The 144,179-nt window shown below is 33.2% G+C and overlaps 1 protein-coding gene across 1 annotated transcript; it reads right to left on the reverse strand.

Annotated features, from left to right (window-relative positions):
* Nucleotides 1–2,478: 2,478 nt before the first annotated feature.
* On the reverse strand, nt 2,479–87,438 carry LOC118194900 (uncharacterized). Its single transcript, XM_035366111.2, has 2 exons — nt 86,100–87,438; nt 2,479–4,721 (listed from the first exon to the last, which is right to left on the reverse strand). The coding sequence occupies exon 2, from the start codon at nt 4,408–4,410 to the stop codon at nt 2,920–2,922; it is 1,491 nt and encodes a 496-aa protein (XP_035222002.1). The 5' UTR covers nt 4,411–4,721; nt 86,100–87,438; the 3' UTR covers nt 2,479–2,919.
* Nucleotides 87,439–144,179: the final 56,741 nt, after the last annotated feature.

Here is a 144,179-nt window from a genome sequence, read left to right on the forward strand (position 1 = left end):
GAGGGCTTTTTAAGGGAACTGGCTCGTACACTTAAGGAAAACCAACCATGCGGCCCTCCCGTTCGCTGGTATTCGATCCGAGATCGAACTACCAGTGTTTAGCGACTTTACCGCTCGGCCTTTGGCAAGCCGCTTGTAATATGAAAGCCATCAATAAGTATATCATTGCGTTGAATGTCCACGGACTATATTATGCTTTCTTTTTAAAACGCCTTTATGAATGAATAGTTTGTTTCCAACAGGAACCTTGATTTTTCACTTTTGCTTTCAACCTTGACTGCACAGTTTTGCGTGTTACCGACAATAATTTCGACTGCCGTTGGTTAAAACCGCAGAGCAGTGTTAGTTATTCTTAGCAAGCGGTGTTATCCATATGCAACGTTAATACAATCCAGTATGTCTTAGAAAATCCTTCACGATGACGTCCCTTGTCTTTGGCAGAAGAGCCTTCGTGTATTCCAAATAATTTAATCTAATTCACGAGTAAACGGGCTGACTATGGACTTTTCATGGTTTATCCTATGTGTAACGTAATTTGCGACTGATGTTCTTGAAAAATGCCTCTTGAAGGTATTGTTCCTTCTGTAAACAGCTTTCGGATGCTTTAGTTTAATTAAATACCTGAAAATTTTAAAATCCCGTAAAACTGGTCACCTATCTAGTCTAGTTTTACTAGATTTCCTTTGGAAACTGAAGGATATGCCAGATTTCCAAATTATTCTTCTGATTATTTCAGATTTAAATTCTTTCTCACAATGGTAAATTAAGTTCTTCATTTCTGAGAGATAGTTTATTTTTGTAGATATTTTGTATTTATTTACAGCAGTGATTCCCCAAATATGCGGGAGTAAGTCAATTTTTCGTAGGTTGCAAAAAGTTTCTGAATTTATTATAAGTGTAACTACTTAGCAATAATTAATTTATAAATATTAATTAATTCTTAATATTTATGTCTATTTTATTGTTGTAGTTATTATTTCATTAATACATCATTGTCTTCCCTTCCCATAAAAATTATTATGCCAGATGTGTCGCAATAATTCGCAGCTATATGTACGTAAATTGCAAGGAAAAAATTTTACGAATTACTGATCTGTAGCATGGGAGTTTAACCGTAGTTATCTCATAATCAATTCTGACTCATGTAAGAGAACATCCTGATGATAAGACTACCTAACATTGCCTTTTATTTCTGCTTTTTACAAATTCATGGTGTTAGTTTTTATTATTTAACAATAAGTCACCTCAGTTAAGTGACATGGTACTTTGGAAAATATATTTAATATAATATTACTGAACTAATAGAAGACCCTCCCCCATCGAACTTTCTCATGTAATGACTTGCTACTGTAGGAATTCAGAATATTAATTTGACATCTTCATTTACGAAGAATATAGTTTTCCGTACTCAAATTTGAAACTGTTAGGAAAACTAGACTGGATTTGTTTTTGTAAGAAATAACGTTTAGTGAGGAGGAGGGAGAGTTTAAAAATTTCTATATTATCCATGTATGTGTTAGAATTTGAAAGAGTAATTATTAATATAAATTGCGTTGGTAATTGTTATTCGCTTTAAAAAAATATGCAGAAAAAAAGTGTTCTTATATGCATCAACCAAAAACCTGAATATACTGCTTCGAATTAAATCAATTTAAATGCGCTAGAACTTGAAATCTCGTATGAAACTGGAACTGAATATCCGATCTACAGAATCTTATTCTAAATGAAGAACAAATTTTAAAACTGTTATGAGATGTTTTCATTAAAGCAGAAAATTTTAATGCTTTATTAATATGTCATAATAATTGACATCAGAAGTAAAAGGTTACATCTACGAGAACAAGTTTATAACTCTTACTATAGTAACTGCTACCAAATATTTCCTTTAAAATTCTTGTTTGAATTAGAATTGTTTAGAGTCATCATAACATATTGTTTCTGAAAGGAATTTTAATTCAAAAACTTGAAGAGAATGCACAATGGTTCAAAAATTGGAAGAGAGTGAACATTAAGTTCAGGTCCGTACCAAGTTACATCACACGTATACCTTTCTGAAAATAGTACTCAAATGTTTATTAACTACGTTGTTTAAAACAGAATTAAATAAATATAAATTTCTATAATCTACCATGTAACATTACAGTGATAAAACAAAATGTATTTGAAATTTGATGCAGTTTTCCTATGAGCAAATTTAATTTTTGAATTTATGAAGTCAAACCTTCATTAGTTCAAATACTAAAGTTTCTAAATATTGCACAGAAACGTGCATCCTATAGTGTCTTTTATCTGCTTTATACAGGGTTCCGCAGAAGTAGCATCTTTTTTCATGAGCAGATAATCTACATTAAATATTGTTTCTACACCATTGCTATTCTAGTTCCTTACAAAAAAGCCATAAGCACATAATAATGAAGCATGTCATACGGCAGTTTTGGTAAAGTATGCTGCTCATCTTGCGCAACTGCTTTCTTAAAAAAAAAAAAAAAAAAAAAAAAAAAAAAAAAAAAGGCGTTACTTCTGTCAGATCCTGCATTTTACCCGCTTACATTCGCGTTTATTTTTACAATGAATTATGAACTTTTACATGATAAAATGTCATAGAAACTGGGCTGAATACTTGACCATTTAAATTGCACCTATTTGCATATGTACATGTTTTAGTTTATAAAAAATAAATATTTACAGAGTATTCTTTCAAGAAATTTTGATCATTACCATAAAATGGTTATTATTAAGTATTTCTTTAAGGCATAATTATTTAACTTTGAGCTTACAGATCTAAATTTGGATTTCAGCATGTAAAGCGAAATTTATTTTCCATCAAATTTTCTTAACTCTTTACTGTTACGTTACATGGTATCAAATGAGCAGTCAATGAAGAAGCAAATTTAAATAAAAATGTATATGAATGTTCTATTACAATTTACGATCATTTTTTCTTCTTCGTCTTTCAATAATCATTTGCCTTAGAAGCCTTAGCGTGCTCAAGCTAGCTCCAGTGCCTGATTTTACGTGTCTACCACTGAGTACTCTTGTTATTCTTCTCCGTTCATCGGGAATGGTATCACTGAAAACTCCGGAGTCTGTACTTCCACTTGATGTAGATTCACTTCCAGGAGATCCAGAGCTTGGTGGTCCTGATGTGGGTAAGACTGGAGCCCCTACTTTGGGGTTAGTGATTAATAATCCTTTTAGAACAACGTCATCTGGATGAGGACGAAGTGCTTGTGAATAGAATACATGAATAGGTTTATTACCTGACTCATGTTGATGTCCCATTTGTGATGACTTTTCAGCAGCATTGCCGATTCTGCTTCCTAAATGAGTTTCACATCTTAACCCATCTTTGCAAGCCTTTTCTATCTGGCACCGAAGCCCTGGCGTGAGATCTGTATGTTTTAACGACAGCCATTTCCCTTCGTTCGAAGCAGCTAGTAAATGTTTTATGGTTTCATCTTTCCTGTTTGCTTCACTAAGAGAGGTATTAATAGGCGCGGAAAGTTTTCTTTTTAGACACTGCATGTTGTCCACTTGTTTCGCATCATGACTATTTAAATTATTCCTGAAATACACTGACGATGAATTAACGGGAGTGAGTAAAGCTGCTCGCAGGTAACTGTTCGACTCATTTAACGGACAGCATGCTCTAGTATTTACAGCACGATGATTAAAGTCTGTAACAGTTGAATTTTGTGCTGGTGTGATTCCTTCCACCGATGCTTTTGAAGCAAGAGATTGATCATTACATCGGGAATAAAATTTTCGATAGTTTGGAACAAATTCTTTAACTTCTTTATCAGCTGACACTTTTGATTCGATTCGCAAGTGGCAATCCTTTGAAATTCGCCTGAAAGCGCTAGGTAACTCTCGATTGCTGTCAAACACAACGCATATATCTTCTGTATTCGTTGGAGGAAAGGTGTTACGCTTCTGTTCAAGTGCACGTCTCAGTATCGTATTTTCTTGATATGCCAGTTGACTTTTTAATGCACTTCTAGACTCTAAATCATTGACTGAAATTTGTCCGGCGTTTAGCTGAGATGATTCCTTGCTAGAGCTGAAATATTCTGGAATATCACGAATGAATGTATTTGTTAAAGTAATCTGATGCTCATAATTTTTGGATGGACAATTTGCTCGGGAGTAAGAATAATGACCAGGAGTATGCGTTGCCCAGCCTTTCTGTGCAGGAGATATCGACCGAGATTTCTGCAGAAGCGAAGCAAGTATTTTTGTCTCATGTTTCTTTTCTGATTTCGAACTATCACCTTTTAATGGATTTCCTCTTTGAATGGCACTGTTAACTCGAAGATCCATAGGATGGTCGGTCACAGATTTATCAGTTAATTTACTATCTTCATAGTGGTCTTCGCTTTCCACTGCGGGTACTTGAAATTCCTGCCTCATTTTACCTAATGCAAATGCCAGAACGGTACAAGTTTTACGGATTCACTGGAAATCCTTGAACTTGATAAGTCATATTTTGCGTATATACGAAAGGTATTTCTATCAATGCCTCTATCTTTAACCGAATGATTATTCTTTTTAACTTTTGAAATTTGTACTGCGAATAAAATGCTACTTGATACACGACGGACTTCATAGGTGAAGCAAATTCAACGTTTTCAAAATTTCAGCAACAACTTGTGGAAGAGGTCATCACTCGGATCTTTGTACCCACAGGTTTTGTTCCTAATGTCATCCAGGAGGACGAAATTCTGAAAGAAAAATTACGCCCAAATTACTCTTTGGTAAAAAAAATTGCATAACATCAAAATAAAAGATAGAATTTATTCAAACAGTTGTAAATAACAGTATTTTTAAATTGGGTTTCAAAGAATGATTTCCTGCTATATTTACCTTTAGAAACAATCAGAATTTCTTAATACTTCTAGCTACGTATGCCACAGACTAATTTATTTGGAAATTAAGTATTATTTTTGCATCTTCCACTTCATTTACACGTAGAAAAAATTTATAATTTCTCTTTCATTTACTTACCTCAAGCTGCATAATTACTGATATATGAAACATACATATGATTACTAGAATGAACTTTTCTACATCACCGCAATTAGTTTCCTCTATTTTAAGCATTTAAATTTATAATTAGTCAAATAAAAAGAAGATTTTTATAAAATAAACTTTCATTTAAAATTCATGAAATAATTAATGCAAAAATGAAATAAAATGAAAAAAGTAATTTATCATATAGTTTAATGAGGCAAGAGATTAAATCATATTCTTTACCATGAATAAAAAAAGCATTGGGCGCCCTTGATAAATTTATAAAGATAATGTCTTATACTTTCGAAAACGCAATTTCGAGTTGTTAGATTTCGTTATTTGGGCGCCCATAATTTTATTATTCATGATATAAAACTGTAGATAACTTTGAAAAGAATTTGTATTGCTTTTGGTTTGATTTAATCTATTGTTTCCATTTAACTAGATGATAAATTATTTTCCTCCTTTGAGTTCGTTAATTATATCACGAGCTTTCAATAAAATATTATTTTAGGAAAACATTTTTCTAGTTTCTTTCCTTTTAGTCTGAATTACACGTGAACAATAAAATTATTCAAATGAAAATTCGTTTTTCAATAGTGAATAGTCACTCTCTTACTTTCAACAATTCTCTTACTTTTTACAACCTTAGGATAAAATATATTATTTCTAACTTTACGTTAAAATTTACATACATTATATGTGATTAAAAAAAAATCATGTACTAGCTCTTAGAATATTTTGGACTGTGCTGTGCTTAATGTGCACTTCATTCTGCTAAGAGCAACCTATGCTTGGCCTTCTGCAAATATTGTTTTCTTAGGTGAATTACCACATCTGACATACGTTCGGTCTAGCGGTTAGTTTAAAAAAGAATGTATATAAAGTTGCTTAGTTAAATTTTTTTATCATTCTTCTTTAGAAAGAGGGTGAACAATTAGTTTTATAACACGTAAAAAGTTCAAATATTAATAAAAAAAGACATTTTTAGATGCTGCACTTGTTCCGATTTGAATAGACACTTTTCTCTGCCTCCGAATGGCAACACTGAAGTCAGTAGATGCGGACTGATTTAGAGGACGCTAAGTGGTAAATTCAGTCATTAATGGGCTTAAGTAGTTTCTTATACTTTTTCATTCGCGACCCCTTTTTATCACTGAGATTCTTTCTCGATCACAGGACCCCATAAGCATTGCGCAAATCCGACACACGTGTGTGTGAAACTGTCAATTTTTTCCCTTGTACTGTAATATGCTATTGCAGTTTTAGGTCATTAACTTTAACACGTGCAAAGCAAGTAAAATGAACGTTTCTCTTGTAAAAAGAATGAGTCGAAACGTTTTCCTTTTTTCTTTGTCTGCATAGTCTTATCTATATATCTATTTTCAGATACATCGTGTAAAAATATTTGATAATTGTAAAAGTATTATAATAAGGTGAAGAAATATTGAAACTGCTAAATTTTTGGCCCAAGGCGTTTGACTTCCAGAGTACCTTTGCAAATTAATGCAATTACCTCCACAACTTCGATAAGAAAACTGAAGTAATTAAGAAAAAGCAATGGCTAAAGGGAAAGGAACGAATACCCTCTGCTTCAGGTCCTGCGACCCACAGTTTAAGAAATGCTGGGCTAAAGCAAAGAAACTCGAGAGCTATCTACCTGTGCAAAGGGATGCCGTCGTGGAGGAATTTTTAAGGGTAACTGGCTCATATTTACTTTACAATGGGGAAAACTAACCATGCAGCCAGTCCATTCATCGGGATTCGTCCCGATCAGGTCAAACTACTAGTATTCAACAGCGTTACCCCTTGGCCGCGGGTGGACTGCTAAGTGGTAACAGTGTAAACCTTTGAACTTGCTTCGCAGCTTGAATACTGCGGATGAGATGTTAAATGGATTCTATATTAGGTTAATTTTTTGGTATTTTAATAAATTTCATTTTAAACTAGATTGAATGTTGACTCAGATAGAAATACCGCTGAACAGCACATGTAGAAATTTAGATGCGGCATTTAGATTCATTATAGAACTTTGTTAGATATGCAGCGCCATTATTGTCTGTTGTATATTTTGGTGCATTCTATGCACCGGGAAGGAGGTTTAAGAAGAAAATTTAATGATTATTTGAGGAATATTTCGAAGGAATCGTAAGTGTCAAGATTTGAATTCCATTAAATAATTGGATGTACATCTGAAAAGGTAAGAACATTTATTTTCTTTATTTAGCATAGGAATAGGAAAGCTGAAAAAAAGTGAGAGTTAGTCAAAGGCTCAGTTACAAAGCATATCAGTAAAATAGATAAGAGTATTGAAGAAAATAAGCTATTATTAAATCAGTTGAAAACTAAAGAATATCAAATTAACTGATAACTCGATACTGACATATTTAAAGAATTTTGATGCGGAAATTTATTTCGTAGAAGAGTATCACGATAATCTATTGAAATACAAGAGTAATCTAACTGTTAAATAGACGAATTATCAGGAAGTACTAGAGATAATAATTCTAATGAAGAAATAAATGTGTCCAATTCTAATTTTCTTCCGAATCGAAGCACATAAACTTCATGTATAAAATTACCTAAATTAACTGTAAATAAGTCAGTAAGGTGATTCAAGCAGCTGGTAGGAATTTTGGAGTCACTGGTGAAGCAGCTATTCATAACAATGAGTCATTATCGAAAGTAAATAAATTTAATACTTAAAAGTCGCTATTAGGTGGGATAGCCTATACATCCCGATTCCGGACTTTTATTCCGGAATTACTATTCAGCTATAACATTGTTAACTTACAGGTTTGAGAGAAAAGATTTGGTCATATATGGTCATATATGCTCACATGAATAAGCTGTTAAATATTTTCCCTGTTAGAAATATAAGGTACAGTCGCTCAAACAATTGAGAATACACCTTACTTTCACTTGATAAATCCAACTTTCAATGGAAATAATACATTAACTAGACGAGAAAGCGTGTTTTTATTTTCACACGTAAAACAAAAGGGTTAATTTACAGTAAAAATAACGAAAATAAACAAAAAATATCTAAAATTAAAAATTTCACTAGTATTTGAAATAAACATAGGCAGATCTTTAACTCAAAAAATTAAGGATACACCAATGGAATTTTTGTGATATATCACATACAAAGACAGTGTCAATATTTGGTTGCATGTCCTTTGGCTTTTATAATGTCCTCCAAACATCTTGGTACCGATTCGACCAATTTTTTGGTGGTATCTGGAGATATTTTATCTCATTCTTCTTGTAACACTTGCTTTAAATGGGCTTTGTTCCTAATTTGGTGTTTTTGGACCGCTGTTTCGAGTGTGGCCCACAAATTTTCTATGACATTGATGTCAGCGGACTGTGGTGGTGTTTTCAATTGCTGTTTACAATGAAAAAGACACCACATTTTGACATTATGTGCCGTGTGTTTGGGGTCGTTGTCGTGCTGGAATATAAAATTTTCATCTAAACCCAATTTTTTTGCACTTTCTTTAAGATTGTTGTGGAGTATATCTATATAAAGCTTATGATGCATTATGCCATCTATAAAAACTAAATTTCCTACCCCATTTGAAGCCATACAACCCCAAACCATGACGGAGCCACCACCATGTTTAACTGTAGGACGTAAATTTTTTGGATCCAAAGCGGTGTTCGGCTTTCTCCAAACGGTGCGACGACCATCACTTCCAAAAATGTTGAATTTTCTTCACTAAATATAACTTTCTTCCAAAATTTATCTGCCTTCAATTGATGAGTTTTTGCAAACTCCAAACGCTTTTTCTGATTTTGTAAGCTTATAAATGGTTTCTTTCTAGCTACTCGACTGCTATATCCAGCATGTCTAATCACATTTCTCACAGTTTCAGCACTTACACTTCTGCATATTATTCGAGAAGTTTCTGCAGCTAGTTTGACTGTACTTAGTTTAGGATCAATCTTGATATCTTTCAAAATTTTCCTTTTGGCTACATCACTCAGAAAACTTTTCCTTCTTCTTCCACTTTTATTTTCAATTAATCCATCGCTTTTAAATCTTCCAATGATTTTCTGTACACACGAGTGGCTTCTACCGACAATTTCAGCTATTTCACGATAAGATTTCCCTTTCTTAAATAACCTTAATATAAATTTTCTTACATCAATACTGGTCTCTCTCCGAGGAGCCATTTTCCATTTAAAATTGCGACTTACATTCAAGTCCCCGCAAAACTTTTTTTTTTTTTCATAATTTACATTCCAGTTACTTTAAAACACAATTTTCGGAATTAAACATTCTACATATGGGTTTCCTCTTTTTTGATACTTCTGCTAAATTTATATTAGGAGATAATATAATCAGTATTTCATTAGATATATATATATATATATATATATATATATATATATATATAATTGAAATAGAAATTAGTAATGAGACGTAAGACCTATTTGGTCTCAAAAAATTTTTTGCGCATAATGCTGCAAAAAGATATGAAATAATAGTAGGTAGAAACATTGCAGCGATCTTGCTAAAAAGTTACCAGGAGCTGTAGCTCTACGAAATAGTTCAACGCTGTATTACTAAAGTATGAACTAAGAAGAATTTTTTTAAAAAACTTATCTGGAAAACTGGAAAAAAACTGTAAACACGCGAAAAAAACCGTTAAAATTAAAATTAATGTTGGAAGACATGCGAATGCACGAAAAAATATCTGAGCGTTGTGATATGTGAAAAGTTAATACACATAAAAGAATAGATTGACGGAAAAAATATATATGAAAAGTTAATACACATAAAAAATAGATTGACAGAAAAAAATATACCAAAACATAAAATGCAAAAATTATAATGAAAACGTAAATTGCTAAAATACGAAAATACAATAATTACAAAGCGGAAAATGGTAAATTAACCCACTCGTACCCTCTGCCAGGCTTTTCAAGGGAAAAATGACTGAATGTACGAACTAGGCTAAATACCATTACGCGTTTCGCCGAAACAGACCATTGAAGCTCTTGTTTGATGGGCAAAAATTTTTTTTATAAAACATGAATAGTCCCGAATAAATCTTTTTTGGAGCTTCACTGCTCTGTTCCTTTTTCCCGACGCGTCCGCTGAAAAACACATTAGGGTGTTAAGAATGTAATTGCAACTCCGAGCAATGTAAAATTAAAATCAAAATAAAATAAATAGCGGTCTGCTATTAGTCAAAAAATTACAACAACGTACGGGCTGGTCCTGCACAGCTTAAAGAAGATAGAACTTTTATAAAGAGAATGGTGCTGTAGTCAGATTAATATGAAATTAAATTTGCAAGAAAACAAACGTCGTTGGGTCTTATTAGGACCAAAAAAAACACAGACAAAAGAAACGAAAAAAGTGACCTGTAAGGTGCCGTCCTTAGCATCGCGAAAAAAATTTTGAAAAGGGTGCAAATCCCCTCCGTGTCCTACCAACCTTCCTTCTCGTCGTGTGACGTAGGTGGGAGAAACAATTAAAACTGCATAGGCCAATGGGCTGAGATTGTAGTTTTGGCGGGAACTCCTGTTCCCCCCTTTTTTATAGAGGGTGTGACAGACGTGAAAAGACACGGAAAGAACTCAAAATGGCGTCAGTCAAGTTGTTAGAAGAACAAAACTGCTACAAATAAGTGAAAATGGCTAATTCAGCTAAAATTACTTATTTTTGGCCACAAAAGAAAGAGTAAATTGGAAGAAAGTCATTTGTTAATAAAAGTCGTCATTCTTCAAGCTAGAGGGCGGTCAAGCTACTATGAAAAATGAAAAGGCCCGATTTGTTAATAATAGTAGAATTTGGCCATCTAAGTAATTTAAAACTATTAAAACAATAGTATGAAAGTATAGTGCCAAAAACTTTGGAGGAAAGAAAATGTATTTACGAGAATAATCTGTACATTTATACAATTTTTACATTAGATTATCTGAATCAGCCATCCACTTTATACTGTCCCACTGGGCTTTGAGCATAAAATTTCATTATTAGGCCAGTCTAATTCTAATGGTGAATTATTAAATATGGATATCACTATTGACGATAAATTGATCTTAACTTAGATAAAAAGTTTGGCTAATTAGAAGCACTGAGAACTAAACAAGGAAAGAAAAGTAGTAAAATAGAATAAAAAGCGATATGAGGTGAACTTCGAAAGGGGATTGTAGTAAACTCAAGAATCACAGATGAAAGTTTCGTTGAGAACGTATTCATCAAAAAGTATTCGTCATTCAGTAAATTGGTTCGAATTATTCCGTGGTGTTTAAGATTTGTGACCAACACTAGAATCAATCTATCATTAAGAAACGAAAGTTAAATATCAACTTCTTTTACCAAAAGACGTCATTTAACTGAATTACTCATGGATTATTATCACAAAAAATCTCTTCATTCGGGCGTTCAAACAATACTTTCTCTTATGAGACAATTATACTGAATACCCTCTGAAAAAGAAGGAGTTATACGTGTTATAAATAAATGCATGACTTGTTTTCGGACGAGAGATCAAACTATAAACCGAATGATAAGGAGATTAGCTAGAGCCAGAGTGGTAACAACTAGACCATTCGAAAAAATAGGACTAAACTATGCAGGACCTGTTGGTACCAAACCTAATTTGAAAATATCTAGAGTTACTTTAATATAATATATCGCAATACTTAATTACTTTCGTACAAAGGCATTTAGAAATAGTATCAGTATTTAAAGCTTAATATATTAATTACACAAATAAGATCTTGCTTGAATTCTCGAACTCTATCACCTATCTCTGTTGATCCAATGGATCTTCAGCCTTTGATTCCAATCATTTCCTACTAGAAGCTCCATTTTTGCCGATATAAGAACCAAATGACACTGTAGATCCTTTGTCTTTATCGCCTAGGTGGACCTTAATTCAGAAACTTAGAGCTATTTTTTGGAACCGTTGGAGCGTGGAATGTCTGAACCATTTGCAAGCCCGTTTAAAATGAAATCAACGAAAATCCAACCTCAGAGTAAAACAACTAGTTTTGTTGAAGAATATACACAAGATTCATTTGAAGTGTACACTAGCTCGCATTGAGGACTTCTTTCATGATTCGGATGGACTAATACGAATCGTGGACGTTAGAGCATCAGATAGAATCTTTTGTTGAGAAGTTTCCAATATCAGTCCGCTTCCATTTCCAAATGAGGTTGGACAACCATCAACGGGGCCGGGATGTTCTGGTTTGAATAGACACTTTTCTCTACCTCTGAATGGCAACACGAAAATCAACAGACGCATACTGATTTAGAAAATGCTAAGTGGCAACAGTGTGAATCTTTGAACTTGTTTTGGATTTGTTTGACGCAGCTTGAATGCTGTGACTGAGATGTTAAATAGATTTTAGATTAGACTAATTTGTTTTGTATTCTAATAAATTCCCTTTTAAACTAGAATGAATCTTGATTGAGTTAGAAATACTACTGAATCACGCATTTAGAAATTTAGACGCGGCATTTAGATTCATTGTAGAACATTGTGAGATATGCCGTGCCATTATTGTTTACTGTACAATACTTTTAAAGCCTCATTAAAGAATACGTTTCACAATAAAAATAAGGAAATCAGCTTTTGTTAGACAAAGCTGAGAAAAATGTGATATAAATTTATAAAATGGGAAAAATTAAAAATGACACGTTTGATTTCATTGCAGATAATTTTAAACGCTAATCAGTTGCTAAACTCTCTTGTTTCTAAGATTAATAAATGGAAATAAAGAGTAAATGCAAAATCCATCTACGAAGAAAGGATGGAAAGAAATAGCCTTTGTAAAATGGCTAAAGACTTCTATAGCAAGCTTAATTTCCTTGCAAGTAATTCTTAAGAAAAACAGTGTGACATAAAATGATTTCGAAACTCCAAGAGAATAAAGTGACACCAAAGGAAGAGGCACAACTTCCCCTTCTGCTTAAAGTCTGCGGTATATTTTTTAAAAAAAGTAGAAAATCCCCTAATTAATATCTTTTCATCATTAATATTTTAAAAGATGGCGAGGAGTTTGTTTTATAACTCTGAAAATTTCAAAACTTTATAGCCATGCATTTTTTAATGTGTAAATTAAAAAATAATTGACGTTAAATAATTTTCACAAAATTACTGTGAAAATTTGCAAATATAACGCTGATTTTTGTTGTTTGACTACTAAATTAATACTTGTTCGGCGTGATATTTTAATTAGACGAGCGATTGTCGAAAATTCTCCAAAAAATCAAGTTAAATTAAATTTAAAAAAATTCCACATAAATTTCATTTAAAAGTGCTTTTTTTCTGCTGCAAACAGTAAAATTTTGAGATTTTGAATTTTTTCGTTAAACAAAGATAATTGTGAAAAATTGTTCAACACTAAATTATAAAAAATTTAAATTGTATTTTGAAAAAATAACTAACCATCGTTATCGGCAATATTGAGGAGTTAAAACATACCACTGGGTTTCGCAAGAGGGATAGGCAATAAGAATCCCTCTCCAGACGAAAACACGGCTTGTTGGTAAACTCATTATTGTGGGGTCAAATTCACATATTCGTAGCGGCAAATTATGAGAAACTGCATGAATTCTCGTCTTAAAGGGATGAATATAGCTCAGTTTCTCAAAGCTGATCAAAAACCGTTTATATAGATAGGACATCTCATAGCTGATTAGAAATTGTTTGTATGGATAAGGCATTGCAGAGCCGATCAAAAACTGTTCATATTGATAGGGCTTAGCACTTACTGCTTAGCATTGTCTAGTCAAGGCATACTCTGTGTTGACCGAATGGCATTGGACGTTATATAGTTACACGATAGTCTTGCCAAACAGCAATGTAGAACTGCCTTCAGCTTATTCTTATTTTTGAAAGTGATTAAGACTTGTTCCCAGCATTCATGTGTCTTCGTATTTGCATTTACCCATCACACTAAGCAGTATTTAAGGATGGTAGCATTTACAAAATGTAGTATATATGCATAGGCACAACATAAAGCTCTACTTCCTTCGATATTACATAGGTAAATATTTATATAAGCAAATATATAGGCAAAAATTTATGTAAGCAAATGTTATACTGTCAATTTTGTGCCTTTTGGAATTTTTTGTTAGTATTAAGTGTCGCCATAATGTATTACCGTATTCTGGTTTTCTAAGTTTTAACAAAATTTATTATATTACTATTTTTATTCATTTATTTATTTCCGGTTTTAAATGCTGAGAAATATATTTCCTTGATATTGATACGAAGGGTTATGTATTTTATGATATTATTTTACTAAGCCACCTGTCACAATGTGTTAAATGTTTGCAAACTGATTGCACTTAATTTCATAAAACATAATATTATCTATTATTACGTATCAAATACATAATAGCTGCGCAACATCACTTCCACCTATAGTGTTACATGGCACACGTGTCAAGAATACAGACCACATCAGAGTAGCGTGTTAATCATTATTACCATTTTAAATTCTCGCATTATCAATTTTGCACTTCACAGTTCTTTTCCACAGTTTACCACACCTGACTATTCGTGCGACAAGCAACGAGTTTTAAATATTATCCACCGAGAAGTTCTACCACAATTCTACATATCTCGGTCTCTGGACAGAAACCATCTTAGTAGAACAAAATTTTGCAGTGAATAGTATTTTTAGATATAAGTTGCTATTATCAGGAAAAAATTGAAAATAAGTAAGTGTCTAATAACCAATAATTTAATGAGGCAAATGATACTGTATCAGATCATCATTATTTTTTCAATCTCAGCTGTTAGTTTTAAATGTTTCGGCTGTTAACTTTAAATGTTTGTAAATGTTCATTGGTGATGCGTGATTGTAAACGATTTTATTTCGATTTACGAGAAAAAAATGTTTGTTCACCACAAGTGGTGAATTTGGCCGGACTGTGCCCAGTGAGTTAATGAAATCATATAATAGTTGAGAAGTAATTAGCTCTGTAATTCCGTAAATACACTTAGTAGAATGTCGATGCAGCTGAAAGAAATACTAACTATTTATTTCCAATACAACATGAAAAGAACTTCGGATGAAGGACTGAATACACTGCATACGTGCTTCTTATGAGCATTTGAAAGTAACGAAAGGAAGAAACCAAGATTTCAAATAGCTAAAAAATAGCTAATGATTTACTAACGAGTGTTGGAAGTTTTCCGTATGAGGTATAATTTTGGTTTCCGGTTCCACATTTGACAGTTTCCTCTTAAACTAGGTTTGTTTACGTTTAAGTTTTACACTTAATCATAGAACAGTGATAATTTTACGCTAAAAGACATAAAATTTTCGATTGAAGGCACGAAGCGTTTTCCGCTGAAAACAAGTTTTGCTAATACACGTTCTTTGCAGGGAAAGCGAAATATTACTATTTCAGTGATAAATTTTTTTATAACATGGTTTGCAGATGATATTAAGTTATAATACATATGAAACAGTTTTTAACGCTTGCTGTAAGTTATCATCTCTGACCTTCAAATGTCATTATTTAAAAGCACACTGGAAAAAAAAAAAAAAACTAATTTTACAGGAAAACAAATAAGTCATTGAAATATGTAAATATAACTGTTTGGAACAAAGAAATGAGTGAAATAACGAATTTCATAATAATTCATTTCGTTATGATTTGAGAATCTGTTTCATGAGATGTTTCATTTATCAATTTTGCCTTTTCTACTCTGCAATTACGAACATTGTTGTTAAGCAAAAAGCACTTAGAATTTATAGTTTTATAATTTATAGTTTTACAATTTATAATTTATATATATTTATATATAAAACTTTAAAACAGTAGATTAGATTACTCGATTGAAGGAATTTAATATTTATTATACGTTCATTCTTGATGCTTTCTATATTAATATTCGAAATTGGCTATATTTCGATATATTCCCTATATTCGATGTACAAGTGACATGCACTTTACTTATTCTCACTGCAAAATTCATTATAAACTTGTTAATAAATTAAAAATAAGAATTCTTCAGGTAATATGAAAAGCCTGAATACAAACTGAGTTTCAGGATAAAATATCGGAAAATTAAAGCCCGAGATATTTAGTTTAAAATCAGAGACCGATATAAGAACTGCAAGTGAAACGTAACAATTAGTAAAATTTTGAACAAATTCCTCACAAGGACAAGCCACAAGACTGCCTGCATGGACTGCAGTAAAATTTCAGAAAAATGTTAAAAGTACAAGACCATAAAAATTACATGTACCTGACAAAACTTTGTCAAAAAAAAAAAAAAAAAAAAAAAAAAAAGGGGGGGGACGCTAAATTATAGTTCAATTACAATAAAAATAATAAAAATTCTGTCGAAAGCACAGAGCAAAACGCTTCGTTATGAAAGAAATATTTTAATTTAAAGAAATATTGAATCCATTATAAATGATTTACATTTTCATACAATTTTTAATCCATACAAAAAATATTGGAATATTTTATTTTGATAGCTCTTTCTTTTTTGGAAATAAATTAACTTTTTATATTGGACATTGCTACAGCCGAACGGGTAAGATCGTGGAACACTGGTAGGACGGCTCGAGTTCTTAGCGAAGGGCTGACTACATGAGTGTTTTCGCGGCTTACTTCATGCATAACGTGAATACGAGCCATTTTGCATTAAATTTGCTGTTCTGAACTCCTTTCTTATAATTTGTGGTTTAGAATTACCCACAGGAATATAATTTTTGCTTTAAAAATTGAATTCTAATTTAATGTGTAATGACATATTGTCATTTTATTTTCAGCTATATTTATTGGCATTCTGAATATAAAACGGGAATCAAGCTGTAAAGAACTGTACATTTGAACTTCAGAAATTAAGGATTTCCGTTTCGCTTGGTTCCACACTGCTAATGCATCTCGATGAAGCATTTCACAGAGGGCACTTCCTTGCTTTTGTTATCGTATTCCTTATCGAATCGACATAGATAGCAAATTGTGTGTTTTTAAGTATATTTCATACCAAAAAATAAATAAATAAATAAAATTTCTCTCACATCCACATCATTCACATCAGGAAGTGAAACTGAGCTTGTTAATATCGGAGCTGTATCCTAAAACATAATATCATTCTTATTTATTTACTTATTTATTTCATTTCAGTATTTTTTTAAACTTTTTTTCCAAAGAATGTATAAACTCCACGTTCCGCCAATTACATCAATCTATGCAATCTGTAACACTGCGTGTTAACGCAAGGCACTTTTTATGGCAATCACAGATGGTTATATAAGATTAGTCATCTGTACATATACTTTTATGTAATTCTTATAATGAGACAATTAACAACAATAATTAAAAATCAGAATTTTCGAAATGTTCTTGCTTATAATTTTTCAGAATTATATTTGTTTTCAGATTTCAAGGTTGTTATTTAATGTTTTCGGCCGCAGCGACAGTAATTTCTAGATATTTTGAGACAATTACACCTTTGCACTATTAAATCATATATATATTCATCCTTCTAAAAGCTTTCGAAAAGTTTAGTAGTAATACGTAAATAACAATATATCATACAAAAAATGCCTTCAAATCTTAAGAAACGTAAGAAAATTAACGAATTATGACATTAAAGATTTAATAACAATGGAATATTGAAGGATTAAAGAAAGAAAATTTTACTAATGCGAAATTAAAAAAAATTACTACGTTAAATAATAAACTAATGCGACAACGAGTTCTGTCGTGTAAAACTAATTTGTTTTCGATTTTTTAGAAAACAGGATTAAAACTAAGGTCCATAAAATACCCTACGTCTCTGCCCCCCAAAAAACACGAGAACTTAGAAATATTATTCCATTTGGATGAATGAAACTTGACGTCGGCAATAAATATGCAGTGATGAAGTACTTAAAACTGGATAGCAATCAATATCTTTATTCAACAAAGGTAAGTCTAAACCGTTTCTTATTAATATGATGTAATAGCCCTGTCTAGCATCAATGCAGGAGGATATTCGGTTTCGTATGAACATTAAATACTGTACTACGGAATTTTATGCCAGTTCTGTAATTACTCAACAATTTCAGACACGTTGTCAGATGGCTCTAACCAGCGTCCTAATGTGCCTCATACATATTAGATTAGAAATAAGTTCTGGAGATCTGACAAATCGAAGGCGGATAGAAATTAACTTGATGAAAGATTGCGTTTGACAGACGCAACAATATTCCTAATATAATAGGATCTAGGATGCGATCGAGTGGTAAAGTCGCTGAACACTGGTAGTTTGATCAAAGGTTCGAATCCTGCGAACGGGCTGGCTGCATGGGCGTTTTCGTGTTTTCCCCCATGTGTAACGTGCATATGAGCCAGTTTCCCTTAAAATGTCCTCCACGAAAGCATTCCTTCCTTTAGGCAGACAGCCCTCGAGGTTTTGCCGTAATCACATAAAACAAACTAGGCGCCAGGATGTCCTTGACATATAATATTACCTTCAAAAATCGGGAAATGATCATTAAGAGTGACCGTATTGTAGAAGATGGCTTACCAAATGATAACTCAGATGGGTATGGATATATGCTACTAAACACTGACGTCGGCTGAGCAATGTTAGTCAAGCTTTCGACATGCGAATTTTGGGATTAGCCGAAGCAAAAAACCGCGATTCATCACTGAACGTGGTACAACTCCAGTTTGCTACTTTCCAACCTTCGCGACCGCGACATTTGAGTAAGTTTTGTTATCGAAGCCCATACTTAATAGTGGCCTTCTCAACTGATGCGTATTGTGGAGTTCAGCCTTTGCGAACATCTTTGCAGCAGTAGGCCAAATGGTTAATGGTGAAACTGCCGATGTGCTTATGACCAGCTGTACCAGTAGACGATCTTTTGAAAAGCTATCTTCCCAGACTCATTCCTGTCCTCATGATGATTATGGACATAATGATGGTGCAGTCAAATACCGAAAATTCGCTTACCTGAAGTTATACAGCCTCTCAGAATGTAAACATTCAGTTTATAGGTTCAGGAAGCCGCAAGATGGAGAATGAAATACCGAAGAAAGGATGAAGATGTTTACCAGATAATGACGTCACAACGGAAATATTTATCAATCATTGACAGCATGGTAAAAGTATTTTTCCTCCCTCAGTCTACATCCAGGTAAAGAAGTAAACAACTTCACTCAACTTCAAGTTCACGATTCACATGGATGTATTTTCTGAGCTTTGTTATTTCACGAGGTTGTTTAGTGCTGCCGTCTTGTTGCTTTATTCCAATTTTTGTAGACAAAATTTAAAATATTTATAATTTCAGCGCTTGCTATTACAATGATAGGTAAGACACGTGTTCATGATTTTGCTACTTACAACACGTTAACGCGTTGCATTGATGGTCATGCAAAAAGTGGAAATTTTTCAAAAGCTAAAAAGATGTGCCACTCCTCTTCTAGCAGAATCGCACGGAGTTGCGACACAGGCCATATATAATGTACGGAAAAATAAAGAAATACTGTTGGAATTCTACAGGAACAGTGATTCTAACACCGGAATCCAAAACCGGAAATCTTTGTGCGAGGCGAAATCGACAGATCTTGATGCTGTCTTCTGTGAGTGGTTCCGGAAGCAGCGGAGTGATGGGGTACCAATTTCAGAACCGCTCTTGAGAGAAAAGGGAAAACAGATTCAGGCTGATTTAAAAATAAAGGAAACTTTCAGCCGATAAGGATGCTGCAGAGGAATTTATTGATGAATTTTCTGTACTGGTGTTAGAAGAAGAAAATATTAGCCCAGAACAGATTCTTAATACGGACGAGTCTGGAATTTTTTGGCGATGTTTGCCAAGAAAGAAACTTGTGACAAGCGAAGAAAATGCACCATTAAGCGTGAAAAAGCTAAAGAAAGAGTCATTATCTTAGTGTGCAGTAGTACAGCTGGAACTTACAAATGTAAACCAGTGGCAGTGGGTAAGAGCACCAATCCCAGAGTAAAATTCTTACCTGAAATTTACAGAAATAATAAAAAATTTCTGGTTCACTAAACACCGTATGACCGAATGGTTCATAGAACATTTCGTTAAACAAGCTAGAAAGCATTGTAACAGTTTGGAGGTACCATCAAATTGCAAGATTTTGTTATTGCTAGACAACTGCTCAGCACCATTTTAACGTATGATAATGTCGTGGAACGTTTTTGCTCCTAAATACTACACCACTGATCCAACCAATGGATCAGGGCCTAATATACAGTATGTATATATACATAATATACAGTATGCCCTTATATTGCATATATACCTGGGCATATATACAATATAAGGGCATAATACACAGTATTAAATGCCACTACAAATCTGAGTTTCTGAAAAAAAAAATTACTTCAAGAGACTATTCTGTTTCACTTTGTGACTTTATAGTCACAAAGTGAAATAATATTTCAACATCAAACGCTGCATCTATTTGTTAGCAGAACCATGGATTTCTATTTCTCAAACAACATGGTCGTGTTCTCTGTTTATTGAAACTGGGAGCCATGGCAGTGAATTTTCTGGTTTCAGGGTCAGTGCAGCAAAGACTAAAGCAAGAGAATTGCTCCTGTATTCGAAAGAAAGAACAAATGAGGAGGCTTTGGAAGAAGACATCGTTGAATGGAAGACGTATCCATATGAGCCAACACCAGCAGATCGGATGACCGATGATGCAATTATTGGCTCTGTTTAACTCGACTCAGCAACAAAACGATTCCTACACCGACGCAGATATTGAATTTAATAGGAGTGAGAAAATAGCTTTTAATAAAAGTTTAGAACATGGCGAAAAATCAGAAAAATTTTAGAACAATAGAGTTGCGTCACAGAGTAAGAGTCACTATATTTATTTACAAAAAAGGTTTACTTTGGAGTACCCTTATGTTTCGAAACAAACCAAACCTCTATCAGAAAAATGTTTGAAACGAGGGAAAAAAAATATTCTTTGTTAATGTCCCTTATTTTCATATCTCTTTATTGTACATGTCTGTAATGTTTGTACACATCCTTTATTATATGTATCCTTAATGTCCTTCTTTATTTTGCACGTTTAGTCTAAATATTATGGTTTATCTTCTCTGTCCTGAAATTCTCAAGATCCTAAGATCCGCACAACCTCTGGTCTCAAGCATTGCGGGTTTCCTTCCTCCCCCCCAGTCTTCTACTATAGTAACACTACCAAAGACATCTTTTAGCTGTATCATCGCTCCTTGCCAGGCTATTCTGCAGTAAGACCATCCCACTTTCCTGCAGGCTGTATTCAACCTTTGATGCACTCATTTAGTACACAGCACCGCCTTCGGCTACGTCTTTGGAGCATTCTCATTTGTTGATGCAAACAACTCTGTTACATAAGGATGCGTTTACAGTACGGTTTCAGCATAATAATTGCCACAATCACGAGGCGTTAAAATTTGTTAGCTTCCTTTATATCTGTCGAACAGGTTTTAAGTCGTAGCCAGTCGGTGAACGTAAATTTGGAGTGCATTTATGAGATATGCATTTAGCTTGCTTGCTTTACTGTGACTTATTGGTTCTTATACCATTTTGGCCTAAAATTGAAAGTTTAGAACATTTAGACAAAATTCTTATATCAGTTTCCAGTCAGTTCTTATATCGTAGCAAAATTTCGTTTCCTGATAGAAAATTTCAATTAAAGACACTTAAGATGTAATGTAACTCCTTAAAAGACAGAACTGCCATGGCACAGCGGGTGAGCAGTGTGCTTTATATGTATTTGTGAGTCCGCGTTTCTCCCATATTTTTAACCTTCTGTGTAAGATCATTAGCATAAGTGGCTAAGGGTTATTTTATAGTAAGTTTCAAAATTATGAGATGATATTTCTTGCGACGCAGAATATTTTTTGAGAGGGTAGGCACGAATTGTATATTGTTGGGAAAGCAATAAGGTTTTAAATTGTTCCATGTCAGACATTCTTATATGTGATTTTTAAATCAAATATTCCGCGCTGTTTTGTGTAAATTTTTGCTTTAATGATTTTTTTCTATTTTGCATAAAAGAAATTAATACTTTTGAGCAGCTGTTTCTTATATTATCACCAACACTCACCAATCTATGAAACAGAGTTTTTGTCTCTGAATGCATTGTATGGTGCGGACAGTTACAAAATTCAGTACACACAAGTCTTCCTCAGTTGTGCGTGTGTATGTGTTTGGGGAGAGCGTGCTCTTTAAAATTATTTTTTTATTTCAGAGATATATAAAATTATTTTTCCCCTTAACTCACTCTTCACGTGATGTTTCATGAATTTTTTTGCGCCCATCCTGGCTTAGCAATCAAACAAATAGTCAGAGAATTCCATTCTTTCATCATCGGATTGACAAAAAAATATTTTTCTATATTAAATTAATTCAAAATCTCTGCTATGATTTACTAATTCTTTGGTGATCTTTCTCAAAATTGATCGACTTTTTTCCAATCATTGTATTTTGTAAATTCCAATATCCAATGTGTATGACTCATAATGTCTTGAAATTTTCACTGCTACCTTTCGTTCTCCTTTAAAAAAATAACCATAAAAACTTATCAAATGAGCAATATGCTAAGGTAGGATCACACAATATTAAGACATATTTTTGGATATATACATATCAGTGAAATTAAACTAAACTAACTTTTTTCGCAGTCTCCAATTCTATTCTTTTTAAACTTGTAAGGATTATGTTAATTTTATGAACAGTTAAGTTTTAAGTTAAACTTCCTTTCCTATCGCTTCTTAATTTCAACTTACCACTTCCGGGCAGAACTTAGTTTTAAAATCACGTTTAAATGCAAACTGAGGAAGAGTTGTATTTAACCGCGAAGCTCTACTGTCTTAGTGAGAGAGAACTAGAGATTCTGGCTAGCACACGTCCACCTTTTCAAGCTACTCTTTCTTAAGCTATTATTACGCTCGATCGTACTTTAGGCCCTTGATAGCTTCGCAGTCAATTAGCGTTAAGGGGCCAACTCCGTTAGAATTTTGATAGCTTCGGCTATATCTCTTTAGTTAAGATTAGTTTAGTTTAGTTCTTAGTCTCTTAAGTTCAAGCCCGAGTGTCGGCTTTATTGTACAGCTCCAAGACGAAGTTCTGTTACACCTGATTAGAATAATAATTGGTTATTTCACCCTTCTATCTTGTTGTTTTCTGTCCGTCGCATGTCGCATGTCACACGAACTCAAGCGATTATTCGCTTATCAGTTCTTAAGATTCTTTACATTCAACTGTAACTTAAAGTACTTAGTACAGAATCTTTACAAACTGGATATCGCGAGAACTTGAACATGCTTTACTCATGAGATGATATAAAAAATAATAATTTTCTCTTCTTGCAATTTTTCTTGAGAAATAGCAACATTGTAAAATAATGTCATGGCTTTTTAGGACTTTATTTTTATGCTTTTATCTACGTTTTTCTTTTAGGCCAAAAGTTCTCGCAGAAGGGGTTTGCTGATAGGAGGAACTCCACAAGCAGTTTTCTAGAACTTTTAAAAATTCATCATTTACCCAAGTTTTGCAGAGGAACATTTCGTTTCTCTGCAGATCACACAACTTCACTTAAAAATATCACGACGTCATCTAATTCATTGCTGTGTTACATCAAGGGTTTCTCCTTCCGTTCGTTTCCCTATCTTTTCATAATTAATTTCCCCCTGTTTCTATAGACTTTTCCAACATTTAATAATGTCTTCTAGAAACAATTTTCATTTCCTTTCAGCGTTGTATGGTATAATAATAATGGACCTTTCAAATAAGAAAAGAGTAAAGTTGTGAATGCATTAGGGATTTTTTGAAGCAGGAGACATGAAAAATGTGCAATGCCCTCGCCGGGACTCGAACCTGGATCTCTCGCGCCGAGTGTGCAACCGTTACATCACGAAGGCACACGAAAGAGAAGGGAGAAAATAACTCTGAGAATCATTAATGTACAAAAAATGGATTTCAAAGATGACCTTGTAAAGCATAACATTTCATTTTAAAAGCTTGCTAGTTCATTGTATTCCAGCAGAATCAGCGGACAATTATAAGATTCGTATAAAACACAATAAAATGCAAGTTAAGTAAAAGTTTATCCCGTTTCCCATCAGCACACACCATTTTATAAAGAAGTCTTCTGTTATCAGAAATTTCTTCTACCATTAACGATAAGTATGAAGAACAGCACATACTTCATTGATCTTTTCTGTTGATTAAATACTTTAATTTTGTTTATGTCATTATATTTTGACCTTTTGATTTTGTTTTCTCTTTTATAACCATCTTAAAATTAAAAACGAATTTGTCACTTGTCATTCAGCGTTAGGAAATAAAGTTATCCTTTGTTTTTGGTAATAAATCAACTGTCATAGAGCCTAGACCACTGAAAAGCGTTTTGTTCAACTGCAAAGATTGATGTTTGAAAGATATGAACCGTATAAATTTTAGTTGTTTATTTTTACTTTCCTCAGCATATGTAGCTTTGTTTTTTTGTCTCCATCTTCAAACTGGGTTTGGTTAATGTTATACGAATATTAGTTTTCATACGAAGGTAGATATTAAGAAAACATACCAAAATGTTACTAAAAACCCTTAAAAATGAACTTAAATTTAATAAGTTCAGATTTTATTTTATTTATCTCAAACATATATGGTAAGAAACTACTGTACATTATTTGCGTGAAACTTATTTTGTAATGCGTTATTTTAGACCAAATGGCATATTTTTATAACCTAAAACATTTCAAAAATTAAATTTTAAGCATTTAATGTTTTAGTATTTGTTTTGAATATTTGCATATTTATTTTATATGATCAAAATATCGTAAAGCAAATTTAGCTATGGGTCAAGTATTCAATCTAAGAATGCAGTTTTAAGATATAATTAGTAATAAACACTCTTGAAATTTCAAGACAGAAATAGATCCAGCGTTTGAAAATAAGTTATTTGAAAATAGTTTCGAATATATATAAAGATAAAACTAAGAAAAAAGAATCTAACAGACAAAAGTTCCAATTTCTGTTACTAATCAAATGAATGCTCACATTAAGATCCCACAAAATGGAACGCTTTTGACATTAAAGTGTTGAATATTGTATTAAAAGTAAAAAGAGGGATTTAACCATGTTCATACATAGAAGTTAGGCTAGGTTAATCGATTACTTGGAAACCATCTGCCTAATGGAAGGAATGCCTTCATGCAAGGCTTTCTAAGGGAAATTTGCTGTTACTCATCTTACACATGGAGAAATAAACAGCAAAAACTTCCTTGCGGCTAACCTGTTCTCTGGGATCTGAAACAAAGAGGAACTGTGAGCGTTCAGGTTATGCTACCCATTTAGCCACTGGAGGTCTTCAAAAAGTAGGAAGAATATGCTGAGCGTATCGAGTTGATAGAAAACAAACAGTGCAAAACAAAAGCATGTGGCAAAATTTTCTTTGGGAATGGGGGGAAAATATAATGGCAATAATGGCATTTATCCCGCTATATAGCACAAATCCTTCGTTTGTTTGGTTCTGTGATTCGTTGAAGTGATAATTTAAAGCAATCCACACCTTCACGAGATTGTAGCAAACACAGATTTATGCTCGCAAATTGCATCAGCACTGAGTGAAATTAAGACATTTTACAGAGGAAACACAGTCCCCAGGAAAAGGTGTAGTGACTTTACGGGCTTGTCGCTGTAGTCTAGTGGACTAAGTTAGTCTGCTAACATTTTAGACATTAACATTTTCCAGTAAATGTTTACCTAATATTTAAATGCAGTAAATCAAATATTTGCCCTGTTTGTGAACCCCTGCTCTTTCGAGTATAATCGCATTTTCGTGCTAATGGGATGAACTCGGAGAACATTAGCTTTACGCGAGAAATAACTAGCTAGTTTTCACTTGTTCCCATAGCTGTCATAAATATCTTATTAACTAATAGCAGTCGGTCCCTAGAAATTTTAGTTTTCTCATGATTTTACAAGTGAAGCTGCTTTAACTTTTTGTATCTTATTTTAATTTTGTGTTTATGGAAATGTCTTCTTGTGATACGAGAACGCATTCGAAATAAAATATATTGGCTCAGTAATTCCGAGTTTAAACTATGGAGAAAGATTCCGTAAGAAAAACGAGTCCCCGTTCAAGCGGCTATTGTGGAGCATGAGCAAGCAAGCTATCAAGCCGTTTTATGTCAGTGAATTGATATATTGTTGTGTTGTTGGTATTGTGACTTATCTCAGTTCCCTAGTAGTAGTAACATCAGAACAAGTTCACGGTATACATCGTGGCAAGAAGGGCAAAATTGCACCTGTAGTTGTCAAGGGCCTTGGGCACCATACAGGTGACAGCACGACTTTGCTCAGTTCCTCCCCCTAATTTTGATGGAGGGCGCCCGGGGGTGAACAGGTCAGAGGGCTTCCCCCCTCTTCCCCTATCATCAACCTCTCTCGAGAGGACTTTCGGCTAGCCGCATATTTAGAGTGCTCCCATTCCGCACAGATACTGCACATTTACAAAGATCCATGCCTTCTCCTGGATTCGGACCCGAGCCTTTCGGTACAGTAGTCAGCGTCGCTAACCACTATCCCGGATGGAAAGATGGTAAGTTGTCAATATCATAATGTCTGGACGGCCACTTCTCGTTAAATTCCAGGTGTTCTCCTAAACTTGTATTGTCTTACTTCTACCTAAACCTGAACCTGTCAGTATTCTTTGAGACATTATAATTTCATAAGATGAAATAATCACAGAAATTAAATCTACCTCATATATTTCCATTTGCACAAAAATGAAATATTTCATTCGTCATATCAAAGTGGAAGGCTATACTATATCAAAGCGATTAACAAGGTACAAACTGAGAATTAGTTTTTTTTTTTTTTTTTCATTGTTTTTTTTTCTGTCAGATATTTATTTATTTACATATTATGACACCCATCTAATTAAAAGAATTATACATATTATTTCTAATGTAACTTCTCCAGTTTTCTCACTATAAGTGGTACCATTCAAAAGAAAGTTTTACCGGATAATGACAAATATTAATATTACATAAAATCGTCTTATTGATTAATAATTAAGGAAAGAAATTAAATACAGGAATGGACAATGTTACGATTTAGTATTTAAAAAGATTTATTTTTTAGAAATGCACGTGTTATTTCTACACGCACAATGCTGTAATGATGCATTGCCCCGTCTTTCTGACCTCAAGTGCGGATAAAAATTCTTTTCTTAAATTTGTGTAGAATACATGCCTGAAGTACAACACAGATTTGGTTTTAGAAAAATTTGACATAATTTTACTGGCAAGTGAAAAAAAAAAAGTTAAATGCATATCTGCTATAGTAAAAATATTTGACACTATTGCAAAGAGCAAAGAATAAAGTAAAAGGAGTGAGATCAATCTTTGGACCAGTTTATTTTTGTTTCTCTGCAATAATTTATGCATATTTTTTTAGGTATGTTATTACTCCCCAGTATATAAAAGTATTTTACTGTTTAACAATTAAGTAGAAAAAGTTAAATGTGAACGAACATAATTTTTTTCACTCTGCGATCATTTTATTTGTGTACTCGTATTTTAAGTATGTTATTTTAATTTTCAATACATATTGGCAATAGTGATTTTGGTTCAAATTTCAGTAGTCTAATTTTTGTAATTGAAGTGCTTGATTATATGGGACACAATGAGCATTTTTTAACAATCGTATGTATTATTTCGTCAGTTAAATAATAATAATAAGTAAATAAAAATAAAACGTTCTTTTTTTTTTCTATCTGCACCACGAAAAATGGCGACTGCTTCTCTAAGTACATTAAAAAAAGGCAGATAATGAAATTAGAATATCGTAATAATAAATAAGATACATTTAGACGTACCTTCATTGTAGTTTAGACTGAACAATTTTCGTGCAAATTATTAGCCTCAAATTTACCTTTTATTTATTTTTAACTTACTATGGAATTATCACTCTGGCCTCCTTATCCTTTCCGATTTCCACAACTTTACCGGATCATTTTACGCATTTCTATACTTATCAATATACCAAATAAAAAATATTTATTCTTCACACCTAGTCTCTTTTGGTGAAACTATGATACGCCAGGGGTTCCTTAATAAATCTGTTAATGAATTCTAGTTAACACGTTAAGTGCCAAGCCTGTCTGGTCTTCCTTACCATTTAGCCCGCAGTTGCTGGCGGCCGGAGATCTGCGCAGAATCTAATAGAATATGGATTTGATGCATTAGAGGGTTATCTGCCTAGGGGAAGGGATACCTTCGTGGAGGACTTTCCAAGGGGAACTGGCTCGTATACATGTTACGCATGAAGAAAAACACGATAACGTCCATGCAGCCAGCCCGTTCTCCGGGATTCCGCCCCCGGACCGAATTACCAGTGTTCAGCGACTTTGCCGCCCGGCTGCTGGTGGACCTTATACCGTCAGTCAACAGGGACACAAATTGCCCGAACGAAAAGTATACTGTCAGTCACCGATGACTGACGCGGTCCGAACGGAAAGTATAATTTCAGTCACCGATGACTGACATGGCGCTTAACGTGTTAATATTCTGGAGTAGATTTTGGACTGTCCTTCTGCTGCTAACATTATCTGCGCCGTGTAGTAGAAAGTTAGATCTCGCTAATGAAAATACTTCAGCGACTATTCCAGGCTCAAGGCACAGACTATTCGTCAGTTTCATGTATTTTAGTGGGTAAGATCTGTTTTCTAATAGCTTTCACATATTTACCGTTATGTGATCTGTAATGGTTTCAATAAATGCTAAGCAACCAAAAAGACATGAAATTCCAAACATTTGATTTTCTTAGCTGTTAAAATGTCTGCGTTTTGTCCGAAGATTGGAAATAATTACGTGATACACCCATCACACTGCATTTTCTAATCTGATGCCATAATAACTTTTGTTATGTCTATCAGTATCAGAGTTATCGGAGGAAAATGTACAAAAACAATAATATACATCATGTATCAAGGGTAAGACGAACTGTAACTATTAAGATATTACTTCGTAAAAATAACTGCAGAAGGAATCAGGCGAATATACTATGTGTCGTCAAAGACATAAGAAATGAGTTAAAAAATAATGAAAATAATTTGCAAAGGGATCCTAAAACCACATGAAAATAGAAATTGATCTATTATTTATCATTATTACTATTATGATTTTCCTTCAGCAGTTAGCGCTTCCTTAATGATAAAGAGTGTCGCTTTATTGGTAACTCGTCCCTGATTCAATCGCCGATGATACAACCAGGGGCGCGAGTTACCAGTGGAGGTGATATTTTATGTTTTATGGAATCACTTTGTCATTAACTGCGTGACACTTGTTAATCGCAATGCCAAAGTTTAAAAACTGAAACCTAGATTTCTCGTTGTCTTGTCCCTTCGCCCTTTATTGATGGATTTCTTCTTAATGATGTAGCTTGCAACAATAATTGTCTAATTACGAAAATTATCCTACATGAAATATTGTGGCACAAATTTGTCCTGAAACTGCATAAAAAATCACAATGTATATATAAATATATTTTAATTTGCGTCAGCATTTTGTTAATAACGCGGCATGTAACAATGGCAAATTAGTTAATTTCAATAGGTTTTAATAGCTTAGTTTTGTGCTTTCATAATGGATAAAGAAGATTTCAGTTAGGAAATATTTTATGAAGTTTAGTTAGTGTATTCACTGGTAACGAAAGCAAACATGAAAAGTGAACTTGAAAGTAATTAGAATATTAGAAAGCTGACAGAATGGATGATTTCCGTTAATGGGAATTGATCTTGTTACACATACCAAACATAATGACTATACTAAAGTAGAACAGTAATGAACCTTTATTTACCAACAAAGTATGTGTTATATAGAGGAATTTTAGCAAAACTTTAATGGTCGTTAGTATGCTAACATTTATTCAGTTAAAATTTTACTTCACAAAAAACATAGAGAGCTCGGATATAGTTTTATTTTCTTTAAAAAAAAACACTTAAACTTACCGAGAACCAACCAAAACATTTAAAACACCCCTTACATAAATTAGATTTGTTTCGGAAGAAGACAAAGCAATGTAACATATCTCCTAATCACCGATGGAATAAGACTTTTATTTCAGAAACTATTTAAGAAGAGTAATTTACATCATACATTACAACAAACACGAAACAAAAACAATCAGCCGGATAATTTAATGACTGTGTTTCCGAATATTTCTTTCATCACACTTAACATTCTAATTGAAGTGTCTGATTGAAAAAAAAAAGAGTTGTTTTATATATTTTGAGCTATCAGTTTCGATTGAAAAACTACTTACTTTCGACATTATTACAATAACTACACATATCAATTTACATTAATTTCAAAATTCAACCGCGATATGATTCTACGACATTCCATGCAAAACTAAGTTTTACAAAATTGATATATTTGAGCGGTTTCGTATTATAAAAGTCTGGCTGGTATTTATTTCAATGTAAGTGTGAATTTAAAGTAAGTATTTTTAATTTTAAGCGTGTGATTCTAAATACCTGAATTACGCTTTCGGACTGCGGCGATCCGCCCCCGTATGAATGAGTACATGACTCTCAAATAAATCTTCGTATTATACTGCAGTACCGAAGGGCCCGGGTTCGAATCCCGGAAAAACATTGATGTTTGTAAATATATAGTGTTTTTGAGGCATGGGGCACTCTAAATGTATGGCGAGTTTCATTCTGTGTGGTTTGGTGATAGGAGAGAGGGGTGGGAGACTCTAGGACCACCTCCCAAGGTGCTCTCCTTCAAACATGTGGTGGAAATAAATGTCCAATCTCCTTGATGTTTTGGCAACCCATTCTTCCATGAAATTCATGGACAAGACAACGACAACAACCAGCAAACAGGTTGGCTGCATGGCTGCTTTTGTGGCTTTCTCAATGTATAGCATGAGTGCGAACCAGTTTTCATTAGCCCTAGGGAGTCATTCCGCTCCTTAGACAGATAACCCTCATGTGCTTTGCATATTCAAGTAAATAAACGAACATCCACTTTTCTTCTCTTTCGGAAACGATTAATTCTCTGGCTTCTGCCTGTTCATCATAATTTTTTTTTTCAGTTTCAAACTCATAAATTTCATTGCGAGTATACATAATCTGTAAATTTCAAGTTTTTTGCAGAAACACCCCGCTATACCGTTAACGCGGTAACTTCTAAATCATCATCTATTCTTTGCTTGGGAGAGTCATCTTGTTCCTGCTTTTGTGAAGATGATTAACTGATCGCCGATCTGTTAACAACATTGTAGCTTCTGCAAACAAAACTGGTGCTTCCAGAATGTTACGTTTTAACGTCATTTCCAGATAACAATTTCACACTAAAAGTTTGCAATACTGAGCTTCGAAAGGTTTTTTTTTTTTTTTTTTTTTTTTTTTTTTTTTTATAATGAAGTTTAAAGGATCTATCTTTCGAATTATGATGTAGATTTTCAACTACAAAATTCGAGTTGCATCTTATGGCCGTGTTTGTATTACATTTAAAAGAATTTGTTATAAATAAAATTCCCGCAAAATTTTCTGTCGTAATTGTGAAGTGACTCATAAGTTGCTGCGGCTTAACGGTCGGAAATACGGAAATTTTACCCACAAGTTTTCCACGTTTGTCTCGTTCACTTTTCGAAAAGAAAGAGAGAAAAGGGTTTTATCAAGAAAGTTAAAAAAATGCGAATATTGAGAAAAATATCACGTGTTTTAGCATAATGTGTTATTGTTAAAGCTAGGAATTCATCGCTAAATCAGGGATGATCTGACTTGGATTTTATGCATTTCAAGCCGGACTAGTAGAAAGCGTTAGTTGACGAATATTGTTAAATCGGGATTAGACTATATAGTACCCATTTGATCTGCAATCCATTGGAACCTAAACCGTTCAGCTGTGTCCTCGGAAGTTGCATTGTTTAGAGACGTTACAAAAATATATAAACATTTTTATAACTTAGTACTGCAAGTTCTTAATAGCCTAAAATTGAGAACATGTGGAAGATTAGTAAGAAAGTATATCTATAACCAAATTTCTTCGTTAAGAAAGGCAAACAAAATCATTTGATTGGTTTCAAAAGGATTGATCCAGAATTTTTAAATATGAAGGCGAAAGCTTTGCCTCTGAGCTTTCGAAATGATGAATGCTTATGCTGAGTGCTGTTATAAGTAGAATAGGTTTGTCTCAATTAAGCCAAAACCAAAAATATTAATAACATACGTTCTGTATCATATCTGTGAACTTCCAAAGAGAGGGTAATTGTCTGCTATTTATTATTCCTGCACAGTGCAATAGCAGCCTGATCTTTTTGGATGGTCTCCCCCCAATTTTTTTTTTTTTTTTTTTTTTTTTTTTTTTTTGTATTTTTGTATTTTTTTTCCTCACACGATATATGTACACAAGCGTTTAATATATAAAATACAACTGCATATACCTCTTTTTTCGTAGTAAACACTGAATAGTTAATATATAGACTACTATTATTATTTTGAAAATTCATATGCACCAAAAGAAAATGAATTGGATCAATGTCCATGTACATATTTTGCATTTGCAAATTCAGTTAATTATTTATTTATTATTTTTTTATTTTGGCTAATACATTTGATTTGTATAACAAAATAAGATTGAAATGCCTTATAACAGCTTAGTGAAGTATTGTCACGTTTTGTCACTTTATAAGGCATTTTCTCCCTTCTTTCTGCATGTCTTCGCGGTGTAACAGTAGCACATTCGGAGTGTATTCAATAGGTCCAGGTTCGAGTCCAGTCGACGGCATTGCTCATTTTTCAAGTCTCCATCATCAAAATAACCTAATTACTCTACAACTTTACTACAACAGACCACTAGAGGGATATCAGTTTGAAACTGAAATTTGATTATTGAAATCAAATTTTATTCTTATGTATGGATTTTGCATGCGTCCTTATTATTTATGGCTTAAATAAAGTTATCGTTATAACAAACACATTTACGAAGCAATTTCCAAATTATTTTTAGAAATCAACATAACACATAACTGCTCTATCACTGTTTTAACTCCATAGACCCAAATGCAGCAATTTATTCAGGGTATAAGTTATTTCTCCCGCCTTTCTAGCATGTCTTCGTGGTGTAGTGCTTCTGCACGCTGGGCCGGTATTCCAGAGGTCCGTGGTTCGATTCCCGGCGAAGGCGGTTGCTATTTTTCATCTTTCCTGCTTCCAAAAATATACCTAATGACTCTACAAGGGCATTTCAAAAAGTCAATTCTTTTAGATAGTTAATTATAGTTTCAGGACTACAATTTAGGAAATCATCAGCAGTACCTGTATATGATCTCCAGTGTCTGTAATTAAAAACGTCTCCAGTAATTTTGCTCATATGAAGCTGGCCTTTTTTTTTTCGCTTGAATACTTCGGCAGTGAGAAACAATTTCTCTAGTTAATTTTTTTCTCCTTAAGCGCTCGTATAAAAGCTTGCGTGTTATACCTTTTTAGTAAAAATTACCAGGAGACTAAAATTATCATACCCAGTAAACCTACTTTGTTTTATTAATTTCTTAAACTGAAATCAACGGATTTCAAGATATATTTAGTTAATCATACATTTCGAAACAACCTATGTAATAAGTTACACACAATGCTAAAATAAGGGTAATTGTTATATTGCATAACTTTTTACCAACGCTTTCAGATTCTATGAAAATTATATTTATAGAACTGCTTGTAACTGAGTGATCATATTTACTCGGTGAATTAATTTTGGATCATTTCTATGCCTTTGCCAGAGAAAGGAAATTAAGGTCAAACAATTTGTTCAGCTATATTAATTTAGAGGAAATTCATTTGAAAGAAATTAAAATTATTCAAAAGCAACGACAATTCGTAACCAGCGAAATGCTGCACTTTTCAGCTAGGAACCTGTAATAGCTAAATGGATGAAATCATGGAAGGATTGGCTTCCAGATTTGATTCTCGGTGGGATATTCTGGCGGTAAAATTATTTTTATGATGTGTTATTAAATGCAAGCGTTTTTATGAAGGTGACTCGAAGCTAAATGACCTTAATGGGTTTGACAATTTTTAACTTTCCTATGAATAAACAAAAAACCAATTCTCAATAATTCGCATCTGTGTAAGGATGTTCAATTTTCTTTATTCGATTTGTAAAATTTTTTAACAGTGACAGCATACAGTGGCTTATATTTGTTTTCGGACACTTGTACTTTTGAAATTTATCTGCATAGATCTTGTACTAAATATTATAACATAGACTTAGAATATTTTTCTAATATATTATTTTTTCTCTATTTTAAGCAATGCTTGGCTTGTTACAGAATAAATATCATCAAAATACTGCTTGTAATAAAATAATTTATTCAAAAGACATTAGTCGATAATTCACATAATAATTCGGACACCCAAAATTTTTGCTGAGATATTTTAACAGATGAAGCTTTTTATCATAATTAACTTTTGCTGAGATATTTTAACAGATGAAACTTTCATAACAGATTAAACAAAATCATAATTCTTTGTTTTAAATGAAAATGCATAACCAGAATTATCGCCTGAATTTGGAAGTTCCACATTTGAAGTGAACATGGCAGGATGCTACGTACTAGCGCAAAGCTCTGTTAGAAATTTTAACTATTAATCATTTTTAATACGGTAAAAGTATCGGAAACATATAATTAACCCTTGATGTAAGCCGTCCAATTATCTTTGATATCATAAAACTATAAAAATTGCGTGGAACTGTTGAAAATACACTGAAGTCTGAACCATATTGCAAGCGAATACGAATGAGTCGGATATTTATCCTATGAAAAATCACGTCAGACCCAAATATTGATGCTGTGAAGCTTACAACGATTTGGAAGAACATTTTTCAATAAAAGTTACCCCTGAATCTGTTAGAAGAATCATTAGAGCACGTGGTTATAACAGACGATCGACAAGAAAAAAAATCTTTCATCAGCAAGAAGAAAATAAGAAGGAAAAAGCCCTGGCATTCGCAAAATATATGGTAAGTAAAGATGTATCATAATTAAAGTAATGTTATATTTGCAAACGAATCACAGGTTTGGTGCCCATAAGTCCGATGGATGAACTACTGTGTGGTGAAAGCCGAATAAAAATTTGAATCCAAAAATCTAATTGTCTATTGTTAAGCATGAGTTAGACGCATAATGGTTTGGAGATGCTTCGCTGCCTCTGGGTTGAGAAATATAGCTTGTATAGAAATTAACATGGATGAGTATAAATATTTAAATATTCTTAATGGAAATCTGAAAACATTTGCAAGAACATGAAATGCAAAATATATTTAAGTTCTATCAAGATAACGATACTAAACATGAAGCCATAAATGTTCGCTTGTGGATTTTGTACAACTGTCCTAAAAGTTTCAAAATTACTACATATTCTCAGTATTTAAATCCCATCGAACATGTAGAGAGTGAGTTGGAGAAAGAACAGGGAAACATAGCATTTCTTCGAAAACTTTACTAAAAGAAATTCTTACAAAGGATTAGTACAAAACGGAACATTCTTAAGTGGCACAAATTTGTTGAATCCATGCCAAAATGCATGAAAAGTGTAATTTTAGCAAAAGGATATCCAAAAAACTTTGACTGTCCCATTATTTTCGTGTTTTTGGGTTAAATATTCTTTTTTTTTTTTTTTTTTTTTTTTGTTTAAAGTGCCCGAATACTTGTGTTGAATTCATTTTTAGAACTTTTTGAGTAAATTACTTTTTTTACCAAAAAACACTGAATATTTTTTCCAAAATAGGCAGGTTTTAAAAAAGATGATCAATAGTATGTGTGAAAGAAAATAAAGTAATTTCTCTTGTATTTAGTAACTGATATTTGAAAATACAACTAAAAAATATAAGTGTTTGAAAACAAACGAAAGCCACTGTAGCTTATGCTTGAAAGAAAAATAAAACATTAACGTTACTTAATGCTAATTTGTTGTTTAGAAATTGTTTTACGTATTACACTGGATTATTAGTTTGAAATGCTGCTCTCCCTTAGTGCCCATTCGTATTATTTGCATAATCTTTTACTGTGCTGAAGTAATTTTAGTTTATGCCTTTTCCTCTAAATTACCAGTCATTGCTTTATATCAACTTTAGAAATGTGAATAAAAAATAAAATCTGCACGGATAGATGTTTCCTTACGTTAAAGTTGCTTCGACATCACACTTTAATAATTTTTGCTATTTACAGCAAGAAAAATAAAAATTATGTTGACTAGGAAGCCAGTCTCGTAAAACTTCTGAAATTGATAGCCCTGAAGCAAAAGAGAAAATATAATCGTTTGTTGTGAGATCAACTGAAAGTGAACATAACAGTCGCGCGAGCCGAAAGTTGACTTGCTCCATTTTAAAGAATCCAGTTCTTATTTAGGACAAAACATGAAAACAAGGGAGAAGAAAAAAAAAAGAAAAAAAGAAAAAAAAAAAAAAAAAGAAATTGTTAGTGTCATTAGGCATTTATTGTAGACTGCAGCATCATGAGAAAATAAACTGAGGGGAAAAAATTAAACGAGAGCAAAACGTTAGAAATTGCATTTGTTCCTTAAATGAAGGAAGAAGACTGTTATGCAACACAAGAGAATATAAATTTTAAAAATATAAAGCATTAACAAAACCAAGCTTTAGAAATTAGATTTGCTTCTTAAATCGAGAAGAAGACTGTCATACACTAGAAGAAACTATAAATTTAAAAACATAAAAAATTAAAAACTCAAGCGTTCATACTATTTAATTAACCGACATGTCTTGCTGTACTTCAGAATGAAAGAGTAGTTTATACTGGTCAATAAGCAAAACAAGTAAATAAAACACGAAAAATATCTGGGAAAAAATGGTATTTCGGATACATACATACTATAAATTTGAAGTTTGCTGTCAAAATATCCCCCCCCCCACACACACACACCGCAACATAAAACGGAAGATATTGGAGAAACAGGGGAAATAAAGAAGGCTGGGGAATTCTCTCACCGTAATCACTGAATAAAAGGATTAACCGGAGAAAAAAATAAAAGCTTAAATAGTGAGTTGAAAAAAAAAAAAAAACCCGTTCCTGGCATTGATAGAAAGTGGGTTAGAAGAATAATATAAAAGAAAAGAAAAGATGACTAGAAATGGGAGTACTCATAACATGCAGGAAACAAAATGAAAAATGCTTTTCCTTCTTTTGTAAAAGAAAAACTACCTATCATACATCCAAACAGTAAAAATAATTAAAAAAACAGGGGGAAGAGAAAAAGTAAGAGGAAGAAATAAAGCAGGAAAGAAGAGTAAAGAAAGAAAAACGAGAGGGGGGGAAGAACTCTGTCTTTGATCTCTATAGAGAGTGGGAGGAGAAGAATATGCGTTATGTATGTTCCCACGAGTTTCCATTTTAAAAAACTGAATTATCATCAGCACCTGTATTTTGTAATTAAAAAACATACAGAAACAGAAACTCACGGTAAATATAAATGGAGTTTTCTGTTTTAAGAACCTTCCTTTCCACATTTCAAACATTACCCTTAGGGTGCTTTTCACATTTTTCATTTTTAGGTTCCCTCTTTCTTGGAGAAAGGCATATGTATGTACGACACCTTCCTGAAGATTTCTCTATGGCCTTGATGAAGGATGATATTTCATATCTGAAAAATTCTATTACTAAATATATGTCCTGCATATAATTAGTAAATAATTATATGCTTAATTCTATGCCCTGCATATAATTAGTAGCAGGATTTAGCTTATTCGTACTAAAATACCCTCAAATATTGTTAGTTTGGCGAACCGGTTGTTTTTAATCTCTTTTTTTTTTTTTTTTTTTTTTTTTTCTTTCTTTTCCTGGTACATAGAATAATTTTATTTCCTTCAAATAAATCAAAACTTTAGGAATTTTTAAGATACTTGTTTCATCTCAATTAATTCTTAATATCACAATTATAATCACTGCTATTTAATGATCTCTAAATTCTAGTATTTATGTAAATATGATTCTGGTGATTAGAAGGAACTGATTTTAATTATTTTACATCTTCAACTTCGGAAAATGCGAGTGGGAGAAATTAACTTTTGTCTTCAGTAGGCAATAAATTATAGCGTAGAAATTTGTCAATTTAACTTAAGATGGCAGAATTTTTCAGAATTTATTTGATAAAGCCAATTTAGTACCTTAATTTCTAAATGAGTGCTATCTCTTAAAAACTGGTAAACGTTTCCTTAATATAATAACGTTGCGAGCAAGATATTCTTTTTTACCTTATGCAATATTTTTCTTTAAATGGAATTTCAATTAATGTATTTATTTTATAAAAATTATACTAAACAGACATTTTTCTTGCAAACAATAAAAGAAAATTCTTATGAATCATATAAACAATAGTAAAAGAGCAATATCTCATAATTGTTCTCAACTTCACTCTTATGCTGACCTTTCAGAACGCGTCTAAAACCATTCCAGGTCTGAAGAGAACATAAGTTAAAATGATTTTAACGGATTACTTTACTGCGTATTACTTGAATTCCTATGACATTAAACATCTACTAAATTCGCACCTTATTGCTTTAACGTATGACCAAAAAAAATTGTATTTAAAAAACTTCTTTACTGCATATAGTACATAAAATACCCTAACAGGAAACTTTGCATAAATAAAGGACGAAATTCAGAAGCTCCTCCTAATCAAATTATGAAAAGAGTCAACAAAGATTGTTCATAAACTAACTTGCATTTTTCTGCATTTTGTTTTTTATTCCAAAACCATCTTGCATCTTACATTTTTAAGCAACGTATTAAAAAATAAAATATAAATATTAAATTAAAAATAATTTAATTAAAATTAAAAAATAAAATTTAATTAAAATTAAATGAATATAATTTAAATTAAATTAATATTAATTTAAATAAATAAAATATATTGTTTTATCGTTCAATTAAAAAAAACATATAATTCCTATTCATCTAAATAAAGTGTTTCATTTTTCAAATTTAGACCATCTGAGATACAGATGATGATGTCACTGCATCTCCACTACAAAGTTTTAAAATTATTTTATGATGGCATACTTCCCAGGCAAAATATTTTCCCCAGTTTGTAGAAACGTAAGTTTTTATTCTAGCTTAACGGTTAAAAAAACAAGCATTTTTACATAAAACAATAAAAAGAGAACAAACAATAGGAGATTTAAAAATAAAAACATACATTTTCAGAACTAATTTGCATATCACCATAATGTGACTTACCCTCAAAATATCTTCAGAATGTCTTTTACTGGTGCTGTCTTTAACGCATGTATGGAAGATTCTTACAATTTAATAGTAAACCCGCAACATGAAAGAAGAGACTAGTACTGAAATTTCGGATGTGAATCTCATTTAATGGGAAGTTTGTTGTTACGGATGAGCAGTTGCTTGACTGCTTGCAGAAGAATTCCCAAAAGATGACAGTTAACTCACACAATGCTTAATGAAATGTTAAGAGATTTATCAAACGAATTACTCAGAAAGCTCTGGTCTAACAATGAAGGTTTTTTACAACTTTGAATTCTCACTTTTTTTGGAAAAAGTGAAGATCAGTCATCTTAACTAAAAGTAAACAACGCTAAAAATTAGCTTAAAAAATACTGTAAATAGGCAGCAAAAAATGTACCTAGAAAACATACATAGTAAATTTCAAGAATTTCAAAATGCTCTTTCCCGAGCCTTCAGATGATCTATTTTCAAAATGAAAACATAAAATATCAAATCACTGCACCAGCGAAACTTAATTTAATTGTACCTGCTGTTTATAAATTGCATTTATTTAGATTATATTTATTACTTATTGTAACCAACATGTTTATTTTCACTCAGTGGTTGCTCGCACTTTTGTAACACTTCATGCAAGAAGATATGCATTCTTTCTGCCAGTACATATGAACTAATTTAATGAAACTAGAGTGTAGAAAAAATCACTGTTAAAATGTAGCCAGTATGACGGGAACTTCGAAAACACCTTATTGCAAAAGATGCCTCATACTGTAATCATGTTCTGAATAAATAATATGCGTTTAGTATGCCAACTGATACTCTTATTAAATGTACAGAGTAGATAGCCGCAAATGAAAAAAAAAAAAAAAAAAAAAAAGGATCAGAGCAAAAACATATTTTAAGAGAGCTATATTTACAAAACTGAATAAAGTATCAGTTTGAAAAATGTAAATAACTGCATTATGCTTAATAAAAAAAAAAAAAATCAACTGCGACAACAGTTCGGTTTTATGTAAACAAAAATTAAACAAGTAACAAAAATTTCTAACCAAATTAAAGCATAAATAAATAATTTATTTCAAAATGATGGGCTAAAAATCAGACGTAAACGTTAAGAGTCGAGTAACTTAGATAACATTAAAGCACCCGAGGGCTATCTCACGAAAGAAAGGGAAGAATGTTTCTGTGAAGGATTGGATTGGATTATTCAGTTATGGCAAAGCACACGAGGGCTATCTGCCTAAAGAGAGGGATGCCTTCGTAGAGGACTTTCTAAGGGAAACTGGCTCGTATACAAGTTACACATAGGGAAAACCACGAAAACGCCCACGCAGCCAGCCCGTTCGCGGGATTCGAACCTCGGACCGAACTACCAGTGTTCAGGGTCTTTACCGCTCGGCCGCTGGTGGGCTGTTTCTGTGAAGGACTTTCTTAGGGAGACTGGTTCGTATTCACATTACATACAAGAAAAACTAAGAAAGTTCTGATGCAGCCAGCCCGTTCGGTGGGATTCCAGGGCGGGTCTAACTATGAGTGTTCAGCGATTTTACCGGTCAGCAGCTGGTGGTTACCGTAAAACTTGCAAAGTATTATTGAATAAAAGCATTGGAAATAAAACAATACAAACACATAGACACATGAATAAAAAGCAAACGATTCCGCTGATTTGAAAATGGATCACATAAAAAAATTAGTTGCTAAAGTGATGTGACTAGGCAGTTCAGTATTTCTAAATACTATGAGTAATTTGATGACGCAGTGCTGTTCGACCATTCTTCAAACTTTAAAACATGCTCTTAGATTTTATCAAAAGGTTTGCATTTGGAGCTCAAAAGTTTATAATATTTTCTATTTTACCTTTAGAGAATTAGCAGGCTAATTTTAACTTACATTTTTGTTTCTAATGTGTAGAATAAGCTAGATTTTTTCACAATAATCTGCGGAAACGAATTCGATTATTTGCTTAGGGAATAGGACATTAGGCTATCTGTCTAAAAGGCAGAGATGCCTTCCCGGGGGATATTTTAAGGCAAACTGGTTTTCTCTATGTGTATCGTGGATATGAGCCAGTTTCCCTCAAAAGTCCTCGCCGGAGCATTCCTTATTTTGGCGGATACAATTGTATGCGTGCTGTAATATATATATATATAAACGAGGAGGTGACGTCAAAATTTCCAACTTTAACCTCTCCACAGCGATGGTATATTTCGAAAAACTGTAAGCAGTATTTACCCATGATGAAAACACTCGTGCAATCAACCCATTCACAGGGATCTGAACCCAGAAAAAAAAGTTTTAAAGCCTTTTTTTTTTTTTTTTTTTTTTTTTTTTTTTTTTTTTGAATGAGTTTGAAAATCATCTTTATTAGAAGTATATGACACTGAAGAAGTTAAGACTGCTGAACTTGGAAAGTGCACATCAAAAGCCGTCGAAGAGCTTTTACACATAAAATGGAAAGGAATTTCTAGCATGAACACAAATAGCATGTAACACTAAGGATTTTTGAAGCCATAACGAACTGGTGGCCCAGCAGAGGCCGAGCGGTAAAAGCCGCTGAACACAGGTAGTTCGGTCCAGGGTTCGAGTCCCGGCGAACGGGCTGGTTGCATGGGCGTTTTCTTGTTTTTCCCCATGTGTAACGTGGATACGGGCCAGTTTTTCCTAAAAAGACCTCCACGGGGCATCCTTCCCTTTCCGTGTAGTACCTAAGGACGGAGCACGTGATAAGTAAAAAAAGAAAATAATAATAACGATCTGGTGCCTGCACTATACTTGAGTGGAGCTTGAGCACGATGCTTGAACATTTCGAAAAGTTAAAATTAAACTATTGCTCATCGTTATTCAATGATAACAAAACAGTTCCAATGCAAACAATAAAACACTTGCTTTATACAGCTTTCATGTGTTAGTTTTTAAGCATTTGCTTAGCTTTCATGCAGTTAATTTTTATTTATCACTAAATCATTTTCCAAATTAACGCTTTCTCTGCCAATCATGCATTGGCGAGTGATGGAGTGATATCATGTAACAGCTAATCACATGCCAACTCGTGATTAGCTTCATGTTAACACATTGTTTTCACGTTAGTCGGTGTTATATCTGAGATATGCGTATTTATATAGATGTAGTAGTAAATACTCCATTTGTATTTTGGTTTTAACGTGTATTTTTTCTTTTTAAAATTTTCCCCATAATATGAGAGAGATGACAATTATCAAAGCAAAGAAGCAAGATATGTGTGCCAAAGACAGTTAACTGGTAAAGAACATGCAAAATACATGCCTGCTCAAAAAAATAAGCCACAAAGGCGAAACACGGAATAAAACAAAAACCATTTAATTGATATGCGGGAAACTGATCCAAGAGGTTGGTATGGCATTACTAGCCACACAGCAAATAATAAAGGGAAGACATAAAAAAACAAAATGTATTACGACCATCACATTGCGAAAGATCAAATGGGCTAAAAGAATGTGCAATGGAAACATCACGCTAACATCGTAAGCGAATGCCTTCAATCGGAGGATATCACTCGTATGGACTGGCCGGCATTCTCACCGGACTTGAATCCAGTAGAGCACGTGTGGGACATGCTTGGGCGACGAGTTGCAGCCCGTCAACCTCCTCCTACATGTCTACCGGAACTTCGGAGAGCATTACTTTTTGAATGGTGTAATATCTACCAAGATCAGATCGATAATTTGATACTCAGCATGCCTAGGTGTTGTACGGACTGTATTGCATCGTCTGGGAGACATACAATGTATTAACAATCATACCAACCATGTAATATTGATTTTTTGTAAATAGGTGTTTTTTGTAATTTGCTCCAGGGAGAAAAAATAGCTAATTTTTTTAATAATATCAAACATATAGCATCTTTTTTTGCTCTTTACCTTTTGTTTAATAAAGAAACTTTACAAAAAAGTCAAATTTGTTTTGCTTCTAACTTTTCCTTTGCCTGATTTTGCATTATCCTTAATTTATGGACATGAGTGTAGTTATTGTTGTGCGGGTTTTGTGTTATTTTCTTCATGGATGTAGTAATGCAGTGTATAATTTACTATGATTTACTATATTAGAAATTTTACTATGTTTTACTGTTTAGAAATTAGTACTAAATAATAAAATACCAGCACTGACTGTCAATATGAAAGCAATTACCGCTACAGCTATGCACGTGTCTAATGTTTCAGCGAACTTTGCTGATAGCTGACTAGTTCTGAAATGGAATGTTTTGAAATTTCTGCTGTGCGTGAAACTGATTTTTTAACTTTACTTTTATCCTAAAAAGCAATTTGCTTAAAGACTGAAAAGTGATAATTTCAGACTTGATAATTTGGTTCAGTGTGTTTAGATCAGATGCACAAATATAGTTTTTGCACTCTACTGAAACTGTATTTTTGAAAATTTGTTTTTTTGATTACAGTTTAGAAATACTTTTTAAAGCTTGTTGATGCAGATGCTTTATCATTTGAATATTATGAATAAATTTGAGCACACTTTACTTAAAAATGATCTTGGATGATTCAATTTTCAATTTTTTGACTAATGTGATGTGGCCGAGCAAAAGGATTGTTTTTTTATGTCTTAAAAATATACTGAATATATTTCGCGAGCAAAAAAGGTAAGTTTTATTAATGAAGTAAACATTAAAATATTTAATGTGTTTATTACTTATTGAATGAGGTAGACAAGACATACAAGCTTAAGAAATCTTTTTCCATTACTAAAATTACGTGAAAATTTAGATGATCATAGTAGCTTACATTGATTTGTCATGAACATAATTAAATAACAGTACTTAAAATCACTCATAGTTTTGTCAGGCTACAGGAAACTCGCATTATCTGGAATTGTGGAGTTGATTGTTTGATGAAAGTTCCACTGTATAAGCAATTGATTTAGGTGTAATAAGTAATTATATATATTGCATAATTTATATAAGTAATTGTATAAGTGTAATTGCATAATTTATATAAGTAACTGTATAAGCAATTGATTTAGGTGTAGTAGTAATTTTTACGTGGGTATGAATTTTGCAGAAGTAACTGAAAGTTTTTACGAGACAATTAAAACCAAAGCTTTTCGAAAAACTTTTGTAAAGAGAATTTATACAAACATTTTGTAATATGTTTATACTAAATACTGACATGCATTTAAAGGATAGGAGCTTGTAGGCTTTTAGATATTTTTAAAATTTTTGAAGTTTATTCGCATTGAATTTTATTTGAAATTACTCTACATGCTTTCTTCGCCATTTAGTTCTGTATATTTCATCAGTGCTAATTATGTATTCTGCTGGTTTATGTTTTTAATTGCTAGTTTTTATGGAAATTTGATCTACAGTTCTATTTTTGTGTATTGTTTTTTATAGGGATTCTGTATTTGGATACCCGCTGTATGTACGATTCTGTGTATGGATACTCCGCTACGGTATAATTCTGCTGGTTTTGTTTATCGGTTTTTGTCTACAGTTTTGTGCAGCGATTTTGACAAGAGGTACCTTTATGGGTCTGTAGATTTTTATGTACTGGTTTTTACAGGGCTTTGGCCTATGGGTACCTATATAGGTTGTACGGGTTTTTGTCTACTGGTTTTTATCAAGAATAGACCTACGGAATATCCATTTTTTAATGGAGATTTGGCCTATTGATACGCATAAAGTTCTGATTTCTGGCTATGGGTTTTTACTGGGATTTCGTTTATGGTGCCTACAGTTCTACAGGTTTCTATGGAGATTTGGCCTACTCGTATCTCTACAGTTGCACGGGTTTCTGTCTATAGGTTTTTACGGGGATTTGGCGCATGGAAACCCGTACGGGATTTGGCCTACGGGCACCCGAACAGTTGTACGGGTTTCCGTCTGTGGGTTTTTACGAGGAATTGGCCTACGGGTACCCGCAGAGCTGTACGGGTATCCGTAGGCCAATTCCCCGTAATAAAATTTATGAGTTTCTACGGAGCATTTTTAGCAGAGGGAAGCCCTAATTTGAATTTGAAATTTGTTTTATTATCGATTTTAGATTTTGTAACACTTCAACGAATTTTTGATTAGAAAACTGAACGATTTCAAAGCGAGCAGTGGCAACACTGTACGAAAAAAACATTTTAATCTCCAGCGCGCGAGACTTTGTATCGGAAATTCTAAAGATATGCTCATTTTAAAATTAATTTGCGATATTACTGTTGAACTGAATTTTAAATTTTGAGTACGTAGAACGTGATATTTAATAAATAAAGGTAACACACAAAACGTTAAAAAAGCCCTATTGGACATAATTTAAAATCTGAAACCTATTTTTTGTATTTTTTTTTCAACAATTGAAATAGAAAAACGAACGGACTGGTTGATGGGCGTTTTCGTGGTCTTCCCCATTCTTAAAGTGGACACGATCCCGTTTCCCTTAAAAGTCCTCCACGAGGCACTTCTTATTTTGGCGGATACCGCTGTGTGCATCGCCGTAATCAGTAATTAACATATACATGTATGTATGTATGTATGTATGTGTGTAAACTAGGAGGTGACGTCGAAGTTTTCAAATTTAACCTCTCCACAACGATGTTTCATTTCGAAAAACTGTAAGCAATATGTTATAAGCCAATGATGTCACTATTTCTTCTCACATGGTTATGGTTCTTATATGCCATTGTAACACTGGCCATGAGATATTCTGTGTAAAGCAATCTAACAGCTCATGGAATGGCCAAAAAGTGAAAATTAAGAGCTATGTTATTTTCACCTATTAGTAATTTTACTATTAATAATATATTAATAATTTTAAATATGCTGTTTTTATATATTTTTAATTTTACCAATAACAACATGCTTATACTTTTGTTCTTTATTGTCAGAAATACATTTTTTTACACTTCGAAGGAAGTGTATTATTTTCAGTTAACTTATAAGACCATGTCTGACAAAATACACTCTGTCGACACAGTCTTTCTTTGAAGATCCACAGGGTCCACTATCATTTCTTGGAAACTATTGGATGAAGAATGAAAAAATGTCTGGAAGCAGCCTTTATCATCCACGAGCCCCGGTAAGGGTTGCCATTGCGCAAAACATGAAGAAGAACTGCACATACGCGAAAAGTAAAACTTTTATTTATCTTTCATGTGTCTTCGAGAATAACAGATTCTCAGAGACCTGCCATATTTCAAAGCATCATATCTCTAATATACCTATCAAATTTGATTACTCTGTTACCGAAACTACCAGATTTAAAAGCCCACTTTTTATAGTTTAAAACTTTATTTACTTTTTAGTAATTAAATTAATTGATATAAAGTACAATGGAATTTTATTTATAATACATCCAACTGATAATTTTTATGAATATTTGCAGCTTTTTTGCAATTAATAAAAAATGTATGAAACATTATTATTCCAAAGAAGTCAGAGGAAAAAAATAATTTTAAGCGCTTTGCGAATACATTCTTCAAAGAAATAGGCATGCTTCTTATATATATATGTAATGATTTTAAAATGCGTAGATGAAGACATTGGAACTTTTACTGCGTAGATGTTAACGTAGATGGCTGAGAAGATCGTAGTGGCTCGAAGGTGGCAGAGTGGAAAGCATGATTGCGCAATTTAGCACAACGTATCTTGAAAAATCACAATCTTTATTTTTTCTACGCATATCACATCATCCTTTTTCAGACAAGATGTTTCCTAATTATATTTGAATGCATAAATTGCATTTTGAATTAGAACGTCATCTTAAGTAAGTAAACAGCAGCAGCATGGTTTAAAAGTGTCTTGCTAGCAGGAGAGCTATGCGGAAAAGGGAAGAGCATCATAGAACTTCAGAGGAAGAAGAGTGGGAGTCGGAAAAGTTTCTGTTCAGAGTTTTGGTTTACAATTAATTTGATTGGACAAGCGGCATTTGCATTAAAATGTTACGTAAGATAGAAAAATATGGAACCTGTGGGAAGAGATGAATTTAGAGGTAGAGCACCAAATTTAGAATGTTAATTTTGAGGTCGCCAATTATTTTTTTAAAACAGATATCATATTTTGTTATATCTTACATATTTGCAGACCTCCTGTAATATTGTTAATTAGTACTTGGCTAATAAATAATTAAGAGAAACAAATATTAAAAGAAATTAGACAAATGCCTATCGTGTTTAAAAAAACAAGTTTATAAAGAATAAGATAACTGTAACGAAATAATTTTTGAATAATAATAATTTTTAAATAATAATTAAGAAATAATAATTTTTGAATAATAACAAAACACTTTCCTCAGAATACTGCATTGATTTATTTTAATTATGGCAAAGCACAAGAAGGCTAAGAGGAGGGATGCCTTCGTGGAAGACTTTCAAAGTAAACTGTCTCGTATCCAAGTTACACATGGGGAAAAACCAAGAAAGAGCTCATGCAGACAACCCGTTTCGTTGAGACGGCTTTCGTTTATTTGATTAATGGTAAAGAATTCGAGAGCTAGCTGCCTAAAGAGAAAGATGTCTTCTTGGAGGACATTTTAAGGGAAACTTGCTCGTATACACGTTACACATGGGGAAAATCAGGAGAATACCCATACAGCTAGCCCGTTCGCGGGATCGGAACTCGGACCGAAATACCAATGTTAAACGACTTTACCGCTCGTCCAGTGTTAGTTTGGGATATCATTTATAACAGTGGTTGTCAGCTTTAGGTACGCGTACCAGTACCGGTACTTGAATGATTTTATAATTTAAAACAAAAGTCTATAAAAAATCTGTATTATAAAAAAAGAAAAGTAGGGACTATAATAACTAATAATACATACGATTTAATATTTTAGTTTATTTTTTAATATTTTTTTTTTTTTACTTTTACGTTTTTTAACATATCACTTATTATTTTTACAGCACCCCAATATAATGAAGATATATTTAGAGCAATATGGAAGTTATAATTTCAACCTGGAGAAAGATCCTTCACGAGAACTGAGCAAAGACGAAGAACCAGAATTAAAGAAGCAGAAGAGAACTTGGATCAGGAACTATGATCTTGATTATATGAAGTAAGGGTTCACCATGAAATCTGGAATAGAAGTTGAACCTATTCCTCAGTACGCGATTTGTTTTGAATGCTTATCAAACGGGACACTTTTGAAAAGGTATTTATTTATATAGCAAATACAGTCGAATCCGGTTAATTGGACCACCGGATAATCAGACCAGCCGCTTTTTAGGACCGAATTATTAAAGAACCGAAACAAATGCTATGCCCATAAGCTAAATATTATTCACTTATTTGGACCAAAATTCCGTTTAATCGGACCAAAAAACGTGACAGCGAATAAAAAACAGAAGCCACAAGTCAGCCGCGTACAGCGGATGTACAGGTGGTCCGCGACATATGGGAGGATCTGTAGCTCCGCTCTCTCCTTTAAAGAATTCAAAGGTCAGGAATTCCTTAAAGTGCATGACAAGAGCAAAACCAGTGGGAGGTGAACACGCGCACCATTTTCTTTGACCTTCCTTAAACCAGAGCTGCCTGCCAGTAGCGGCCAGCGAGGTTATTGGTCCCACTCAGGGTTTCACTGCGTCTCAGGGCACACCAGCGGCCGAGTGGTAAAGACGCTGAACACTGGTAGTTCGGTCCGAGGTTTGAATCCCGCAAACGGGTTGGCTGCATGGGCGTTTTCGTGGTTTTCCCTATGTGTAACTTGTATACGAGCCAGTTTACCTTAGAAAGTCCTCCACGAAGGCATCCCTCCTTTTAGGCAGATTGCCCTCGAGTGCTTTGCCATAACTGAATCCCTAATCCCTAATCCCACTGCGTCTCCGATTTTCGAGAAAATGAACAATAGATTGTCCGGATCCACGTGAAAAGAATTCCCTTCTGTCAATCACGATTACACGAGAAAGCTATTATTTCATCATCCTTTTGAGATGGTTTTAGTACCAAAGCTTTGAATGGCGAGCATTTTATCTCCCTCTTAACCTCAACATCTTGATCCCGAAACACCAAGGTTTCTTCAGACCACTTTAGTCAGTGAACTGTGTGCATGTCTTGTCTCCCCTGAAAAAATGCCACGATGGGACTTGACATTAGCTGAAAAAAATTGGTTTCCTGGATAAGATCAAGCAACAACCACAAAACATTAGTCAGCGTCGGTTGGTAGAAATTACCGGATTGGCAAAAACTACAATTTCGCGCTTGATAAAACAAGAGAAGGAGCTGCGAGAAGAATGGGCACAATTTGAAGGACGAGGAGGAATTTCCAAAAAACGGAAGCGTGGAAAACAAGGATCCAGACGTCGATGAGGCCCTTAATGAATAGTTTACCATTGTTACTGGACGAGCTGTACGAGTAAGCGTCCTAACGTTAAAATGCAAAGCAGAAAACGTCGCTAAAAAGCTGGGCCACGATTACCTTAAAGCTGCGGACGGTTGGTTGTCTCGATGGAAACCTAGACATGACATAAAATTCAAGAAAGCACATGGTGAAAAGGAAAGTGCTGATAGTGAAGGTGCTGAAGAATGGAAATCAACAAAACTGCCCGATTTTCTTGAAGATTTTTCAGCAGATGACATCTACAATGCTGATGAAACTGGGCTATATTATCGTGTTACACCGGACGGCTCGTTAAGTCACAAACATGTTGGACACAAAAAAAGCGATGGATATTGTGCTGTTCAAACATGTCAGGAACGGACAAGAGGAAGCTGTTGGTTATAAGAAAAAGCACTAAGCCTCGCTGCTTTAAAGGACTTAGGGTGGACAGTTTATCAGTTGTGTATCGTGCGAATAGAAATGCGCGGATGACCTCTGAACTATTTAAAGAATGGCTGAAGGATTGGGATAGAGAGCTACAACGTCAGTCGAGAAAAGTGCTGCTTCTTCTTGACAACTGTGCAGCACATCCTCATTTAGATTGTTTGATGTACGTCCAACTGGAATTTCTACCTCCCAGGACCATAGCTTTGGTCCAGCCAATGGACATGGACATCATAAAAAATTTGAAGACAAGGTTGCAAGGTTGGCTAATTAAATCCTTGAAGCAATTGAAGACAGTATGCTGATCTCATCGTCAAAAGCCAGCGAAGTCAGTGCAAAAGTCAACATCTTACAAGCATTTGTGGCCCACAGCTGGCGAAAAGTGAGCAGTGAGACAATTCAGAACTATTTTTCTCACTGTGGCTTTAAGCACTTGGTTTTGGAGATGAACGAGGACATGCTCATTGAAACTGAAAATGATGACGGACATGTTGAACTTCAACAGGTGCAAAATTGCAAAAAATTTTTATCCATCGAAAACGAGCTTCAATGCTACGATGAAAATTAAGATTACGACTCTGCGATCGTTGCTCGAGTTGCAGAAAAACACCCGACAGCATCGGAAGACCAAGAAAGTCATGATGATAATGCCGCTAATAAGTTGGTGCAAGTGACAAGACAGGATGCGAGGAAATGCACTGAAACTTTGCGTCGATATTTCATGCAGAATGAAGAAATGTTTTTAAATGAAGGCAGTCCCATTGCTGCATAGATGTTTGTGACGATTTCATTCACGTGCAATCCGTCAAGAGAACGCGACAGATCACATTCGATAAGTTCAAAGATCAATTGATCTTTGAATGTTCAAAGTTCACATTCAAAGATCAATTGCAAAATTTTTAGTATTATAAACACTAATTATGTGACAGCATCATATTTAGCTAGTGTGCATATAGCTAAGTGCGGGAAACCACATGCAATTGGTCAAGCGTTCTTGATGCCTACAACAAAGGATATATTTGAATCTGTCCTTGGAGAGAAAGCGGCTAAAAATTGACAAGGTGTAATTATCTAATAATACTATCAATAGCGACGAATGGATGAGATGGCATCACGGCTTGAAGATATTTTAATCCAAAGATTAAAAGCAAGCCAATTTTTTCCCTCCAACTGAGTTGAAAGAACTGATATTTTCAGTTTCGCACACCTACTTGTACATATTCGGTTTGATTTCAACAATGGAATACAAGAACTATAATTTTGCAAACCATTACCTGCAAGAACAACCTCGCAAGAAATATTTAAAATAATTAATGATTATTTCATTAAAATTCACATAAGTTGGCTCAAAAGAGTTGAAGTTTGTACCGATGTTGCTCGTTCGATGATTGAAAAATTATCAGGCGTGGTAACCAAAATTAAAGAAGTGGCACCAAAATGCAAGTCTACGCACTGCATCATTCACCGTATGAAGACTTGGCCACAAAAAATATGCCAGTGAATTTAAAAGAGGCTTTAGATGAGTCGGTAAAGATGGTTAATTTTGTCAAATCTCAAACACTCAGTTCGTGTTTATTTTCGATTTTATGTGGTGAAATGGGAAATGCCCATGCGACACTTTTACTTCACCCCAAAGAACGGTGGTCGTCACATGGTAAAGTCCTCAGTCGGTTGTTTGAGTTACGGGATGAAATTCATATGGTTTTGACCAATTCAAAATATTTGAATGGAGATAATTTGATTGATAAGCAGTTGATGGCAATTAGACTAGCATACCTTTCAGACTTTTTTTAAAGATTAAATGAACTAAATTTGTGTTTGCAAGGCGTTAAAAATTCTATGTTCGACTAGTATGACAAAATAAGGGCGTTCAAGAGAAAATTGCATTTCATGTAACAGCAAATTGAAAAACAAAATGTTAACATGTTTCGTTCCCTTTATAACTTTATCAAAGAAAATAATTTGTTAGTAAAAGACGATGTGATGAGCGACTTTATAAATCATCTAATATCAACTTTTGAATATGTTTCCAAAATTATTTTTGTGAAATCTCGTAGCTCAAAACTGGATTCGAAATCCTTTCGCGTTCACAACGAGGGTTCCAGACGATGTGATTGCAAAAGAGTCTTTTATAGACCTTAGAAGTGACAGTGGATTGAAAGTAAACTTTCAGAGCTTCAACCTATTCACTTTTTGGCAATCTATTCGTAAAGAATATCCAGAAGTTTCTTGCACAGTAGTAAAATTTGTAATGCCATTTGCGACCACATATCTATGTGAAAAACAATTTTCTGCAACGACTGCGATGAAAACCAAATATAGAGCTTTGCTGGACATTGAATCGGATCTTTCCCTTAAACTAACAAACATTGAGCCCGATATTACTTCTTTAATTAATAATAAACAGGCCCAACTTTCTCACTAGTTGTATATTTTTTTAAGTGATTATTACATTTTATGCATATGTTTAGTTATAAAAATGTATCCCTAATTAATTGTCTTTATTACAAAAGTTCTCTATTGCATTTTATTCCCCATTTCAAAATTTTTGGTCTATCAGTACGTCATCAAATTATTTACAACGTACAGGTACGGGGCTATAAAATGGTTGGGACCCCTGATTTATATGAAAATTACTTGGCTAATGTAAACAAACGATTCATATTCGCTTGAATTTAAAAAAACAAAAAATGTTTTCACGCAACTTCACCTTCATAAAGTTGCTTTTGGCACTATTATAGCTCTGCTACTAATAGAAAATAATGTTAAGGTATTATTTACAAGTAGCGTTTTTTGTGCTCGTTTCATCTTTAACCACGAGGCATCATTTTCATGAACAATGTGGTTTCATTCTTGCAAAATTTGGACCGATGCCATCCTTTAAGGATTTTGTTTTATGTTATGTTTGATGCAAATTGTCCTTTAAATGTATGCAATGTGCTGTGTTCAGAAATTTTAAAGCAATTGCATTCGAAAACCACGTACGACCCACAGTGAAAATAGCTTTTAGTGTTCTTGGCCAGAGTTTGCTAACCTTCATAGCTTCACGACCATGCATATAGTTGTGATTTATCACAACTTATATGTCTACAAATTCGCTAAAAATGAATAAGAAAAGAAGAATCATAGAAGAAAATAAAAAGGTCATAAATTAATGCAATTTATGAGTAATTAATTAGGAATTATAAATTACTACTGACTTGAATTACCCACTAGAATTAACCACGAGACCTACTAGAATTAACCTCACGATCTCCTCTTGGATTATATATTAAGGGTATCGCTTTAAGCACTTAATTACTATCAGATCAAGCTAATTACTATCAGAAAGAAACATACCAAGAAATCACTTTTATACCATTTTGTTCATTTACTGCTGAAAGCGATCTGAGTTGCATCTCTACAAATTGATATACCATCAGATGATATACATCTATACCATCTATAATATTTTCCAAGAAATCTATACCATCTTTCAATGATCTTATTTTATATTATTAATTTAATTATTAAGACCGAAGTTTAAATATTGTTTACTCATGAGTTATAAGTTGATCAAAATTCATGTTTTTTTAAACCTGCATTCATTTTATGGCATTTCATTTATATTTGCTCACAGATTTACGCTTGATTTTTCTGCAGAATAGATCTTTACGCCCATGATATCCTTAAATAAAAATGAATGAGCTGAAAAGAAGACCGGAGTTCAGGTTCCTTGAACTTAATAAGATGTTCTGCAGTTCAAAAAGATCACGAGTTCCATTTGTTTCTTCTTCTGCGGGCGGATCATTGTTTCCAAAAGCAAAATAAGCATTAAATCCTTCTAGCGCTCAAGCATGGCCGTTTGTGCCCTTATCGCTCGTTCACGGGTTATCTAAACTTCCCGGAATGAAAGTATGTTACAACGTTATTGGATACTGAGCGTTTGAGTTATTACATTGAGATTGAAAGTAAAAGAAGAGGAGGGGGGAGGAAACGGCTGACATGCTGATCTAGATCTTCAAATCTTTTTAATTAGTTGTTTACGTTTCCGTGTCAAAAGGTACGTGCCATGAAACGTGCAAGAAAGCTTCCGGTAATATTTTCCGCTTCGGGTAGCAGTCGAAAGCGGAAACCGAAGGGATTTTTCGGACGATTTATGTAAATGATGATGACTATGAAATCGGTTAATAGTAGTATTGGGAATGTCGGAGTTTTGATTCTGATTTTTTCTCCTCATCACACATGTCTATCACATCTATCCATTATGTCTTTTATATGACTATAATTCCGTTAAATCGGAATTCTTACAATCTCATTATTATCTGTCGCCTTTTATAGCGTACCATGGGCAACGTTGTGCGTAATAAGACGGTTGAGCGGATTCGGCCATAAAATTCTCTCCGGATGCCTTATAGGAAAGTACTCCAGCTATTGCATTAAAATAAAAAATTTAAAAAAAAAGTATTGCCATTCACTTGCATCGGAACCCTAGAGATTACCCGTTGCTTTCTTATTTCAGCTCATACCTTCTAAACTCAATACCGGTTTTGCTTTCTCAGTTTCAAACGCGAAATCAAAGAAAGTAGGATAAACGAAGCATAGAAAAATACATGTTATATTTATTAATAAACCTTTTGCACACTTTAATTTCCCTTTCATTGACACAATTTAAAATTTTGCCTGCTATACAGATGATTTGCATATACTCATTCAACAATAACGATGGCTACATAGAATACTATACTGCGTCATGAATGAGCCAATGCATAACGGATTCCGTAAATTATGAAAAAAAAAGTAAGTGGAATATTCAATACTTACTATAGTTTTTCGAGTTCTCCGCTTTCTAAAATGTGACGTACATTATATTAAAAAAGAGGGGAGGGATATTTTCCCAACCAACCAGCTGGTTTCGAAAGTCAATAGTCAATTATATAATACTCATTGGTAGTTCTGTCACGGTATCTGCACGGAAGGGAAGAGGTAATAGTTCAAAGTAGACGTGTTTTCGTTGTATTCTTTGCATGTAAAAGAAAATATCAGCTAATTTCTATTAGATAATCCATCTTCAAAGCATCTCGTTACAGATAGATTTGCCGTTGTAAATTACTTACATATGCTGATTAACTAACTCTAATAACTTTTTTTTTAAAATGCTTTCATTACATGCATTCTTATTTGCAGATGTGGGTAGGTAGATATGTTTTTTGACAATGTCTTTTTGGAGGAATATTCCGGCATATTTACAAGAGAGTGGAAATAATACTTCCTTGGTAGCTGATTACGCATAAAAAACATGCATTAAAGCAACCATACCATTTCATCAATTGCAGACTCTATGAATGCTCAGTATGAATGTATTGCCCTTGAATAAAAGGCTGAAATTAAATTCAGAGATTTAATTTGTATTACTACCTTTTTCTTTCGCGTTTCAAATTTTGTTTTTTCTTTTTAGATTTATAAGATCTACTTGGAAATTCTGCCCATTTGTGAGGTGAAAGATAATAATGCATTTTTCATACCTTTAATACTATTTATTATAAAATATAATTTCTGTCGTTACTTATGATCGCGATGTTAATTTGTAAATGCCATTTTTTAAAAATGCCTTGTTCTTAGGGGCGAAGAAATCAAGAAGTGGTTGGCTGACTTCTGCTTCAGTGTTGAATTTTCTCCCTTCAAAAAATTTTGTAAGGAGAGAAACAAGTGATAATCGGAGGGTGCTAAGTCTGGGAAGCATGATGAATGCGGCATAAATTCCCAGCTTAACTCTGCGACGAGTCGCTAAAAAAGCATGTGGTCTGGTATTATCATGTCTGGTTATGATCAGGTATCAGGTCTGGTGTCATGATGTACATCGCTGGCTCTTCTCTTTGACTACTTTGTTTAAATCCTCCATTTGCTGACAATATCTCACCGAACTGAGCTTTTCATTAGATTCAAAAGGTCGTAATATATTGGTTCTTGGATACCCCCCCCACCATATACATGTAAGCAATATCTTATGTAAGCAATTTCATGCCCCTCCCCCCGCGAAGACCTTCTTTATTTGTTGCAAATACTGCGCTCCAGAGATTTTAAGATTTTAGTTATTTGATGTTCGAGTTTATATAATTTTCATTTCCATTAAAAATGAACATGAATAACGCACCGGAAAATTTTTAATTGGAATAATTAATTCACAATATGTTATAAATCTCATTCAAAGATTTGAATATACAGAGTTTATTAACTCTTATGAACTTTATTATTTAAAAAAAGATACATAAGCTCAGTTACGAATTTTTGCACTAACAACAATCGCTTTGTTTGGGAATACTTTTATGTGTGAACACATTTTTTTCACGATTGAAAATTAATAAGAAAAAAAATCCCATTGACCTATGAGCATCTACCATCCATGATGAAGATAATTTCTCTTCAAGGCTACAAACTGTTCAGAACCGAAATACAGTCAATTATCAAGCTAGAGTAAGAAATAAAGAATTTTATAATTATTTACGTACAAACATATGTGTATTTTTATATGTGCGCTGAATAAAAATTTAATAAATAAGAGAAAGTGACTAAGTAGTTATTATTTATTTATATTTTATATTAATTATTTGAAAGAAATGTCACTCTAAGAACTAAGCATTTAGCTGTTAATACATTTAAGTTACAAAGTGTAACCAAGAAAAATGTCTTACAGTTACCAACCTTCAAATTTCAGAAAGAAAATAAATATCATTTTAATTTTTTTTTCAATTTCTGATTTTACTATAATTGTTTATGCCGACTGCTTATTTTGAAAATGGTGTAAGTCCATTTAAAAACAAATTGAGAAATCGCGTAATTTACTTATAATTTAATTATTTATATAATTATTAATTTATAACACATTTCATTTATACACATTTCACAGTAAGTATTTTAAAATATCCATATGTTTTGATCTATTTTAAAATTCGTCAATAAATGAAATAGCGTAATAATTGATTATGAAAGTGGTGTAAGTCAAATTTTCTTAGAATTATTAATTAAGCACTTATATGAGAGGAGTAAAACTTGAGGAAAAGATTTTATATAACATTAAAGTTAAATCATGGCGTCATACGTACTATATGTAGTAACCTGAAATGTCAAAAGTTTTAGTTTCTGGGTTTTTTTTCCCCTGGTTTCAAAAAACTTCCATATAATGAGCCTAAATGAAAATCAGTATCTAAGGTTAATAATGATAAACTTTAGGTTAAGGCTCGCAATAATGATAAACTTATCATTAAACAGTTTAACAAGTAAATCTTTTTAACGTTGAGAATAAAAACAATATTTTAATTTTGTTATTATTTTTATGAACAAAATCAGACTAAAACACATTGTATTTCAAGTAAACTTAAATTTTTGATTATTGAAATGAAATTATTTTTACAATTCAGTAATTATGAAAGTGGTTCAGTTACGACCTAGAAAAATATAAGTCCATTTACGACACAGAAAGAATGTATTATTTTAGTTAAATTCAAATAAAAGTCCTGTATGTAACCAAATTACATATTTCTAAATTCGTTGAAACATTGCCAGATGTAGTACAATTTATTTGTATTTTTTTAATTTACCTTTAAATATCTCGACAGAAGAAAAAACGGACTTCTAGCACTTTCAAAATAAACGGCTCATGCATGTTTTGAGAAATATTTAGTAAGCCAAATTAAAAATTTATTTTATATTTTTTTATTTTGTTGATAAAATTTTTCATTTTATTAAAAAAGTTGTTGCCGGTTAGTTGCTTTCATATCACGCATTCGCCCACATGCAATCCGAGTTTTTTTAATTAAAAACACAAACAGTTCCCCATGTATCACAAATTATCACATGGGTCTTACGGAAGTATGTATAACTATATATAACGTTTGCATAACCATCTATACTATGTATTATAATATTTACACAATATACAAAAATAAACAGCAAAGGATTTTTTTTTAAATTTATGAAGACTTATTGTAATTTACAGTGAATTAATAATATTAACTGGCATTAATAGTATTAACTAACAGTTAATATTTTTAAGTGCCAGTTTTAAAATCTTTCTTTCATTGGCAAATCTGGAACACAGAACAAGCACATGTTCAACATGTTCACAAAAGGTCTCTGATGCCAACTTAAATCTGCTCAGATAACTTTTAAACTTTCCATCGCCAGTAAGTATCTTGGTTATTTTGCAAACAAATGATGGCATGGCAATCTCATTTTGATGGAAGAAAACAAAATCTCTTAGTTATGCTCCCCCCCCCCTTTTTTTTTTTTTTTTTTTTTGAACTGACGTTATTCTTGATTTCCCGAAAGGATTTAAGGATATTGACAAAAATGCCAAAATCGCCCTTGGTGGCAATTTTTGCAAGAAAGCCGGCCCCTTTATTCCCAACAACACCCTTATACCCTTATGTCCACGAACAAATGAAAAAGCAACCAAAATATTTTTATCCCTTGGGTTTTTTTAAGTTGTCTTTGAATCTCGACGATTATGTCATTAGAAGAAGACATACATTTTAGGATCTCCAAAGATGAAAGGGAATCGGTACAAATGCGATAGTCTGAAATCCATTTGATGACGAAGTTTAAATGCAAAAATTTAGCTGTAAAAACCATGCATTTATCTAGAATTCTAAACTGAAAGTGCTCGAATTCAGACCATTTTTTGAAGACAACAAATGCGAAATCAACTATGCCATCAGTTTTACTCTCTTCAGCATAGCAAGTTACAGGAACATCATCTGTGATTTTACTGCTAAACGTACTAACAATCGCAGTAACATTACTAGTAGCAAATGCGAAATCAACTCTGCCATCAATTTTACCCTCATCAGTATAGAAAATTACAGGGACATCATCTGCGATTTTATTGCTAAACTGACTAAGATTAGCAGTATTTCTTTCTGAGGGATGAGGAAGAACAGATGGATACAAAACACAATCATAACCAGAAATAGAAGAAGCAGAAAGATTTTCTGTAAAGGCAATATTATGAAGACTGGCAATGTCGATTGTAAGGAAAACCAGAAATTGTGTAAACAAACTCATAACTTCTGGCATGATATTCATAAATGACCTTCAGAAGTTTCCGCCTTCGAATGCGTCGCAGATATTCATAATTTATCTCCCTCTTTAGCGCCATGCATCTAACTCTAGAGCGGTACATTATGAAGGGTTCAATTCCTTGCTTATAGATGAGTGAATGCACGTTGAAATTAATACCGTATGTGTTGCGTGCAATTCGACTTACTTCTCGTTATAATTTTTTACATTTCTATAATTAGTTAAATGTCGCTTCCAAGAAAATTTACAGTCAAGGAAAACCCAAAAATATTTCATTTGCTTTACCAAAGCCGATGGAATTTGAGTTTAAGAAAGACCACTATGTTCTACTGTGTATGAATATAAAATTTCTTTCGTCAGCAGCAAACATGCAATCCCAAATTGCACCGCACCAAGTTTTATTGGGATTTTAACAGCTGTTTCTTGGGTTCTGTTGAAATAAATTCTTCCCATTGCAGTGAATTAGATGGAATTCATTTCCACCCAAAAAATAACACTTTAGACAAAAAAAAGTTGCCTTTGTAAATGATCTATTGTAAATATAAGCACCCTTTTATTCAAATACGGCTTTTTTCTAGTTAGTTTTGCTTTGTAGCTAATATGATGAAAGAATCTGCAGACAATTGCTGGATGAAACACCATATTTGCATCATTTTGGTGCTTTGTTGTAACTTCAATTAATAAAAAAAAGAAAAAAAAAAAAAAAAAAATTACGGATTTTTCGTGGCTGAACGAACTACTGCGCTATTCCTTAAGAGTCGACTTCCGTGTATGGCCACATCTTGGTCTATTTTCCAAGCTGCCAGTCAGTTTTAAGCCGTAATTACATTTCATTTGATGAATCTTTTTTTTAATTATTTTACCATTTTCTGAATTAGATTACCCAAACAAATTACAATTTTCTGTTTCATCCCTTAATTATTTTGCTAACAACAACAAAAGGAATCGAAATAACAATTTTCACGCTTGATTAGAGCAAAGGAATAATCAAGTTTCTCAAACCTACAATAATGAACCAGAAAATGATGCAAATGAATTATTCACATAGATGCGGTCATTCCCATAGATACCGTCATCTTGTGCGATCAAATCATGTATATGTATGAAAATATTTTCCAGAAAGCTAAAAATATATGGACAGGGTTTTATTTTGCATTTTTATGTCAGAAGCGACATCTAATCATTATGCGATTCAGCCTTATGCATTAATTTTTTTTTTCCAGTGGGTTCCAATTTTCTTTTACCTGACACTAATTTCCAACTTGCACAACACATTTAAGAATCGGGTGCACGCCTTTATTTTGTGCTACTACTCCACGTGTTGCATTTAAAAGACTCTTCCCCCTTTCATTATACATAGCTTCGTGTAACAATTACAAAAATGAGTCAACATTTAACAATAGCTTTTATATCAAGACACGAAGACACGACCTTAATTTATATGCCGTTAAATTTTTCTAACAAATATTTATTACAGCACTGAATATTAATAATGCTTAACTGCGACATTTCCTGAAGTATGCCATAAATAACAGATTTAATAAGTAACATCATAAATCAAAAGTAATGGATTCATATAAAATCTCGATACTTTGATCCTTACGTGAATACGGAAAGATGACTAAGGAGGACAAAATATCATCGTACGTATGGATCAGCGTTTCGTAAACTGTGGCTCGCGGGACCTGCAGCAAAGGGTCGCCAAATATTTAGTAGCTTTGATATTTCTTTAACTTATTATAATAATTTTACAATTACCAAATATGTTTACACAATGTATCTGAAAATAGATTGTACAGACATTAGGATATTTTTGGAAGCCAGACAGATGAAAAATTAGCAACCGCCTTCGCCGGGAATCGAACCACGGATCTCTGGAATATCGGCTCAGCAGGCGGAACCACTACATCACGAAGGTGGGAGAAATACCTTATAAGATAAAGATAAGACAATACAGACAAAAAAAAAGTGTGTGTGTGTGTGTGTGATTATGGTAAAGCTTCGAGGGCTATCTGCCTAAGAGGAGGGATGCCTTCGTGGAGGACGTTCTGTGGGAAAATGGCTAGTATACACGTTACACATGGGAAAACAACGAAAACGCCGAAGACAAAGAAAAAAGGAAAACGTATCGACGTATTCTTTTTATAACAGAAACGTTCATTTTAATTGCTTTGCAGGTGACGCTGTCATTTCGCCTGTTACTTATTTAAAATTTTCACAATGTTCTGTGTCTTAAAATTAGAAATGAAGTTAATGACATAAAACTGCAATAGTATATTACAGTACAAGCGAAAAAATGGACAATTTCACACACGCGTGTGTCAGATTTGCGCAATGCTTATGGAGTCCCACAAAATTTTCGTAAATATTATAGGGTCCTGGGGGTCGCGAAAAAACCTCATTGTTAAGAAAGGGTCGCTACTGAAAAAATTTTAAGAAATCCTAGATTAGATGAAATAAAGCTATAACTATAAATATTGGATACTGAAAACTATAATGTTATGATTACAACAGCTGTAAGATGTTATTTTAATTAACGGTTACCTTATCATTTTAGCTTTTCTATACCATTCTTCAACTTTTTCAGATTGAAAATAAGTTTAAGTTATAAATAAGCATCTCGTTTTAAAGTTTTGCAACTTAAGTTGGACTTTACTACTGAACTTTAGATTTTCTGTTACTTGCCGCAAAAGTTTTCATTTCTCGCGATTTCTTCTAACGCTTGGACAGGGATAACCAAGGTTTAAACAAGGCTTTGCTAATATTTGTATTCTGCTTATGATTCAACTTGACCTGTCTACTCGCAAGCTAGCGGAGTTATTTTTCTATTACATTTTCGGTTTACATAACCCATCAGTTCAACTGTTTTAATAAAATGTTTTATTTTGGTTTTGAACTTGTTTATGATCATTCCAGCTAAGAGGTCAGACGGAACGGAAACTCTTCCGGCAGTCTCTTACTGTTGCTTTAGTTATTTATTAGTTTAAAGTTTATAGTAGAATCATATATTGTGAATACTTTTAATTTCCATAATATTTCTACATTTATTATTATAGTTCATTTCAAGTAATTTTTACCACCCGCTTTATTACTAGTCTTTACTTTCATGATATTTATGTTTTGCTCTAAATAATACATGATTCGTATATTTTGTCTCAGATAAAACTTTCTCCCTCTTGCCATTCTTTTATTGCATTTAAATATGATTTTTAAGTTTTATCATGAAACGTTGACTAGAAAGAATTAAAGGTTTTTACTGGTTTTGATCGATTTTTGGTTTAGCACTTCGGGTTAAAGCGCATAAACGGGAAAACGATAATATTTATGTACACTTACTTGAAAAGATAAAAGAAATCACATTACGTGGAAAGCGGATAGCATAGTCAGGTGACTGATAGTACTGAAAGACCAAAAAAAAAAAAAAAAAAAAAATCATGTTTTTATTTTAAGAGCTTATTCTGGCACCTGATTTTAATAACGAATATTAAACAGCTTTTTCTTTTTTGTTTCAATTTTTAACAAGCATCAAATATATTTTATTACAATTACAATCTCATATCTCTTCCCATAACTTCAGTATGATAGTAAATGACTATTGAAGCATGAATAGCATGTATTGATCAAGTTGTAAACAAATTGAACTAGAATTTTTACTTATCTTATAGAAGCGTTGAATTAAATTCCATAAAATAACAGCTGTTAAATAATGAGATAAATGATTAGGAACATTCTCATATATTTACATACGTAGTACATAAACTCTGATATGTGTCCATCCCACGTATTAGTCAGTTTCATGTCACAGACCCGGCTGATTAAAAAACCATGACAGAGTCGCTATCTATATAAGAAAAAATGTATTCGGGAAGGGTTTCCAAGGAATTTCTTCATAAATAGTTTATACGTGCAGAAAAACTATAGAAATTTCATGCATACAGCCCATACAGGTACAGGCCGGCACCATTAGGTTTCGCAACCATTAGGCTTGGCAACTGCTAAGCTTCCGCTTCATGCAGAATCAGATAGAGGACACCCCGGGGACGGTCCGAGGGCCTTTCACCCTTCTTTCCCTACATCAGCCTGTCAAAAGGATTTCAGCTCCATATGCATTATAAGTGTCTCTTTACCGCGCAGATATTATACGCTTACAGACATCCAAGTTTTCTTTCGGATTGGAACCCAAGCTGTTCGGTACGGCAGCCAGCGCATATCACTATATACTGACTGGGCGGCAGACAGTCCATAAAGTCGCCGGTAGTTGTGCCCAGAACTACTAGCCAGTGCTTTATGGCATCAACCACTCAGCCACTATTCTTAGATAATATATTTAACATATGAAAGGTCGAATACCAGATTATTGTTACTGTACGAAAGTCAATTTCATTAACAGAGAAATGAAGTACAATTATTCTACATTTATGTAATATTTGCAACTAATGGTAAATCGTTCCATTCCGAGACGTTAAATTTTCATTTACTGCAAATTATTTAATTAGAAAACATATAAAGTATGTAGAAATAATATGAACTATAATATTTTATACATTTTTAACAATCGTTGCACAATTTATTGGGATAGCCGTTGTTTTCAAATATGATGCAATTCTTTTTTCCAATAAACGAAGTCAGAAAAAATATCTCATTTATCAAGAGTGATTAATTATTTTATATTATCCGTTTTCACTGGAAAACAATAACGTGTTATTTGATTAGAAACCATTCGTGTTTTCTGTACTTTATGTTTGATTTATTCTTCTTGAATACAGTGGCATATAAATGGGAAAATATAAAACGTTGTTGCTTTATTTTGGAGCATTCTGCATAATTTTCGGCAGAGTTAATCTACTTTTTTTAAAACTACTTCTGCTCATCAAATTTGTGACGGAAGTACAAGTTTTTAATAACTTCATTTCTGCGAAGTGGCGTCCATAGAAAGACTTTCTTCGGTAATTAACAACCTGCTTGCTTAATGTCTGTAGTAACGCTTACTGACCTGGATAACAATGCTGAAATTAATAGTTTTTATTGATTAAAATCACATGCAAAGCAAATAATGCAATGTTATATTTAAGGAAAAAGTTATTAACGATTTAAATATATCAATAAAGGATATTAACGAGTACAAAACAATGAAAATATTAATTTTTGTATTACTAGTTCTCATATTCGAGAAAGAAAAGCCATTTTGTTTTGTACAAACTGTATAAAACGAGAAGAATTAACTTTGTCTTATCCAGGATTCTAGCGAAAGGTCTTCCAACTGCTAACTTGATATGCTAACTGCTAACCACGAGAGCATTCCCAGTGGAATGAGATATTTCCTTATAGTTTCACAAAATTAATATTTTAGCGACCTAATAACCGGATCATTAATGTAATTTATTCTAGAAGACCACCAGCGGCCGAGCGGTAAAGTTGCTAGACCCTCGTAGTTCGGTCCGACGTTCAAGTCCCGCGAACGGGCTAGCTATATGAGCGTTTTCATGTTTTATCCCATGTATATGAGCCAGTTTCCCTTTGAAAGTCCTCCACCAAGGCATCCTTCCCCTTAGGTAGATAGCTGTCGACGCTTTGCCATAATCAGATAAACCAAACCAAACATCTGTTCTTTTCCAATAGAAACTTTTGATGAGAATACTGATACATTTTTTTAAAATTCGAATGGCTTTCCTCATATGGTTGTAGAGACATTAAGATTTTCCGGCAAGATGAAAAATGAGTAATCGCCTTTGCCGAGAATCGAACCACGGACCTCTGGAATACCGGCCTAGTGCGCAGAACCATTACACCTCGAAGACAGTTGAAGATAGGCATTAATCACAAAATCAGTTGAAGATAAGCATTATTTTCATCCATCATTCCATCTTTTCATTCATTCTTTCAGCCATCATATAAATATATCAAAAAACTTCTCTTTCAGTTATTACAATACCATTTATCTTTTGCTCATGAGAAGGTTTTTGAACTATCTATACTGATCATTTTGACAATTTAGTTCCCTGTATACGTACGCACGCAAATGTGTTGGAGGATAAATTTCCATAGACAATGTCTTAAGTATCAATATGAATTTCTGTTTTAAGAAACTTAAATCCTAAAACGATAAACTGAAGTTTATTTCATTGCAACAATTTGCTTACTAATTTTTACGCTTCTATATATCTCAAAAATGAAGTTTCCTTCGGTCTTTAAAGGCTCAAACTGTATTCTTATCTTAACACCAGAAAAGATTTCTTAAGCTGCAACATAACACGCTATTGGGGTTTGTGGCTTCTGAAAATTTCAGTTTTTGCCACTTAGTAAAGTAATTATATGTATGACACGGTATTTCTCAGTACACAAAGAAATACTGTGTTCAGAGCCATGAAAGTTTAGGTATTCAGACTTATAGTCCTGCACGAAGCCGCCCAACCGGTATAGTGGTTAGCGTCACTGACTGCCATGCCGAAAGTCCCGGAGAAGGTATGGATGTCGAATCCCGGAGAAGGTATGGATGTTTGTAAATGTATGGTGTCGGTGCGGCATGGCGGCACTCTAAATATGCGGCAAGCCGAAAGTCTTCTCGTGTGGTTTGGTGGAAGGGGACAGGGATGGGAGACCTTTGGACCCGTCCCCCGGGGCGTTCTATATCAAAATTGGGGGTGGAACTGAGCTAAATTGCACTGTCACCTGAATGATGCTCAAGGCTTTTGCCTACGGCAGGCTTAATCTAGCGCTCCGCTAGTTTAATCCGCTAGCTTAAAGGCTTAATCTAGCTGAGAAATTTCCACGAGGAATTTCGTGGGCTTCTTGGCTGACTACGTTAGACAAGTGAGCATAAGCAACAACACCAATCCTGCATGAGGAGCAATTAAAAATTTCATAGAGGGAGCAGTAAAAATTGAGCAGATTTATGTGGCAGCTATTATGCAAAGTTATCTAACTTGCTCTCTATATAATGCTTAATGAAATCTTTTTTATAATATATTATATTTTTCTTAACTTTTCTAACTTTTCAGAATAACCAGATTCTGAATCATGTCAACTCAAATTATAGAGATGAATTTTTAGCTGTGATAAAACATTTATGTTTAATGTAAAATCGATGCAGTTCATTTATAGGCATTTTTGTGAGATGTAAGGAGTTAATGTCCCAGCTTATTCTTCAGTTGCCAAATGGGTAGCAAAATTTTTCGCTGGAACATTTCCTCTGAAGTTGATCCACGCTCCATCCACACCAATTACATCTACCCAGAGCTTAGGTTATTTGAACATGAAAAAGCACACGAAGGTTATCTGCTTAAGAAAATAGATGTCTTCATAGAGGTCTTCCTAAGGAACATTGGCCGGTATTCAAATCACACATAAATGAAAATCCCGAAAACCAAACATGCACTTAGCCCGTTCTCCTGGGACCGAAACCGAGTCGAACTTTCAGTATTCAGTCGATATGGCTACTGGTGTAACCATCTACCACAAAGAAAATTACAAAATCTTCCATATCAATCATATAGGAAATTACTGGGAAAATGGGAAAAATGCTATTCAGATAAGAGAATGCCTAGTGGGAATGTAGTACAGATTATAGGTATTCAATATGGTATGGTAGCGTAAAATCTAAAATCAGTTTAAAAAATCTAATGATGAGAAACATCTGAGCCTGATGGTTAGGTAGAATGTTAACGGAGATAAAGAAAATGGATCATGTGAGGATTTTAGAGTTGTTTTTGCAATATTTCTGGAGAATCCAAAATTTTTATACAAGTATGATGGAAATGGTTGAAGCATGAGTACACCACTTCGATCCTGAGAGTAAGCAACAAAGCGTGACCTAGAAACATACCTTTTTTTTTCTGTGAGCGACAAATTTCGTGTGAGAGCATCATTAATCAAAGTTATGGCCAGTGCTTTCTGTGGAATCTGAAAAAGCTGTTGATTTTCAGATCTTGATGTTGATTGATTATTTTCTGAAAATTTTGATTATTTTTTGAAAGAAAAAACAATCACAGGTAAGCAGTGAGGTATCACATCTAAGAATAATCAAGAACAAAACTGCGAGACGAAATTAAAAGTAAAAGAAGAAGAAAATTGACGAAGGTATTTTTTATGACTATTAATCAATGCGAGTCGCATACCTTTGTAAAAGCAAAGCTAGTTGAAACCCTTGTTGGATTACAGTCTCACTAGTGGTCGACAGGTAAGCCCACTGAATACTGGTGTAAAAACCATAAAATCGCACTCCCAAACAGCTATTTTAAAGATTAAGAATCCTTTACCTTCCTCTCCATTGTTTTCCGACATAAATTTTCTTCTTGCTTTAATTCCTGACTATAAAATTCAAATTTCATGGATCAAAGGATATATAGGCAATTTTAGTAATAATCAGGCAGATGAATTAGCCAAAGAAGCAACTTTTAATCAATATGGTATTGAAATCACCTTTCTATGGCCTCACTCAAATTTCAAGTTCCAACTAAAACAACTTGTTTCAAAGTATTATTGGTAAGCTTTGTGAAATAATGCTTCACAGTGAACTTGACCCCCAATGTAAGCTGTAAGCTTCACATCTCTGCACTCGAATCCTTCATTAAATTACTATGTAACAGGACTCGGACCCTTCCCCACATATTTCTATACAAGAATGGCGAATTCCGACATCTGCATATGTGGGAACAGAGATCTCCTGATCATTACACTTTCTCATGCCCTTTAACAGACGATATTCACATAAAATTCCCACAAACTGATATCCTGGCATTCCAAAGGTTTCTAATTATCCGAAATTTCAAAGAATTATGCAACGACTCTCTTCTTACGGCCTAGATCTTTGTCAAATATAAGTTCTCATACTGCATAAATTTAATGAACTTTTACATCCTGTAAATATGCACAAAATGACTCCACTTGTGTACTTTATAAACTGTAATAACTCCACTTGTGTACTTTATAAACTGTAATAACTCCATGGACATCTCTTTAGTATTCTTATTACAGTTCATTATAACATTGTGTTCCCACTACTTATATATTTATCTCATTTTGTTTATCTGTGTACTAATTATGCTTATCTGTTATTTTTGTTATACCAAAACAGACGTTCCATTTAATTTGTAAATTTAAAATTGTATTGAAATTATATTGTAATCTCTTTATATCTTAAATCATTGTTTTTAATAAATACTGGATTTGAAGGCGTGTGGTGGGATTGCACGATATATCATAACAGGTAAACACTAGATTCACTAGTAAATACTAACACTTCGGAAAGCTTCGGTTACTCACTTCCAAAACCTTTCTTTGTAAATTTTTATAAACCTTGCAATTTGTTTTTCCTTTTTTTAATAGTTAGTATGGGAAGGCATTATCAGTTTACACATGGTACATCGCTGGTGTTCCCCATGCTTTTACCTGTATCTGTACCTCAAGAATGGTAGTTCGACCTAGCTTGTGTTTGAACCCAGGCGAACGAGCCTCCAGCATACTTAATTTTCGTGGTTTTCTCCATGTGTAATGAGATTACGAGCTAGTGTCTCAGATAATGTCTCCATGAAGGCATCCGTTCTATTAGACAGATAGCCTCGTGGCTTTGCCATATTAGCTTCTCCTTTCATGCTTGCTTCAAGTGACTTTACCCTGTTTGAGAAACCTTAGTAAGATTTTTAAAGCATGAGAAAGAATTTTTATTCCGGGGATTAAAGGCATCGCAAGAATACTAATATTGTTTCTTATACCCTTAACAGGAACATTTTAAATTTCATCTTACATCCTTCTACATATTCTCCATTACGGAGTACTTAGATATTTGAATAGTGAATACTTTTGTATAAGCGTTGCTTACAAGACAAGAAGTTGCATACCTTAAGTTATTGTATAACGTGTCTAGGTGTCTTACAACCTCTTAAACAACATTTCTATTTCAGTTATTTTAAATGAACTAAGTTTCTGTTATAAATGATACAATTTTACACTAGATTTCTGAATTTCTTTTGCTTTTCAAATTTTTCTTATCTTAACCTTTATGTTTCATCTTCCAATTATTTTTTGATTTACTGAACACGTTCGAGTAGACAATTTTACATTGTGCGTAAAATCGGCTAAATCTCATTAACTAATCATTAAAAAATAATAACATTGTCGTTAAAAGATATAATGCTTTCAAACCATTTGATCCCAATATATTGCCAGATAGGTTTTCAGGACACTGAAGTTATCAAATGATTGTAAGAATAAACTTCCTTGTTATCTTCCAGCTTAAGTTTAGATAATATTTTATCTGAACATTAAGAGAAGAAAAACATTTCTCTTTTGCTCATTGGACTAGTATTTTTAAGCTCTATTTTTCTCTTAAAATGACTACTTAGATTCCAGGTATCTTGATGTAATTTCTTTCCTTTGTTACTACAAGAATTGATAATTGATTTGCCCCTCAAATTAAAAGTCTGTGTTATATGATAATTCCATTTACAGTTTTCTGCAAATGTATAACCGATTATTTAACAGAATAAAATTTAAAATATTAGAAGCTGAAGTAGTTCGTTTTAAATCTTCCATTTAAATTGAAAAAGTTATAAGGTATTTTCTCTCTCCTTTCTGCATACCTTCGTGCTGTAACCGTAACATACTCAGCTTGAATTCGACAGGTCCAAGTTCGAGTCCCGCGGAGGGCATTGCTCATTTTTCATGCCTGCTGCTTCAAAATAACCTAATGACTCTACAGTGGTACCCGAACTTAAAAAAAAAGATGGTGGATGATGATTCTTCATTACCAATTTCAGACACAACAGCGATAATTCGCTCCACATCTCTTAAGAGTTTGGATTTACTTTAGCTTCCCAAAGAAAGTCAAACTCTGTAAGTCTTTTATTTCTACTCCTCACGCTTTTTCGTCCTTCTCTCTCTCTTTTTCCCCTATTGCGCTTCTTTATCAGTTTCATCTAGCACATATATTAGAAAATCCATAACTGCAACAAAAACGAACCAGTAAATTTCCCTTAACTTTTTATATAAAATCATGTTATGACTTAGGTGATTTAATTTAAACTAAGCACACGAGGGATGCCACTCTAAGCTCCATTCCCCTTTCGACTTAAAGCATAACAGAATATAGAATCCGAGGATCTCGTATTCCTGTTGCCTTACCACTAATCTATGGAGAACGCCTTTGTAACGACAGATTGTAAATCCTCATTCCACGAAGACACTATGTAGTAACAAATGCCCCCCCGCCTTGCTGGGAATTCGAACCTGATGTCAATGGCTTATGCATTAAACCTTCTCTAACACCATACCGTTGGCGGCATGTTGAAATGATATTACGACTGATGGCGAAAGGGGGATAGATTATTCTACGGCTGCTTAGCATTCTTTACCAATTTATTACTATAGCTTTGCTAATAAATTATGCTTACAGTTCCAGTTAGTTTTTACAGTTAGTTTAAGATAAATATTGTTTACAAACTCCCGATATTTAAAACTGAATTTCTTGTTAATCGCGTGTTTAAACAGTTTAATAAAAAAATTTCATTTACAAGACCCTTATAGAATGTTGTTATTGTGGAAACTTTTATACTTTCTAGCAAAAGATCTGAGAGGTGATATTTCTAAAATCTGGCGTAAATCGTGGGTCTCAAACGCAAAAATAGGGGAAGTTTTCATGTAAGTCTATCCAGAAAACAAGGATATTTATATATACATATAATCTTCGAAATATTTATATATATATATGCATCTTCCTTTCTGTAAAAATGAAAAGGAAAGATAGAGCTATTTCCTACAGTACTTCTATCTCCTAAGCTTAAAAGAAGTTAATCTTCAAATGTATCAAAATACAAACATTATAGAAATTCATAAATAGTTCTGAAAATTTTTTCTCTACTTCGTAGAAAAAAGAATTCATTTTGTGCAAGATTTCTGCAACTGAGTTTATTTCTTGGTTACAATTGCAACCTAAGGTAATAATATTAAAATAAAATAAATTATTAGAGAATTCAGTTAGGCATTTTAAAGCCTTTTTTTAAAAGAGGTTAGTTGTCATCTGCAAACGATGGCGAGATTAACTTTCTTTTTCATTTACGGTTACCCTAATTTTGAAAATAGGATTAAATTTTGTTGTTTTGGGTTTTAGAAAAGAATAATATTCAACAAATTAGGTTAGCAAAACGCTTCCGCTTTCTATTTTTTTTATTACCTAAAAGTAAATCTTTAAAACCATACTTATTGATTCGTACTTTAAAAGGTTCTTCTTATTCTTATCCTAGTAACTATGTTTTTGCTTTCAAAGCAGGCAACTTGTTATCGTTAAAACTGTACTTTATACATGAACTGAAGTGCAGTAGGTTTTTGTCATCTTGCACCAACTAGGAAATTCATGCATTCGCAAACACTTAAGAGTAAAGGATGACGACTGAGCTTAAAACTCTGGACAATTTACGCTTTATCTCTGACAATTATGCAATTAATCTCTGACATCATGCTTTTACTCTGGACAATGTATGCTTTAAAGGTTATCGGGAAAGCCTTTTCTTATAAAATGAAAGTCTTCTTTCTTTTGCGCTATTTATAAGCTTTCGCGACACTTAAATAATAAATAGCTGTTAGATTAACTGAAATTACTGAAAATAACTAAACTCTTGTAAATTTCATCTTTATTTTTCCTCTTTCGAAATTTGTTATATAATTTTCAGTTAACGACTTTATGCTATTTTAAGCGTCTTTTACAAGGATAAAAAACAGAAACTTAATGCTGAGCCTTTTTTTAACCTTCCATGTGCATAATAATATTTTTTTTACTCCTCCTCATTTTACTTGCTTAAATCATAAGATTAAACTACTTTGTAAAGAACAAAGAAAAAAAATGATAAAATGAGAAGAAGGTAAGGGAAAGAAGATTGTTGAGGTAAGACAATTGCATCTAGGGCAGTGGTGCGCAAACTAGGGGTCGCCAGAAGTTTTTTTGGGGTCGCCAAATTTTTATGAAATGCATTTTGCCTGCATGCTGCATACCATACAGTGTACATATAAAGAGTGAAGCGCCGTCACTCACTGTTTAATTGCAATTTCATGCTGTCCGCTCTTTCTTTGACCGTAATGCGTAATGTATGTAAAGTGTGAAGACGCAAGTTTTTCACTCCGGTAGATAGCGCATTGTTCGCGGTAATTCGCCAGTTTTACTGTAAAGTGTTTCCTGAAATGTCACGAAATATCGAGTCAGAAGTCATAAAACGCATACAAAATTCATCTGTATTTGCTTTACAACTGGACGAGACTACCGATATTACTAAAATGTCACAACTAATTATTTACGTTAGGTTTATTTTTAATGAAGATATAACAGAAACGTTTTTATGTTGCAAAAGTTTGGAAGGAAAAACAACTGGAGAAAAAATATTCGAAGTAATAAATGAATATTTTGAAACAAAGTCCCTTACCTGGGCAAACTGTGTTTCGGTTTGTACTGATGGTGCTGCAGCATTAACAGGTTCGAATAAAGGGCTCAGAGGCTTAACTCAGAAGGTGGCGCCTCATATTGTATTTAATCACTGTATGATTCATCGGCAAGCTCTTGTTGCAAAAGAAATGGATGAAGAGTTGCACAACATATTACAAGACGCTGTTAGTTCAATTAACTACATTAAATGCAATAACCACAACAGCCCTCTCTTTTCAATACTTTGCAATGAGGATGGGTTCAACGTATGAGAGATTACTGTTACACACCGAAGTCAGATGGCTTTCACGTGGGAAAATACTGCGACGGATATTTGATTTGAGAAATGAAGTGTACATGTTTTTAATCGAAAAGAAACATAGATTGGCAAGTTATTATATCAATGAAGTTTGGCTAGGGAAGCTGAGCTATTTAGTTGGTATTTTCGAAAAACTTAACGACTTAAATCTGAGCTTGCAGGGTGAGAATTCAACTATCATAACTTCAGCTAGTAAAATTCAAGCTTTTAAGAATAAGCTTAGTCTCTGCAAACTTAATAAAAACAACACCGACATGTTCCCTTGCTTTAACGATTTTATCTAGGAAAATAATACAGATATATTTACATTTAAAAACATCATTTCCAATTACATTGAAAAGTTAAAGGAAAAATTTTCGAGAAGATTCGAGGATTTTCCTGAAAGCGATCTTGGTTGGATTCGTGATCCATTTTCCTTTGACATATGCAGTTCAACTCTTCAAATTAGTTATAAAGAGCAATTGATAAATCTAATTAGTGATTATACTCTTCGAAATCAATTTAAGACTCAGCCTTGTCAAAAATTTTGGCTATCCGTGGTAAAACAATATCCCGTTTTATGCAAGAATGCCATCAGTGTGTTAATACAATTTGCATCAACGTATTTATGTGAAACTGGATTTAGCAAACAGGTTTCAATAAAAACTAAATACCGCTCGCGTTTAAACCCTGAAGATGATATGCGAATTGCAATTAGCAACATACATCCAAACATCGATGAGATAATTAGAAACTTGCAGCCACATACGTCTCATTAAAGGACAATTTACTGATTTTTGTGTTATACAAAAAGTATTTTCTTAAAATTATAAATAAAATTAATATGCGTCAGATATGATGATGTTTTTATTCGATGAAACGAAAGAAATGCGCGAAATATACATCGTATTTGTGAACATTTATCTCTAGGGGTCACCAAAAATTTTCTCTCTACAAAAGGGGTCGCAGTCGGTTGCGCACCACTGATCTAGGGATATCGTACTTATAAGTGTCAGTGGAAAATCTATGAAAAAATATATATATTTTATATACGATTCATAAACTGAAATTTAAATTGATACTTGATGTAACAGAAACTTTAGAAATAGTAAAATAAATCCTCGTCATTTTAATTCTTAATTACAAAAGGTGGAGTGTAAAAATGCCCAGCACCGTAAAATTAACAGGTAATAAAAACTTAATTTTGCCATCTGAACTGAGTGTGCATTTGCACAGGAAATGTGAGTTTAAGCTCTTGAATTCCTTCGCAATATAGGCCTAAGAAATATATTGGCTGAAGTAATAAAGAGACTGCTATTTAAAACAAAATCTTTCGAAGCACTTAACAGTACTGAAATGCCATCTCCAACAAATAGGAAAAACTGTTAATTTGAGTTACCTAAATGAAGCTGAAACTAAGAAATGAACAATTCTTTCAAATACTCATTGACAGCAATGTCAGCAAGCATACGTTTTAGCCTTAGAATTTTTTAATTTATGTTAAGTACGTTCACGTTAAATAAAACTTTATAATTTGGTCTATGAACTAAAATAAACCCCTTATCAGAGCATCCACAAACTGAAACAATAGTTTCATAACCATCATTGACAAAATTGTTGGAACCACACAGCATTTGACATTTGCTCGTGTTCTACTCTCGGAAGCTGAGAAGAATGCCCTACGGAATTTTTTCTGGTTTTCCCAATATGTAAGCTAAACCTACAACACTTCGTTCTTAAAACATCCTCCATGAAAACATTTCTTTTCTTGGGTAGAAAAACCCTTAGTTGCTTTGTCGTAGTCAATTAACGAGCCGTAACTCAAGGACTAATTTCTCATTTTCTTCTTTTGGGAACTTACTAATTTTATAATTTATTTATTAATAAAGCTTATCATAATGAGCTGAGAAAATAAATAAATTTATCTCTTGTCTTTGCTCCTCGCAATCCAACTGTAGAGACATTCGGTTACTTTGAAGCAGGAGTCATGAAAAATGAGCGATGCCCTCGCTGGGACTCGAACCTGGACCTCTCGAATACGCGATAAGTGTGCTAACCGTTACACCACGAAGGCATACAGAAAGGACGGAGAAAATACCCCCTAGGGCGACTGAGGTTTAGGGGATCCAGTCACCAAATCCTGGTTGTGAAGAATAATCATTCATCACATTTTTTTGTTCGGACGCCACTGTAGAGACATTAGGTTGTTTTCAAGCAGGAATCATGAAAAAAGAGCGATGCTCTCTCCGAGACTCGAACTTAGACCTCTCGAATACGTGCCGAGTGTGCTAACCGTCACACCACGAAGGCATGCAGAAAGAAGGGAGAAAATACATGAGAAATTTTATAGTTTTTAATTGCTGATTTTAACGTTATGGAAATGGATGCTCCGTGTCCTGATAGATATATGTGTTTAATTTGAATGAACTCCAGAATTAGAATAATTACCTGCAAATTCAAGTACAAGCCAAGCTTCATATAACAATATTATTGAAGTATCAATAGAAGAGTATTATCATCTTTCTCGTAGATGTTAGCTTTCCATTTAATTCTTTCTGTCGTACGCACTGTTTAAACATCGTTTTTCCAATTTAACTCAGAATTCTAAGCAGATTCCTATCAGTTTACACTTTTAGTCTGGAAGTATTTTATTTTTTTAATCTGAATGATGTAAAACGTCATAACTAGTAAAAATAACTCATATGGGGGTTTCAGCTGAGGCAGAAAAACCATTAAAGATATTTTGAACATTAAATTTATATTATAATAATAAACGAACTAAATTAATTTAAGTATGCTTTTGTTTACCTAAATTAAGTTTACTTTCATCGTGTAACACATTGAAAGGAAATTATTATCAATTACACCTGTACACAAACTAAAAGTATTAATCAAGTATTCTGCCCAAGCATTTTGGAACGTTTAAGTAACTTGTGCTTAGCGTTTTTATGATTTAGCACTCAAATGAGGGATTATTGAATAGGGAAGAGGAAATAATCATTCTCCTTGTTTTTTGATACAGTTATTTTGGGGGGATTTGGGGGCTTAATATTTCATGAAAAACGATAGAAAATATTTAGGTTTCCTCTAGAATAACATTACCTTTAAAATTCATATTTAAAGAACATACATAGAAACGATAAAAGTAAATTAAATAAATAAAGCTTTTCTAAAAAAATTAAAAATAGCTTTCATTTCTGATTTTAAAATAATATTACAAGTTTGCAGAGACATTAGGTATTTTTTGAAAGCAGGGGGAATGAAAAAAAGCAAAACCCTCTGCGGGACTCGAACCACGGATTTCTCGAATACGCACCGAGTGTGCTGACCACTAAACGACGAAGGCATGCTAAAAAGGCTGGAGAAATACCTTATAAGGTATATTCGCATAACTGATAGCCTGTTATTTAACAAAACAGATTTAACATAAATACGAAGTATTTATTTTTTAGTATGAAGTGAGATACAAAAATGTTTCTTCTCCAGTACAAGTACGTAAAACTAAGCAATTAAGTGTTTACTTAAGAATGCAGATCTACTTTATCGTTTGTACAGCTGAAGACTATGGGACAGAAAGAAGGGATTTAGAAATTCACAGTTAATACAGAAAGTAAAATATTTACTGCTTAGTCCAGGAATTATACATATAAGTATAGGCACTTTTTTTTTCTTTTGCATAAAGGAAATTTAATGCGTTTAAAATTTAAGCTACCAGGGATGTGTATCATTGAAAGATTCCACAAATATTTCACATTTAAGAAAACTTTTGTGGTGTAAACAGCGGTAAGTAACTAAAATGTTTCATGAATGAAGCATTTTCTCCATTTAGCGAGCGGTAAAGTTGCTGAAAACTGGTAATTCGACCTCGATTGGATTCTAGACGAATGGGCTGACTGCATGAGCGGTTTCATGGTTTTCTCCGTGTGTAACGTAGAAATGAGCTAGTTCCCCTTAAAACGTCCTTCATTAAGGTCCTTCATCTTAGGCATATAATATAGGCTGTTGTTATCGAAATATATTGCAATTTATTGACTGTCCCTCAAAGTCAACATGGTCCTAAGTGTTAACTAATCACTGCCATAAATTTTTCCGCGAAGTTACATGGTATTTTCCCCCTTTCCTCGAGAGTTCTGGGTTCGAATCCCGCCGAGAACGTTACACATTTTTCATGTTTCCTGCATCGATATAACCTAATGACTCTACAGAGTGGTTTATTTTATATAATACTGAATTCTAGTAATATGAATTTATATATTCTCTAGTAATACAGTTTATATAACGCTGAAATCTTATAATATGAATATGATAATCAAATAGTTTAAAAATATTCTCCAATGTTCCGACTAAAGCCAATGAAAAATTGTTTTCTTAAATGCAAAATAATAGTAAAAAATAGTATCTCTATATAATTTATCTTAATATCATCGTGATTTGCATGACTGTTAATTTTTACATAGTGGAATTGAGAATAAGCAGGTAAAATGAGCGGGGTTTTGTGACCTTGGGAAATTTTTTAAGAGAAAGAACACTTGATTATCCCTTCTGATAAAATGTTTACCGTCTTGATTGTTATGATATTGATATTCAGAGCTGAAAGTATTGAGAGAGACATTTGTCAGAGTTGACGTCTTTAAAACTTTTATTAGCCTGCGTGAAAATCCGATGCGTAGTAAGCGAATTTTCAACTCTTCACGAATATTAAAGATGAATGCAGAAAACATAGAATAAATATAAGAGATATCTGTTCCAAATTCGTACTCTGGATGATAACTTTAAGGTTTATAATAATTTCATAAAGCTTTATTTGTATTTAATATAAAGGCATAAATACCTTAAAAATTTTCATCTCTTCCTTTTTTACAGTATTTTAAAGAGCAAATGGGGACTGAATAATAAATCTAAATTACTCTTATTTGAAACATATAATTCGCACTGTCTTACTTAATTGTTTGATCGAAGGGAAAGAAGAAAACTATATTATTTTCCCCAAGAGTCGGGGCATTTCATTGATCTAACAAAGTTCTCAAAATGTAAAATGCAAATTAAGTTGCACCAAAAGCATTTTACCTATGCTTCTCATAACAAATAAATTCTATCTGTTAAGTAAATTATATAACTCTTATTCGTAGCTGTAGCCGTATTGGTAGCTTGAACTTTTTTGTGAACAGTAAGAGTTAAGAGACAGATTGAAAGCAGACCGTTTAGCACCGTGCAGGGCCGTTTAGCACAGAGACATCATTTTTGTTTATGTGATGTGATAATGTATAGTAAAAATACTGAAACGCAACAATTTCGATTCCCACATCCGGTTATTTCCAGTTTCCGTTTAAGTCAAAACTTCTTTTGAGTTCCAAACCTTCCCAGTAATAAATAATAGGGAAAACATTCGCTGTTTCGAATTATGCTGCAGTTGTCTGGGAATCCCAGGAGTGTTCTAGCAGATTTTTAATCTGAATAAAGAGAGAATACTTTAATTAATGTGAACTTCACGGTCTTTATTCTCAATAGAACGAAAGTTATCGCACCTTTTACGCCAGATGTTCTTCTTAATTACTGGAATCAAATTTTTGTTTTAATATTTAACTTACATTATTGATTTAACCTTCGAAAAGGAAACAGTTATAGGTCACTGAAAAATTAAACAGAACTTCATATGCGATTAGGTCTGCGCGAAAGTTTTGTTAGTTATGCATCTTTTCTATTGACTGAAATTCTTAAAACACCAGGCGTGGTCTATGTTTCATTTAATTTCGAAAAACTTTCTAAGAGAAAATCTGAATTACCTTATTTAACGATTGAAGAAAAAGCTGTTTTAGTTAATTTAGGAATTTTGGAAACAGTTGCAGAGACATTAGGAATTTTTTGAAGTGGGAGAGATGAAAAATGAGCAACGCCCTGGCCGGGACTCGAACCACGGATCTCTAGAATACGCGCTGAGTGCACTGGCTATTACACCATGAAAGAATGCTAAGAAGGCGGGGAAAATACCTTATATAACCCCCTCTTAAAGGGCGACTGGGCAGTAGGGGACCCAGTGGCCAAATCCTAGTGGTGAAGAATCATCCTCCACCACCTTTTTTAGTTCGGACGCCACTGTAGAGACATTAGGAATTTTTTTTTTTTTTTTTTTTTTTTTTTAAGCAGAAGAGATGAAAAAATGAGCAATGCCCTTGTCGGGACTCGAACCACGGACATCTAGAATACGTGCCGAGTGTGCTGGCTATTATATCACGAAGGCATGCTAGGAAAGCGGGAGAAATACCTAATACACTTTCAACAAAAATAAAGAAAGCATTTGGGTTCAAGTACGGATTTACCATTTTCTTTCTAGACACGCATTTTTTACACATTTACTTTGATAATGCCTCTTTCGAGAGGTTGCTGATAAGAGGGAAAAAAAAGGGTAGGAGACCTTCGGATACGGGGTGTTCTACATAAAAACTAGGATGGAGCTGAGCAGGCTTATATTGTCTATCACATACATGGTGCCCATGGCCTTGGCTAACTGCAGGCACAACGTATCTCTCTTAGTCACGATCGGTGACTTTATCTACATTATATACTAATGAAGAGTGAGAAGAGGAAAGATCGCTTTCAAGCTTCAGCGGTGAACTGATAGCGCAGTTTAACAGATAACGAAGTCCTAAGTTTGAGCCTCATTTGAAAGCTACGATTTTAATCCACTGTAGAATTCTCATGTCCGTTTCAAGATTCGATGAAAATCTGTGACTAGCAATTATTGACTGAACAACTATATTATTGACTGATCAGCAAAAGAAAAAATATAGGACCTGTAGAGTCATCTGATTCTGAATGCCAAAACCTTTCAGTCAGCTACATTCTCTTCAAAATTTATCCAAGAGATGACAGTAAATTGTTTTAAAAAAACACACACACAAAAGTAACGATTGCTCTAATTTTGTACCAAAAATAATAAAAATGAACTTCAAACTTCAGATTATTGGTTTATTTAGATACGACTAAACGCTTGGAAATGTTTAGTGAGAATTACTTGAATGGTTTTAAGTAATATATTAGCATGGATGTAAGGGTGAAAAAAGAAAATACAGAGAATCTAGCTTTGACACAATTACTACAGAAATGAAACGATTTGAAAATGCAACAAACCTCTATTGTTTAAACTCTGTTGTTTAACCAATGATGTTTAAAACCGATAAAAATAATTGTTTACAAAAGCAAGCTTCAGTGTTTTATTTTCTGTTCTGAAAGTCACGAAAAGGTTTGGTTTGGTTTATTGAGATTATGGCAAAGCACACTAGGGCTATCTGCCTAAGGGGAGGGATGCCTTCGTGGAGGACTTTCTAAGGGAAACTGGCTCGTATACACGTTACACATGGGGAAAACCACGAAAACACCCATGCAGCCAGCCCGTTCGCGGGACTCGAACCTCGGACCGAACTACCAGTGTTCAGCGACTTTACCGCTCGGCCGCTGGTGGGCCTGAAAGTCACGAAAACATCTTGCATTTTCTGCACTGATGTCACGAAAAAGCTACATCGTAAAATGTTTCTTCTATCAAATAATTATTATATGAGCGAAAGAAGTTTTAAAGTGTAGCAGACAGGTTAAATTTGGGAACTGCTTTTTAGTAATCAAATACAAATGTACAATTAAATCCCTGCGTCGTATTTAAGACTTTCGAGTACACAGAATTGTACTTTTTTATACTTAAAAAAGAACCTTTTTCCGATAATTTACATCATATATGTAACGAATTACAGGATTCCAGGTATCAAGATATGAAGAATTTTCTTTATGATTCAAAAACGTTTGTATTAAATAATACGTTATTAATTGCTTATTAGTGATAATACGATCTTCCGCTTTGCTAGCTGGATGTGCTATCATTTATAGCACGATAGGAGAGATGTAAAAATTCCTTACGTTGTCTCTTACATAAAGGGAGGATAGAAAGAAGAACGAGACACAGTTGTGTAAAACCTAGGCCATGATAATTAACAATGATAATTTAATCTACGGATAAAGAGGCACATTTTTTAGTTACAATTTTAGATGATATAGTATGTGACTACACTGTTGAAATTTCGTCGATGGCATAGTTTTCTGATATTGGCTGTGTTAGGAAATGCTAACTAATTAAAATTATTTAATGAAGAAATTTGAAATAATTAGCACTCATAGTAGGAATATATTTTTGTGTGTATTTTTAAATCATTAATAAGCAGTTATATTCATATAAGCAATAAATAGTTTTACTTTTATACTGAATAAAATTGATTTGAGTATTAAATTTTGATTAATGTAACTAAACTATTTCTTGCAGAATATTAGAATTTTCGAAGCCCGAAAACATGATAAATTAAAAATAAATCAAATGCGTCCTCGATGGGATTCGAACCACAGATCTCGCAGTTTGCCAGCTGGATGTTAACCATTAATACCCCAACAGCATGCGACGAGAAAAAGTGATAATTAATTGTACTCTTCTCCACTTAAAGGGAACTAGGAAGAAGCACGAGAAACATTTGACCAATTCTAAGTAGAGACGAGTTATGGACCGTCATATTTTTAGTTCGGGTACCATAATAAAGACTACTAGATACTTCGCACCAGGAATATAAAAAATTAGCTGTAACTTTGTCGGAATTTGAACGTGGATTTTCCAGTTTGCCATCTGGACGTGCTAACCACTTACAAGCGGAGAGGGAGGCGATAATTCCTTACAATTTGAATTCGGTCTTCGTGAGAACCAGCTGTTTAAGAAGCATTTCTGTGATTAATGTAGTTGATACAAGATGTTCTTATTGCCATATCTGTACATTTTTGGATGTATAATTATCCTGATATAGCTACCGTTTGCACGTTGTCGAGCAACTAATTTATCTTTTGAACTGGCCTCACTACTAAACTACAATGAAATAATTTGAGGAAAGAAAAGTAAGTGAAAATATATGCAATAGTCACGGGCAAAATCTTAATAAACGGCAATATTCTATATAAGTCTTCAAAGCAAGATACGTGGACCATTCAAAATAAATAAGTAAATTTTTAACTCGTAGAAGTAAAATATGCAGTATGCGGTTATAACAAACTGAGTCGGAATAAATACCTCGAATATCGATCACTCAATAAATGATGAAAGTATACTAGAACAATGCAATTTTTTTAAAGCCAAGATGTGAAATAAACTAAATTCTGAGCTAAATTTGTGTTTTGGCTCTATCAGAAAATGCTAACCAAACTAATTCAAAATAGTTAGTAAAAGAAATTAGTAAAAAATATTTATCCCTAATACTAAAAAAATGTGTTTGTTTATGAGCATTTAATATTTTAAGAGTTAAAATTATTTATGTATTAAATTTTTATTAATTTTTGATTTTATATTAGTATGTATAGAAAAGTAAGCCAAATGAATCATTAAAAGTGAGTTTATCAAAAAGGGAGTTTTATTAACTTTTATCAAATAAGGGTAGCAAGCAAAAAAAAAAAAAAAAAATCGAAGGAACAGCATCAGAAGTATTCCGTTATTTGCAAGGAGTGCAATCTCAACTTAGAACGATGCACCGATGAAATACACATCAGAACTTCGTTTCATGATCTCAGAATTAATATATCTCCAGAAAAATGCAATCAGTCGCAAATCATCCTAAAGTCATTCAACATCAAAAACTCAAATTATTGAAATCAAAACAATAAAACCGTAGTATTATTTAATAGAATTTAATTAATTTTGAAAAAATGGCTGCAAAGAAACCCGCAATATGAATTCAGTGTGTTTAACATGCGTTCTTCATACAGCACCGTAAAGTTCGTTTTCTTTCTTATGATACGTTACGGAGTTACTGCAGTTCACCTTATGTATAGACTTCTAGAGCAGGCGGTTCTCAACCTTTTGACTAACGCGTACCATCTAAACAAAAATTGAAAACCTTTAGTACCGCCTCTACAAAGTACTACTACCACCACGCCTCTTGATTGCATAAATTTACGAGTGATAGAGGAAAAACTCAATCAGGATGTTCGAGTTTTAATTTTTGAATTTAATAGTTAAAAATTAAGAAAGAAAAAAAAATCTGAAATGTTTCGGATTTTAAATTACGTCCAAAGAGGCGTTTTTTTAACGTTTTGTGTGTTACCTTTATTTATTAAATATCACGTTCTTTGCACTTAAACCATCAAATTTAGTTCAATAGTAATGTCGCAAAATAATTTTAAAATGAGCATATCTTTAGAATTTCCGATACACAGTTCGACGCGCTGGAGATAAAAAGGGTTTTTTCCCCCGTAGAGTGTTGCCATTGCTCGCTTTTAAATCGTTGAGTTTGTTACTCAAAAATTCGTTAAAGTTTTACAAAATATGAAATCGATAATAAAATAAATTACAAATTTCAAATTTGGGATTTCAGATGCCCATATTCGCAGTAGGATTACGTCATTCAAAATGATATGGTTCTAGATACCGTTGTTTTATCACAATGCGAGAAATATACATACATTTATGCAGATTTTTCGTTATTTAATTTCTTCAAATATAATGCAGGAGTCTAACATTTTGTGGCAACAGTTTGAAAAGTGAATTGACATTTATAGGAGTCCGACGCAAAATGCCAAAACGAAAGTAATAGTCCTTCGGGACTCAAATCCCTTCGGACTAAAAATACTTTGCTTCTTTGCGTACCACCTATTTTTCTCTTGCGTACCACCGCTTGAGATCCCCTGTTCTAGAGGAAACGTCAGATAACTCTCAGCTTTTGCTTCATATTTTTTGAAGTAATGATTTTCACAATTTCTCCAGAAACACTTACCAAACACAGCTAAAAATGTTTCGCTTTGTGTGCGTGAAGGAATTATGTAATACTAATGACTACAAATTCAGACTACTGGATTTAAAGCTATTCACAGGGCAATTCATTTTCTATTTCATTGATAAACAGCTTTCAAGCTATTGAGCTTTAGAAAGAAAGTTGGCTGATAAATTGATTATGGGGAAAGTCCATGAGCAACATCTGCCTTAACATGCCCTTAAAGAGGACTTACAGGGAAATGTGGCTTTTATTCATATTATACACCCTGAAAAAAAAAAAAAAAACTCACGAAAATCCCATTCGGCTAGCTCTTCTCTGGGAGCTAAACCAGGAAGCACATCGTGTGCAACAGCTAATCCTTTCGTTAGCTGACAAAGAGAAAATCAAAAGAAATTACGAAATAATTAAGAAAATATTATTGCGAGTGCATCAGAATTTAAGTGAGGATATGAACATAGAAAAAACATTCGACTTCTAGATGTAATAAAGACGTTCGATTTAAATACGAAAGACTGACGATGTTCCATTTAAGGTAGTTTCAATACCAAATGTTACTTTCAATACCTGTCGAATAATTTGTTAATTGTCGTTAAAAGACGAGAAAGGAGACAACTGGAAGGACTTAAATCAGAAAGCTTCACAACAGAGGTAATACAGAGTTTACTTGCCATACAACAATGAAGTAAATTTTTTTCAGAGAATTATAATGCAACTCTAAAATTCTAATAAAACTCATTTAATCCTTTGTAAAACAACGCTTATTTATATCCATTTGTCCATTATTTATATCCATTTCTTTCTTTACATAAGTTTTTTTTTAACTTGATTCTTATAACGGTATTCTTTATGGTTTGTTTTCATAACCTACAAATCATAAGAATGTTTTGTGGGTCATTAAAGAATACAAGACAGCAAAAATATTTTAAATTCTGAAATGTACATTAATTAGAAACAAGTATCATGCGTAAATAAAAGTGGCCATGGAACTCAGAAAATTTTACGCTTCAGTAAAATTTGATTTTGTCTATTTTCAGTATCCTTTTAGATCTAAACAATTAAGATTAGGAATACCAAGAAGCTGTTATATAAAGTAAGAATTTTTTGTATCTTTTCTTTTACGGTTTGAGAGAAATTAATGAAATGTGTACAAGCTCTTAAATATGTAATCTCAAGCGCACTTTTACAGTAGCACGTAAAAGTTTGGAGTAGCACAACCTTAAAATTATCTTGCTCGCAATAAGGAATAATTTCTCGTCAGTAACCATCCGAGGCAACACGTGAAGACGAATTTGATTGCGGTATTGGCTTTATAATCTCACTGAGCTCTGCGAGATTCATGTATTAAACAGAATTATTTTGCTATGGTACACCGTAACTGATCTTTCACTCATTTATTCCAAGTCCGTTAATTCAAGTGGATAGAATTCAATAGAAGTTGGTAATGGGGTCACATCTAACAGAAGCTCAGCAAATAGATCGGGTGAATTTTAGATTCCAAAAGCAAATTGAACATTTATTTACCCGCCGAAAATTTTCACATCTCAAATCACCTGTGAGGAAACTACAAGAAAGCACTTGAATCTGCCGCAGTAACGTATTTTAACTTAACAGATTATTAATTACTGCTTAACTCTTCATGAGCTTAGATTCACCGTTTTACATATTTTAGTTTTCCTAATCAGGATTTATGGAATATTATTGCTCTTCAAACTGAAGTATAAAGATTTAACTCGTGTTTTTAATATGTCGATATAATGATTTATCGATGTGTTATGTAACAGTGAGCATCTTCCGATTACATTTGAGTAAAAGACATTAATTATTAAAGGGGCTAAAACACATAGAACAAAAATCGCAGTTTTATCGTCCTGTTCGGAATTTAGACCTATAATAAGAGGAAATTATAAATACCCATAAACTTATCATATATGGCTCAGAATGATTTTCATCTTCACCTGGTACATTTAACATACGCAAATTCAACATACGTAAATTTAACATACGCAATACGTAGTCTGTAAGCCATCAGACTACATTTAACGCACGAAAGTGAATAGATGCAACATAAATGCTGACAACTCCAGAGATACATTGCATGAATATTATCCTTTAATATGCATCATCAGTTGTTTCGATTTTGATTTAGCTTTCAATTCAGACTTAATTTCCACAGCTTAAGTAACGGAATATTTCAAATAAGCAACTGCTCTTTTATATATTTAAACTATTCTCTATTTAAAAGAGTTTGATAAAATGCAATTTCCCCTTTTTCCAGAGTCATCATTCTTTCTTATATTTTCTCATTAAAAATTTCAGAGTCGAATATTTTAAATAGCAAACATTTTTACAACATCAGGTGCAAGAACATCAAAATGACAGAATTTCATTAAACGAGTGTCATATGCCGCCTTTTCCCAGAAAGGTTATTTTAAAAATAAAAAATTATTAACTTCGGTACAACTATAAAATTCGGTGACTTGATAATTTTAGACAATTTTGCTAGAACATTTGAATACTTCTAGCATAATACAAATAACATTTCTAAGGCTTATTAAAATAGTAAAGAAAAACTGAGTACTTACCTAAAATTAGAATCAATCCACATAAATTTGCATCTAAATTCGTTAAATAAGTTTGATGATAAAGAAACGCATTCAGCATTTCCTTCAGTGAAACAAATAACTTAGGAGAGAAAGCATTCTTGATTTCATAACAGTTGTCATTCGTGCAATTTAAAATTTGAGAGCTTCAGTTGCAGTTTTTTATTTTTTATTTAAACTAAAGAAAAGCTGGGAACATTCAGCTTTTAGCTTCCAGAAATTAATTCTGAAAAATGTGGTAGTTCAATAAACTTCCGTATATAAACCAGAATTTAAAAGCAATTTTTTCACTATGCATTATTTAGAACGTAAAATAATGAATTCTTGTCTCAAATAAACTCTGAATAAAAGATGTTCCTTTGCACATGAATTTTTCAGGGACTTAGATTGGTATTTCACAGATTAAGTATTAGAAAATAGAGCGGTATCCAAACAACTGTTCTCTGTTATACTGAGTTCTTTGGCACCAAGTCGATAATACAGGATTATTGCATTATAGTAAGACACATCGTTTTGCATTCGATATTAATTTCAGTAAAATTTCAGTCAGTGTAGCAAACTTTGCACTGAATTGTAACCCTGACGCACATAAACAAAACGTAGGAAAATAAATAATCCGTATTATGCAGTATTATGCAGCCGCAAGTGGTTCCAGCTTACGAATTGAAAACAAAACAACTGTTCCTGACGTTTCCTCAAGTGCAACCTCAAACGACGAAACTGAAATAACAAGATTCGAAACCACTTTCCTCTGCCGTCGAAGGTTGAGTGAAAGTGAAAATCTTTCCACTTAGCCCACAGGACACGCACCAGAGAGTTTTCGACAACAAGGAATACTATTTCCCTCTCGTGTTAACCCCACAGTCCACGGGATCGCCCAATAGTGGGCCATCGTAATCACAACGTCACGCCAAATTTTGTAGGTCACTAGAGAAGAAAAAGAAAACCTAGCGAGAATCGGCTGAGTATCAATTTTATGACTATGGATCGGATAAGCCTAGAAATATTTTAAAATAGTTTCCAGTCCTGCTTTGGTAGATGGAAAAAAATGCGTTCCGGGAAGAGAAAATTAAAAAATATTGATTATGGATAGTGTTTATTGTTTGTTTTCTTTTTAGGTCAGCCGTACTATCAGTTGCGCCTCTGAAGAAACGGAATAAACACGAAGAAAGTTCTATAAAATGTAACTAGTGTTCAGATAGGATGAGATGTAGCTGAAACAGAGGCTATGGTCACGTAATTGAAATTGCGGAAATGCATGATTACCTGCTCATGCATGATAAGAAGGCTACCTGGAAGCCACATAGACTTCCTCGTCTTACTTTGATGTCCTTGATTCTACTTAAATCGCTTTCTGTGTAATTTGGGCTCAGCTGTTCTCAGCTCGGAATCAGAACAGTTCCTTTAGAAAAAGAAATTACTATGAGGAACTAGTTGCATCGTAACGTTACGTTTTGTGTGTTTGGATTATTTGATGTCTCGTGCTTCCTCACGTGCCTTTCTAGGTCAGAACTTGCGGAAAACAAAATGTATGTCATATCGTCTATTTTATGGAGACATTACATTCAAAAGTCTATCTAATGGCCATTTCACCTTTAAATATACGCATGATGCTCCTGTTTTAGTACTCTAACAAGTTATGGAAATGATTTCATAAATATTAATCTTAAATGAGAAAAATCTTCAGTTTTGTACGTGCTGTATGTTAAATTATTTCATTCAGTTTAATTTTAGAGGAACAAATTTACATACATTTCGATTACCTTAGAGTTTGCTGGAAACTTTCTAACAATTCTTAAATTTAGAAATTTGGCATGGCCATTGATAATTATGCCCAAAAAATCAGTTATTTAATTATATATCCTCGGTGCAGAATAGGGACTAAACGACTGCATATTTTAACTTCTCCCTGAGTTCCTTATGATTCGGTAATTAGAAGTCTCATATCGCCACTGGTGGTGATGTCGAAGCATAAAATTCATTTTATTCTGATGTCGAAACCAGAATTTTCAAGAGGAAGTTATAAAATCTAGCAAGCCCTTTTAATAATTTCTGAATTCCTTCCGTATTTTTTGTGGAATAACAAATCTATTACAGTTCGTTTAGGAAAATAATGGGCTATTACACATCTGTCTGAAATATGGATTTAAACTTGAGTCATCATGCTTTCTGTAAAACTGTTACAAAATTTAAAACTAGATCTTTGCGGTATAATAAGTTAATTTTCAGTTAGTTGCATATTAATCTATAAAACTTTTAAGTAATTTAAAATTACCATGTACTCCCCATTGAAAATTTAAAAAATGAGCTGCCCTTTCAAAAACGAAACAAGCAACTCAAGTGTCTTCAGATGGGTAGTCTACGGCAAGTGCTCATGACTTTTGCACAGAAATGTAAATTTGAGGAAATTTTAAAATGAAGCTCACAAAATTAAGGAATCAGTATTAAGAATACTACAAGTCACTTCTTTTCTCTCACCATCTCTTCGAAAGCAAAATTCAAAGCAAAAGACGGAACAGAGTTCGCTCATTAAATTTACCCAAAAAAATGATCCAATGGTTGAAATTTGTTTAAATTTGTTAAAATGCTGAAATATTTTATTCTCGTCAAAGAAGAATACTTGCAGGATTTTGAGATGCAAGGGAAGTTAAGAAAAATGGAAAATAGTTTTCATGGCTCAGCAATCAGATCACGCTTTATAAACACTTCGTTTAGAAAATCTAGGCATTCATCCCAGAGCTTGGAACTCTGACTACTCTTCTCTGATTACAGAATTATCAGAAGAAAGATATCAGAAGCTTATTATCAAAATATCAGTTCTAATCAAATTAATTAAGTTTATTCTTCCTGGAAAAAATACTTTGTTAACTTATATACAGGTTTTGAGAAATGTTGAGATGGATGCAAGCATAGCATGACAGATTCTTTTTTATAACTGAAATCCATGAGTGCAAGGAACATTTTTCATTTTATGTCATATAAAGATCAAGTATATTAGGGCTAACTAGCTAACTAAGAAACATTAAGACCCATCCCACTAAAATCTAGCATGAAAGTGAAACAAAAAGCCATCTGGCCAAAAATTTTCTAGTGAGAGCAAAGAATGCATTGCTATAATCAGAATGGTAAATTAAACATTTGTAAAATAGTAAATAATAATATTTACTATAATTCTTACCACTATAAAATTCTAAAGATAACAATAATCGATAGCATCACACACACAAATAAATAAAAAATTGCATAATGTAACTAAGCAAAACTTTGCAAAACACATTCTGTAAAAAATTGTTTTTTGTAAAATAGTAAAACATTTGTAAAATAGTAAATAATAATATTTACTATAATTCTTACCACTATAAAATTCTAATGGTAAAAATAATCGATAGCATCCCACATACACAAATAAATAAAAAATAAAATTTTAAATTAAGAAAATTGCATAATATAAATAAGCAAAACTTTGTAAAACATATTCTGTAAAAAATTGTAAAACAAAATAAGGTTAGTAATCAATATTGCTCCTCATTGAATGTATATAATAATATCTGCATTAATGATGAACTCCATTAATATTTGTATTGTAGAGTTTTTCAGTGTTTTGGAAACATAAACTGTCGAACCTACTGAAAGACGGAGTAGCAAATTCTCGCTGTGTCTTGAAAAAACAAAGGACTGCAGACGAAGGTTATAACAACCTTTTCATTAAACGGAACAGAAAATCCAGTCACTCGGTGCTGACAGTTTAACCACCTCTTGTGGCTAAGTAACTTTAAAAAATATGTATATATAATCACATTAAATTAAAGTTTATCTACACGAATAGATCCTACTCTATCTAAATCGTTAAGTTAAAATATATAATTTAAAAAAATTCTAAAGAAATATGCTTTATATGGAAATTCTTGATCTTACAAGGTTTAAGCAAAAATTCATTTTATCTGAGTTGTTTCAAGTTCAAGCTAGCTATCCAAATTGTACAGGTTTTCAAACTTATGCGCATAGTATTTAGTGTCGTAATACTTTACAAAGAAAGAAAAAAGCCAAATCCGAACATCCAATGAATATAAAGCTCAAAACCAGTTTACAGAGGCATATAAAGCATGGATGAGAAAATACTGGTTTTTCACCGAATTTTTTAAACAGAAAAATCCAAATTTCTTGCTGAAGGGATCAAAAGGATTATATACTAATGGGCAGGTGAGGATTAAAGCAGCCGAGAGCTTCTGGTAGTAAAATTTAAGGAGCTTCTGAGAAAATGTTTGCATACCTGAATGTTAGACACAGAATTAGAGCTTAATATAATAAAACAAAAGAAGAGAATTGAATTTCTTTACATTAATATTTTAATAAAATAATGATTAAATGTTTTTATTTTTAAACTTTGTTACATTACATTTTGAGTAAATTACTTTACTTGTGTACATAAAAATTATTGTAATATCAAGCATAAAAATGAAAGTTGTAACAATAAGACTAAATATTCCAACACTTTTCCTGAAATATTTAGCCTTTTTCAATCGTTTTATAAGTTATACTATATTTAAGTTAGAAAAATTTATTATTAAGTATAAAATTTATAAATTTTTTGCTGGAATTCACTTTAACAGTTACTTTTGAAACGTCAGTGTTATTTATTTAATATTTCTTTTTCCAACTATAATAGTGTCGTACTGTTTAAGTTTTCTTCTCACGTCGTGCTTATTATGTAGCTAAGGCAGAGAAAGAACTTTGACAGGATGAGTTGGAAATTGAAGCAGACATAATACTGGAAAAATAATTTCTATATTTGGAAAAGTTGATAACGTTTCTCTTGCGACATGATAAATTTTTGTGGCAACATAAATTTATCTTTATTTCATTTTAAATATATTAAATCTGATATATATATAATTATATATATAATTAACTATTCTAATTTTAGTGTTCTTCCCTTAAGTTCATCTGTTCTCCCAAATTCGAGATCTCTCCATGTTACATAACAACCTAAAATTAACCAATCACAGATTAGCTGTACTTATGCATCATACTCAGTATAAATACCCTTTGCAAAACAACTACGTCATTCCTTTTCGTAGCTTCCGCCTTCCAACATCTGCACGCTGGTATGCCCACTTGCCTAAAATGACGTCGTATCCCTTTACTTGTGTACATAAAAATTATTGTAATTGCTTATAATCCAGAAGTATCGTATCTACTAAAAATGATTTGATATGCGTAAATATAAAGATTGGTGATTTGTAAAAATCCAGTTTTGCTATCTTCGTCAGTACACATTCAACCCTCAGCCATTAAGACTGCAAGCTACTCAAGGTACGGGGTTCCTCCTACGCAATTAAAATGCTACACATATATATGTATATATAATTTATTATTAGAAAAGGTATTTATATATCATCTCCAAGGAAAATTAATTTAATTAAAGATATGAATTGTCTTTTCAACTAAAGTTTTAAAATTTCACTTACGTTTTAAATTTTTTGTATTATGTGCTATTTCTTTAAAGGTAAAATTTCGATTTGAATTTTTTGCTGAAATATTTATTTTTTCCACTTACGTTTTCAATTCTTTAAATATAATTCTCTTTATTTAAGGTAAAAGATTCTAATTATAATTTACTTAGTTTTTTCCCTTGCTTTGGGAAGGGGCCAGAATTTTCGGATGAACTATTATAAGTAAAATACATTGAAATGGTTCATCGGCTAATTCTGGATTCAGAAAAGCAAGGAATTTTGTGGAAGAGGGATTTCAAATTATTTCAAGGTCCCTCCTCCTGACGAAGTGCACTGAAGTTGATTGAATTCCTCTACTATGTTGGTTTTTCTTTAAATTTCATTGATTTTTTTAAATGGGATATTGCTTGTTTGAAGAGTTTTGGTTTAAACATTTATTAAATTCTTTATTGCATTTACATGATTATTTGAAATTTATTACTTATGAACACCAATTTTTAGTCTTTGTGAAAAATTAGTTCTAAATTTTTCACTTTATGTCTTAACTGATAATTTTTCAGAAGCCTAATGCGTAAAAATACTATGCAAGATTATATTTTGTTTTAAAAAATTGTTTTGTATTTACATATATATATAATACAGATATATATATATATATATCAAAGATTGAATTAACTACATTAATAAATCGAAATAAATTTCCTAATACCTGCGTAATAGCTGGAAAGTAATAAAATAATAATTTAATTTTTTTTTTCAAAATTAAGTTTTCAATACTTCAAGTTCTTCATTCTACTACAATTCTACTAACTTTATCTAAGGACATAATATATTCAATAAACCATTAGTAAATATAAATGTTTCACCGGAACCACAGTATCACAACGACTTTTAAGCAAAAGCATGAAGAATTTTCTTTTTACCTTTTTTTTTTTTTTTTTTTTTTCAATGCGCAAACCACAAAGGTCTTTTTTAGTTTGTTCTCCTTTCTTAAATTATATATAATATATATAAAAACGAGTGTATATAAAGGAAAATGAGTAATATTTATATAATGTTTCTCTATATATCTTAATTTTTCCACAAACTTGTTTCTTTGGATTAGCCAAATTTAATTTTAGGAATATTTAAAATTTTCTGTTTTATTTTTACATAATTTATTTTTATGAGTAAGTTATGCTATCATACTGTTACAAATAGCATTACATGAGTTAAACTCAATTTTTTAATGTTGTAAATAATTTAGTTTCTTCATTTCTTTCGTCAAAAAAAAAAAAAAAAAAAAAAAAACTTTCTTTTTTGTGGCCTGATTCGGTTTATCAAAGGTTAAAGACTTTACGATAGTTAATCTCGTTGACCATCTAATGTTAGATTTTTTTTCCTCACCGTGAGTTCTTTCATAGGAACGTTTGATAATGATAATTAGAAATTATCTTCTGATAAAAAATACCCCAATAATTTGGAGATTTTTGCAAATTGTAATTAAACTGAAGTGCTGTCTCATTTACGAAAAATATTCAAACATTATTATTATCATAATTACAATAAAGAAAATCATAAATATAGTCAATCACACTTTAAAAAGTTAAATCAATACTGCAGCATTGTAATTTAACAGTTTTATTTTAGATTAGGTTAAGTTACGTGAATACGGCAAACTGCGCGAAAGCTATCTATCCTAGATCTCGCTCGAATTGGAGGGATCCTCCGTGAGAGACTTTTTAAGAGAAACTGGAATATTTTGCTTTAGAAGTTTGCCTTACATATGGGGAAAACTACGAAGGCGACCAGCCTGCTCTTTCTTTGGGATTTGGGACTGGATCGATCTACCAGGGTTCAGCGACTTTATCGCTCGGCCACTGGTAGGCCAATTTATAACAGTCATTGATGACTTTTATATATAACGCTACCAAACTCAATCAAAACACGCCGCAGATCCTTTGCGCCATATATCTCATCAAAAACTGTCAATAAACAATCTTCGGTGGAGCTTTCAATATAAAACTTTGAAAACTTTCACAGCAGCTATTTTTCTAAGGTAACTTCCTCTGAAAGCGATCCGTGTTACTGAACATAATTAAGTAGAGGTACTTAGCATCAAACATGTCGTATTTTTAGGACAAATCAAAGGACTAGGTTTTTCAGTAGAGAATTTCCAAGACCAGAAAAAAGAGAAAGAGTAGAGAGAATGTGAAAAGACTTAAAATATCACTTTCTCTCCCGCTTTGTTACTTTTGAGCAAAGTAGGTTAAAGAATTTTTTTACTTATAATTGCTTTAATGAACAGTTTTTTTTTATTAGCCCTCTTAAATTATAAAATATTTTATCACCAGATGATAGTGCGACCGACGGCAATACCTTTTAGACTGGCAAGCTCCATGAGTACGAAAAAGTGACGTCACAGCAGAAGACCGGTTGTTCTGAGATCACCCCTAATTCGTTGCTTCTTTTTCTTGTTAACTTACTTCCCGCTTACTTACTCACTATTCATGATTTAAAATTTATAGTAAAAACTGCACTGTACTATTAAAACTTAAATCTTAGATTTTATTCTAGAGAAGTTTATTTGTTTTCCTTTATATTTTAAAATATTAGGGCTAAGATTTAAAGGAGAATAAATAAACTCTATAATTCTATTTTTCTCTCGTTACTGACTGACGAACTGGTTGTTTTTCGTAGTTTTTCCCATGTGTAACGTGAATACGGAACAGGTGCTCTTAACATGTCCTTTACGAAGGCATCCTCTCCCGTTAGGTTGATTTTCTATTTTCTAATAAGCAAACCATTATAACCATTCTCTTTAATGATCATGTTAATAAAAACTAAAGTATGTTTACTTTTCTTACAATACGTTTGAAAGTCCCACTAGCGGCCGAGCTGTTAAAGCCGCTGAACACTGATAGTTTGGACCGGGATTCCAGTCTCGGCGAACGGGCTGATTGCATGGCGTTTTCGTGGTTTTCTCCGTGTATAACGCGCTACGAGACAGTTTTCCTTAGAAAGTCCCCCGTGAAGGCTTCCTTTGCCTTAGGCAAACAACCATCGTGTGCTTTGCGGTAATCAACTGAAGCAAACCAAAACAAAAAAACAAAAAAATTGTATTAAAAAATATGAAATGTTTCAGATTTTAAATTACGTCCAAAGGGGCGTTTTTTAACATTTTGTGTGTTACCTTTCTTTATTAAATATCATGTTCCTCGCACTTAAACCATAAGATCCAGTGCAGCAGCAATATCGCAAAATAGTTTTAAAACGAGCATATCTTTAGAATTTCCGACACAGAGACTCACGCGCTGGAGATAAAAATGTTTTTTCTGCACAACGTTGCCATTGCTCGCTTTGAAATCCTTGAGTTTGTTAATCAAAAATTCGTCAAAATTTTAAAAAATAGGAAATCGATCATAAAACAAATTTCAAATTTCAAATTTGGTCTTCCACATGCTCATATTCGTTGGAGGATTACGTTATTCAAAATTCGATGACTCTATGTACCGTTATTTTATGACAATGTGAGAAATATACATACATTTACGCAGATTTTCATTATTTAATTTCTTCAAATATAATGCAGGACTCTAACATTTTATGGCAACAGTTTGAAAAGTGAACCGACATTTATCCGTCCGACGCAAAATGCCAAAACGAAACTAATAGTCCTTCGGGATTCAAATCCCTTTGCACTAAAAAAAAAAAAAAAAAAAAAACTAATGAAATAACATTATAAGGTATATGCCTGCAATTTTAGGTTTCATAATGGTGTAAATTTTAGAATGAATTCAAGTTAGTATTCATTTGCATAATTTTTAAAGAAGTGAACGTTTAACTCCTTCTCCCTCCACTAGTCTTTTATAACCATTATATCTCAGCTCTGATGGTCTGTTTTTATTGGCAATGATTTTTTTTTTCCTGCAAGTAAATAAAAAGAATTTTTTTTAATGCGTACTGTTAAAAAAAATTGTATGATTTTCACTGCTTAAGAATTAGTACAGTATTACATTTTATATTAAAAAATTAATAATAACTTTGGTAAGAGTAAACAAGTTTTGGATTAGTAAGTAAACATAAATATTAATAAAATAAATGCAATGAATTATAAGTAATTTTTCGTCAATAATCACACAAATTTACTGAAGAATCATTTAAAACAGTTTCTTGAGTCAAATAAAGTACAAAAATTAGCAAGTATGCCTTCTTTAAATTTTGCAGTATACATTTCATTAATATAAATTTGTCGAGCGGTTTTAATGAACTTCTGTGTGTAACACCTGCTGTGGCTTCAAATGAAGTTAGTTAGCTAAATTATCATTAAACTAGGGTGCTACATAGGCTCTGGGAGATGAACTATCGTCACCAGGATTTATAACTCTAAATCAAAGAGACACAGAAATAAAATAACTTTAAACTTATTCTTCTTCCCCACTTGTGACGGATTAAATTAAAATATAGAATACAAAGGTACCAGCCCACTAGACCTGACTTAAACACAATCTTCTTTCACGATTGCTATAAATTCATCAATTCAGTCTAACCTTAGCAGAGGCTCCAAGTTTGCCTAGACTGCTACATAAATTCAAACATTCAACTTAACCCACATTAAACCATCCTCATTCTGTAATATTCAATTCCAGACCAGCGTTGAGTCGCCAACAGAGCAAAACTTAATACTGCAAGGCAGTAGAGGTTAGCAGGCCGAAACTCTTGCACACAGCTATTGGTAATTTCTTCTAACTGCATAGTAAAACTGCTTGCCACTCAAATTTGCATAAACTCTAGAAAAAGCGAACTTCGTAGAGAAATATGGAAAAAAGGAAAGGTTTAAATTAAATAACATTCGTCTGTAAAACTTAAATATAAATGCAACTAAGTCTTCCCTTAAATATAAACCTCCAAAGCTTTCAACGTTTATAGGCCTGCAACATAAATATTTATGTAACAAATGGTAAAATCTTATAATGAAAATAGTAAAAATTGTCCTCTTATAATGTCCTTATTTGCCATACATGCAATATTTTGTTGTTTTTAATGCAGATATTGCACAGAAGAATTTTTAATTATTTAATTATAAAGCGGTTCTTTACATTATATATATAGATATTATGAAAAGATGTTGTAGTGGATTTTATCAAAAGAGAGTTACTGATAATCTCTTAAATTAATTTTGCCACCTTCCATTTATTTATCTTACTGTTACATTCGTGATATATTTGTCAAGTATTTTTATTTAAATTACATTTGTATTTATCATTGACTGAAAGTAATACATTGTTATTAGTCCAAAGGGGAAATTTGTCCAGAAGGACTATTAATTTTGTTTCGGCATTTTGCGTTGAGATGTCGGTTCACTTTTCAAATTGTTGCCACCAAATATTAGAGCCCTGTATTTTATTTAAATAAAGTAAATAATGAATAATCTGCATAAATGTTTATATACTTCTTGCATTGTGATAAAACAGCCGTACCTAAAGCCATCAAATTTTTAATAACATACGTTTTCAACCGAATATTGTAATTTGGAAGCCCAAATTTGCAATTTGGAACTTGTTTTCTTAGCTAGTTCATATTTTGTAAAACTTTAACGGATTTTTTATTAACAAACTCAACGATTTGAAAGCAAGCAATGGCAACACTGTACGAAAAATATTTCTTCTGAGCGTAAGGAAGGACGCAAGTATATAGGGCGAGAGCTTAGTAAAAGCGTTCATATTGCAATTTCACTGTCAGAACTTTCGTTTGAACCGGTAAGAAAACTGCACTACTTTGTAGTACTAAGGGTCTTCTCACCCCCAGTCACTGACCAATTATTGCTCATCCTTCGGCTTTCTGGCGTTGCCACATGGTTCCCTTTAGAGCTAGAGCAAAAAAAAAAAAAACGTGCATGTTAGTTCTTTGGCTTAAAACACCTGGCGGCTGCCAAGTTTACCAGCCAGTTAGATTGCTTTTAGTAGTGGCATTACTTAGCTTGGGATACTAAATGATTTGATTCAAACAATTTTTATGTTATTTACATATTAAAGATTTATATCCAGCATAAAAGTAATTTTTTTCACGTTTTGAGATACTTCATCAGGGCTGTCTTAACAGAAATCATTGAGGGAAAAACACCGCGAAAGAAAACGTCACGGAGAAAACAGTACGAGAGGTAAAATATCGTCGCACAAAATATCATGGAAGGAAAGAAAAGAAGGAAATATGGCAGTTCTTTGAAATAGCCTGATATAAAGTATCATGATGGAAAATAAAGCAGAGATCCCCTTCGCAGAGTTTAGACATCGTCATATCAAAATCCCGGTAAAAAATAAATCACGTTAAAAATCTTCATTTAACATGGCAGACATACATTTTTAGATTTTAAAAGTTTCAAATATATCTTCGCTGCTGTAACATGCAATGATTCGTAAGCGCAAGAAGAAATGAGGAATGTTTTTACTCTTATTATTTCAGAATTTTTCTGAGGGGGAGAAATTTTTCTCACCTGAAAAATCAAGAAAGAATCTTAAGCATTCAAAATCAGAAAATGTATAGAAATGATAGCTGCCTATAGCAGTTAACAGAATTTAAAACTTATATAGTTAACTACAGTGAGTTATTTTTAATTAATCTTTTTAGTAAAAACTTATTAATTGTTTTTCATGAAAAAATATTGTATAATAAAGATTAGAAAAAGACGATGAATAATATTGCTTGTATTACAATTATTTAATCAATTGTCAAATTATACTGTCATTTTCTTTCACTATTTTTAACCTAATATTCTTTCAACAAAGACTGCAGTCTTTTTTTTTTCCAATTTATTCATCTTTTTAATGACTGATTTCGTTGACCAGTCCGTTTTCGTTGCCCAGTACCGGAGAGGATAAAGCCGCTTAATGCTGGTAGTTTAACCCAGATTCAAATCTTGAAAACGGATTGGTTGTATGACGTCCTCGTGGTTTTCCCGACGAATAACTTAATTGTGATCAAATTCCTCTTAGAAAGACCTCCACGAAGGTATTCCCTTCTTAGTAAATAGCCTGCGCACGTTCTGCCTTAATTAAGTGAAGCAACTAAATTAACGTATTTCTACAGTTAATCGTTTGGGTGTGGATACGTTGTTGTGGCAGAACAGGTCACCGTGGCTATTTAATATAACGGTAAAGAAAATCAAGGAAAACAGTTTATATTTACATTATTCAAAAAAGTGAAATTTAAAATTATTATTAATAGAAATTTCAACGTAATTTTTTTTTTCAATATAAAGTAAACTTTCGGATGAAATCTTATTCAGGTGCTTTAATAAATATTATTTCTTTGGAAATATTTTACTCAAAGATTTTTTAACTATTTTTTGACCTCTTTTACGTTTATTTTCTTACTCTAATTAAATTTCCTTATATGTATGTATAGGGTGCTAGTAAAATATCTGGCAAAAATGTAAAGGCAGACAAAAGAGACCGAAATAAGCGATTTTGAAATAGAATGCCGTGTGCCCAAATGACGCGCTGTGGTGGTACAGGGTGTTACAGAGTACGAGATAAAAGTGTTCCTCTGACCTGTTTGTCATTTTCCGTGCAGATTTCGGGTAATACGCATCGTTACCAGACAGCAGATTTCGCCGACATGCCTTTTGTCTCTAGGGCTGCAGGTGGAAACGGAGAAGCTACTCATACGACGAACATCAAAATTGTTCAACGTACTTCTTTTTAGTAACTCTTCCGTTTTACCCGAAAATCCATAGATAAAATGTATGTCGGCGAGCTTAGCGTTTGTGTAGCGATATATCCCTCTTGAAAGCCGCACGGGGAATGACAATTTACGCCAGATGAAAGCTTTTGTCTAGCGCTTAACAGCACTATGTACTTCGTCAAACTGCCATTTTGATACACATAATCTGCTACAAAATCTGCTTATTTCGATATCCTCTTCGGTATCCTATTTGCATTTTTGCCAGATATTTTCATACCGAGGATGACGTTCACAGTTAATTCGAAATCATGGTTAATCTGAGGGCAGTTAAGAAACACAGGAACATATTATAATTAACAGTAAAATATTATTCACAATTTACCTAAGTTTTCGAGCAGTTTAATCTGAGGAATAAGTTTATTTGCTTACGTAAATTAAATCCATATTCAAAACAGAAGACATAAAATATAAGTAACATAAGAATAAATATCATTAGAAGTGAAGAAAATAAGTTATAAATGAAATTAAAAAGAAGTATTTACAAATTAACTTTAAAATAGTTTTAATTTGTGTGAAAAATCGGTTAGAATTTTTTGTTTTCGATAGAGTTCATCTCGTAAACATCATCTATTTTCACTCTTGTTATAATAAGCATTTTCTCTTCCTTTTTACATATTCGTAGACAGTTTTATTTTACAGTGATGGTTCATGATAGCATTTTTACCATCATTCCACAAGGAACAAGCTTACCTTTTTTTAGATAGAGCCGGTAATCAGCCGCAGGTTCAATTAACCGGAAAAAAACTACATAAAGCCTCGAAGCACTGGTAGTTTATACTAGGGTACTAAAAAAGATAAAGATAACTATATGTTATCTTTTGCACATATAAAAAAGATAACTATACGTTATTTTTTACACATATGAACTCAATAACTAGCCTAATTTTTCTAATGTTGTAGTTCTTTTTTTCATTAAAACTACAAACACATTTTTATTAAATGAAGGAACTGAAAAACGAATCTTAGTAGTTAACTATATAAAAATATATTAACTGCTACTGTATATGATTAAAATTTCTAATAATTTTTAAATGTAGAATGCTTATAAGGTATTTCTTCCGCCTTCTTAGCGAGCCTTCGTGGTGTAGTGGTCTGCACGCTCAGCGCGTAACTGAGAGGTCCGCGGTTCGATTTCCGGCGAAGGCGTTGCATATTTTTCATCTTGCCTGCTTCCGAAATAAACCTAATGACTCTACATGCTTAATTTTTTTTCTTGATTCTCGACTTAAAAATTTAGTTAGTAAAATAATACAGGTAAAAATATTCCTTATTTCTTTGCTCGCTGGCAGGTTATTACAAAATACAACACCGATACATCTGAAACTTTAAAGATCTGAAAACAAATTTTTGCAGTGTTTCTTGGGTGTTTTATTTCTATTATGCTATTTTAAATCTGTGAAGAGGCTACTCCTCTTTATTTTCTACCACTTTGATCTCCAGAGCTGCAATGTTTTCTTCTTGCTTTCTTTCCAACAATGCTTATATCTCTTACCCTGTTTTCTCCGTAATATTTTTGTCGTGATTTTTCGCGGTAACCTTAGCAGAGTCTTGTGTCACACCTTTCGTAGTATTCGGGGCCCTTGTCTAAATCAACTTTCTCAAGAATAAAAACGTTAAGTTGTTGCCAATGAAATAGACGATTGTAAAAGAAGAAGAATACCTGTTTGATGAAATCAATCTCCACCAGAATCAATGGAGTGGTGCAAACGTCATTTCTATCATGTTTGTAAAAATCAGTGTCTGTGAAAGTGATTAAATCTTCCACTGTCCGAAAAATTGTTGCGTCGTTGACATAGTATTTCATATACAAAAACAAAACAAAAAAAAATGCTCAAATACCTGAAAAAAATGGTAAGCCCTTGAGACAATATCAGGCGAGTATGGAGGGTAAGACACAGTTTCGTATCCTAGATTGTGGATTTGCTGTACGGTTTACACTATATGTGATCGAGCATTACCTAAAGCAGTAGGACTCCGTTCAGAAGTATTGTAGAGATACTAGTTTAATTGGAAAAGCCAGAGAGATGAAAAACGAGCAATCGCCTTCGCCGGGAATCGAACCACGGACCTCTGGAATACCGGCACAGTGTGCAGAACCACTACACCACGAAGGCACGCTAGGAAAGTGGGAGAAATGCCTTATAGCATTAGTAGCTTAAAACCCAATTTGCTATATATTTTCAGTATATCTATAAAATATCGAGTAGCATTTATTGTTTCACATTGGAAAAGGAAGCAAAAGTGAATAATACCAGCTGAAGATTACCATACAGTAAACAACATCTTCTTTGGCTATAAAGATGCCTCTGGAGTCCTTCTTGTAGCAGCTTTCTCTCCCAACTAACCTCAAAGAAAACGAAAGTGTACGATTGTCGTAGAATATTCTCGTCTTATCTAGAAAATCATAATTCGTTATAGGACTATTTCTACTTTACCCCTTTTTAAAACATAACTTTTTCGGGGGAAGGGCATGTTTTAAATGCCACGCTTTATTTTCAACAGTAAGGTCGTGTTCTCCTTGTTATTGCTAAGCGCCATGAAACAGTTGAAAAGTGCATATTTAGTGTCTGGAAGACAGAATCGGAGCTAAGCATATTACCGCCCAGTGCAATCTCTGTGGGTCCTAAATTCTGCTGCCCGGTACCTCCCTAAATTCTGAAAAATTTGGTTGCCCCTAAATTCTGCTACCCGGTGTCGTTTCTAAACTCTAAAAATTTCTCAATTTTGCTGCGCGTTACTTCTCTAAATTCTAAAAATTTTGCCTTCCCGAGCATCCAAACCGGTTCTGGCACTGGCTGTAGTGGACGATTTCTGGTATGGTTTGTCATGGATCTTATTTCATTAAACCCTTTAACTCATGCAAATCAACGGAGAAAGGACGATGATTGCGGCTTTCATTTCGTAGCTTCAATTTTCCTATTGATGCTTTTTTGTTGTTGTTATTTTGTTTTGTTTTGCTGCAGCCGCTTCAGAATTCCCCTTATTTGAACGCGTAAGGTATAGCAACCTTAACTGACTTGATTTCGGTAGTATTTGATGTTTAATGTTCGTTGAACAAAACAAACATTACATTTGCACCAACCACGCGTGATGTTGTCATATGACATAAAAAATTTGCATGAACATCAGTGTTTTCTTTCTTTTGCGATCAGTAGGAACCTAATGTAATTCAACGAGCATTTTATTTGCTTGACACCTAATATATTTGTCAAAATATGGGACTCAGCACTCACGGGGCGTAGGGTAGTGCTCATACGTTAAGACGTCACTGATTATAATTGAAAATTAATGAATTTCGTGTCAAATCATTGCAGCACGAACAGCAAGCTCGGAAATTCTAGCAGGAATAGTAGTGAAGGGAAACTTCGTAATTTAAAAGTTTATCATGGTAGAAAATGAAGCGGTGATAAAGCACAGTGACATGAAAACATTGTCGCAATAAAGCCGCGTCTTATGAAGCAAAACAGCGCTATGAAAAGTATTTTTGATAATAACTTTGTATATATATTTCAAACTACAATGATTTAATTATTCATGAACCTATTTTATATATATTTATATATAATAGAGTTGTTACGGCTAAAACAGACTGGTTGCATTTCTTTACATTGACTTTTGGGTTTTTGAGATCAGTAATCAGAGATTACTTAGCAAAACTTACATAATATTAGTCACTATTAAGGCCTCAGAGTGGCCAAAAGAAATAGTTTTATTTCACTAATGCAAAGATCATTTCATTCTTTAGTGAGTTTATTTATTTATTCATTTAATTTACCACCGTTTTGAGGGTAATACTTTTTTGGATCTTCAGCTTAATACCTTATGCATTAAAAACTATGTCAAAACTCGACCTTAGATGCAAAACTCTAAGCGTAAAAATAAGAGACAAATTCCTAACCTTAATCAAACTCAAAATACAAAAATAACTTTAACTGTCTAGAAAAAATTCCTTTCTATTTTTTTTTCTCTCCTTCCTCTCTCTTTTTTCCCTTATTAAGACATTGCAAAACTATCGAATTAGCTATCGCTGGTCAAAACACTATTATCCCCTCGACGCGGGATACCAACGGTTGAGCTATCATTGAACGCTGAGCACGAGTTAAGTTTCGTAATGAACTGCATCCCGGAAGAAAAAAGCTGCTTCGTAATTTTAAAGCTGTTTCGTAATTTACCTGACGTACGATCTACTGAATTATATTTCTAATGGATCTAACCTCTTTAGAACGCCAGTGTTTAAGAAATTTCAACACGAAAGGTGCTTCTGTTCTAAGCATCAGTGTAAATTCGGGGAAAGGAGAAGCAGAAAGGTGATAGGAAAAAAAAAAAAAGAAAGAAAGAAAGAAAAAAAAATTATGCTTATATGTGTGTCCCATACCAAGTGCTCTTCCTTGATTTCAAAATGTTAAAAGAGCAGGCCTTCCTTTCTTGCACTTTCTGAGCGAGGCTTCGAAAAGAAATGCTTACCGTAATTTGAATATTAATAACTTCCCATCCTCCATTTATCATTTTACGATTCTTACGCGGCTGACCTTTTTGTGCAAAGCTCGGAAGAATACTTGCATCTTAATATAAAATACTGATACTGGTAAACAAAAGAGAAGAAACAAGCAGACATCACTTATTCTAAAATTAGAAGTGCCGGAGCCCTATGGAAGACTGCGAGAAACGAAAGAAAAAATAGATAAAAATAGCTAAAAATTAAAATAATTAAGTAATTAAATTTAAATTAAGAGAAATATAAAGAGATAAAGAGAAATCTAATAAATTATTAAATTAATTTTAAATAGTTAAATAGAAAGGAAAAAATTATCGGACCTTGTCTTATTTGGAGCATTGGCTGGAATTATAATTTCACTTAAAAGCTAAGAAGCAGTTCAGCCGATCTTCATCTAAGCCCTGATTTTACTATTCCAAGGGATGACAGGTACCACTCTTTTTTTTTTTTTTTTTTTTTTTTTTTTTTTTTTTTTCAGCACACCGAGGAAAAATGATAAAACGATTAAAGCTCCACTAAGGAGAACAGTGAGAATTCTAGAAACAGTCTGAGAATATGGAAGGAAATTTTAAGGAAAAAGTGTAGCTTTCCAAATAAGGATTTCTGATCGCGATGCCCTGTCGATATAATTCTCGCCGTCAAGCAGAAATTTTCTCTCAATACGATTCGATAGCACCGTGAGAATAAACGTAAGACTTCTCAGTTTTCGAGTCTGCTGTACAAGTAACAGCAGTAGTCCCGCGTTTGGTTACATGATTCAAAAAGTATGCAGGAGCTCTACAATAGGAAGTCACTATCGTGGAACGTGCATGACCAGGGTATCACTTTTAGTACTTTGAGGAACACAAAATTTTCCCCCTCTCATAAATTTATTGCACATCCTGGAGAATAAGCTTTTGGCATATGATTGGGCCAAAGGGAATGGAGGGCTTTTTTTTTCCTCAAAAGTCTCAACCTCTGTGCAAGGCATGAGTGCGAGGGAAAGAAAGGCTTGCATTCAGAAGTTAGAATTGATTTTTAAGGCATGTTTTTACTATTAAAACAAAATTTATCTGCTAAAATTGTCGTTCGCCTACATAAAAGAAGTGCTAGATCTCTTTTACAGGGCTCCCTTTGCGCTCCGGTTGAAATTATAATTTATCTCGAAAACTGAGAAGTACCGGAGCCGGGCTCAAGCGCAGTTTAAGCTCTAATTATTAGGGCAGCAGAAAAAAGCGGAATGGGGAAGTTTTTGCTTAAATTGTAAAGTTTACGTAAGACGTAACTCCATGTTCCTGCTGCAGAAATTCATCTGCTTACTAAATGACTTCCGCACTTTCCGATCAATTCCTTGCTTTGATTAAAGGTTCCTAAATTTAAAAATCTCATATAACTCCCCAGCTTGAATTTTGCTTTCACTAGAAGAAAAAGCTGAGTGTTATCGTTTATCTTTAAAATAAAAGATAACACTTTGCTTTCACTAGAAGCAAAAGCTGAGTGTTATCGTTTATTTATGAAATAAAGAGAGATTAAAAATAATTGACCTGATTTCAGATGAACATAAAGGATAAAAATAATTGTGGATCACTTTTCTCCGTAATTTCTCCTTTTTATAAAGTATTTCAATAATGCTTCTTATAAACTGCGCATTTTCAAAGATTTTAAACTAATATATATATATATATATATATATATATATATATATATATATATATATATATAATTTATTTCCTAAATACTATTGATTAATTGATTATATTATCTCCTAAGTTTAATTAAAGTAGAATTATATTAAAAGAGTGAATCCATACTGGTAAGTTATATTTTGAAAGATGTTTTGAAGTAATTTGAAAGCAAAATGTTAATAATGTTTTAACGGGGACTGGAGTTAAATCATCATGAAGAATAAAATTTCAATTGTAAAAAGAAAAATTAAAAACATGTAATCATTGTCATTCATCGGAAATTAGTTGATTTTTCAAGGGGAACAAACCAACTCCCGTTCAATGAACAATAATTGAAAAAAATACGTAAATACGAAAGTGTTTCGTCTTTACTCGAGTTACAAGTTAAAGCCAAACCGGCAATTCTAGTCAGGCCAAATATTTCCGCGAATAGAAGGGATTATGATCCAATGCTGATATATATATATATATATATATTTACCTTATATAAGGAACAGTGTTTTTTAGGGCCAATTATATTTAAGCATTCCCCACCCATCGCAGCAAGTAGTTACCCTGATTCACTTGCAGAGGACCTGCCCATTTTAATTAAAGTTTAATGTTATATTATATTGTATTTTCTTAATTTTTACGTGTTAATTATTACTACAGTAAGGACATGCGAATTTGTTTTATAATGCGTAAATAAGTAATAATTTTACTAGAATTTCATGGATATATAATTGAAATATTTTGATTTTGTATTGATTGTAACACCTAGTTTCAGCGAAAGACTTTCAAAAAGGTATAAAATTTATTATGTGATCTTCAAGCTACATTTCTCCAAGAACTTTCAAACTGGATTCTAATTTACAGAATGATATTTTATTCCAGTATTCCTAAATTACATCTTGAAGTAATTTATTTGTTTTCTCATTGAAACTGTAAATATAGTTCAAAATTCCCCTTCCTTTGCTAATACACTAATACTTTATAAGGTATTTCTCCCGCCTTCTTAGCATGCCTTCGTAGTGTAGTGGTTAGCACGATGGGAGCGTATTCCAGAGGTCCGTGGTTCAATTCCCGGCGAAGGCATTTCTCATTTTTCATCTCTCCTGCTTCCAATTAACCTAATGTCTCTATAACTTTTCCTGAAAACGTTTTTCTATCGCAAACCTTTTTCTACTTGAAGAAGGGTGGAATATGTAAGATAAAAAATATGTAACTGTGAATTATACATTGAACTAGCAATAGCACCTTCATTCCTCTTTTCAATTTGGGAACTTCCCCATCTCTATTTTCAAAACAGCAATAGCTTTTCGAAACTGCATTATTTGAAATTCAATCCACATCATGCCATCTTATGTAAGCGCAGCATTGCAAATATTTTTTCACCAATCAGATTAAAGAACATTTAAACAATTTCTCTGAATACGCAATTACTTTGTTCCCCTTTTTTACTTTGCACCTATTCTTGCTAAGATGTGCTACTTCGCTCTCCTGTCCATTGTCTAAAGATGTAATAAGCTATATAAAAGTGTGAAGATCCGATAAGCAACCAAAATTTTATGCGAACATGCTTATGCTTATTTAAGAATAAATTAATGTTATGTTCGTTAAGTCTGTCTTCATCGTTAATAGCTGTCTTCTAATTCTTAAATTATCGCATTACAGTATCTATGCTCATCTTAAAATATGTACTGATATAAATTAACCGCTGAAGCACTGTATATAAACAGCTAATTTTTTTTTTTTTTTTAAATAATTATATTTATCAATGAAACGCCATTCTACGCTTTCCGGATATCTCAAATAATTGACTCAATCAAAACCAAAAAATAAAATAGTAAACTAATAGCTATATGTAGAATAATAATTTACATATACCTATTCATTTATCAGTTTCATTCGTTATATTTTTTTCTAGTGTTTACCGATATTTTGGTTTACAGGCAGTGCTTCTTTACACTTTTACAACAGTTCATACAAAAAGGTATATGTTTTTGTTGTTAGAAAGTATTATAAGTAATATAGTAATGACTAAATAAAAATGAAGAAATTTAATTTTCCAAAAATACTGCCAGAGTGCAGGGAGTTTTGAAAATCATCTTAATATAAAAAAGAAGTCTCATACTACAGACAGATTCTTGCCGGCAATTAATGCACGTTTCATGAAATAAATCAGTCCGGTGATTGTGGATTAAATGAACAACAGAGATAGGCGCTATGAAATATCTTATTGCAATCAGAACAATAATATGTTTTTTAACAGCTTCAGTTAATGAACTAGATCGAAATATAAATGTGAGAAATGTAAATGAATACAATGTATGCGCTGAACTTGAATACAATTACGAAAAAAAATTCCTTTTTTTTGTAAATATTACGAACAAGCAATCGCTAATATGTTGAAAACATAAGTAATTCAATGAATTAAAGTTTATCAAATTGTGTATGATTTACTTATGGTAGTGAAACAGCAAATTTAGTAAATTAGGTGAAGGACTGAAGAAACTTTCTCGATAATTTTTCTGAAGTCAAAAAAAAGAAAAAGTGTTAGCAATTTTTCTCATCAAGTATAAATAAATTAGATTAAGTTTATTTGAATACGGCTAAGCACACGTGGGTTATCTGCCTGGAAGTTCTTCGTAGATGACTTAATATATATTAAGAGAACTGATTTATATCCACATTACACGTAAACAACAAAAACACTCGTGCAAGCCAAACCGTTAGCCAGGTGCTCATCTGAAATTATTAAAGAAATGGCCATTGAAGTGTAGAATTAAGGCATTCAAAAACATAAATATAACTCTATTGGTGACTCAGTTCTACTGAAGCTTTCCAAAATTTTGTTAAAAAAATGTGCCTTTGTGATTGAGAATTTATTCATCTCTTGTAGCTTATTGATAGAAATTTTAAACAGTAGATTAAGTTAAAGTTAATTTTAAATAGTATCGTTCTTCATAAAACGTGTTGCAAGAGCCGGATTTTCTTTAAAGTATTTTAAATTCAAGTTTGGAAAGCCTCTCTTGTTAGTAACAAGAAATTTTAAAATCCTCTATATAGCATTATTGCGTCGCAATCGAAGCATCCTTGTTTATTGTGTTAAATATTCACAGTACCATACCCTACTTCCTAGACCCAGATGACTACTGATAAACGTCATCATAAACTTCATCTCGATGTTTTCAAAACCACTATGCATTATTACCAATTATAATTAATATATTAGTCATTATTATCGAATTATTATTAATATATTAATCATTATTTATTAAAACCTTTAGTATTAATTTAAAATTAAAGCCATTTCTACAATTACTCTTTACATATAATTGTCACATTCAAAATTTCATTTGAAGTTCCAACAGCGAGCATGTGCTAGAAATAAATCGGAGTAAACATGTCGACAACCGTAATGAAACACTGAAGCGTAAAGAATGAGTGGAGTAATGCTTAACTTCGGTCGAAGGAAAATTGGACATTTTTACTCCAATAAATAGAGGCGGAAGGAACTGAGATATGGTACATTTTTAAGCTAACAGTATTCTTTGTCTCCCGGCTACCTGGAAAGAGAAGCTTCCTCCTGCCCCAAAAAAATCTCTCAGAAATTAATTTAAAACTGTAAATACCATAGTAGAGAACACGTATTCGACCAGATACGGCTTATTTGCGAACAGTAAGTGGTTGAAGAAGGATCGTTAACGAACACCCTTTAGAAAAGTATTTCGAAATGACTGAGATGTATATACTGAACGCAGAAAAACATGCGCTTATTAGCAAGAAAAATATTTTTACCTGAATAAGACTCAACAACAGCCGCCCAAGGGTAATAGTGTTTAGTGACTCTGACTGCCGTACCGAAGGGCTCGAGTTAGAATCTCGGAGAAGGCATGAATGTTTGTATATGGATAGTGTTTGCGCGGCATGGCGGCACTCTAAATATGCGGCGTGCCGAAAGTCTTCTCGAGAGGTTGCTGGTAGATAGCTGGGTGGGAGACCCTCGGACCCATCCCCCGTGGCGCTGTCCATCAAAACTGAGGGCGGAACTCAGCAAGGTCGTACAATCTCATGCTCTTGCCAACCACAGGCGCAGTTTTGCACTCCTTGGGACGACGAATTTCGTGGGCTTGTTCTGATGTTCTACTGTCAGACAAGGGAGATAAGTAACAACATAACACAGACTCAAAAAAAAAAAAAAAAAAAAAAAATGGCTCAGTGATACATTTTGAATTCTATCTCTAAGCTAGGTAAGAAATAAAGGGTTTAGAAAATAAGCAAACAAAAGAATTTTAAAGAAGTTATGGAATATTTGCTTGCATCATAGGCAAAAAAGGGCAAATTCTGAATATAAGATATATCATGTCTAAACTATGTCCAGTTTAAGCAAAATATATTGTTGCGTTCTACAGGTTCGTGTATTTGGAGTGATTGACGACAACACTTGACGAAGAATCAAAACACAGTTTAGCCAGCATTGCTCAGGACAGTTCCAAAATCCCGTTTATAGTCATCGAAAAACTGCGACAAACACGCTGGAACAATCAGCAACACAGTCTTCAGGTTATAACGAGCTTCACGGCAAAACACTAAAGTATAGCTCCCGACTCGGCCGGGTTGATCGCTTTCGGACCTCAACACTCAAGATAAAACTCAACGATACACTCAGGATTATCTGCTACTCCGCGTACAGGTAGGGCTTTTTGGCTTGCCTTCGAGAACATTCTGGGCCCAATCGGTAAGAATTCGTTCTAGGATGTTCTCTATCCGTCTATGGCATATCGCCAATTTTGTCGCCAAATGTGGCCAGACGGGCGATTTCGTGCCAAATCTGGCAACAATGCCTCTCTCTGCCATCTTCTGGCAACTCTAAACCCTCTTTACGGAGAAGCTATCTTACCGATGAAAGTGAACTACTTTCCTGATGAAGAAAACTTACACTTTAAATAAAGAAACTTTACATGTTGGGGCAAATATACGGTGGGATGCAAGGTCCTGCTTTTGCTATATGGAGGATATTTCTGAAAAATTATTCCTCTTAGCCATGACCTGAAAGCTTTACCGTATGGCTGTAATAAAGCAAAAGAACCTGAATGACAACGAAAACTTTCTGGAATTTCTTCAGAAATTTAAACGGAAAATGGAAAGAGAAAAGCGGCAAGTGACTTTTTATCACGTCCTGCTCAGTTCCTGACATCTCAATCAGTACGAAAGTACTTTTTTTTCCTTGTCGATTGCATGAATAAGTTCGACGGCTGGAATAGAGGATTATAAAAATCAAAGAAAGATCAGTTCAGGAAAGCTTTCGTTTTTAAAATTATGTCTGCTCTACAGATAAAACATAACATCTCTTTTCAAGAGACAATACTTGATGCTCTTTATGGCATTATGGAAAACTGTTACTGAAACTTGTATTAAGAATTATTTTTAGAAAAAGCAAGCCATTTTTCTCAGAAAATGAAACTAAGGAAGAAATAGTCTATTAATAATGAATAAGTAGATAATGAAATATTGCAATTATTATTTTCTTTTTGAGTAGATTGATTGTTTTTGAAGAATTTGTGAATATAGATGAAATGTATCTACGTCGGAGTCAAGAGACGCTCGAGAAATAGCCAATCAAATTCGCATGGTAAATGATATTTTAGGGGCAAACAATGAAGACGGTTTAAGAAAAGATCCTTCGGCCTTCGCAAAAGAAGTAGAGGCTTTGTAGATTTTTTCATCTCTATATTTAACGTACTTGTAAATAATATTTTGAGCTCTTTGAGTTATTTAAACTTTTAAGTGTTCATTCTCATTAAAACCAATCTCTGATATTTAATTTGGTTTACATTTTGCTGCTAATCTCAGATTTAATTCTGACTCAAATTATACTAGCTTTCACTCACTCATCTCTCTCGTATATGCGTCGTTTATGTATAAGTGAAATAATTGAAAATGCAAGTGACATGGTACCATTTTTACAGATATGAGAAAATGAAGAGGAAAGTTTCTGTCCACGGTGATATACTAAACAGAAATTTCTGAAATTTTATGTGGTTTCTGCTAGATTGAAACTACCACAGCACGTTAAGAATTAAATGTTTATATTTTGTTGTTAGTTAAATTTTAACTTTACTTTCGAGATAAGAATTTTAGACATCTTGACAATTTCCAGAGCACAGAGCAAGACCACTATTAAAAATCAAAGATAAAAAAAATCATCTTTGTATGTGCTTAGAAATTTTGTGTATCTCATCTTAATGAAGTTCAGTATTTCGACTGGAATATTTGATACAACCCGTTATTAAATCTATGTTCTACTTGACAGTCTAAATCTATGTTAATACATCCAAAACATTTTCTCCAATTCACAGTATTCATAGCTTTTTTTGAGATTATATACCGGATCCATAAAAGTCCTAACTCGGCCATTATTTTCGTAACCATTGGTCGTAGACATATACTTCCAATTACTAAAACGTTTTAAATGACACAAAGATTCATGTTTTCACATTTTTAAGTTTATAGAAATCAATTTTGTAGAAATTATGCTTACGCCAGTGCCTATGCTTTACATTTAGGAACGTATTATACTTGTTATTAAAAATAAAATACAAAAATGTGACTCCCGTGCGACAAACATAGGCCAACACTTTTCACAATAAGCCTATATAGAAATGCTTATTCTTTAATCTCTTCACATCAAAAAACTTTTTCTAAACAATATTTTATTTTTAGTTACGTACAAGTGCAAACATTTCGCTCTTCAAATTGTGTACGACCCCTGAATATGATTACCAATTTTAATACCAAATATCTCGGTCAAATTTTATCAGACGCGAGTCAGACTTTCTATGTTTTATGTTATATAATGAGAAGAAAATTTTTCTAAATATCAATATAAGGACCGAAGGAATATGTAAAAATTTAGATTTCGTGTTTTGTACATTTTTTTTTTTTTAATTTTTTTTTATTTAGAGTACGAAGACATAAATTTTTCTGTGATTTAATATATTTTTGTAGTAGAATGTATATGTCTACGACGAAAATTGGCAAAAATAAAGGCCGGATAAAGACTTTTATGAACGCGGTATATTTTGTTTATATTTTAATTGAATATTATTAAGAAGTTTAGATCACGTATAGCAAGAGAATTTTTTCAAGAGGCTGATTATCTTGTATTTGTCGCATGGTATTCCATAGCTTCTTGATTTCTGGTATCATTGTATTTTATGTTATTTCTCGAGATTTTTGTAATTTTCAAAATAAAAAATTGCTAACTTATTTGACAGTAAAGAAGTTATATTTGAGTTTATATTTTTTATCAATTTAGTCGTTCTTCGTTATAGCACAGCTGGTGGGATCAAAATTAAAGCTGCGTTATACGACTGCCGACGTTGTTAAACTGAATCGCGAACTGGGAAGGGGGATTACCGTAATTATTTTTCTCTATTTCAGTTAATAAATTATTTAAGCATAAATAAGCAAAATAGAAAGTATAAAATACAGTATACGTAATTAATGTATTATATCTAAATAAAAGTCATACGTACGTTTGTAGATATATTTATTTAGTCAATGGGCTTACGGCGAACTTATATATACGGTATTTAGTTGTATGTTTCCCCTAGTTTTTCTCAGCATAGGATTTAGAAGATTCTGATTTATAGCAACAATGTAAAATGTATGCACATGTATGAAAGTATATTGTGTAAGTAAAATGATAGGTCCTTTGAAATGAATAATAGAATTATATTATTGCGTCTTTATGTGTGCTTTTTAATGCGCTATACTTGTCATTAAAGTGGTCTCTTAAGAACATTAGACATCGCGTAGTTTTTCCTCCCGGATTTTAAGCTGTAAAATTAATAGGAAAGGGGGCATATGTGAATAAATGCAGTGTTTTACAATATTGTGTTTAAAACATTTCTATTATTTTCAGCAATTATTTGGCCTTTATACGTCTCGATAAATAAACTTCAAAAGTTCATTATGAACTTCGTTTACTAAATTTCATTTGCATTTTATTAATAAATATAAGCGTGTTCTTATAAATTGTACTTTTGAATGTGTTTTGCCATTAAATGCAGATTTGAAATATTGCTTCAATTTAAAACGGCTAACTATAAATAAAAGTTTGTTTCTTTTTCTTATTATTACAATTCTTAAACGTGGAATTCCGGAACACTTTCGTATTCGGATTCGAGGAAACTTAGGATATACATAGAATAATGAATTAGGAAAGCGAAACATATAAAGTTTATCTATTGAGTTTCGTGTAATAATTCGGAATAAAAGGGAGAGTGAATTTGAGAGAAAGAAGCAAGAGGCCACAACTGATCGGGGGAGGGGGGGAATCAGATTTAATCATTGTTTTTCGTGACATCTCGATGCTGTGGTCTCACAATGAAGACTGAATTATCACAAGTATTCAGTTTCAGTTTGATGTTGCTGTTGTATTTTTGCTTCTGAACACGAAATTCCTGCCGAAGTATAACAAAGCCACTGTTTATAAGAATTCCACTGATTTTTCACTTTATAGTTCTAAAAAAACAGCTTCAGACGTTCCTTAAGTATTGATCCTAAATGCGTTTTACCAGTTACAAAGTTCCTCAATATAAATTTCAAAAATTTTAATTTTACAAAATTAGTTTCAACACGCGGTTCAGAAGGCTCTGAAAATATAAATAATAAATTTGGATTTTTTTTTTTTTTTTTTTTTTTTTTTTTTTTCCCGGGGTAAGACAGCACGCGCTAAAAAATATTTTTTTAGAAAGACATTTGTGTTAATTTGATACTTCAAGCGAGAAGACATACTTTCGTCATCAGCTCGTTTTGACTGTAAAACTTTTCTAAATGTGAAAAATCATCTCTTGAGTTCGTTACCTCAATAAATAAAGAATGAAATAGAATGGCACGATTTAAACACTTTTTAGTGCCAGTAAACTTGGAAAACAAGAACACAGTTATGGAAAATAAGAACAGTGCATTTATTTTAAATTTGGGCAACGTTGGTCTTTGCCTGGAAAACTGATTGTCACATATTTTCCTATAACAAAAAGCTACCTAAATTTATGTGTAGGTTAGGTTCAGGAAAAAGGTATAATTAGTAAAAGATTCATTATGCTTTCACAACTTAAATGTAAAATATGTATGGTCGCTCGCAAAATCTGCATAAAATTTTACAGAATCTGCTACTAAAACATGAGTACTTTCGTTTTGAATAGGCAAATCAGCAACCTTGTTTTGAAGCACATTTTGAATAAAATTTACTCGATTTTAAAGGCGATCAACGGGGAGTATAGTTTTTAAAGAAGCTGTGTCGCCATCTGTCGAGGAGCATTGGTAAATATGTTTCAGCACATTGAGAAGTAGATGGCGTCATCTAGGGGCCAGTAAATGAAATACGTAGAGGTGGTCAGTAAGGATAGTATTGGACTGACCAGTTTTTCGTCATAATAAATAATGAAGTCATAACTATCAGAAAAATGTGGATTAGTCATTTGTTCAGCTTACACAGCTATTGCACTTCTAATAAGTGTTAGCGAAAGCCACCTAATTGGAAGATGGCGGAGAATTTGCAAGCAAAGGAAATCAAAGAATGATTGGAATTCTTCTTCTTTTAGAGTACAAATGAGCGAAAGCTGCTTTGCGCAGAAAGATATTTCAGTGTATTAATCAAGCACCTTGTCCATTTTTTGGTACCGTTATATTCCTTCTTAGTGAATTTTGTCTTTGGTCAGTCAGAAAATATCTTGGCTAAACTATAGCTATTGAAATACCATCTTGTTAAGTTGTTGGTTCAGTCCATGTTCTTGTAGCTAATGCTGTTATTCTTTTTGCCGCAGAAGCTAATTCTAACTTATCTGCAAATCTGAGTAACGGTTCTTGTATTACCGAAAAGATGTAGAAATCTAAAGACATATTCACATTTGTCTTTTGTCGTTTATATCCTTATGATGCAACAACTCTGTCATATAAGTAACTTTCATTTTTCTACTGACTACCAGATGGCGCCACAAAACATGAAAAACAAGTAAGCAAATACGTGTATATTAGGACAGTTACCTGTGTGATGTGCTGGATTGAATCTGAAAAAGAGTCTTCTTATGTTTCATTAATACCTGCTCTGATAACTTACTAGAACTAGCTCTAGCATGAATTGCTTATGTCGTTTCTTAAGAGTATACTACCGGATTACCGATAGATGGCGCCAGCGGTTACTCTTCAACTTCACAAATCCACCTTTCACCTTCAAGGATTACACTAGCTAATGTTCGGAAACGAGTTCAAAATTACATTGTGATACAGCAGCTCGCTCAGGAGCCCGAGAACCGAACTTAGGCCGATTCAGCCCTTTTATTCAGTACTTTCGAAAACTGGGATACAGATGTGCGAATATATACTTCTATAACGTGTTCAATCCTTGGACACTTGGCCACGATGAATTCTTCCATATTAAAATTATTCTAGCTTGAGCGCTATTTCTAGCACCTTCAAATAACCCAAGAAATCAGAAACCTCGTGCATAAAATGTCAGTGATATGTTCCTATTAGGAAATACAAAAGAGATTTTTGATAGCCTTGTCTTAGAGGAGAGGAGCTTGTAGTCTTCACTACTGATATTCAAAGTGAATCATAATTAGAAACAGCAATAAGCACTAACGAATAGCTAAGTTTACTGCTTCTGTTTTTTTAGCTATCAAAAATGAGCTGCTGCGCGAATAGCGATGACAATAGAATCAACATTCTAAAACAGAATAACCACGAATCACTACTAGTTGCCATACAGCGTACAAGAAATCTAAATATGAATAACTACTTGTTGTCATTCAGCATAAAAGAAATATAAATATGAATATTAACAAAATGTGAAAGTTAACTTTATGAAGTAATTGAACACATGCAAAAATATTAAATACTTGAAATTAAAAATAATTAATAATTATTACTAATTTAAATTAGGCCACTACACTACTCTCCGACCAGTAGCTAAGTTACGCTACGAAGGTGAAAAGATAGGTCGTAACTAGCATTGCAGTGTTGACCACTGTCAGAAAAATTTAGACCCAAGCTTTGAATCTAACAGGTAATCGTATAGTTCTACTTGTGCGAGAATGTTTTTGATCCACATCTGAATTTGAGTCCAGTCTCTGCAATTTGCTATGGTTTGCTGTGGTTAACTGAGAATTCTTCTGAACTAAAATATAAACTGGTTTCAAGCGATCCAGGGGTAGATTAACATATTTTCCTTTCATGCTTAATAGTAAAATATTTATCTTTTTAATCAATGACAAAGAAGGGTCCTTCCTAAGGAGGTTCCAAAGGTTTTTTCACCCTGAAACACATGAGAACAGTTTTTTCAGTCTTTATGTACAAATATCTGTTCAGATGAATTTTTACGAATCTGTCTGGACTGCCATCTATTGCTGGAAGTTATTAGCAAAATTCTCCGATGCTGTCTGGATATTTGGTTCGCTGAAAAACTCTCCATGAAGTCTGCGACTCTGGCCATAAATTACTTGCTCAATAGAATGATTCGTATCTTCTGGGATAGCAGGACGCAAAACCCAAAAATACTATTGATAATGTGTCAGTCCAAGATATGCTGTTGTGTGTGTAAAATTTTTGTATTTGTGCTGCGATATACGCTAGCATGCTGTGTGAGATTATCTGCGCAGTCGCAAAGCGGTATGTAAAATATTTTCGCGTTACTATGTTTATTTTTAAACTATGTTTATTTTTAAACTATTGGTAATAAAAATAAAATGAAAATGGATGTTCTGAAGATTTGAAGTTGTGTTTTAATTGTTTATTCGGATAACGTTTTTTAAATATTGATGTATCGTATTGAGAATTTGTATGAACCACCTAGAGTAAAATTGATATCTATTTTTCGTAAATCGTTGGAACCCTCGAAGGTAAGTAATAATATTTAGCTTAGAGAGTTTGTTGATAATAGTTTGCTTCAGTTTCGAAGAAGTAAAGTGAAATTGCCTTGTGTAGTAATAGTTTGTTTACGGTTTCGTTTGGCAGTATAGAGTTGTCTTGTTGTAGTACTGTTGTGGTGATGGCGATAAGGAGCGCGCCTTGCGCCCTCCGATAAGTGTGGCAACCCTAGAAGAGAAGTTTCTTACGAGTAGCGAGCAGAGCGAAACAGGCAGGCTGTCGGGGAGTATGCGCGATGTTCCTAAATAAAGCTTAATTTTTATTGTGCACTATGTCTTGTTAATATTTATATTAATGCAGTAAGAACATAATCTGTGATATGGAATTCGAGGATTGGTGGTAAAACATAACAGGAAAATTCCATAATGGTAACCTGGACTGTGTTAAATCGTATGAACAGTTCTCAAGCACTTTCGGTTTTGACTACAAGCCATCACTCAAGATCTCCAAACCAGAAGTAATGGATTACATCGGTTTTCGTCCTCCGGATCACAGATGAGTAGTAATTATAGATCATTTTATAATTCTGTTTTCTACTTATCATTTAATTTCATTTTCTTTAGTAAAATTTTTGCTTTTATTTTGGCTTAAAAACCTTGCACAATGTCTGATGTTTATGCCGTCCAAATTCCGGTTTATAACCGATCAGACCCATCTTTATGGTTTATTATGTGTGAAAGTACCTTTGCTCTTGCCACCCCCAAACCTATCACAGAATCCATTACTAAATATAATTATGTAGTTTCTCATCTTCCTCCAGATATCGCATCACTAGTACGGGATTTACTTATGAAACCAGACCCTATTGATCCATATGCAAAGCTTAAAACTGAGTTAATAAATCGTTCAGGAGAATCTTCTCAGCAAGAAATTCGCCAATTATTATCTGGAGAAGAATTAGGTTCTCGAAAACCTTCCGATTTGCTTAGAAATATGAAACGTCGAGCAGAATCTTTAAATGTTCCTGATAACTTAATGTTAGAATTATTCCTTCAACGTTTGCCTTCGACTGTTCAGTCTATTTTGGCAGCGGTTTCCAATTTAACTGTAGGTAAACCTGCAGAAATTGCCGACAGAATTTTAGAAGTAAATCCAACCCCAGGGACTTGTGCCGTTTCTCGCACAGTCGATCAGTCTCTTGAGGATAAATTATTTAAACAAATAGAAAAATTAAACAAACGTATTGATCGCATTTCTCTTTCTCGTGGTCGCTCGCCAAATCGCGGAGATCGCAATAAGGAAAGAAGCAATTCCAAAAGGAGAGATTATTCTGTTTGCTGGTATCATAGACGTTTTGGGAAAAAGTGTAGAGATGACAAATGTACAAAACCTTGTTCATGGCAGGGAAACGAAACCAGCAAAGAATAGAGGCGACTTATTCTTTGCCTCAAGTTTCACGTCGCCTGTTCGTTCGTGATTGTAGAACAAACCTTTCATTCTTGGTCGATACCGGCTCTGACGTGTCCTTACTTCCAGCAAATAATTCTCAAAAACGGAATTCGTCCCAACAAACACTTTTCGCTGCTAATTCTTCTACTATTCATGTTTATGGTCAAAAAACACTTTCTTTGGATTTCAAATTAAGACGACAGTTTACATGGACTTTTCTTATAGCAAATGTTAGTACACCCATTCTTGGAGCAGATTTTCTCCATTTCTTTGAATTGGTGCCTGATCTCAGAAACAAATGTCTCAAAGATTTAAAAACGCATTTTAAAACCGTCGGTTGCGTGAAAAATGCAAGCATTTATTCAGTAAAAACTGTATTTAATGATACACCATATCACAAAATTTTAAAAGAATTTCCTTCAGTTACTAGATTACCAGATCCTAACCAACCTGTTAAACACAACACCGTTCATTATATCATAACTAAAAGTCCACCTGTGGTTGCAAAACCTCGTCGGTTAGCTCCAGATCGCTTAAAAATAGCAAAACAAGAATTTCAAACTATGATGCAATTGGGGCATTTGAGACCTTCGAGCAGCAATTATGCATCCCCACTTCACATGGTTCCAAAAAAGGGAAGTCTGGAATGGAGACCTGTAGGAGATTATCGAGCATTGAACGCTCAAACAATAAAAGACAAATACCCTATTCCATGCTTAGCCGATTTTACTGCTGCATTGCACGGTACTAAAATTTTTAGTCATGTCGACCTGATTAAGGCATACCATCAAATACCAATTAACCCAGCCGACATCCACAAAACCGCCATATGCACACCATTCGGTTTATTCGAAAGTACCCGTATGCAATTCGGCTTATGCAATGCATCTGCGACTTTTCAACGTTTTATAGATGAAGTCACGCGGGATTTAGAGGGCGTTTACGCTTTTGTCGATGACTTGCTCATAGCCTCTAAAGATTCTGAGGAACATTGCAGGCATTTGAAAGCTTTATTTTCCAAACTTCAGGAATATGGACTTTGCATAAATGTTTCAAAATGCACCTTTGGTCAAACGTCTATTGATTTCTTAGGTTTTCACCTTAGTGAAAACGGAATTGAACCTTTTCCTGACAAAGTCAAATGTATTTTAGATTTTCCTCAACCTACCACTCTCACTCAGCTTCGCCGATTTTTAGGCATGTTTAACTTTTACAGATGTTTCATACCTAAAGCAGCACATATTCTTTCTCCTTTAATAAAATTGTCAGAAGGCTATATTAATAAAAAGAAACCTCGTTCTCGTGTTCAGGATTCATCCCCACAATTAAATTGGAACGAGAATGCTGAACAAGCCTTTATTGCTGCCAAAAATGCCATTGCTCAGGCTACCCTTTTGAGACACCCTATTCCCGGAGCCCAGCTAAGCATCTGGGTAGATGCCTCAGACGTCGCAATCGGCGGCACACTTATGCAGTTGTCTCAACAAACATGGGAACCTATAGCATTTTTCTCTATGAAACTCAGTAAAAGTCAACAGAAATGGTCCGCGTACGATAGGGAATTATTTTCTATTTATTCTGCAATTAAGAAATTCCGACACATGTTAGAGGGCAGAAATTTTATAATTTATACGGATCAAAAACCGTTAATATACGCTTTTAAACAGAACCCTCATAAATGTTCACCTCGACAATTGCGCCATTTAGATTTTATTTCTCAGTACTCTACTGATATTAGGCATGTGCAAGGTTCAAAAAACGTCGTTGCTGACGCTCTTTCAAGAATCGAAATTGATTCCATAACAAAATCTCCATTTTTGGATTTTAAAAAATTTTCGGAAGCTCAACGGCATGATCCGGAGGTACAAGACCTTCTCAAAAACAACACATCATCTTTGAAACTGGAATTTAAACCGTGCCAATATTCTGATGGTAATATTCTTTGTGACATATCAACAGACATTCCTCGTCCATTTGTTCCGAATTCCTTTCGCAGACTCATCTTTAATCATTGCATAATCTGTCACATCCAGGAATTGCAGCTACTACGAAGCTTATTTGTTCTCGATATGTATGGCCCGATATGAAACGTCATATCAAAAATTGGGTGAAATCCTGTGAATCTTGCCAAAAATCGAAAATTACTAGGCATACTAAAGCACCACTGGGCACATTCTCTCTTCCTGATGCACGTTTTTCAGAAATCCATATGGATATCGTCGGACCGTTACCTCCATCAGAAGGCAATGTGTACCTTTTGACTCTAATAGATAGATTCTCCAGATGGCCTGAAGCCATTCCCATCCCGGATATGAAAACGGAAACCATTTGCAGAGCCATCTTCAACTGTTGGATATCTCGTTTTGGCTGCCCATCGATCATAACAACAGACCAAGGTTCTCAAATGAGATCCGCACTTTTTGCAGAATTTACGCGCATTTTGGGTACGAACAGAATCACAACAACAGCCTATCATCCAATGTCAAACGGCATTGTTGAACGATTTCATCGACATTTAAAATCTTCTCTCAAGGCTCACGAGACCAATAACTGGACTGAAACACTACCAGTTGTTATGCTTGGTATTCGGACAGCCGTAAAGGAAGATCTACAGTCATCTTGTGCTGAACTGGTGTACGGCACAACTCTCAAGCTGCCTAGTGATATGATAACGTCATCTAAGATATCTCCGTATGACACACAATTTATCACGAATCTTCGGCATAGAATGCAACAGTTGAATCCAATAGCAACATCTGCACATTGCCAAGAAAAATGTTACGTAAGTGCTACCTTAAAGTCATGTACGCATGTATACTTACGTGTCGATCGAGTAAAGCCACCTCTGTGCCAACCATATACAGGTCCGCATAAAGTTCTTTCTAGAACGGACAAAACTTTCACAATTGATGTTAACGGTCTGAAATCTACTGTGTCTATAGACCGTGTGAAACCAGCCTATTTGCTTTCGGACTCTAATTTGCCTGAACTGAAAACAAATAAAGACTTAAAGACAGTTCAGCAGAATAAATCTGCAAACGAACTCTCTAAGGCACAAACTGTCACCAGATCGGGAAGACATGTTCACTTCCCTAAGAAACTTGCTTCTTACATAACAATTTAAAACACTTTTTTAAAATTCATATCTTAACATATTTCTTGTTATTTCATGTTTATTATATGTGTCAATACCTTGTTATATATTGAATTGCATTTTGATCTTTTCTAATTTTATATTCTAATTTTGTAATCATAAAAAAAATACCCGACAGCACGGATACTCTGAGATAATTTCATAACCTATGTCGTTCCTTTGAATAGCCATTAAAGGAACTGGGGGAAAACTCTGTGGTGATGGCGATAAGGAGCGCGCCTTGCGCCCTCCGATAAGTGTGGCAACCCTAGAAGAGAAGTTTCTTACGAGTAGCGAGCAGAGCGAAACAGGCAGGCTGTCGGGGAGTATGCGCGATGTTCCTAAATAAAGCTTAATTTTTATTGTGCACTATGTCTTGTTAATATTTATATTAATGCAGTAAGAACATAATCTGTGATATGGAATTCGAGGATTGGTGGTAAAACATAACAGGAAAATTCCATACTGTTATTATTAATGGCTAAAGACTTCGATAGATTTGATAAGCAACTTACCTACCATAGAGTACATGTTAAAAAATTAATATCAAAAATAGAAAGTGTCAGAACCACAATAGAGAAATAGATGAATTAGAAAGCCTTTTAATTCAGTTACAAATCAAAGGCAAACAGCTCAAATCTACTGACAATAAAATCGAAGATCTTTTAGATGATGCAGAAATGCAATCGGGAATAGAGAAAATTGATGAATGTAAATCAAGTAATTATATTTAACTCGGTAAAGTTACGAGTAAAAAATAAAATAAGAATGTTGCAATCCTCATTTGTACAAGAACCAGCATGTGTGCAACCCATAAGAAATCAAAGTAGACCAAATACAAATGCGAAGTTACCTAAATTGGAAGTTCAAACGCATTACAGGGACCCATCTGAGTATTTAAATTTCTGGAATCAATTCGAAAATTCTATTGACAAAATCCTTCCCTTTCAGATGTCGAAAAATTTTCCTTATTTGTTTAGTTGCCTTGGAGGCGAAGCTCTTTCTTGTATTGAAGGTTTCGCTATTACCTCAAACAACTATAAGTCGCTTCTTAAATCACATAATCCAAGACACCTTTGGCCAGAAAGACGTGCTAATCAGCGTCCATATGTCTAAACTGTTGAACATACCATTTCTAATTTATAAGAGTTGAGAAATCTGTATTTTAAATGCCAAACTCAAATTCGTTCCCTTGAGAGTTTAGGTATAAAATCAGAAAATTATAGCGTAATGCTTTGAGCTGTAATTTTGAAACGTTTTCCCTGCGACCTCGTTTTGGAACTGAGCAAAAATCAAATCTCGAGCACTAATCATAATTTAAAAGAGTTGATGGATTTTTTACATCGTTCCATTACTGCAAGGGAGAGAACATTTCATATACACTCTCCTTCTCCGCACGCAACACGTAGCCAGTATAAACAATCTCATCATAGAAATTTTTGAGCCTCCAATCGAATAAATTTCTTTACTCCGCTAATGAATTGCTGATCAGTGCTACTTCAAACACTTGTATATTTTGCCGTCAGCAGCACATGAGCCATTTGTGTGAGAATCTGAACTCTCAAAAAAAAAAAAAAAAAAAAAAAAAAAAGAGAGAAGTTTTTACGACAAAAAAGATGTTTATTTATGTTGTAATATAAATTGCTGTGTAAAGGCCTGAAGAGAGGTAAACTGCTCCTTTTGCAAAGGTAAACACGCTCGTGCAATATGCTTTAAATTAGAAAATTCTAAAAAACAAAGGATTGAACATCCTTCGGAAACGAAACCTAATGAAACAGTTGCTACTTCATCGAATTATATGCTGAATGATAGAAATGGAAATTGGTAAAGGTAGAAATTGTTAGAAAAGATTCATCAGATTTTATTTCTTGTTTATTTGATAATGACTCCGAGCGCACATTTTTAGAGAAAAGAATTACTGAAAGGTTGGAATTAAAGGTTGTTGGTTTAGAAAAATTGAATATATATAGCTTTGGCGCAAAGACTCCAAAAGGGCAGATTTTTCCGAAGGCTGGAATTGAAGTTGATAAATATTTTGAATGGAAATGAAGTGCTTATTAGAATTGATGAAATATGGTAAGCTGCAATAAATATTCCAGATCGAGGTATTTGTGCAGAAATGATGTCCAGAGGATTTCCTTTAACATTTGATTTTAAGCAGTTATCTAGCAATTATAAAATTTCATTGTTGTTAGGATCAGATTATTACTGGGATTTGATAAAGAGATTTGAGCGGTTAAACTCTTCATTAGTAGCTACAGAAACTGCCTTTGGATGGTCACTCCAAGGAAAATATGATGGTCTAAGTAAGTCCACGTCGATTAATCTCGTTCTCAATGAAAGAGATTTGGTCTCCGCTGAGCTAAGGCGCTTATAGGAATTGGAGAGCTTGGGCGTTAGAAGTGACAAAACAAATACTTCCGGTGACGAAAGGGAAATTTTAAAGGAGTTTAACGAATCGATTCAGTTTATAAATGGCAGGTACTATGTGAAGTTTCCGTGGATAGAGCTGGTATGCGGGGAAAATTGGAAAATAATAGGGAGGTCGAACTGAAATGTTTTAATAGTTTAGTTCGGAGGCTCGAGAGACCTGTCGTTCTAGAACAATATCGGGAAGTTGTTGACAGTTATCTTAAAGAAAGAATATTTGAAATATCTTCTGATTTGTTAGGGGATGAATTATCAATTTACTTACCCCTACCGTGCTGTCACTCGAGAAGACAAGGTCAGCAGCCGTCTGCGAATAGTATTTGATGGTGCAGCTCCTGGAGAAGAACTTTCACTAAATGACTATCTCCACACCGGTGCAAACTTGTATCTTAATTTTTGTTTTCCAGTTTTTGTTTGAACTGTTATTAAAATTTAGACAAAATGCTACAGTTTATGCATCGGACATACAACGAGCCTTCCTGCAAATTCAAATCGACCCAGAAGATCGTCAGTATACTAAATTTTTCTGGATTGATTATATAAGTTCAAGCGAATTTATGCTGCTGAATTTTACTCGTGTTTTGCTTGGACTTAGATCAAGTCCTTTCGCAGTTATACTGAAATTTCATTTTGAAAATAATCGAAATTTGTATCCACCAATGGTGGTGTATTCACCATTGGTCCACAGTGCATACATAATATTTAACTTAAGCATTCACTTTGTTTTACATTTGTACCTAAGGCAGCCCTTCTTACACATAGAAGTTGTTGCACAGTATCTGTTGTAATTAGATTTATTGTGTACATAGCTTTATCCGGAATAATTAATTTTATGCTCAGTATTATTCGATATTATCAAGAATAAACAAATAGCTTTTAATGCCTATTTAATTTAACATAACAACTTCTCAAATTTTGAGCAAAGTGCAACCTGATACTTCAGTTATAAAGTAATTATTTACGAGGCATGCGAACCCTGGTAAATGCATCAGTGTAATCTATTATACTCTAATATTGTACTCTTCATCTACTACTTTGTTTGCACATGTATATATTTCTTTTTGTATTTAATAAATTCCGTTTACTTTGCAGGGACGTTCCTGGGCTGCTGCATGGTTAACTCTCGCTGGATTGATGACCAGTTCCGCATGGGTATTTCAACTACACCTGGATAGGAAAAAAAAAGTGCCATACGAGGATATTCAGTGAATGAATAGCCAGTAAACATTTTACTCGTATATAATTTCTAAGGAAAGTTCTGGGAAGATGAGCTGCAAATTATCTTTTTTTTTTTTTTTTTTTTTTTTTTTGTCATATGGAAACACTTCGTAAAATGCACGTTTGAACTCATATGCTTATTCTTCCTAAAGCTGTTTGTGGTGCTGATGTGTTTACTCACTAACGCCACCTGTACAACATCCTCAATACGTTGCAAATGTCATTCGTTTTCGAGACAGTGTTCTGTGCAATTGTGAGTATATCAGGTAGGAGCTAAATAAATTCGAAAGTGGGCAAATTGTTGGTGTTCGTATGGTGGGTGCTTCCATAAACAAAGTGACTGAAGTGTTTTGGGGGTTTCAAAAAGCATAGTATCTGAAATTTTTAGCTCATACAGGAAACCCGGAAGAGCTGCAATCCGCTAAATCACAGCACGGAAGAAAATGTGTGTTGATGGATAATGGCAGACGATCATTGAATAGGATTGTGATGAAAAATAAGAGGACTGCAGCCGCAAAAGCGACTACTAAACTGAATGTAATACGGTCAGCACCAAAATACCAAAATCTGTCAGTACCAAACCCTGTCAACACCAAGATAATACGAAGAGCAAGCAGGGTATTTTGGAGCGAGCTACAATTCAAAAACCACTTATCAGTGATCAATCAAAATGCTTGAAAGAGGAGAAATTAGTACCAAATCATAAAACCTGGACTGTAGAGCAATGGAAGACTATCATTTGGTGGTATAAGTCTTGCTTCACACTGTTTCCGACTTCTGGACAAGTTTACGTTTGGCAAACGCCGTCCCATGCATATGATAGAGACTGCTGTCGAGAGTGAAACAAGGCGGGGGTTCGGTGATGGTTTGGGCAGCCATATCGTGGTATTCCATGGGACCCATCATTACTGTGCAAGATCACATTACTGCCAAGGATTATGTGACCATTTTGGTTGATCAAATGCATCGCACAGTACAAATTTTGTTCCCAAATGGTGATGCCGTATTCCAAGATGACAGAGCTCCTGTTCACTCAGCTTACATCATCCAAGACTGGTTTTCTAAGCGTGAGGGTGAACTTTCACATCTACAAGGCCACTGCAGTAAGCAGATATCAATATTATCGAGCCATTGTGGGCTATCTTGGAGGGAAATCTGCGTAAGCGCTATCCACCGCCATCATCGTTAACTAAACTTGCCAACGTTTCACAGGAAGAATGGTACACAATTTCCTCGCAAAGCATACAAGAGATCTATTTATCCATTCCGAGAAGTGCAAGCTGTTTTGAATGCCTTCCTGTTGTTTTGAAGGTTTTCCTACACCGTATTACCCAAGTGGCACATCACGTTGCGAACTGGTCCGAGAGGTTGCTAAGTGGTCGTGGTAACTTTTACGACGTCTTTACAACGTTGCGAAGACGCAAAATATTTGCCGTTGCATCTTGGCAATTTGTCGACGTCGCTGAAACATCATGATATGACCGCTTTTAGACGTGGTCGTTTTAGCATTTTTTCATAGTTCATCAGCGTTACTTTTAGAATGAAAAGAGACTAAATCTGCCCTTTCAAGATTTACTTTGCAATGTTTCATTACTTTATTTCATCTAAATATATTAATCTAAGGTAGATTCATCCAATGAAATATAAATACTTTAATATAAATACTTACTTATACTTTTAAAAAGTTATTAAGTTATGCATTTTATATAGCTCTGAGCTTCTGTTTGGAAGCCTCTGAATTGAGGAGAAATCATCGTGAGAATGCTAAATTTGTGCTTATTTTGTTTGTGAATATCTGCTTTGCAAAATATGCTACAATACTAATCGTGTGTGTTTCCGATGGTGTTCTCCAATCTCTGTGGTTCCAGCGGTGCCATATTGGGATACCCTTATTAGCTTTGTGCTTCGGTTATAACATCCTAAGTGCTATATCGTATATCATTCATATTAATCGATTATTGTGTTCATATTGAAAAGTTGGTTCTCAGAATTAATTCATATAAAACAAAAAATAGCATACTATGGTAAGGTACTTTCTTAGTTTTGCTGAAAATGCAATCAATACAGAAGCAACAACAATTCAAGCTGTTATGGTATGTTCATTATTTTCAAAATACAAAGAAATTATTGGACTGGTACCAGTACTTAATATGACTGCTGAAGATGAATTAGATATATATATAATAGCAAGAACCAATACATTAAAATTAATAATAATGCAGATTCTTTAGTATGTTGTCTTATGTATAGTATGCAGAAAAGGCTAATGATTTTAAACAGTGTATGAAATGTATGATCGAAAAACTAGTGTTAAGGAAACATTAGCATTTCTATGAAATATTGTAATCTATAATTATGTAATATTTAATTGTGTAATATTAAAAACACTAAATATTTTTATTGATTGCAAATTGCAGTTTTATTACTTTTCGTTTGGTATCTATTCTTCCAAGCACTGTGTAATTTGCGTTTTTTTCTTAAATATTGCCGTTATGTATGTTTATTAGATTATCTCAATAAATGAATGCTGGAAATAAGGTTTTATTTTTTATTAAATTTAAGTATATTCCATTTTCTTCGCTTACTTTTTATGTGCTTGTGATAACAAAGAAATTCATAATAAATAGAAACAAAACGCTTCATCGTGTGGTATTTAAAAAAGAGCTTACTTTAACGTACTTAGCTTACTATCGTATCGTATACTATATTATTTAAATTATTTCTGTACAGTAACAAAAGGAAAGTTAATGATTACAAAAAGTGCATGAAATAATCATTGTAATCTACCACTATTCTGAAATTTAGAAACTAATAATAAGTAAATACATTAACATATGATCGAAAGAAATGGTGTTAAGAAACATTATAGTAAATACTGCAATCCATAATTATTGCGCTTTTAATTGCCTACTATTTAAAAAACACAAATATTTTTTTTTATTTATTTATTGGAGATTTTAGTTCTGTTACCTTCCTTCTGCTTTTTATACTTTCAAACACTACTAGTTTATGTTTTTTCTTAAATAGTGCTGTCAAGTATGTTGTTTGTTAGGTTATTATTTCATTTTAGGTATGAATATGGGAAATTATAAGATTTAGGTATATTTTTGTATGAAATTTTTTGATCACATTTATTTACTACTTTATACAGTTTTTCATTTACATATCTTGGAGAAATAGGAGTTAATGGTTATATTTTTTACTGTGAAACGCGAATAAATTTATACTTCAGTTCAGGTAAAATACTGATTATGTTACCTTAAGAATCACTTCCTAATTTATCATGACAGGGGCAATTTTTAATGTCTCTGAGATTTAACAGAAATAAATGTGATAATGCTGTTATCAGAATGCTCTTTTTTTACCCACACACATATCTTTACTTTTATTTGTGTCTAATTGAGTTTTATTTACGTAAAACTTACTATTAATGTTATATTTTTATAATAACCACTTTCATAATTACTCTCCCTTAAGGAAAAAAAATGTTACCTTAAATTAAATACCTGAAAAAAAAACTTAAATTATCGTAACTTAGAATTTAAGTTATTTGAAAATAATCAAGGCTATTATTTATGCATATTTAGTCTAAGGAGAAATTTAAAAATTATAGTTTAAAGTACTGAAAATAATTAAGGGTATTATAATTTATGCATATTTAGTATAAAGAGAAAGAATTGTATTATCTTCTAGTTTTCAGGAAATGATAAAATATTTAAACTTTAGAAAAATACAAGGAATACAAAATTTTAAAAAAGAAGAAAATGTATTAATTATTAAGCTTATTTTTCTGCATAAATCAATATGTAACACAAAGACATTTTCACAACTGTTGCAAAAAGGTGGAATTTTGCGAACATTTAGGCGTCGTTAAGACGTCGTGATACGATGCTTTCACAACCAAAATATCACCTGCGAAAGACGCAATAACGGCGTCTATGCGACAAAAACCTCATCTGCAAAGACGTAATAAAGACGTCTTTGCAACGGTTGCAAAACAGTGGAGTTTCGTGGACATCTGGGCGTCTTAAAGACGACATATTGCAACGTTTTTGCAACACGACTCGCGACAAGTTTGCAACGTCGTTACGACGTTGCCGTGCTACTTGGGTAGTCATAGCAATATGTTTTTATTTCTGTGTTTCCATATTTTAGTCCAACCTCTGTATGTTTCAACTGCAGATTTATTCTAAACATTAACCCTTTCGCATAATTTATATCAAACATAGATCATATCGATAAATATTTTAACCATTTAAGGCCAATTTTTTATTTCTGTTATATGAATGTACTTTAGCGAAATAACATTTCATGAAGCATAATGTTTTATTATTTTCAAGTAACCATTATACTGTTTGAAGTTCCAACCCATTAAGCTTGAGAATGTTAACCCCTAGCTTTCAAATCTAAATTTTACGTTGAAGAATCTGTCTGTAGAACGGGTCGAGGGTCTCCGACACCTCTTCCCCTATCATCAACCTTTCGAGAAGACTTTCGGCTCGCCACAAATTTAGAGTGCCCCCATGCTACGCAGACACTATACATATACAAACATCCATGCCTTCTCCGGGATTCGAAACCCAGCCCTTCGGTACGGCAGTTAGCCCCGGTTGGGCGGCATAGTAATAATAATAACATGCACTTAATATAATAATAATAACATGCATTTAGTAAAATGTTTAATATTTATTAATTCAAATAACAGTGTTATATTATAGACTTGAGCATTTTTGTGTAAAAATATAAATATTATATAGAAAAAATTTTGCGTCCCAGTAATCAAGTGAACAAAATAAGTTGCTCCAATACAGCAAATTGTAACATAAATTAAATTACTATCGAAATGAATGGTAAATAAATTATAATAATGAAATAACCTCTGTGGTCCTTCGTAAAATTTTTCTTAGACAATTTAAAATGAATAATTTAATTCTTCCATCTGCATCTGAATTTCATAATCTACTATAGTGAAGTTATGTGAAATCCTAGAGGTTAAGTCTTAAAAAGTTAGTTCTCAAACTGTTTAGTCAATGCCTTTCCTCATTGCTAAAAGATCATTCCTCCTCCTCTTCAAAACTCGAAAAATACATATATGCATCTGGGAAAAACACTACTAATACTCATTGAGTTATCACTAAACTAGTACTTATTTACATGAATTAAAAGTGGTAAGAAAATAAAGAAGAAATATCGTCACAACAGTATACGTCTGCACTCATCATCGTCGCTCTTACTTATCTGCGCGCTCATCATCGTCGCTCTTACTTGTCTGCGCACTCATCTATGTGGCGGTACTCATCGGGATCTTCTAATAACAGCACCTGCAAAAATAAAAAGAGAGTAAATTTTAGTAATCATTATCAAAGAAAAGTTTGATAAAGCCCAAAGGTGTTGATCAGTTCATGAAAAAATGTTTATAAAACACTAAAGCCATAACTACTAATTTAAATTTAACAAGAGTCCCTTTAATTCCTCATTCTAATTTGGTTACGTCCCCTTCCTGTTTTAAAACTACTAACATATGAATATGCATCATCTGAAAATCAATCCGCATCATGCAATTACGTAAGAGCAGCACTGCGAATATTTTTTTTATCCAGTCACAGTTCAAAATTTAAACAAAAAATTAATTCTATGAATACTGCAGTTATTAACTGCACAGCTTCTTTTTTTCTGCTTTACCTTGCTGCTACTAGCCACGCTTTTTCCCCCCCCTTCGCTATCTTGTCTATTTTCTCAAAATGTGATACGCTATATAAAACTGTGGAGGGCATAGCGAACCCATAATGATGTTTTGTAAAGAAGAATTTCCGTCTTAGAAATAAATTATCAGGAAATAAAAATTATGCGTTAAACTGGGTCACGCTTCTCCAAGCAATTCCGCATATAAACATGTCATCTTTTGTCTCTTCAATCATCAACGCAAAGAACCATCGCCAATCCATTGCGGTTATTTCCTCATATCATCCCATTACACACACACTTAACGCATATATAACATATGTTATATTACTTCTGTTGCGTAAAAAAGCGAAGCTGTTTTTTGAGATCTGAAGAGCCAATTTACTAACCTTACGTACCCTTTTCAAGGAAAAAGTTTACTGCAGCTGTTATCAAATGAATTATTAAAGCAATTTTTATTCTTTCAAAAATAAGAGAGTTATTTTTCTAAGAATTAATAAAAATTTAGAATGAAAATTTATACCGCAAATTTGATTGTGTGCAATATGACCAGTTTAGCTCTGCACGCGGAAAATTCGCAGCGAGGTGAAGAGAATTAATGAGACTCAAGCAGATTTATGGCCTGTAGACGTGATTCGCTGTTCTTGACATTTATGTGTTTTAGTCGACGTTGTAAAATAACAGATGTGTAGCAGTAAATCAGCGTTTTCCAAGATCGTGGGTTAAAATAAGAACAATGTATTTCCATTTTTTCAATGCAAATGTCAGTTTTAGCCTTTTCGTTCGTTATGTATTTTATGAAATAAAAGACTTTTTAGGTGCATAAATGCCTGAAGTAAATACATATGAATCCTCACAAATTACGATATTTTTGCGTTTGAATTCGTTTGACATGGAGATTTTCATAAAAGACTTCCTAACATTTGAAGAAAAGTTGTAAAAACATTTATTAACAACATAAATATATACGAAATATACTTTTTATTCAGTTGCAAGTCACCGAAGATTACGGTAAAACAATAAATAATATTGTTAATTTATTTATTGTCTCACCATAAATTTATGTATTGTCTCTTTGTATTCACTGTATCGTGTGTTATTTTACTTAATGAAATGTTGGCAGCATATTAACTACTGTTATGTTGATTGTTTCATATTGCAATACTATTGTGAATTATGATTTAACTTTTAGATTTATTTAATTTTATTTTTAATAATTGATTTATTGATTTTAAAAATTCCAAATATGTCTTGTTCCGTAAAAAATCTGGGTCTTATTTTTCAAAAATCTGCTCACTTTTACATTACATTAAAATGACAATATTTTTCGCTTCGGAATGCATTATATTTTGGCTTCGAATTTTTGAGATTACATATCCGTATCAAGTATATATGACAGGAAGCATTTTAAAGTAAAGAGATTTTAACATTGTTGCTTACATTAGTAATCACTATCCTGATCAACAGTGAGCCGTTATAAACGAGTATATATATTCAATATTTAAAATTGTCTTTTATGTTTACTTCTGTTTACTTCTTCCATATATATTGTTACGTTATTTCCTTCCTTCCCGTTCGTACGGGGTTCGTAGATTTGGAGTGAATAATGACGACACTTGATGAAGTATCAAAACACACTTTATTTACCAATATTAATCAGATAGTTCCAAAATCACTTTTACAGTCGTCGAACTGTTATAAACACGCTGACACGTTCAGCGACACAGCCTTCACACTGTCAGGCAATAACGGTGGAGACAGCTTCACTGCAAAGCACCAGAGTACAGCTTCCGACTCTTCGGTTCAGTCGTTCTCGGAACTCCACGTACTCTCGAAACTCCCCACTCGATGCACTCGACGATACACAAGAGTATGGCTCTCGACTCAGCCCAATCTAAGATAAAACTCGATGATGCACTAATTCGCGATGCACTAAAAGACTCTCTCGATGCACTCGACGACCAACTCGGTGCTAGACTTCGAGACACTCGCTCAATGACTGACTATCAGATCGCTAGATGAGGCACACACACTGAGACACTAACTGAGTGCGGCCCACAGTTAGTGTCTCAGTGTGTGTGCCTGAGGAAAGGCAGGGTTGCCGCTGACACTTTCGGCTTGTGTTCGAGAACATTCTGGGCTAAACCGGTAAGAATTCGTTCCAGAAGGTTCTCCAACCGTCCATGGAATATCGTCAATTTTGTCACCAAATGTGGCAACCCTGCCTTTCCTTGCCATTTTATGGCAAAGCGCAAATTTTAGGCTTTTTAATTTAATTTTAATTCTCGAAACTCTCCACTTGATGCACTCGACGATACACAAGAGTATAGCTTTCGACTCAGCACAGTCTAAGACAAAACTCGACGATGCACTAATTCGCGATGCACTAAAAGACTCTCTCGATGCACTCGACGACCAACTCGGTGCTAGACTTCGAGACACTCGCTCAATGACTGACTATCAGATCGCTAGACGAGGCACACACACTGAGACACTAACTGAGTGCGGCCCACAGTTAGTGTCTCAGTGTGTGTGCCTGAGGAAAGGCAGGGTTGCCACTGACACTTTCGGCTTGTGTTCGAGAACATTCTGGGCTAAACCGGTAAGAATTCGTTCCAGAAGGTTCTCCATCCGTCCATGGCATATAGCCAATTTTGTTACCAAATGTAGCAACCCTGCCTTTCCTTGCCATTTTATGGCAAAGCGCAAATTTTAGGCTTTTTAATTTAATTTTAATTACTTTATTTTGAATTTATATATATGTAAGAAAGATAAAGAATATGTAAAAGATTAAATTAGCAGCATAAATTAATTTCCCTTCTCTATTCTAAAAATAGCAACATCTATTTGCACTGCGTCATTTCGAGAAAAATCTATGTCATATGACTCTTATGTAATTCTGGTGATGTAAACTGAACTAAAACTCAAGCAGCCAATAATAATTTTACAGCAATATTAACTATCCAATCAAAATGCTTTGAGAACCAAAACTAGCTCAGTTTGACTTCAGATTTCATCCTGAACATTACGCACTTTCTTTCTACGCTTTGCCTTAGCTGGACTGCAGTCTGTCTGCTTCTTCTTTTCTACTGCAAATCTATCAATAATGTAAGCCCTTTGAAACAGGCACATTTAATGTGCCGACTTGTGTGTAGCCGCAACATGTTGCTGAAAATAAAACTGAGGATATAATCTGCCTTCGCCTCCAATTTTCTAGTCATTATGTTTCCTAGTTATTATTTTCCTAGTCTCATATATATATATATAATTTAAGAAAGGATAATAAACTAAATTGAGCAGAATGATAACTAGTGATGAATCACACTAGAAGAGAAAAGAAGGAAAAACAGTATCAAATAACATTTAAATTTACCCACTGATTTATTTTAAACGGTTGAACAATTCCAGCTGAAAATTTTTATGAAAGTTTGACAGTTTTTACTCGATAACTTACTTTATTAATCCGTAAAATGAAGACAATTCTCACTGTGAATGAGGAGCAAAAGAAGATTTTAGAGATTTTCTGAAACCGGGCTATAACAGTTGACATTATAGATTTGTATAGTCATTAAGTTTAAGCAGGAGACATGAAAAATGAGCAATGCCCTCGCCGGGAATCGAACCTAGACCTCTTGATTACGCCCCGAGTGTGCTAATGTTACACCACGAAAGTATGCAGAAAGGAAGGAGAAAATACCTTATAGATTAATTTACAGCAAATGAGGTAGATTCCCACAGATTGTTACTAAGAATAGCTTCACGAAAAAAAAAAAAAAAAAAGAACAAAAAGCTAAATAGTACATAAAATGAATGACAGTTGTCACATCAGAAATCAAGGATCGAAGTTTTCTGAAATTCAAATATTCACTAAAGACAGAGTGACTAAGACCGTTGAAGAAGGTGGTTCTATGAGTTAAGCTTTCATAACAACTGATAAAGTAACCAAACGTTTCATACACATGCGTGCAAAATTCTCGGAGATACTGATTATTAATAGTTTCATATGATCATCAACAAGCTTAATAAACAAGGGCTAATTAACCCCATACTGAACCATTTTTCGCCAAAATAAGCAATTTTTGTCATTTCTCCCTAACTCTGAGCTAAATTATTTGAGTTTTCTCAATGGTAGGCAATCTAAGACAATAAATTTGTTTTCGAATATCTCTGTGAATTTACCACATAAAGGCTGGAAAAGTTTCAAATTTAAGTTAGCATATTGAACTATATTTTTTTTCCTGTACATTGACAACATAGAAAATTAAACTGTTAAGTACATTCTTTTCTTTTTCGTTTTTCAATAATAAATACCATAATAACTTCTTACACTTAGAATTGAAAATGTTTTAAAAAATTCTATACTTTATTTTGAGAGACTTTATAAAATCGAAGTTCTTTTCTAGGATCAATAGTTAAGGTTATAAAGCTGGTATCCACCTTTCATCGTACAATACTAAATTACAATATAAAATATTTTAAAACTTCGTTACCTGGTTAATAACTTTCAGTTCCATAAGTCAGTTGTATATCTTTTCCAAAAGTAGCCAACGTATTGAAATCTTAGCCTTCAACCCGCGTTACAGCAGTGATATAATGAGGTATGTAACAAACAGAGGTAGCAAATCCACTCATTATTATAGAGTGATTGATATTATACTATAACCAGACGGCTATCAACTAACCTGCTTGGTCATTAACTTTGTTTCACAGGAATTCCTTTAGGTGACCATAAATTTGTTTACCGGGTAGTCAATGATTTTAGTCTGAAAAGGAAGTTTATTAGTCCAGAGGGGTTTTGCCCCTGAAGGACTATTGTTTTCGTTTTGGGATTTTGCGTTGAATCACTATAAATGTCCGTTTCACTTTTCAAACTGTTGCCACCAGAAGTGTTAGAGCCTGCATTATATTTGAAGAAATTAATGAAAAATCGGCATAAATATACGTATATTTCTCGCATTGTGATAAAACAACGGTACATAGAGCCATCGAATTTTGAATGACGTAATCCACCTACGAATATGGGCATGTGGAAGACAAAATTAGAAATTTGAAATTTGTTTTATTATCGATTTCATATTTTGTAAAATTTTAAGTAACTTTTGATTGACAAACTCAAGGATTTCAGAGCGAGCAATGGCAACTCTCTACGGGGGGATACCTTTTTATCTCCAGCGCGCGGAACTGTGTATCGGAAATTCTAAAGATATGCTCATTTTAAAATTGTTTTGCGATATTGCTATTGAACTGAATTTTATGGTTTAAGTACAAAGGATATGATATTTAATAAATAAAGGTAACACACAAAACGTTAAAAAAACGCCCCTTTGGACGTAATTTAAAATCTGAAACCTTTCAGATCAAAAAAATTTTTTTTATTATATTTAGACACAACATGGAAATACATTACATGAAATTATCTTACATTGCCCTAATACCGAATCAAACTATAGCATTCATTACAGTTCACTAAAGCATTCACTACAGTTCTGCATTCTATTTTTCCTCGTAACGGGAAAAGCTAACAGAAATTTATCCTGTTGCGTGCGTATAGATTCGTATAGACTGAATGCACAGCGAATTGGTAATAGCTTGATAAATTTATTTTACCAAAAAAATACTTCTAGTTACTTAATAGTTCTGGAACGTTCCACAAAAACAGTCGTACAACTCTTCACAGGGTCACAGAGTATAATCAGTAGTTATCCTTCAAACTACTAAGAAGTTAAACACAACGCAATGCAAAGCGCACCTAAAGAGCGAAGTTAATTCGGAGGTGTCTCAGTTCTCCGAAATCGCAACTGAGAGCAGATGCTCTCTCCGATCTTATATAAGTTTCACCCGGCCGAGATATTCCTAGCATTTTCTGCTTCTCGAAATTACTGGAAGGCATATGCGGGCTGAATACGGTTACTGTTACATAGAACATCATTTACAGCTATTCAATTGCAATATGCATTACTGTTACACAGAGACCGGACCAAAATGTCGCTGAATGGTCACCGAGTTTGGCGACTTTTGGGGATTTCTAGCCAAATTTGACGATGTAAATTAGTTACCAAAACCGCTGACAGCTTAGCGATATCTCGCCAAATTAGCGAGACAGTCATTTACTCAATGTTAAATGGACTTGCCCTTGTATTCTTACTTTTCTGGCAGAGCATCGTGACTCTAGATTTTTCATGTTACATTACACACTTTCCGTACTTTTAAGTCACACCATGTAATATACTTATTACACTGTGAATTACAAGTTTCACAGCAGGAGAAAGAAATATACTTACTTTACAGCTTCATTCACACGTTAGTGTTTCGGGATTTCTTCAGTTTCTGGTTCATTTTACGGTCAGGAGTGGGCTAATAAGCATTAATTTCCATTGCCATCTTAATCAATAAGTGAAGTAAGTAGGATCACAGGCAAGTGGGGCTTTACATCACATTTGTGTCTTTGATGTCAGGATCATTTTTTCATCAAATTGAGAACCATATTTGATTTTTCATAGAGATCGAAAGTCATGTAATGCGCAGAGGCAGTTGCATTGTTCACACCATACGTTTCCTTTCTCAGGATTGCTTCGTTGGTTTCCTATAATGTCGAACTCAAATTTGCTTGTTGTTTATGCTTACAAATGGCTATCGCTATATTCTCAGAAAATCGCAGGTCGTTCTAAAACAAGGGCCTATCCGATTGCAATTTATTTTCAGAAATAAGTAAACTAACTGTTTTTGTAATAATTTAGCTCAGTTAAATTTAACTATGCATTATTAAATGAACAGGAGTAAGAAAATTTATTTTTCATACAATGATTTAAGTCAAAAGACATGATGTTATTTATTTACAACAATGCAGACGTAGATTGTAGGATTTCGTGTTTTTTAATTAAGTATCTTATTACTTTGCCTATAGTATCACTTCTGTTTTAGTCGGCTGCCACCAGCAGGCAAATTAGTTAATGTACATAAGAACAGAGTTCTTGAATTTGAGAAACAGCTTTTGGCAGCGACCGTTAACCGTCTCGATATGATTTTCTCTTAGCTTATGTAAAGTATCTCCCAGCTTATGGAAAGGCTGAATCGGCTTCGGCCTTTGTTAACAGTGTTTGCTTGCGTGAGTCGAGGGCCTGAGCCGAAACTTATAGGTGGACTTTATCATCTAAGCCTTATATTTTAAAGATTTCATTTTCTGTGCTTTGATAGTCCCTTATACAGCAGAATCTATCTGTTACCACACAAGCTGTGTAAATTATTAAGCAGAAGAACAAATAGGATTTGTTTGAAACCTTCTCCTGAGTTGGTGTTATTTTACTAAAAGATTAGAATGGAGTAATAAATTGCCAGGTTATCCTTACGAAATCGGAGATTTGCATTTAAAACAAATATGTTTCGTACAATAAAATGTTTTCCTTTCTTTTATAGCAAACAACTCATTCATGATGAGATAATAAAATGAGGATAATAAAATATTTCTATAAATGCCATTCTGTATCTCAAAATTCATTAAAATCATAGTTTGCTCAAGTTTATGTGAGGTTAACGGATTACAACAAAGCAACTCAAAGGCTAAATATCTTGAGGCATGATGAGGAGGGATGCTTTCGTAGAGGATATTTAAAGAGAAACCGGCTCGTACCCACTTTATAAATGAGCAAGACCATGAAAACTGCTATGTAGGAGACGTTCACCGGGATTCGAGCACGGCCCCCGAACAACCAGCGTTAAGATACTTTTACCGCTAGTGGACCTTCAGTTAGCACAAGGACTACAGAACCACTTTAAAATTAATCTGAGCCGCAAAAATATTCAACAGTGTTATTTATTATTATTTATTGAATTTCGCTTTGATTATAAACTTATTTTTTAAAAGTTTAATAAGTCCCGAAAATTTTTAAAGGTTTTCAGTTTTTGATAACCTAATCTCTTATTGAAGAAAGTCGACTGAAAAAAATTTAATCTGATACAAAGAGATTTGGAAGGAAAAAACATTTTTTATATATTTGAAATATACAGTGGTAAAATTAATGTCATGATTTCCATGGTATAAAATAATTTAGAGCTACTTATATTAAATATATAATGGTTCTCAACAAAAGTTAAATCCAATACTTGGCGAATTATCTATCGCTCCTGTTTCAACTTTAAAATAAATATCAAATGTAAAACTTATCATAAACTTGATTGGCCCATAACTTGTGGGTATTAAAAACTAAAATGAAAACAAATTGAAATCAAGATCTTCTCGTCGAAGTTCACAACAGAAGACCGCTTTTCCTACTCTACGTTTACTATGTGATAACAACAATACCCCAACGCAAATCTATAGTACGCTTTGGGTCGGAATGGAAAATTAGTTTTACCAAGCTTGGCTCATGAAGTTAAGAAGTACAGGAAGCCCATGGAATACTTCGTACCTCCATGTTTTAGCTAAATCTTGTTCATCTGTTCTTGTAAAGCTCAGGGAAAGCAACCGTTAAAACTTAACATTTTACTTACGCCAAGTACTATGTTCTTTGGTACGCAGCCACGTTTTAAACTACGCAAATGTTATCAACATCATCAGAAAGCAAACAACAAAAAGTAAATATTTTTCATTGCTTTCTGTGTCTAAATATCATGTTAAATCTATTACGAGGGATAATATTAAATAACACTAATGGACAGTGCAGGATTTACGTATAAGTTACGTAAGCTAAAGCTTAGCCCCCCACACTTTCTTGGGGGGCCTCCAAAAAATTAAAATATGGTATACATATAGTATTAAAATATAGTATAACAGACTTATAAAGGGCTCTATAATCTCAAATAACTTGCCTTATCAAGTCCAAATCCGGCTCTGCTAATACACAAATTAAATATTTTAAGTACATTCCTTAAAATACGAAATTAAAGCATATGTATATGCTTTCCCATAAGTTCTTGTATATTTTGACTAATAGCATATCGCTATTTATTTTTTCTGTACATTGGAATTGCCTTTCCATTTTTTAAACCTTAATGTGTCAAAATAAGCGGAAGCGTCGGGAAATTAGAATAGAGAATTGAGACTAAGGTTTTTGACATAGTTTATTGAATTCATTAAAAATTTGTCGCGCAAAGTTTCAATTGTCTGTTTCGGCGAAACGCGTAATGGAGTTAGCTTGGTTCAAAATTCATTTTAAAAAATTTCCCATGACAAGTCAAAATGAACTTCGAATTGGACTAATTAACCATTTACCGCTTTTTAATTTTTAATATTTATTTTTCATTTTTTACCTTGATCAATTGATTAGTATTTTACTATGTTTTAAATCTACTTTATTCGTTTAGCATATAGCTTACTATTTTTATTTTACCTCGTTCAACTGATTTGTTTTTTACTGTGTTAAAAATTACTTAATTCGTTTAGCATATAGCTTACTTTTTATTAATTTTACTTGTAAATATTCAAATATTGTATTTTTCTCCTCTTTCACACATTTCATAGCAACTAAATATGCTTATGTTGAAGTTTTCAAGGAGCCACAGTTTTTCGTAACTTTTTAGCGTGCGTACTAAAATTTATCTTCTAATTTCCTTAATTTTGCAGCACAATGCGCAAAATTTTGACCACATAGGTCTTTTTTCGTTTGTTCTTACAACTTAACTTTAAATTAATATTATATATAACGCTATAAAGAGCCAATTCTAGCAGGTTGTTCTTGTAAAATACCTGGAAGAAGGTTTTTAGACTTGGAAAAGTTATGTTTAAGGTTTAGGAGCTACTTTGTTAACATGGGTCGAAGCAAATGACATAGTATCTGAGAAGAAAACAGCTGAACTATTGAATTTAAAATAAAATCTACTGTTCAATTTAATTCTGAAACATTGTAAAATAAATCTGCTTTAAAACAAACCGCTAACAAAGCATCCAAGGAGATGCATTGACGGAGAATGACGGAGCATCCAAGGCGATGCACTAATTTTATTGTCTTAATTTCTCGGTAGCTTTGTCACAACTCTTCGAGAGATTTCCAAGAGCAAGACAGCAGACTCACGCATACAAGCTCCAAATGACTCAGGTTTAAGATTATATCTTACATGAGCATCTGATCTGAGCAGGTATCTTGACGAGCCAAGGAACACAGGATAGAAATAAAATTAATATGAAACAAACTGTTAATAAAACTTAAATCATAAATGTCTTTTTTTCAGCATACCTATGTTTACTTTTTTTAACATTCTCTCACAATCAAAATCGAAGATTATTTATTGTGGTTGGGTTTGTTACTGAAATATGAATATTGTAAAGAAAAGCAAGTCTCAAAGCTATCATATTGTAATGCATCTTTTCTTTCCTAAATAAACTCTCAAAGCAATGATTTTTATCATTTTGATCACAATAATATTTTATATCCAGGGATGGATAGTTCTAAATTTTTGTTCGAAAAAATTATGCATTTAGATGCTCAGATTGAGCAAAATAACGTACAGTAAGACCCCGCTTAACGCTGCTTCGTTTAGCGCTGTTTCGGTTTAGCGCTCTTTTATTTCAACTCGGGGATTCTCCGAAATTGTGCGCAGCGCTAGGTTTCCAAATAACATATCCGAAACAGTGTAGTTGTGTTTCTTGCTTGGTGGACGCATTTATATCATTTGAAACATTTTTTGACATTATTGTAAGTTTAAATTTGTATAATACTATAACGATTAATACAGTGACAAATATTATTAGTTTTTATCATGGGTGATAATAAAAAACAAGAAAAGAAAGCAACCAGAAAAAGCATTTCACTGGAAACTCAAATGCAAGTGATTAGAAGATTAGATTCTGGTGAACGTCAATCTCAAATTGGTGCTGCATTGATTTTGGCAACTTCAACAATAAGGACAATTCTTAAGAATAAAAAAAAAATACTGTCATCGGCAACTGCAACTACGTCAAGCTCTGCAACTAGAATTACCCGTTCTAGAAATAACATTATAGAGGAAATGGAAAAACGACTGTCTATATGGATTGACGACGAAATTGAACGCAATATGCCATTAAGCCAATCTATCATAATGCCTTCTTAACAAAAAGGCAGAAAATTGGAAACCCAGAATAGACTGAATGATCTGACTGAGAATTTTATTTGTTTTTAAAAGTATATGCGTTTATATTGTTTTTATTTTTGTAAGAAATAAATGTTTGATTTTATTTTTATTAAAAAAAACATTATTAAATTTAATGCCTAACCATTTTTTATCAGTCCTCCCCTAACCCCATTATTTACATGTTAAGATAGCCTCGCTTAGCGCTGTTTCGCATTACGCTCTACTTCGATGGAACGTATCCCCCGCGTTAAGCGGGGTCTTACTGTACTTTATTACATCAAAAATATTAATTTAATTAATTTTCCATTTGATTAATGTAATTTGATTATTTAATTAACTTTACTGTTTCAAAATGGTCGTCATTTGCATTAAAATACGTTGGGTTTTGAGAAATGTTTGTATGACAGATTAAAAGAATTAATTGTTAGAAGTTAGTCTTTTGATGGTGGTATGTTCAATAGCTTTCACTTTCTTTAATAAACTTTATTATATGGAAAACACTTTTATATGATAAATTTAAAAATCAAATCTATACAATTTATCACTTCCATTACACTGTTCAATAAATTATAGATTGGAGGTTTTATTTTGGGGGGGGGTGCTTGTGCTTAAGGAAATTTTAAGGATATATATATTTAAAGCTGAAATGCTCCCGATGAAAAGTGAACGTCAGATTTTCTCTGGGAATTTATTTAGCCATTATTTCCAGGCAATGATAAGATTAGGCTTAATTTTGCCTAGCTAAACTGTCAGAGATATTTAAACCTAAGAGTATTTGCGTGAAAGCTTCAGGAACATGACGGTCGAGAAAATGTTTCATATTTGTACCTGTAAAATTAATAAAGGCGTATGATATTTCACATCCATCAATTTAAATTAATACTGAGAATAAATTAACTTTAGAGGTTCAAAAACACATTGTCGAATGGGAAAGAACATTTTTCTCTTTGTCCAATGAGGTTTGTTCACTGCAACTTTTTTTCCAAAAGAAGAAATTAAGCAAATACAACTTAAAAGAATAAGTACTTCTGTTCTGTTTAACAGGACTGGGTTATTTGGAATACGGCAGAATACAGCAGGGCTATCTTTCTAGAGCAAGGGATGCCTTCATGGAGGACTGTTTAAGGAAAGTTGGCTAGTATTCAGATTACACATGTGAAAACTTATGAAAACTCTTATGCAGCCAGCCCACTTGCGGCGATTTGAACAACAGTCTCCTTCAGATTATGAGAAAGTACGCAAGGGGTATCTACAAACCACGCGAAGGCTATGGGTTTAAAAATTATTAACATGGAAAAGTGAAAAAACAGCCTACACGCGAAATAAAACTGTTAAAATCAATGTTGAAAAACATGTGAATGCACAAAGAAACTAATCTGATCGTTGTGATATGTGAAAAGTTAATACATATAAAAACAGATCGACGGAACAAGTTAAAACAAAATTAAAATATAATAATTAAAGCATAAATTGCAAAAATTATAATTAAACATAAATTGCAAAAATTATAAAAATTACAAAGCGGAAAATGGTAAATTAGCCCAATTGGACTTCCAACCAGGCTTTTCAAGGGAAAAATAGTTGAATGTCGAACTAAGCTAACACCATTACGCGTTTCGCCGAAACAGGCAATTGAAGCTCTTATTTGACGAAAAAAAATTTTTAAATAATATGAATTGTCCCGAAAAAATCTTTTTGGATCTTCAATTCTCTGTTCCAATTTCCCGACGCGTCCGCAGAAAAACACATTAAAGTGTAAGAAAATGTAAATGCAACTCCGAGCAAAACTAAATTAAAATCAAAATAAAATAAATAGCGGTCTGCTATTAGTCAAAAAATACAATAACGTACGGGCTGGTTCTGCTAGCTTAAAGAAGAATAAAACCTTTATAAATATTATGGTACTGATATCAA

Source organism: Stegodyphus dumicola, chromosome X2 (genome assembly GCF_044657685.1).
Source record: "Stegodyphus dumicola isolate Sdum_Otavi_A_Nest chromosome X2, ASM4465768v1".
Classification (NCBI taxonomy): domain Eukaryota; kingdom Metazoa; phylum Arthropoda; class Arachnida; order Araneae; family Eresidae; genus Stegodyphus; species Stegodyphus dumicola.

Excerpts from the sequence above, each read along its gene's own strand:
- LOC118194900 (XM_035366111.2), bottom strand. The coding sequence starts at position 4,410 with ATGAGGCAGGAATTTCAAGTACCCGCAGTGGAAAGCGAAGACCACTAT.